Source organism: Leptodactylus fuscus, chromosome 4 (assembly GCF_031893055.1).
Source record: "Leptodactylus fuscus isolate aLepFus1 chromosome 4, aLepFus1.hap2, whole genome shotgun sequence".
Lineage (NCBI taxonomy): Eukaryota > Metazoa > Chordata > Amphibia > Anura > Leptodactylidae > Leptodactylus > Leptodactylus fuscus.
In genome coordinates, this window is record NC_134268.1 from 55,139,915 (window position 1) to 55,284,093 (window position 144,179).

General features: G+C 40.8%; 1 protein-coding gene across 1 annotated transcript; it reads left to right on the top strand.

Moving 5' to 3' along the window:
* The first annotated feature begins 37,644 nt into the window (after window positions 1-37,644).
* CA8 (carbonic anhydrase 8) lies at window positions 37,645-107,399 on the top strand. The gene is made up of 9 exons (XM_075270464.1): window positions 37,645-37,851; window positions 52,459-52,650; window positions 73,331-73,455; window positions 79,760-79,855; window positions 82,067-82,129; window positions 86,842-86,890; window positions 92,319-92,431; window positions 102,902-103,057; window positions 107,091-107,399. The coding sequence occupies exons 1-8, from the start codon at window positions 37,776-37,778 to the stop codon at window positions 103,034-103,036; spliced, it is 849 nt and encodes a 282-aa protein (XP_075126565.1). The 5' UTR covers window positions 37,645-37,775; the 3' UTR covers window positions 103,037-103,057; window positions 107,091-107,399.
* The last annotated feature ends 36,780 nt before the right edge of the window (window positions 107,400-144,179 follow it).

The following is a 144,179-nucleotide window of genomic DNA, read 5'->3' on the forward strand; positions in this document are numbered from 1 at the left end:
CGTAACCCCAATATATTCTTTGAATTCCCAGTCAGAATCTGGCACTATATGGCAGTAGCAAGAAATGAGGGTATTTGTATTCCCAATATACTCTTTGAATTCCCAGTCAGACAATGGCACTGTATACCAGTAGTAAAAATTGTGGGTGCACGTAACCCCAATATATTCTTTGAATTACCAGTCAGAAACTGGCACTATATGGCAGTAGCAAGAAATGAGGGTATTTATAACCCCAATATATTCTTTGAATTCCCAGTCAGACAATGGCACTGTATACCAGTAGTAAAAATTGTGGGTGCACGTAACCCCAATATATTCTTTGAATTACCAGTCAGAAACTGGCACTATATGGCAGTAGCAAGAAATGAGGGTATTTGTATTCCCAATATACTCTTTGAATTCCCAGTCAGACAATGGCACTGTATACCAGTAGTAAAAATTGTGGGTGCACGTAACCCCAATATATTCTTTGAATTACCAGTCAGAAACTGGCACTATATGGCAGTAGCAAGAAATGAGGGTATTTATAACCCCAATATATTCTTTGAATTCCCAGTCAGACAATGGCACTGTATACCAGTAGTAAAAATTGTGGGTGCACGTAACCCCAATATATTCTTTGAATTACCAGTCAGAAACTGGCACTATATGGCAGTAGCAAGAAATGAGGGTATTTGTATTCCCAATATACTCTTTGAATTCCCAGTCAGACAATGGCACTGTATACCAGTAGTAAAAATTGTGGGTGCACGTAACCCCAATATATTCTTTGAATTACCAGTCAGAAACTGGCACTATATGGCAGTAGCAAGAAATGAGGGTATTTATAACCCCAATATATTCTTTGAATTCCCAGTCAGACAATGGCACTGTATACCAGTAGTAAAAATTGTGGGTGCACTTAACCCCAATATATTCTTTGAATTACCAGTCAGAAACTGGCACTATATGGCAGTAGCAAGAAATGAGGGTATTTGTATTCCCAATATACTCTTTGAATTCCCAGTCAGACAATGGCACTGTATACCAGTAGTAAAAATTGTGGGTGCACGTAACCCCAATATATTCTTTGAATTACCAGTCAGAAACTGGCACTATATGGCAGTAGCAAGAAATGAGGGTATTTATAACCCCAATATATTCTTTGAATTCCCAGTCAGACAATGGCACTGTATACCAGTAGTAAAAATTGTGGGTGCACGTAACCCCAATATATTCTTTGAATTACCAGTCAGAAACTGGCACTATATGGCAGTAGCAAGAAATGAGGGTATTTGTATTCCCAATATACTCTTTGAATTCCCAGTCAGACAATGGCACTGTATACCAGTAGTAAAAATTGTGGGTGCACGTAACCCCAATATATTCTTTGAATTCCCAGTCAGAAACTGGCACTATATGGCAGTAGCAAGAAATGAGGGTATTTGTATTCCCAATATACTCTTTGAATTCCCAGTCAGACAATGGCACTGTATACCAGTAGTAAAAATTGTGGGTGCACGTAACCCCAATATATTCTTTGAATTACCAGTCAGAAACTGGCACTATATGGCAGTAGCAAGAAATGAGGGTATTTATAACCCCAATATATTCTTTGAATTCCCAGTCAGACAATGGCACTGTATACCAGCAGTAAAAATTGTGGGTGCACGTAACCCCAATATATTCTTTGAATTACCAGTCAGAAACTGGCACTATATGGCAGTAGCAAGAAATGAGGGTATTTGTATTCCCAATATACTCTTTGAATTCCCAGTCAGACAATGGCACTGTATACCAGTAGTAAAAATTGTGGGTGCACGTAACCCCAATATATTCTTTGAATTACCAGTCAGAAACTGGCACTATATGGCAGTAGCAAGAAATGAGGGTATTTATAACCCCAATATATTCTTTGAATTCCCAGTCAGACAATGGCACTGTATACCAGTAGTAAAAATTGTGGGTGCACGTAACCCCAATATATTCTTTGAATTCCCAGTCAGAAACTGGCACTATATGGCAGTAGCAAGAAATGAGGGTATTTGTATTCCCAATATACTCTTTGAATTCCCAGTCAAACAATGGCACTGTATACCAGTAGTAAAAATTGTGGGTGCACGTAACCCCAATATATTCTTTGAATTACCAGTCAGAAACTGGCACTATATGGCAGTAGCAAGAAATGAGGGTATTTATAACCCCAATATATTCTTTGAATTCCCAGTCAGACAATGGCACTGTATACCAGTAGTAAAAATTGTGGGTGCACGTAACCCCAATATATTCTTTGAATTCCCAGTCAGAAACTGGCACTATATGGCAGTAGCAAGAAATGAGGGTATTTGTTTTCCCAATATACTCTTTGAATTCCCAGTCAGACAATGGCACTGTATACCAGTAGTAAAAATTGTGGGTGCACGTAACCCCAATATAGTCTTTGAATTACCAGTCAGAAACTGGCACTATATGGCAGTAGCAAGAAATGAGGGTATTTATAACCCCAATATATTCTTTGAATTCCCAGTCAGACAATGGCACTGTATACCAGTAGTAAAAATTGTGGGTGCACGTAACCCCAATATATTCTTTGAATTCCCAGTCAGACACTGGCACTATATGGCAGTAGCAAGAAATGAGGGTATTTGTATTCCCAATATATTCTTTGAATTCCCAGTCAGACAATGGCACTGTATACCAGTAGTAAAAATTGTGGGTGCACGTAACCCCAATATATTCTTTGAATTACCAGTCAGACACTGGCACTATATGGCAGTAGCAAGAAATGAGGGTATTTGTATTCCCAATATATTCTTTGAATTCCCAGTCAGACAATGGCACTGTATACCAGTAGTAAAAATTGTGGGTGCACGTAACCCCAATATATTCTTTGAATTCCCAGTCAGACACTGGCACTATATGGCAGTAGCAAGAAATGAGGGTATTTGTATTCCCAATATATTCTTTGAATTCCCAGTCAGACAATGGCACTGTATACCAGTAGTAAAAATTGTGGGTGCACGTAACCCCAATATATTCTTTGAATTCCCAGTCAGACACTGGCACTATATGGCAGTAGCAAGAAATGAGGGTATTTGTATTCCCAATATATTCTTTGAATTCCCAGTCAGACAATGGCACTGTATACCAGTAGTAAAAATTGTGGGTGCACGTAACCCCAATATATTCTTTGAATTCCCAGTCAGACACTGGCACTATATGGCAGTAGCAAGAAATGAGGGTATTTGTATTCCCAATATATTCTTTGAATTCCCAGTCAGACAATGGCACTGTATACCAGTAGTAAAAATTGTGGGTGCACGTAACCCCAATATATTCTTTGAATTACCAGTCAGAAACTGGCACTATATGGCAGTAGCAAGAAATGAGGGTATTTGTATTCCCAATATATTCTTTGAATTCCCAGTCAGACAATGGCACTGTATACCAGTAGTAAAAATTGTGGGTGCACGTAACCCCAATATATTCTTTGAATTCCCAGTCAGACACTGGCACTATATGGCAGTAGCAAGAAATGAGGGTATTTGTATTCCCAATATATTCTTTGAATTCCCAGTCAGACAATGGCACTGTATACCAGTAGTAAAAATTGTGGGTGTATATAGCCCCAATTCTATTGCTAGGGGACTTGCAGGGTATTTCTGGGGTGAAGGTGGGGGGGCACACCGTTGGAACGGGTATCGGGGTATATATCGGGTATACGGGAATACACTGACAGTGTATTCCATTCAGGATCCTGGGAAAGCTGGGTTGCGGCGATTGAGCCCGTCAGTGCCACGTTACACTGACAAGCTTCTCCCTGGAATTTAGCTCTTACAAGAGCTGTTGGTTGTCTTCTCCTTCCTATCCTAGCCTGTCCCTGCCTACCCAGAATCTAAGCCCTAGCTAGCTGGACGGAAACCTCCGTCCTCGGTGAATTGCAAGCTCAGAATGACGCGAACCTGGGCGGCGCTGTTCTTTTAAATTAGAGGTCACATGTTTTCGGCAGCCAATGGGTTTTGCCTACTTTTTTCAACGTCACCGGTGTCGTAGTTCCTGTCCCACCTACCCTGCGCTGTTATTGGAGCAAAAAAGGCGCCAGGGAAGGTGGGAGGGGAATCGAGTAATGGCGCACTTTACCACGCGGTGTTCGATTCGATTCGAACATGCCGAACAGCCTAATATCCGATCGAACATGAGTTCGATAGAACACTGTTCGCTCATCTCTAATATATATATATCAATCGGGATCAAATGTGAGACTGGTGCAAAATTCAAATCTCTACTTTAGTCTTTGGGCACTGTGGAGACACAGAACAAGCAAACCCACCAACACTTCACGCTCATGGCCCAGACGACGATGTGCCAAGAGATATGTTCTCTCCTAGAGCACAAGCAACAGTGACTCGGCAAATGCTCTGTTGACGAATGGGGTTAGCAAGGCTGGCTGCCTTATACTGTTTCACATGTCATGTCCATCAAACAACCCTTAGGACGGACCACCCACCTCCACACAGATATGACCTCGACTGTCCGGGACTACTGTAAAACTCTCTATAACTTGCCCCATACCACTAATTGAGAAAGTGTTCCGCCACGTTCCCTTTCACAATACATCTCTGACACTGCCCTACCCTCACTCAAATGAACTCATACTCATAAATCCTGTTTCAGTGTTCTTGCCCCATATCAGTACAGACTAGAGCAGGGTTACATGATGGCTGGATAATATGTCTTCAGAGTAGATACTTTTCAGTTCAGAAGGGGGTACGTTGCCACACAGTACAGAAATTGCCAATGTTGCAGTAACAGGACTTTTTTTTAGCTAGCACTTCCCCTCTACAGACACAGCCAGCTTGTAATCCCATGTTTGGGTAAGATATTTTAAGTTATTTTAGCTTAATCTCCTTAAGAAGTAAGGAAGCAAAGAAAACTCTGCCGTCTATGGAAGCGAATGAAGCTAAATACAACATTCATGTAACAAATGGTTCATTGTTTTTGTAAATTTACACAGCGGATCATGTGCTAATATCAGTCAATTATACAGTATATACAGAACTACACATTTTGAAGAGGATTGGTCACCAGGTCTGAAAAGCCCAATGATATACAAGACTTCATCAACATTAGCAGAAATAAACACTTGAAATAGTTCTCTCTGTTTGTAATGTGTGTTTCACTTTTGCAATTGAATTACTAAAAAAAAAACAACTTTTTGATGATATTCTAATTTATTGAGATTCACTTGTACAAAGTCCTATAGGCGCTGTGATTTTGAGCATTTTGGTGTTTCATTTATCGAAATTCGTTCAGCCATTCTACTTCACTGTATGTTTAGATATAGATAAACAAAACATCAAAGTGCTGAGGGTGACAGCGCCGATCATATGATGTATGTCACTGGGCTTTGTAGTGTATGTGTATCTGGACCTTTTAATGTATTCTAAGATGGAACTAATATATTCCTCAAGGGCTGTACAGAAATTGCCATAACTCATATTACAGTTATCACAATTTAAATTTCCCTATCTTGGACACACTCAATAGGAACAATTTCATAGGAAGCCATTTGATCACCCTTATGATTTTATAGTATAGGAGGATTACTTGGAGGAAACTTAGGCAAACACAGGAAGAACATACAAACATGCACAACAATTTCCATCTGGAGTATTCATGGCATATTTTTACGGTCTGCTGGCTTACTTAAAAAAAAACTAAAGTAAACAAGAGCCTGCTGAGCCCAACTGGGCCCTGAACCGCAGAGCTACAGAGGTGTAAACAAGGCCCGACAGTTAACGTCTCTGCCAGGCTACACCACCAACTGGTTATTTCTCTGTTAGCTTCACAGAGAAAGATCTTGTAGTACAGAGCAGCTGCTAATGAATACTAAGTCTTGCAGTTACTCCACTGCAAGACAAACATAAACAAACTTAGACCGTGTGCTCCCAGTAACCTCCTGGGCGCACCCACTACAGACACCTGCTGTAGAAGCACTACAGGTAGCAAAGTAGCTAAGGTAGGAGTTCCCTGGGAAATGACTAAGGAAACAATTCTATCTAGGGAACAATTCTATCTGGGGAACAATTCTATCTAAAGACCTACCTAGCTAACGTAGATTACTGCCAAACTAATGTTTGCACCGCCGTGCACAAATCTGAGTTAAGGCTAAGGCAGCGGGCGAACAGATGTGCCTCCTTAAATAGAGGGAAGGCAAGCCCAGGTGCCCACACCAGGTGCTCATAGGTAAGCCCCACTGTCAGTCAGGAAACCGACCACACCTATCGGCTGCAAGGGGATTAACCCCAGCCATGCTGGACTGAGCAGCAACAGCGGAACAGGATGCGACCCTGATCCCTTGGCCGCACCTGCCGCACACTGCTAACACATATCCACAAGATATGGGACCCACATCTATTTCAGGAAGAGGGGTTCTTAATCCACATCAGATAGCTGCAGTGTCTGGAGAGTGTCAAGTGAATGGGTTTGAAAACTGACCGCCGGGTTTCCGTCTCCTATCCAGAAGACAGAGACCCGAAAGCGGAGACTGGACACAGGTGTGAACCCGCCCTAAGATTAATCAGTGACCTAAGTGTTCGCTGGAGAGAGACTGATGACATCACTCACATTCATCAGCAATTCCTTACTAGGCCACTTTATGCCACTTGTGATATCATGATTAGAGATGAGCGAGTACTGTTCGGATCAGCCGATCCGAACAGCACGCAAGCATTGAAATGAATGGACGTAGCCGGCACGCAGGGGGTTAAGCGGCCGGCGTCAAAGCGGAAGTACCAGTTGCTTCCATTCATTTCGGCTGATCCAAACAGTACTCGCTCATCTCTAATCATGATATCATGAGCTACAATTTCCATGAAATAGGATATAAGAAGATAAGAGATACAGATGATTTTTTTAGTTAGTATTTTTTCTCCTGCTCAGTTACAGAAGAGTAAAATACTGTAATACAGTCTTTACATTTCAAGCTAGCACTACAATTATGCCTGTCTTTCGTTACGCTTTTATAAGGCGCGATTGCTTTTATAAGACAATACCCCTTTCACGACTCATTAAAGCATTAACTCCAAGTGCTGAAATGCCAGCCATGAAAATAAAGGAGTAAACAGGAACGTTACATGTGGGAACATTATATATGGTGTTTCTTTACATTTCTGTTTTATGATTTCTGGTTTTGTTTGCATTTTTCCTTTTCCTGTTGGCACAGCTATGATTCGCTCTGGATAACAGCTCCTTTGGGAGATACAGACTCCGGGTTCTAATCGCCGTTTGCACGATAATGAGAAAACAAGAAAAAACAGATAAAAGGCATTTAAAAAGGTATACAGTATATTACAGTACTTATATCACTATAAACATAATAACGGCTGGTTTGTTATATAGGCAGGATCCGCACGGACATTACAACTATTACTTGATTTAGCATTTTTAATTATTCTTGCTTTTATATCTGTAGGGGGAGATGTAGAAAGGGAAAGTTTTTTTCCAGTTTGGGTTAATAAAGTGTAATCGGGGTATAAATAAAAAGTTCTCCAACTTTATAATATACTTTATTTTGTGTTTCTCTTCATTTTCAATGTATTTCTTTGTTTTGAAATAAAGTATATTGGAAAGTTGTAGGACTTTTTGTTTATATTGCCATTATGTTATATAAAACCGCAAAACCCTCTAATATAATTTGTTCATATTGGTTTCATTCTTTTCAGGGGCCTTATATTGTCGCTATTCTATTATATCAAAGAAACAGTTGCTGTATCTGTTAGTAGAACTTTACAAATGGGACCTGCCCTGCAAAATCTGCTGCAGAACTTTTACTGCTGTTGGCCAAAAAAATGTCGTCCTCCTCCTATTCACTTCAATGTAAGGTTCCAGCAGTATCTGCCTCAAGAGCAAGTAGGGCGCTTCATTTTTACCGATAGCTGAATTTTTCAGCTAGCCAGTGTTGTAACTAGGAATGGCGGGGCCTCGTTGCGAATTTTTGGCATGCCCCCCTTCCAGGCTGACGCCAAAGACCCCAACCAACCGACCGACATCCGCCCCCCACAATTATGCCCCATAGTGGCCCCTGCACACAGTATTATGCCCCATAATTACCCCTGCACACACAGTATTATCCCCAATAGTGGCCCCTGCACACATTATTATGTCCCATTGTGGACCCCATGAACAATTATTATTCTCTGTGGACCCCATAGTATAATCAGAGACCCAAGGGGAGGGGGGTTGGGGAACATAAAAAACACTATTACTTACCTATACCCAGCTCAGCTGCACTCCCCGCTGATGTCAGCCATTTTCAATGACGTACAGGACGTCACATGACCTGGGCCTGCGTCATGACGTATATGGACACAGGCCCAGTCATGTGACATCAGGGACACCATACTAGTAGGCCTGAAGCCTGTCCGTAGCCCAGAGAGGTAAATAAATGGGGCCCGTTACTGGCTGGAGTGACTCCAGCTGGTAACGGCCTATTTTTTTATTTTTATTTTTTTTTAAAACACAGCGGTAGTGGCCGTTGCTGGGCCGCTTAATGTTCCGGGCCCTGTGGTAGCCCCTACTGCTTCTAACCTGGAGTTACACCACTGCAGCGACCATAAAATGAAGGGTCTTCCTCCTACTGGAATGTATGGATGGCAAATATTTTGTGGTGAAATTCTGTTGTGTGAATTTACCTTAAGGAACCATAAAGCCATTTCTTTTGCCACTGTATCGTGCACTTTACTGCACAGAGTACAGGAAGAAATGTTTCTAGGGTAGAAAATGTAGAAGAAACGAAAAATAGTGCATTAAAAAATAACTTTTATTAGTAGATTTTAAAAGCTATGAACGACCAACACATAAAAACTGGTCAAGTTTTTAGGGCTAATCAACAGAGTGTGCATGGACTAATAACAAGATTTGCAATTAAGGCTTTTTTAGCCCTGTAGTATGAACCTGGTCCTATTAAATGTGAGCACCCTAGCCCAGCCTTGTCCCTAGGATACTCCCTAGTACATGTCAACAAGGGGGCTAAATAACTTGCAGGGGTGACTCTACAATAGTTGATGTTCACTCAGAGATACATATGTTAGAGCATATCCAACTGGAACAGCATTTGTCAGATCCAGTGCTATTGCAAACTCACAGGGCAATCCAATCAGTGGTACACCCCCCCACACACACTTCAACATCATTCAAATTCTGGCCTAAAGCTCTGGCTGACGCGTTTCACCAGGTCTTGCCGGTTCTTCAGAGGCTATACTATCTAAAGACCTAACCGGTGATACCCCACTAAGGGGTTAAACACCGTAGCGCAGGAACGCTCTTGATGCTGTGAGCGCCCGGCCGGCTGTGATGTGTAGCCGCGAAGCGCCGGCGCTCACTCCCTTGTGATATAGAGAGGAGTCCGCCCTTCAGCCGCGTCATCGGTAGGCGTGTCCCATCAACCCGGACACGCCCACCAGCATGACGCGCACCACCAGCTGCAGTCACCGAGCGGCAAGCCCCCAGGGGCTCCACCCCCTCAGCTCCACTCGCTGTCATGGCTCGTATGACAGGGGACTATGAAAGTGCCCTCCTAGTGCAGTAATAATGTATCTACTACACTTAAAGAAAATAGGGATTTCGATCGCGGATTCAAACCCTAATCTGGGGTAATATAACTCCTTAACACGGCACTGAGCGGCACAAATAGGAGCCCAATCAGAGAACACACCTAAACAGAAAGCACAGTGTAAATGCAATGCAAAACAAAAGACTAAACAGCATGGAACCAGGGAGGACCACAAGTCCCAGCAAGACACAGAAGAGAAGGCGAGGTCAGACGAGCAAGAGGTTGAGCCAGGAGATAATAATAAAGGTACCGAATCAAAAGACAAGGGATAGTCAAAAATACAAGCCGGGATACAAAACAAGGAACAGACCGAATACAAACAGACAGGGAATCAGACTGAGCAGAGGACCAGGAAACACAAAGTGAATGGCTGGCAAGGATCCATGCCTGGGTGGGGTTTAAATAGCAGCAGAGAACACACCTGATGGCTAACGGCATGGAGACTGAGAGCAAGGAAAAGATTAACCCTTAATGACCTAAGCACACCCAATAGAACTCCTAACACATCTCCCAGGGAGACGCCGCACAGCAAGGAGACCGCGGCGACTCCGTATCCTGACAAATGTTCTGTAAGAAAATTGCTAGTGGAGCAATTACCTATTAGCTGCAGGTGAACCCTGGGGTGAGGGGCACGACAAGACAGTGAGCCCTAAGCTGACCCCACCCCGTCTCTTCCTACTTACAAGCCCTTCCTAGATATATGTCATGACAGAGAACGCAGACAAGGCAAACAACAAAGTGAGGTCTGCTAGCTAAGGGGTACAGTACTAAATCGTAATCCAAGAGAATTGTCAAAGGTTATGCCAGAGGTCAGGAATAAGAATACAGGTAAGAAAACAACAAGAGTAAATACACAGCAAGCACAAGGCAATAGCAAGCACCAATGTGAGCCAACAATAAATATGAAGACCTGACCTGACAGGAAGATAGACTGTCATTTACACAGGTAAGGCTAACATAGATTGGCAGAGGGAAACCAAGGTGAAGGAGATGGGTGTGGTGGTAAATCAATTACCAAGGTGAGGGAATAGGATAGTGTTCAGACAATACAAGAAGAACCCTAACCAAGGAATCAAAACTGAACACACCTCCTGCGCCACAACGTGTGAGCAGATGGTGCAGAACTTCAAACAGATGTGGACGTAACAAGTACAATCAAATTTGCTTAGAAAAATTACAGACATATGTTCGGTCATTGTACTGTCGTAAAGGCCCATCTTATGTAACAATTGGTGTGTTGGGATCATTCATCGGTGGTTTTCACAATTGTCATGAACAGGAGACTGCACTATGTAACAATGACTTTTCCATCCTGTTCAGACCAACAATTCCTGAATTTCAATGTACTTAGGCTTTTGTAGATGAGCTTTACACAGGTTGTACACAGGATAAATCAACCATTTTTAGTGGTGAGGGAATAGGTGAGGTAGAATTTTGTTTTCCTTTTTTTGTAGTATTTTGAGCCCTTTGTCTGTATTCTATTGACAAAAGTATCCCTTTAAAAGAAATCTCCCCGAAACATATGAAACTGGTCACCATTGTGTTATAGAGCACAGTCTAGTGATAAACAACATGCCTTTGTTCTGTCACTTTTATAGATTTAGAGAAAGACAATGTTGAAGTTTTATCCAAATGAGATACTTGCACGAAGTTTCTTCCATGATCTCCTCTATGTTTATGTGTATGAAGTCAGCCACTATATGGATAACAATGGTATTGACTCATTGGGGCCAATTATAAGAATGGTCTTTTTTGCTGGCAGTCATTTTTACCATCCATAAATTTATAAAACTAGAACATGGTGTGAACTGTGTAAAAGATCATTTGCAGCCATTTGGTACAACCTTCTACACTATAGACCTGGTCTAACTAAATATAACAAAAAATTCTGTGTAAATGTGTGTTCCATGTTCTACTCCAGATCTGCTTATAAAACTACAACTATTTTATTAAATGTGTCCTATGATTATATGTCGTCAAAGCTCCTAATACAGAAGTTTTCCCCTTAGGACTCATTTACATGTCATTATTCAGTTTCTGAGGTTTTCTGCTCTTTACTATGATACTTCACAGAGATAAAGTCCAGCTGCATTCTCTCTTAGCAAGGTTCTTTGTTCCACTTGGTATTGCATCCATCCTGTTTTTCATGTAAAGCAGGGTGGAGTTCATCTTGTAAATGACCTTGTCTTAACCCTTAAAATATTGTACTACTAATTGTACAAAACATTTTGCTGAAGATTGGAAGTCCTACTTTATATAATTCTTAGGTTTTTACGAATAACAATGACCTGTTCTTACAATCGAGGACCATTTACGACCTATAAATAAAATGTATTGGAATGCTGCCCATGTATAAGATGCCATATCTATTCCAATTAGAATGCCAGATCATTCCGTTGTCATCTGACATTTGTCTAATTTGTATGGATACAGTAGTAAGGCTTTAATGCAAAGGCTTTACTACATTTTTTTTTTTTTTTATGTAGATTGTGAGCCCGACATAGAGCTCACAATGTACATTTTTCCCTATCAGTATGTCTTTTTTGGAATATGGGATGGAAATCCATGCAAGCACGGGGAGAACATACAAGCTCCTTGCAGATGGTTTTATGCCCTTGGTGGGATTTGAACACCAGGACTCCAGTGCTGCAGGGCTGCAGTGCTAACCACTGAGCCACCGCGTGGCCCCAGGCTTTACTACATTTATTGTACTGGAGTCTCCATGGTGTCTGCTCACTGGCATTAGGGAAGTCAGAAACATAATTCAAGTCTTTAGGCTAAGGCAACTTGGGTCGTCCCGTAGCAATAAAGTGCGGTGGGAAAAACTTTAAACAGAAAGTTCACTGAGTTTTCCTCTGCAGACTTTCTGTTGCAATTATACCTATGAGGAGACCGCCGGCGTTTCTGTAGGTATAATTGACATGCTGCGATTTCCAAAACCGCGCCAGGTTTGGAAATCATGGCGTGTCCACACGGCGGTTTTTACCACAAAGTGGGCATGGGATTCGCTGGAATCCCATCCACTTTGTACTGTAAAACATTGCGATTTTTCCCACGGCATTTCCGCTATGGAAAAATCGTGGCGTTTACAACCCGTGGGGACTCGGCCTAAAGTGGTATTCCCCTACAACAATGATATTTTATATAAAGGAGGAAATCTTAGGAAAGGCGAGGCAGAAGATTCTGCCAAGATCCATACTTGGGGACCTTGGTTTAGCCAGTCCACAGCTGAAATCTTCTTATACTTTCTATGACTTCTGTGTTATTAGATGGTATATCCTGCCATTCATACAGTGAGGCGCACAGTGTTAGAAAGCACAGAGAGCAGGATGCACCTGGAAAATGTAGGTTATCCTATAGAGAGACAGCCATGTGCTGTGATATCCCTGGTCATTGTAGGCTGATAATAAAATTGAGCTATTGGAGTCCAGATTTTCCAAGGGACATGTGAGAGGTGGTTTATGTCATAGTTACAGTAGAGGTATCTATCTGCATGCTGCTCAAGATTTACAAACAAGTTATTTATTATTATTATTTATTTATTTATATAGCACCATTAATTCCATGGTGCTTTACATTTGGGGGTTTACATCCAATACACAGAATATACAGGTAGATATAATACTAACAATGACCGACTGGCACAGTGGGGTAGAGGGCATTGCCCGTGAGGGCTTATAATCTATGGGGGAAGGGGGTAGAGACAGAAGGAGAGGGGGAGACGGTACAGATGGTGGTGCGGTGATAGTGTTATTGGAGGTTGTAGGCCTTCCTGAATAGGTGAGTCTTCAGGTCCTTCTAGAATTCTGTGATTGTGGGGATCAGTGTTATGTGTTTTGGTAAGGAGCTCCAGAGCATGGGGAATGCACAGGAGAAATCTTGGAGACGGTTGTGTGAGGAGCGGATGAGAACAGAGTAGGAAGTCATTGGAGGATCTGAGGTTACGTGTGGGCAGGTAGCGGGAGATTAGGTCAGAGATATATGGAGGGGACAGGTTGTGGATTGCTTTGAATGTTAACGTTAATAGCTTGAACTCAATTCGCTGGGCTATGGGTAGCCAGTGGAGGGACTGGCAGAGGGGAGCAGCCGATGAAGATCGGGGGGTGAGGTGAATTAAGCGGGCAGCGTAGTTTAAGGTGGACTGGAGGGGGGCGAGGGTGTCGGCTGGGAGTCCATGGAGAAGGGCGCTGCAGTAGTCCAAGCGGGAGACCATGAGGGCATGGACGAGCATCTTGGTAGTTTCATGGGTGAGGAAGGAGCGGATTCGATGGATGTTCTTGAGCTGGAGGTGGCAGGAAGTGTTGAGGGTTTGAACGTGCGACTTGTAAGTTGATAAATTTCCTCTAGGTCAAAGAAGCTTTGGAACCAATTGCTAAATTTCCACAGAGTTTTATTTGCCAGCAGAGGCATAGCTAAAGGCTCACGGACCAGGCTGCAAAATTTTAGCTTGGGCCCTCTGTGCGTCTGCTCCTCACACCTGCCAGCCATGGCCTTACTGTTTATTTTAGAAGTATTTTAGGGTCTATTAAGTGATCCAGTGGTGCAGCCAGGTTGGTTGCTATTGCAAGCTTAGGTCTATGTATGGTGGGTCAGCTCTATGTCTGCTATGTATGGTATTATACCTAGATAAAGGCAGACTTAAATAAGGTGCCTCCCCGTTAAGTATCATAGTATATCTAGGGGTGAACTTAGCTTTTATGCTGCCCGAGGCAAACTATAGAATGGTGTCCCCAATCCATCAGTTGGTCCCTACAGACCGCATGATCTTTCTGATTGTATTATGAGACGGATGAAGATGGAGTACATTATCTCAGCATCTGTCATCTTTGGCTGTTCTTTTTAGTCTGTTGCTCTTCTCCATCATAGGATCAGAACAACAGACTGAAAAGCTAAGAGAATGATTGATGGCTATGATGTCCCAGATCCCTTCTGCTGAGGTTAACGATTGACCTCAGCAGCCTCAGGAAAAGCCCACCGGGGAATCACAGGTCCTTCGCTGCAGCTGCAGAACTAAAATTTGTATGCATATAGCCTAAAGGTATGTTCACAAGGTAATAAATGGATTTCGCGTGTGAACATACCACGCAGATAGCCGCAACAGAATGCCGATGCAGTGCACCATTGTCTTCCAGTGTGGTCTTGTCTTGTAGCTCTGGTATTTTCTTTAGGCAGAAGTCTGTGTCGCATATGTGAAATCTCATCCACACACTGTGGAAAAATATGCCTTCCTCTGGATCATTGGGCTAGTAACTCTCATCTCAGGACAAGGATAACCACAGCGAGTTATATGTTCTCCGCCAGGCCAGACCTCTCAGTCATTGCGACCTTTTTTAATTTAAAGGACCAGCAATATTTCATTACAATGTTGCCCATTCAATAAAAAAATAAAAAAATAAAAATTTAAACTTATCTATATTGTGTCTGTGGTTTTTGTCTTATGTCTGAACTACTCCTTAGATAGTGAGCATGATGATAGTAATGGCTGTGGCTCAATATCCCAGTATATTCCAGTATCTGCATATACAGTAATAAAACGTATCTTCTTCTATATATTTGGCAGCAGCTACTGCAGGAGGCTTTAGGGGGCGCCATATACAGTGAGCAGATCACTGATAACTCTAGTCATTGTGATACCATAATGTCCTCTCCTGTCCCAGGTTACATTACATGTGTTATGGGGTTCAGTCTCCCTGATAGGGGCAATAACATTGTAAGTGTCCTCACATCTCTACACAACATCCGACCTGAAAAAAGGCTGAGAACAGGAGAGACTGGGGGTCTTGTATAACAATAGGAAATAGACTAAAGAGTTTTCCTATCCATAGGGCTCAATAACAAAACTTGGAAGGGATCACAGCCTCGTGTCGCCTCATAATAGGTGCGTCCATGAGTATACCCCTATAATAGCAGGTTTAGATGAGGTGGCTAAGCTCTATGTATGATAGTATCCCTTTATAATGACAGGTTTAGATAGGTTGGCTCAGCTCTATAATGCCAGGTTTAGATAGATCAGCTCGGCTTTATGTAGGGTAATATACCCCTATATTAGCAGACTTAGATAAGGTGGCTCAGCTATATGTATGGAAGTATACCTCTATAATGGAAGACAGATTAGGATGGCTAAGCTCTAAATATGGTAGTATACTTTTATAATGCAGTCAGCAAATTTTGTTTAGATAGCAGTTCCTTACAATGAGGCATGATTCCAGATCCATCCGGTGATATACTCTCTAATTGTAGTGGTGGGAAGGAAGTAAAATCTAGTAGCTCAGTAGTATCTTCTATGTTATGAAAAACTGTAACCCTTTCCTAGCCTTCTGTATTTTCTGTCACTTATTGGACCATATACTGTCTACTTAGCTGTTCGGTATTAAAAGCTTAATTCTTTTCTGACAGCTAGGAGGGCAAGATGGGCAGTCTATATGTCATAAAACTCAGTGCACAGGCAGTAGAGAGGTTTTTACAGAAATATAACAAATTGAGAGTCTTCAGTAGTTGATACCTTTTTTAATGGCTAACTAAAAATGATGACAGATTACAAACTTTCAAGGCTCTAGGCCTCTTCCTCAGGCATATTTTAAACACAATTTCTGATGGATGTATATTTATGCAAAAAGAGACACATAGGAAGGAATAGAATGTTTGGTGGGAGAGTAGATGGGAATCAGTTCATACAAGAAAACAAATCATCAGTTCACAAGGTCCTTATCAGTTCAATGAGTGGCCTTTTATGGCTGCTTTGATTAGTGATGTGAGGGCTTATTCCTGTAGAAGGACATAAACCCATGTGATAGATTCAAACCCCCCTGGAGTGTGTCAAACAAAGTCATCAGCTTATATTCAGCTTATATTCATACACTTTTCTGTCTTTTTTGGATTTGAAGTTTCCCCTTAAAACCAAAATTTTCATGTCATTGATGATATTATGATCTTGATTTCAAAAGTATTTTGGCATGGGGAGGTCCATCCTCTGCTCTGTAATCGTGTGGCGGTGTGAATTCATCCACATTCTAATTTTCTGACCATTTTCCCCTACATACAGGTCCCCAGTGCGACATTTGGTGCATAGTATTAAATATACCACATTAGGTGTGGTGCAGGTGAAGGTACCTGGGATCTTGTAGTCCTTGTTAGAGTTGGGGATCTTTATCTTGTCAGTGGTCAGTATGTGCGGGCATGTTTTACACCTTTTCTGTCTGCATGGAAACATTCCTGTTGTGGTAGGAGGTGACAGTGAGAGGGAGGTCTGGAAATATCGATTTTAGACAGTCATCTTTTTGCAGTAGTGGATGTAGTTTGCATGTGATTCCTCTCAGCATCTCCAGGTAGGGGTTGTATGTGAAGACCAGGGGCACCCAATTATTTTCCTGTTTGGTATTGTATTTTAATAAATCCAATCTTGGTATTCTGGTGGCCCTGGTAATTTGGTTTTCGACTGTTTTTGGAAGATAACCCTGCCTCAAGAATGTGTTTTTAAGGCCGCCAAGGTGTTTGTCCATATCTACAGGGTCTGAACATATGCAATGGTATCTGATAGCCTGGCTGTAGACAATGGAGTTCTTTATGTGTTTGGGATGAAAGCTATCCCATCTTAGGTAGGTTGGGCGTTCAATTGGCTTCCGATACAGTGATGTCTTAATTTGTTGCTCTGTATCTTGATTACTGTGTCCAGGAAGTTTATTTCGGTAAAGGAGTAATTGAGTGTCAGGTTGATGGTGGGATGGAACTGGTTGAAATGTTCATGGAAGGTTTTCAGCTGTTGTTCAGACCCAGTCCAAATGATTAGGATATCATCAATGAAGCGATAGTATTTCAGGCACTTCAAGCTGTTAATATTCTAATTTATATTTTCCTGAAAGCACACAAAATAGGGCAGAGAAACTAATACAGTCCAACTTTTAGATGATGATGTAAACTTAGACAGGACAGTCATAAATGCACCAGATTTTAATAAGTTTCTATCTAATTCTTCTAGTTCTGGTGTGCTTCTAGATTGTCTAACTTTACACCACTTATTAGTTGGCTTAGTTTCCACCAAAAAATACACTGAAAGTTTGGCGCGTTTCTTGGCAGTCAGTGATGTTTATTAAGCTCTGCACCCTTTCCGTAAGCCGTGTCCACCTACCAGACGAGGCACAGAAACTGTTAGAAAGTGCCAGGATGAGATGATTAAAATGAGATGCTATGATTTTACGCCAGTTTTATTACACAAATTATGGCAGAATTCTGGCGCATTTTTATTAGTTTCTCTGCCCAATGTGTTTTATAAATATACTCCTCAACAATTTACACTCAAACAATTCATATTTGCCACTATAAATCTGCCCAGCAACTTTACCCTACGTGGCTATTCATATGATTTGCAGTCAGGTCTAGCATTCAAGGCAGGTGCTGCCTGGCAATTCATTTGAGTTCACAGGCAGCTCATGTACTTACAAATGGTGAGATGCAGACGCAAAATATTTTGCCTGCTCATGCCACATGTTAAACGCCGTTTGTATATAGATTTAGGTATGAGAATGACTCTACCTCTGCAATGTATATTTATGTCATGCTGCACCAAAGGGATTAACAATCCTCCATTTTGTCCTTTGACTTTATCTATATGTTTTAACTTTAAATGGCGTTGAAAACCGAACGCTTGTTAAAATCCTGCTGTATGAGATTAATAGCTTTTTAATGTGTGTTAGCTCATTAGTATGGGAAGACTATTGGGAAAGACTAAAGAAGCTTCAGGCTTTTCTGTTTGGGGAATGTTGCTGGAGAACCACCAAACAAAGATGGGTGGGGGAATGTGGAAACCAGCCAAACAGCTAGTGAAGGTGGAAGCAAGGGACAAACGTTAAACTTTTTTTTTTTTGGTCATTAGGTCATTGCAAATGTTGAGGAATCACAGCCAGTTCTGAAGATTCCACAATTACTATAGGAGTCAAATAAGGACATGATGCCTAAATGCCACTTTTATTACAATCTGAGGCATGCTCCTACACTGTGGTAGATACAAAAAAGAAAATAAAAAAGGATTTAATGTAACTCAGTACAATTTCTTTTAAATACTAAAATAACGTAGTTTTGATTATAAAGACAAATGTCTAAATCCTGACATATTACAAGGTTAATAGTCGTTGGATGTCCTCATTGCTAAAGAATCTGCTGGTAAATCTATTGTGATCATGTAAGATGATGAAACCAATCTCTATGTTTTACCTTAAAGGAGATGTAGCCATAATGTTTTATTTATAACAGTCAGACTTTACTAATCTAATTTTACTTTCTGATTGTATTTTTTTATTCTATTTTCTCTAAAGGATGGTGTTGGCTGCCGTATTACTTTATCATTATTATAACTTATTTTTCGAGTACCATTATTTCCAAGGTGCTTTACGTTTCAAGAGGGTTTGCATACAAAACACAAAATTCACAAATACAAGTACAATAGATTAACTTAGTCACCAAATGGTACATTGGGATAGAGGACCCTGACGCAACAGCTTAGGTAGGGTTCACGCTATCGTTGATGTCTGCTCAGAAGGTGTCCATTTAAAAAAACAAAAAACAAAAACGGACACTTATCATAATGGACACGAACGGACAATAACAGAGTAGAGATAAGGACATATAATAAATGTCTACTCTGTTTACAGATTTCCTACTTTTAATCCCCTTATCTGTCCTCTAGGGGACAGACAGCATTTGCTAGCAGCATAAAAAGGTAAAAAAAATATGCAAATCTATTCTCCAGGATGTAATTAGGAGAACAGTGCACTTTGTATGCCGACCTCTAGAGGGCAGCCTCCTTAACATCATGCATGACTCAGTTAATAAGTCTACTATGTTTTATTAGGTTCCAATGACAGTAAAAACAAGGGCTACAGGTATTATTGGTTCCTACACTCTGACAGTTCAGAGGGGCCTGATGTCGAACCGGATCAGTGTCAAAACGCATAGCCCTTGATTTTACTGTCATTGGAACCTAATAAAACAGCTTATTATAAGCTCACCCTGTTATTTAATCATTTTTCAGTAGCGCTCTGTATTTTTCCCAGTTTTTTGTTTTTTATACATTGTGTTTTCCATCACCTAGCCAGGTTGGTGCCTGGGTAAGCACTGCAGCTGGTTACCTTTAGGTTCTTCCAAGGACCTTATTGCAGGCGCCAGGTATTCTTTTCCATATGGACACTCATATCCATACAAATGTTATCTGTTATGTTAAATGTTATACCAGATAAGCTGGACTAATAGGACGCATGATTCTTATAAAAGAACTTGATCTATTTGGCGTCACTTCAACCAGGCCTCACTCATATAATGTACTAGGTAGTACCCCCTAACTGCCAACTCCTATCCTGCCACCACCCACAACCCCCACAAGAAACAGAGAGGCTGGGAGAAGGAGTGGGGAGAGTTAAGTAACTGCACCTCCACTGCTTATGAAAAAAATCAGTGGCCGTCCAGTAGGGCCCCCTAAAGGCATGGGACCCCCACTTAATTAATTGGTACCCCGGTGGGCCAGTCTGACCCTGGGTATGTACAACCTTTGTCAAACTGTATTTACTTTTGTAGTTGTGCAGCAGTGGCATCTGATCTTGTAACATTTAGCATGTTAGGATGCTTCCTTGTTGTGACCTCAATAAATTTCTTGTCACCTCTAGCCACAGACCATTTTATATCCAGTGCATTCCAATAGTTGTGATATTTGTTCCACTTCTGTGTAATCTGAAAAGCTGATAACTGGTTTACTGCTTATCGCTGACAAAGCCATGATCAAGAGCTGTTGTTCATATGACTCAAAAATAATTCCTAGCTACCAGTCACCATGTCCATGTATGTCACCAACATTCATTGTGTTACCCTTTTATACCAACCACATAATGTGCCAAACCTCCCATTTATACCAGATGCTCATTGTTCTCTATTAATCTACAAATGACTGGTTGGACAAGGTACTAAGGGTTCTGCTGAAATCTTTTTGTTGAACTTTCTTGCTTCAATAAACAGTGCAGGCTTTACGGCTTTATATGTTATGCTCACATTTGTGTCTGAGACTTCGTCCAGGGCCTCCAGGACAGATTCTACCAAAATCTTGGCAAAAAAAGTGCATGAACAAGGAAAATGATAGACACCATAACATGAATCTAACTAAGATCACTGATGTATGTGTTACTCAAAGAAAATAAAAAATGAAAAAAATATTTTTAGTTAGTGAAATCCAGATAGTGAATATCTAACCTAACACCTGTCGGAGGAACAATTGCTAAAATTATTTCTCCCTTGACATATGTTTTTATTGGTTTCCATAGCAGAATCTGGCGCTGATCTTCAGGTTGATTCCACCCTGATTCTGCCTTCCAATGTGGGGCAAAGATTGGAGCAAGACACTGGAAAAATAATCGATCTTACTGCAATTCCATAGCTCATACGTCGTAGGTTCTGTGGCTGAACACAATCAGTTGATCAATGACTGAATGCCAAGAAGGATGCCAGTGGGTCGGATAATGAAGAAGAATCTGGGGCGTAAGTCTGCCTTAATTCTTCTTCATTTTCGAATGTGTGAACAGCCCCTTATTAGACAAGGTGATGTACTGCGGATGAACAATGATTTTTTTGTCCTGCTGAAATTAGCAGATTACCCGATGAACAAGCAAATACTCGGCTCTATTAGACAAACAATTGTACAAGCAATTTGTTCCCGACAATTACCTACTAAAATTGCCCTGTCTAATACAACTTAAAGTGGTTATTTAGTTTTAATATTGATAGTTATCAATATTAGGTTTACAAGTGTCCAACACCTGGGAATCCTGCGGATATGGTGCATCAGAACCGCATGGTTCCCAGTAATGCTCACTGGCCATATAAAGTGTAGTAGTAAGTTGTACTGCAGTGCTGACCCATATACTTAAGAATCTGTATTAGGCCCAATTCTTATTACCATATATACTCGAGTATAAACCGACCCGAATATAAGCCGAGACACCTAATTTTACCACAAAAAACTGGGAAAACTTATTGACTCGAGTATAAGTCGAGGGGGGGGGGGAATGCAGCAGCTACTGGAAAATTTTAAAAATTAAAATGGTCGGAGTTTTTGGGTGCAGTAGATGCTGGGAAAGGGGAAGGGAAGGGGGTGTTTTGGTTGTCCGTCTGCCCCTTCCCTGAGCTTGAAGACTGTTTTTTTTTCCCCCACTTGGAATTCAGCCTGGCTGAATATAGGGTATCTGCAGTGCTCCTATTAACCCCTTTCTGATGGAACAGGAGCACTGCAGATACCCTATATTCAGTGGTCACAGGGATACCTAATGTGTTTGTGTTTCACAGTCATTTTCTACTTTTATATATATTCTAGGGAAAGGAAGGATTTAGAACTTTTATTCATTTTATTATTATATTTTTTTAAAGCTTCTTTTTTTTCACTATTTTATGGTAGATTCTATACATTACTATTGCGGCTGGTCATAGACCACCCCCCTCCCAAAAAAAATAAATACTTTTTTTTTTTTTGCTTGACTCGAGTATAAGCCGTGGGGGGCTTTTCAGTACAACAACTGTGCTGAAAAACTCTGCTTATACTCGAGTATATAGTCGACCTTGTTTTTGGGATTCAAAGTAAATTGTAAGTATTTGATTATGTTGCAAAACTTTGAAAGATTCTTAAAACTATTACAGAAGGACCGTAATAAACTGACATTATGAGCAAGAACATGGAAGATACATTTTAATGATGATACATGTAAAGTAAGTCATCTGACCTCAGTAATCATAATAGATGTACTTACATTAAATAGGATAAACTAGAGATAGCAGAACAAGAGAGACTAAGATGTTGTTAGGATCGGGTCTCGCAGGTTTCCATCACGGCGCACAGCGCCACCTGCGGGCCAATCCGAACCTCGCCCTCGGCGTTGTACAGTGAGATGTCTGGAGTCTAAGTCCAGCTTTTGGCCCACTGAGCATGCTCAGACATTTTGGAGCCGCTCAGAGGCTAAGTGCCGTTCTCTCCCCACTGAGCATGCTCAGACATTTTGGAGCCGCTCAGAGGCTAAGTGCCGTTCTCTCCCCACTGAGCATGCTCAGACATTTTGGGTCCACTCTGAGGCTAAGTCCCAGTTTGGCCATACTGAGCATGATCGGTGACGTCATGCCACCGCCCCTGTTGGGCGGGGACTAGCCTTTAAATAGTGTGAGCCGACGCCAGCCCGGTGCTCACACTTTGCTTAAAATATGTTGAGACAGGAGGTTAGGGCCAGGTTCCAGACAAATCTAGGAGCTGAGTAGGGATCCAGCTCCTTGGCTCTGCCCTTTGGAACCTGTCAAACCCATTTCCAGTCCAACTGCCTTGTTTCTCCTTGCAGGATAGGAGTTTGTTGTTTGACTGACCTGGAGTGAAGTTAACCCCTGGCAGTCTTGTGTTTGCAGTGCAGTGAAGCACGTGCTAAGGTCTGGTTCTCCTGCTGTAAATAGCAGGGGCTTCTGACAACTTCATTTGCTCAACTGCTGTACATTGTCACGCTCTCCCAGTGACGTTTAACTGGAGAGAGTCTGTTGCCGCCTGTTCACATTTGTGTTGCACAACATCACTGCCAGTGCAGTTCAACTGGTGGTGCATAATTCAGACACACGGCTGCCCATCTGGGCTTGTGGACCTCGCCGCACTGCTCTGCGGCTTAGCGGTTCTGGTTGTGTTATTTGTTATTTTTACATATACACACAGAACCATAACATAAGTGTGAGCCAAGGTCTTGCCGAACATGTCTGAGCAGGTGCAGTTGCACCGCTATGTGCAACAGATGTAGGCTCGTCTGCAATCACTGGAGCAGCGACCGCCAGCTAATGGAGACGCAGAAGTGCTAGCCCAAGCCCTTGCTCAAATTCCATCAGCTGCTGGGGCAACCCTCCGCCTGGCCCTCCCCAATAAATTTTCAGGAGAACCTAAGGAATGTAGGGGGTTTATAAGCCAATGCACTATATATTTTGAGGTACAAGCGGCCACATTCCCCACGGAGAGAAGTAAGGTGGGGTTTATAATCTCTCTCCTAGCAGGTCGGGCACTAGAGTGGGCTACGCCATTGTGGGAGCGGGAGGATCCTGTCACCACTCTCGCCACAACCTTCCTGGCTTCCCCTGAAGCAAGTTTTTTTGGGTCTGTGGGTTACTTTTGACTCATCCCTGCACCTACTAGACCTAAGGCAGGGTTCGGGTACTGTCAGTGCTTATGCCGTGCAGTTTAAGACTCTGGCATCCGAAATTGATTGGCCGGATAAGGCTTTGGTGCCAGTGTTCTGGAGAGGCTTGGCTTCCCACGTCAAAGATGCATTGGTAACCCGGGAGGTCCCAAAAACTTTAAAGGCTCTAATCGCCTTGGCCACTCGTATTGATGTGCGACACGGCGCACGGGAACTGGAGATAGCGGCCAGCCGGTCCTGGGTCTGACTAGCTCCCGCATTCTCCCCTTCCAGTTCTCTTGCGCAGCCAGCAAATGATGCCCCTGAGCCCATGGACGTTTCTTGCACCGCAACCACCTCCCGGCACAGAGGCACAAGTATATATGTTTCTCATGCCAGTGGCCAGGGCATCTCTCCCCTCACTGCCCTGAAAAATTGGAAAAACCTCAACCGCTAGTATCCGTAGGTGGGGGATCACTAGCTATGCATACACCTCCCACCAAGCTGGTCTTCAATGTACACCTAGTGAGGGGTGCCCATGCAGTATTAGCTAAGGCATGCATAGACTCCGGGGCAGACGGGGTTTTCATGTCGTCCAAATTTGCACGCGAGAGGGGCATTCCCTTGGTGTCTCTGCCACAGACCATTAAGGTGCAGGTCATAAATGGCTCCACCCTGCCTGTGGAGATCACACAACAAACATTACCACTAAGTATGACATTCCCCTCCGGCCATAAGGAGACCACCTCTTTCCTGGTTTTACATGAGGGTACGGAAGAGCTCATCCTGGGCCTCCCGTGGCTTCGCCAACACTCTCCATGGATTAACTGGGGCAAGGGAGAAATATTATCCTGGAGTGAATAGTCACCACCATTGTTCGTTTCAATCGGAGGAGGTCGCCCCCCAATCCGTGACTCCTGATAAGACATGTCCACCAACTGACAGGACCTGTGTGCCCACCCATAGGCGTCAGGAGATGCTCGCTGGGCGCACATCTCACACACAGGGGAGCATCTGAGTGGCAGGGGAACACAGAAACTCCTGGGCAAGTCTTGTCTTTGGCCTGGAATGGCTCGTGATGCCAGGAGATTTGTGCGGGTGTGTGCAACCTGCGCCCGTAATAGGCCCGCGACCAAGGAAGGGGCCAAGGCTAACGTTCACTGCCGTCCTGATCCCTCTCTTCAGCCCATGGTTCGGTTTGGGGTGCGCAAAAAAAAAAAAACATTGACGCACCAGACGTTGTTGCGGCTTTTGAAGGGGGGGGGGGGGCGCTAGGAGGGGGGGGGGGTAATGTTAGGATCAGGTCTCGCAGGTTTCCATCACGGCGCACAGCGCCACCTGCGGGCCAATCCGAACCTCGCCCTCGGCATTGTGCAATGAGATGTCTAGAGTCTAAGTCCAGCTTTTGGCCCACTGAGCATGCTCAGACATTTTGGAGCCACTCAGAGGCTAAGTGCCGTTCTCTCCCCACTGAGCATGCTCAGAAATTTTGGGTCCGCTCTGAGGCTAAGTCCCAGTTTGGCCATACTGTGCATGATTAGTGACGTCATGCCACCGCCCCTGTTGGGCAGGGACTAGCCTTTAAATAGTGTGAGCCGACGCCTGCCCGGTGCTCACACTTTGCTTAAAATATGTTGAGACAGGAGGTTAGGGCCAGGTTCCAGACAAATCTAGGAGCTAAGTAGGGATCCAGCTCCTTGGCTCTGCCCTTTGGAACCCGTCAAACCCATTCCCAGTCCAACTGCCTTGTTTCTCCTTGCAGGATAGGAGTTTGTTGTTTGACTGACCTGGAGTGACGTTAACCCCTGGCAGTCTTGTGTTTGCAGTGCAGTGAAGCACGTGCTAAGGTCTGGTTCTCCTGCTGTAAATAGCAGGGGCTTCTGACAACTTCATTTGCTCAACTGCTGTACATTGTCACGCTCTCCCAGTGACGTTTAACTGGAGAGAGTCTGTTGCCGCCTGTTCACATTTGTGTTGCACAGCATCACTGCCAGTGCAGTTCAACTGGTGGTGCATAATTCAGACACACGGCTGCCCATCTGGGCCTGTGGACCTCGCCGCAGTGCTCTGCGGCTTAGCGATTCTGGTTGTTATTTCTTATATTTACATATACACACAGAACCATAACAGATGTTTATATTGGCGCTCTGCACATGCTGCATACTACCTTACCCATGAGACGTTGCCTCTTGGTTACCGTCGTGTACACTCCTGTTTCTTTATGGATAGGTAATCACTTGTGGGCATCTTTCTGTTTGTGTTCTGAGCAAAGTTCTAGTCTACTTTTTTCATTTTTCTGAATCATGACCTGCTGTTTGGCTGCATGCTGTCTATTTGTATGTCTGAAAAAAAGTTTCTGGTTATATTTTTTTTAAGCCATGACTTCATGTTAGAACTAATGTTCTTCTGTCTGTTTTTCTGGAAGTATGTTTTTCTAGTGTATGTATGTTTGAATTATGTTCTAGTTTCATCTAGTCATGTTTCGATGCATATGTCCTTCTATTATGATTGGCCTTTGGGCTTCTGCTATGAGTACATATTTGCCACTGTGTGTGCCGATATGTCCTTCTGCTATTAATAATCGGCCTTTGAGCTGCTTCTTGCTTTACATTATCTTTGCACTTCTGCCACATGTTAATTTTAGTCCCAGACTTGGACCTATATTTTATCTCTTACATCTGAGCTATGTATTTTGGTTAGAATCTGAGTCATGTATTCTGTCTTGAGGCCTATTCTTTGAATCAGGCATCCTATACCCTGGAGTAAGTGTCTATAGGCTTGAACTGAGCCAATGGGGATCAGGTGAATTGCTTGAGGGTCTTTGAGTCAGGGTGGGTCCCTGAGCCAGGGCGGGTACCAATGTACAGAACAGAAACAGACCAGGCGATAACTTCCGTCTCTAACCCTTTTCCTCTCAACCTCAGTGCAGGGGTCCGGATCACCAATAATATTACTGCAGAACACCAATAAGTCAGCATTTTGCTGCAGCCAGAGGCTTATTGCTGAGGGTGCATGTATCCTATGCTTACAAATCCAAAAGGGCCCTAGTTCAAGGCTCTACTGACAGGGCTTCACAGTGCAGAAACAAAGTAAGAACTAAGCAGTGAGCTACTACAGAAAACCATCTGTGTTTGTGCACGTTCAGTTATTTGTGAAAGTGATATGAGAATATTTGCATGTAGTTGTTTAGTGGACCCCCAGAATGTATTTTACTGGTGCCCCAATTCTGTCTATGTGCTCAGTTCCAATTTTACTGCTATAGTCTTGGCTTACTTGTTTCTGTTATACTTTTCTGTGTTTAGTTTATACCTCTGCTACCTGACCGGATGTCCTGCTACTGTTCTCGTCCTGTCCTCCAAATTTTGCTTGTACTGACCTGTTCCTTGTTCAGTATCTTTGTTACCATGCCTGCACATCTGTTGTGTTGTCTGCACTGTATTTTAGTATGTGTTCGCCTAGTCAGCTGTTGCCCATTTTGGAACTACTTCAATCTTGCTGACTCCACGTGGTGTAATTCAAATTCTCATATGGGGGTAAAACAGAACCTATATGAAGTCTCAGCACATATCTAAAAATAAATAGAATGGAGATGTATAAATAATGGAGTCTTAATTGTTGTCTAATTGATCTGAGAAAGGTTGATCTCGATAGACATGTACCTTCTATCAGCCTAAGTAATTATGTAACTATAGAAATTTGGAAATTACAAGTCACTGTTTTCCTTTCAGACAATAATTGGAGTCTCTTGGTGTCCGCTTTTATGTCCTCATGTAGCTCCAGCCCTATAGAGCAATGATCACTTCTCCGACCTGCAACAAATTTGATCACATATTTGAAGTCAGGTAATCTAAATGGTTAGAGAGAACGTCCTCTGTCATGCCATGAGGTAAACACATGGTGGCAATAGGATGCTATTGGAGCTGAGGGCCTAGCAATGGTCCTCATGTCTAGCATCTTAGTACACCTATTAGGTGCTGCCACAACGAGGGCCTGAAAGTATGACAGACATGATATACTGAAATACAGAAACAAGCATACAATATACAATTAAAATGGTTTCAATTAAGGTTTTAAAGTACCGTATTTTCTGGTGTATAAGACGACTTTTTAACCCCCAAAACTTTTCTGAAAAAGTCTTATACGCCGGGTATATGGTAGGGCAGGGGATGGAGGAGCGGGATTGCAACCTTCCTGCCGCCGCTGGCTTCCTGCAGTGGCAGGAGTGGAGTGATGCTGCAGCCCCAGCCTCCATGGCATCCGCCGGGTATGTAAAGCTAATGGAGACCGCTCTGCTGCAGAGCGGTCGCCATAGCAACCGGGTCTCCGCTATACATGGAGGCCTGATGCTAATGCCCGCAATCAGAATGCATTCTAATTGTCGGTATTAAAACTTAACACCCCCCAAAGTGCAAAAACACCCACGGGACCGGTCCTTATCGGCCCCATACCTTTAAAGTTGCAGGCCGGCTCCTGCGCGGCGAGGTCGCAGGAGCCGACCTGTTCCGGTGACAGCCGAGAGCCTACTGAAGGCTCCCAGGCCTGTCACCAATTTTACTATCGCAGCTAGTCTATGACCAGCCGCGATAGTAATGTACAGAATCTCCCATAGACGGCAATACACTGGTATTGCCGTCTATGGGTCTTGTAATCAAATGATTGCAGGTTCAAGTCCCCTAGGTGCGGGCTAATAAAAATAGTTAAAAAAAAAAAAAAAGTTTAAAAACTATATAAAAAGAATTAAAAAAAAGTTCTAAATCACCTCCTTTCCCTAGAATACATATAAAAGCAGAAAACTACTGTGATACACATTAGGTATCCCTGTGTCCGAAAATGCCAGTTCTACTTATAAAATATTTTTCCTGCACGATGAACATCAAAATCAAAAGTGCCAAACCCCCTTTTTATTTCACTGTTTTGCCCTGATTTAACCCCTTAACGACCGGCCCATAGGGAAACTACGTCGGCACTGACAGGTCCTTCCTGACTGCCCTATAGGAAAACTACGTCGGGCAGTCAGGGAAGGATTCCCTTTCAGTGCCGATGTAGTTGGAGCAAGTCTTAGCTGTATCTTACAGCTAAGACCTTGCTCCATAACCCCCCATCGGAGGGGGCTCCGATGGGGGGGGTTTTAACCCCTTCAGTTCCGTGATCAAACATGATCACGGAACTGAAGCGGTTCCGCTGTGTTGCCGGTCAGATCGGCACCCCCCGCGGCGAGATCGGAGGGTGCCGATATACAAAACATGCAGTCTGGGGTCTGGCCAGTGACCCCAGACTGCCTGAGCCTCCATTACCTGGTTGATCCTGCCCCCAGTACTCAGGAAGCCAAGCGATGCGACTACATCGCTTGGCTTCCTGATACAGACTAGAGACACATGCAGCCTGTGTCTCCTGTGTCTCCAGCCTGTAATACTGATTCAGCAATGAAATCATTGCTGAATCAAGTGTCCTAAAAGGGAAACATAAAAAAGTGAAATAAAAAGTGAAAAAAAGTGAAAAATAAATAAATAAAGCTTTTGAAAAAAATAAATAAAGTTATAAAGCCCCAAAAATCCCCTTTTTTCTATAGAAAATGAGTTATGTAAAAAAAAAACCCTAAAAATTAATAAAAACAATACATATTTGGTATCGCCGCGTCCGTAACAATCTGTACAATAAAACTGAATCAATATTTAATGTATACGGTAAACGTCGGGGGAAAAAAAACGGAAAAAACCCGCCGGAAGTAGTGATTTTTCGCCATCTCACCTTAGAAAATATGCTATAAAAAGTGATCAAAAAGTCATATGCACCCGACAACAGTACCAATAAAAAGCGCAGGTTGTCCCGCAAAAAATAAGCCCTCAACCAACACTGTCAACCAAAAAATAAAAATGTTACGCCTCTCAGAAGATGGCGATGCAAAAATCACTGATTTATGTCCCCAAATGTGTTTTTGTTCTGCAGAATTAGTATTGCATAAAAAAATACTATAAATGAGGTATCGCCGTAACCGTACCGACCCGCAGAATAAAGGTCACATGTTACTTATCCTGTACGCTGCATGGCGCAAAATTTAAAAGGTAGAATGCAATGCCAGAATTGATTTTATTTTTTTTAATCCAGCAAAAAAAGTTAATAAAATGTATTCAATAGAATATAGGCACCCAAAAATGGTGTCATTACAAAATACATCTCATCCCGCAAACAACAAGCCCTTATATGGCCGCATCACCAGAAAAATAAAGAAAATATAGCATCTAACAATGTGAAGACAAAAACCCGCAAAATCGCCAAATCATTAGAACACGACTGGCTGCATCAGGAAGGGAATATATAAGCGGTGCGAGCGAATATCAGGGGACACCCCAGATTTACAGCTTATGAGGGAACAGACACCAGAAATGACCCCCAAAGTGACCCCCAGAGTGACTCCCCCAATCATAGGAGCTACTGGGACATAGTAGGGAATTTGGTGTCTGCAATGTTCTCCGCACAGCTTATATACTCCCTCTTCACCATCCGCTGTGCAGTCACGTCCGGATACTAATACTCACTACACCCCCTGAGAAATTCTATGAGGGGTGCAGTTTTCAAAATGGGGTCACTCCTTTGGGGAATCCACTTTTCTGGTACCTTACAGGCTCTACAAACATGACATCGTGTCCAGATACCAAACATCCAAATCTGTGCTCCAAAAGCCACATCGCACTCCTTCCCTTCTGCGCCCTGCTGTGCGCCCAAACTGCAGTTTATGTCACATGTATGACACATGTATGACACTGGTGTACCCGGGATAATGTACGTAATGTCATATGTGGGTATAAACTGATATAGGGGCACAGCCGGACACAGAAGGGAAGAAGGGTTATTGGGTTTTTGGAGCACAGACGGTTTGGTTTTTGGATGCCATGACACTTTTGTAGAGCTGAAACGCCAGTAAAGTGGGATCCCCTGATATGTGACCTTATTTTGGAAATTACACCCCTGAAGGATTTCTCCAGAGATACAGAGAGCATTTTTAACCCCCAAGTGTTGCTATAACTTATTATCCATAAATGAATATGAAGCTGATTGTGAGAAGTGAAAATACCAATTTTTCCAGGAATACGTCATTTCAGTGCATAATATGTTGTGTCCGCCTTGTATCAGAGATGAACGCTCTGAAAGCTGTTGTGCCTGGGATACCCACTTACCAGTTTTTGGAGTGTGTACCTCTGCTGACATAAGTTGGGCACAACATATCGGGCACTAAAATGGCGAATCTCTGGAAAAATTTCATTTTTAACTTCTCATTTTCAGTTGCGATTTCATTTCTGGAAACTAAATAAATGCAACCCTCAAGGGTTAAAAACGCTCGCTACACCACTTGATATATCCCATCAGTGGGCTAGTGTCCAAAATAGGGTGACATGTCTGCAGATTCCACTTTATTGGCAATTCAGGGTCGCAAAAGTGGCATGACGTCCAAAAAACAAACTGCGCCAAAAACCAAAATAGCGCTCCTTCGATTCTGTGCCCGGCTGTACCAAACAGCCATTTCTACCCACATATGGCATTAAGTCCGTTATCTGGGGTACACCAGTGTCATACATGTCGGCATACACTGCCATTTGGGTACACAGCAGGGCGCAGATGTGAAGGACCGCTATGTGCATTTGGAGTGCAGATTTAGATTGTTGGTGTTTGGACACCATGTCACATTTACAGAGACCCTAAAATTGCCCCTACAAAATGGGGTCACTTATTGGGGAATTCCAGTTTACTGTCAACTCCAGGGATCTGCAAAAACATCATGGCGCCCAGAGGGTCCCTCTAAATCTGTACCCCAAAAGCTAAAAAGCGCAGGGCTCCTTCCCTTCTGAGCCCTGCTGTGTGCCCAAGCAGCAGTTTACACCCAGATATATAATTTTTTGCCCCTCGGGATGTCCCCTTAATAGTTTTAGGAGTGCAGGTCTCTGACAACACAAAGTGGGGGCAACGTATTGGGCACCGAAATGGCATATTCTTTAAAAATTTCAATTTTCATTTTGTACATTAATTTTTGGGAAGCATTTTTAGGCTCAAAATGATAATACCCCTTGATACATTCTTTGAAGGGTGTAGTTTTTAAAATGGGGTCACATTTGAGGGGTTTCCATTGTATTGATACTTTAGGGGCTCAGCAAATGCGACATGGCACCTGAAAACTATTCCAGCAACATCTGCCCTCCAAAAGCCAAATAGCGCTCTTCCCATTCTGAGCCCCACCATGTTCCCATACAGCAGATTATGATCACATATGGGGTATTGCCGTGTTCAGAAGAAATTGTGTAACAAACTGTGGGGGGGGCTTTTTCTCTTTTAACCCCTTGTGAAAATGAAAACTTTGGGGATAAAGGGACATTTTAGTAATTTTTAACCTACACATGCCAAGGTTAGTAAAATCTGTGAAACGGCTATAGGGTCAAAATACTCACTATACCCCTCAATGAATACCTTAAGGGGTCTAGTTTATCAAATGGGGTCATTTATGGGGGTTTTCAATTGTTTTGGTAACTCAAATCTTGTTTGAATGTGCAATGGGCCTGAAATATCTGCAAGCAAAATTTGTGTCTTGAAATCCAGTTGGTGCTCCCATCTTTTTGGGCACTACCATGCATCCGTACATAGGATTAAGGCCACAAAGTGTACATTTTTGAATACGGGAGAAATGGGGCCATCTATTTTGGGGTGTTTTTCTTTATTTTCATGGCATGTGTGCAAAAAAACTGCCTTTAAAATGACTCTTTTGTGTAAAAAATATGACAATTTTTTGTTTGACACAAATTCTTTTAAAACCTATGGGGTCAAAATACTCATTATACCCCTCAATGAATACCTCAAGGGGTCTAGTTTATAAAATGGTGTCATTTATTGGGGTTTTAAATTGTTTTGGTAACTCAAATCTTGTTTGAATGCATAATGGGCCTGAAACATTTGGAAGCAAAAATTGTGTCTTGAAATCCAGTTGGTGCTCCCTTCTTTTTGGGCCCTACCGTGCGTCCGTACATAGAATTAAGGCCACAAAGTGTACGTTTGTGAACACAGGAGACATGGAGTCATCTACTTTGGAGTGTTTTTCTTCATTTTCATGTGTTATGTGCAAAAAAACTGCCTATAAAATGACACTTTTGTGTAAAAAAATATGAAATTTTTTGTTTGACGCAAATTTTCTAAAAACTTATGGGGTCAAAGTACTCACTATACCCCTCAATGAATACCTTAAGGGGTCTAGTTTATAAAATGGGGTCATTTATGGGGGTTTTCAATTGTTTTGGTAACTGAAATCTTGTTCAAATGTGCAATGGGCCTAAAATATCTGAAAGCAAAATTTGTGTTTTGAAATAAATTTGGCACTCCCTACCTCTTGGGCCCTACTATATGTGCGTACATAGGACTAAGGCCACAAAGTGTACATTTTTTAACACGGGAGAAGTGGGGTGATATATTTTGGGGTGTGTTTCTTCTTTTTGATGTGTTGTGTGCAAAAAAACTGGCTTTAAAATGACACATATTTGAAGAAAATGAAAATGTAATTTTTTTCATCATTTGTAATAATTCTTGCAAAACAATATTTTTTTGATCAAAATGCTCACTAAACCCCTCAAAGAATACCTAAAGGGGTCTAGTTTTACAAATTGGGTCATTTAATGGGGGTTTCTGTCATTATGTCACCTATTCCTGTCTGCAAACATAGCTTGGTACAGGAAAAAATCACATACTCCAAATTTCCAAAATTTGCTTATAAACTTGATAAACTTGTAAATTGTCTAAATTACTCAAATATGCTAAAATTATTTCAAATATGCTTGAAACACAAAAGGAACATTTGGAAGTATATAACTACTAACTTTTTTGCCCTGTATTATTGTGCATATATTGAGAGATCGCAGATGAAAATGGAAAACATTGAAAAAATTTCAAAATTTTCAGCATTTGCGAGTTTTTTAATAAATTTACACAAGTTATATCAGTCTAATTGTACCTTCTCAGTAAAGTACAACATGTCACGAAAAAACAATATCAGAATCGCTTGGATGCGCTATACTGTTACAGAATTATTCACAAACAAAGTCACACAGGGAAAATTTCAAAAATTTGGCTTGGTCATTAAGGTCTAAAATAGGCTGGTCACTAAGGGGTTAAATAAAAGTTGATCTAAGCAATAGACATTCCCCAAAATGGTATATCTACGGTAAATCTGGCCTCGCCAGATTGTCCGTGCAAAAAAAACGGTTATCCAGATGGAGAGGCCGCATACGGACACCGGCGGTTTGCTTTACAACCCATTCAAATGAATGGGTTGTAAAGCAGACTGCCAGCAAGCCGTCACCTGTCCAGTTTCTCCAGGGTTTAGGACGGAAGTTCCAGGGCAGACAGCGGTGGTAGTGTGAACCCTCCTTTATATAAAAGATGGTTCAGGACTAGAGATGAGTGAATACTCCAGCAGGTAGCAGCCTATTATAAAACAACAAAAAAAAAGTTCTCATACTTACCGACATGAGCACTGCTCCTTCTACTGCCGCTGCATCCTCTTTTCCCGGCAGATGTCTGCGTATCAGCGTAGGCGGCATGATGACACCGCCTACGCTGATACGTAGATGTCTGAACCAGCGCAAGGAGAGCGGCAGCGGCAGCTCTCCTTGTGCGGCTTCAAAGAAAAAACTGTTAAAAAAAAAAAAAAATCGCCCAGTCCGCCGCCTGAGGTGGGTGCCTCACCTCACCTCAGAGGTGTGGTGCTGGAAGTTGTGAGCCATCAGTGGTAATGAGGCTGTGCAGTAATGTGCTAGAGTCTCAATATGGATGCTGTTAAAGATCAGCAGTTGTATCATGAAAGAGAGGACTGCACAGCCTTCAGCGGTGTTCTCAGAGGAGGTGAGTTAATATAACAAATCTTGTATTCAACTCTCCTGGGTATCTGACAATGCTCTGGTGTTCTTTGTAGGCCTCTTCCAGCTTCTTGTGATGTTATAAGTCCCAGGTATTACTGCTTAGGTTTGTGATTGGTCTTCAGGGGTGACATGGGGCGTGCTGAGGTCATAACATTGAGTCAGTGCCTCATCTATGACCCTTGGGGCACTTAATATCACAAAAGGCCTGAAGAGGATGCAGGCCAACTGCAGGACTTTGCAAGATGCAGACAGAATGCCCTGGAGAGGTGAGGCAAGGTGATCACAAGGTGTTTGTGATTTTTCCTCAACTCTTCTGGGCTTCTATTTATTATACTATGGGATCTGAGTAGACCCAAAACTACAATAATTCACCAAAATGAACTGTGGAGCAGTATTCTGTGTGGAGTCCTGTGGAACATACTATGTTGAGTTACTGTCGAGCATTATACTGTGTAAGGCCACTATGAAGCATTATTGTTAGGCAATTGCCAGTTAAGCAATTCCCCAGTTGATGCTGCTGAAACCTAGGAGGAAGACAGAGATATTGAGTCCTAATGCTCTACCCAGCCTCAGTCCCTAGGTACTTGCCTCAACTACCCTATGCAGTAGAGGACAACTGGGCGACAGTCCCTTCCTGTAATACTAGTGTATACATACAACACAGACAAGACGAACAAACAGACACAGGTAATCAAGAGAGCTAGGGGTCAGAACTAATCGGGAAGAGAAGTACAGAATCAGAACCAGAAGAATAGTCAAAAGGGAAAAAGCCAAGGTCAGAAATGTAAATAAACAGCAAACAATAGGTAGCTAGCACACTCATAGAAGCAATACCAAGCAAACAAGAGAGGGCTGTGAAACTATATAAAGGGTAACAAGAACTTACCCCAAGCTTGATTGGCAAGTGAGGATGATAATCAAAGAGCTACTAGCATTAACTAGTTAGTAACCAAAGGAACTCAAGCACTTTCTAGACTGACACATCACAATGAACACTCAGCAGAACTAAAACAACAGGAGCAGAAGATCTTAAATCGACACATCTCCTGCACCATAGCATGCGATCGGAGGATGGCACAGAGGCCTGAACAGGCCAAGATGTTGCAATTATACTGTAAGAAGCACTGGGGAGCATTATACTGTGTGGTTGCTTTGGAGTATGATACTGTGTGAGTTTTACTGTGGAGCATTATACTGTGAGAGGCTCTTGGGAGCATTATACTGTGTGGGGTCACTGTATAGTATTAAATTGTGCGGTCACACCATAGAGCATTAAATTGTGCGGAGGCACTGTGGAGCTTTTTATATTGTGTCAGCAAGAGTATGGAACATTAAACCGTGTGGCGGTATTATGGAGCATTTATATTGTGTTTGACCTTTGTTAAGCATTATACTGTGTGGGTTCACTGTGGACCATTACATTGTAAGAGACACTGGAAAATTATACTGTGTGGGGCCGCTGTGGAGCATTTTATATGGTGTGGGGAGCACTGGGGAACATTATATATACTGTATGGCGGCTGCAGGACAGGAAACTGTAGGATCCATCAGGGACCACAAATTTTGCCAGTATAGGGCGCCAAATTTTCTCATGGCAGAATAGATTATAGTGCTAAAAGCCAGAATAAAAGGAAGATTACAGCAGAAAAAAAGACAGAATACTGACAGGAACATTTCTTTTTCCAACTAAGTACGGTAGAGGGGGGTCCCCAGCAAATACCTCATCCAAAAGTGAGTCTCGCTTGCAAAAACTGGGAACCACTGATAATTTGGTATGTGTAAAATGATATTTCATACATTTTTACATACATGTATAGTCTAACATAGTTAAAGGGATTATGTCATGAAGATAGACATATCCATAGCATACAGGATAGAGCAGGGGTGCCCAATACGTCGATTGCGATCTACCGGTCGATCGCGAAGGACATATGGGTCGATCACGGGATGCAGCCAGGGATCCCCAGTGTCTGCTTGTTCACAGTGCAGGCTGAGAGTCGACTCTCAGCCTGCGCTGTGAACAAGCACTCCGGACACTTGCAGGCCGGGCAGCAGCAGCTCCGGGGGATGACGCGCTGCCCGCTCTTAGGGATGAAGGGGGCCGGGGTGCTGCTTCTTCACAGTGCAGACTGAGAGTCATCTCCGGACACTGGCAGGCGGGGCTGCCACATGCCCGGCCCCGCCCACAGGCCAGCCCTGGTCCCGCCCCTGCCCCACCCACAAAAAGTGGGTAGTAGATCTTTTGCCTTGCCAGTTTATAAAGTAGCTCACATGTTGAAGAAGTGTGAGCACCCCTGGTAAAGAGGATAAATTGCTGATCGGAGGGGGGGGTCTAACTGCAGAGATATGCCTATCCTGAGGACTGAGTTTGTACTTTGAGTATCTTCTGCATTCTCATTGAAATAACTGGGATTTCGGATGTGTCTTGTCCAGCAAGGGGCAAAGCTATAGCCTGGCTGGTCAGGCTTAATTCACAATGGGGTAAAATACCCCCGTATTTAGGATCGGTGGGGTTTCAGTGTTCATACCCCCACAGATCAGTAATGTATCTCACCAGGCAATCCACTCTTTATCTTTTATCCCTGCAATATTAATTCCCAGAAGCTCTGCAATAGTTACTAGTTTTGTATAAATTGCAGATGTTTTAGAGTACCAAAACGGCATCTTGTCAAACAAGAGAACAACAATGATATAAGCATGTGTCACTATAAGGTGTGATCCCGGTTCCTAGCAACTTCAGTGTACTAACTTCAATGTTCCAGCCTCTCTACACATCTCTTCCTACTATTGTAGCCGAAGTTCTAAATCTCCTGCTCCTCAGAGAATGACAGGTCTTGTGCAATTAAAGTGCCCCTCCTGCCTTCAGTTCTGCAGAATATTCAGGGCTGGAAGTGGCACCACCCACCTCTAAGACACCTCCAGGCAATTACCTAAAACTGCTTGGTAGAAGTCTCTGCCCTGAATGCATCTCATAATTGCAGTGATTGGAAAGTCGCCTCCTCCCCTCCTCTGCACAGGCAGAAGTGACAGTGCTCAGTGACTGCGAGAAGCCAAGACCTGAGTATGATCTGTTTATGTCCCACTCAACACTGAAGTCTTGTTCTGCTGGGGACACATTAGAGGACAGAGATGGCCGACAGAGACTACATAGGCAACTCTGAACTGCAAGGAGACAGGGATAAGCAGGAGTGGGGCTATGTGGAAGGTGAGTTCTCCCTTCATTTTCTTATGTATGAAATCCAAACTTTTCTGAGTAGAAGGGACTCTTCAGAACTTGAAGATTTCTCTCCAACCCAAAGTGTAATATTATACAGTATTTACTCAGAACAGGAACGCACAACTAATAATTCCCTACATACAAAAATGTCTCGCACGGTTACCATGATAGATGTTTCAGCTTTTAGATTAAAAAAAGATTTTTTTTTCTTACTTGTAATACTAATAAGAAATTCTTACTTGTGTTACACATTGCGCTGATACTAATAATGACTAGTAGTGAAAAATAATAATAATTAATATTGATCTATTTTTGGACTTAAGGTTCATATTTCTGCCTTTTTATGATATGTTCACACGTGGCAGATTTGTTGCAAAAATGACTGTAAATTCCATTCCACTCATCTGAATAGGGTTGCTATTACAGCATGTGTATAGAGTTCTGCAAACATCAGATGAAGATGAATCCATGTGTGTATTCTTAAGGTTATAGCTATACGGTGATATACGTTGCATCTTGTCTGCTACTTGCAGTCGAGTGATTGTTAAACTACATTTCCATAACCGCGAATAATGGTTGTGCGCCGTCACTAAGCACTAAGTGCAATGTCAGTGAATAAGGGCTATTCACATGACCACCTATTCTCACCGACCATCAAAATATAGGTCGTCATATTTTTGTCCGTTTTCCCAGATCCCTCCATACACTCAAATATATGGGTGATCCATAAAAACGCGCACCAATCCGGTGCAAGACGGTCATAAACTATAGACGTTTTTCATGGTTGTTTTGCACCACAGTCGTCTGAATGTAGCCTTAGAGAACTGTGATTTGGCTATAAAAAAGTAGTCAAATCGCAGACACACAAAACTTGCATTATGGTCTATGATGATAAAGTCGCATGTGTGGATTTCTTCCAAATGTTATGTCATTGTCATTCCATGTTGACAGTTATTAGATGCAGCCACAATGTGACACTGCAATCTTCACGTGGCACAAAATATGTTGCTGCGTAGCCCTAGCCTGAATCTAGCCATATAATATTAGTCTACTGCAGGCCATTTTGGTGATTTCAGTCAACGATCAGCAATGAAAATACAGTGAATGTCCATTTGTGATGATCACGTGCCAAAAAAGATTGGCCATGTTAGATATTTTCACCTGGCTATTAGCCGAAAATATCAGGTTTTGACCCGATCAGCCCAATGCAGCCGATTAAGTCAATCTGCCCAAGACGTACTGCTCTTTGTTCCTAAACACTAAAGTGCCCCAGACCAGACATTTTGTTGTTGGAATTGTTTGTCTGAACCATCTCATCCTCGATTGGTTGGCCATCATTGGATGAATTATTTTATGTTAATGGAAAAATTACTGTTACCTATGTATTTATAGTAATAAGTAGTTAATATTCAAATAAACTAATGCTGAATGGTCCAATTTACAACTACTGAACCTTCTATTTGTAAGAAATATCATTATCAAAACTGTACAAAGGGTTTCTTTCATCTGAAAAGAATCAATTTTCTGCACTGACCCTAGCTATAAATAGCCTTGCCAAGGTAGAGTGTCTTGATGGCACATCTCAGACATGCCCTGCCAGCCCTCACCTCTCACCCTTACCCCATTGTATCCACTTGGAGAAAGCCAGGGTCACATACTGACATTTGCGCTAGAGGTCATTTGTCTTCCAAGTTTTTTTCCCCCCAAACTCAGCCATAGTACAACGGGGAAGAGAAGGATAAAATAGCGCTGCTTGATCTGATGTTTTAAGGCACGAACATTGCAGAAATGCGGCTTTTTTGTTGCAGATTTTTCTGTGATTTTTGAACCAAAGCCAGGAGTGGATTAAACAGAAGAGAGAAGTGTAAGATTATCCTAGCAATTTCCTATTCTTCCTGTGGTTGTTGTTGACTATGGCTGAAAAAACACAATAAAATCCGCAACAAAGAAAGCTGCGTTTCTCTATCGTGGGGCCTTAGGCTAAGGCGTCATGAGACGATCTGCAGTGCTAAAACACTGAAGAAAAAACCGTGGCGGGAACTCTTTGCGGTTCTTCCTGCAGCACTTTGAACAGAAAGTTTTTCTGTAATGAATATTTGCCATACCTAGAGTTAAATGTATGTAAAAAAAACTTACCTTCTAACCCAACCCCTTTATCAGAAATTCAAGGGACATTGAAGCTAAAATTTGACACTGATGGTTGCAGTGGGTGACTATTATATATTCATTTGGTTTGACTTACTTCTATAGCACCAACATATTCCGCAGCTCTTTACAGATTGCCAATACTGTCCCATATAGGGCTCACAATCTAAATTTCACTTCACTGAGTTTTTTACAGATGGATTATTGAATTGGAATCTGCCTCAAAATCAGCCACAAAGAACACTTTCCAACTCTTCGGCTGGGTTAACTTTTTTTTTTTTTTTTGGGCTGGATGTTGACGCGGAATCCTCGTCAGAATCTGACTGAAAAAAACACCTCCCATTGAATTCAATGGGAGCCGTTCACTTTCTTTTTTCACGAATGGTTTCTTCCCGCTCATGGAAAAAATAAGCAACCTGCCCTTTCTTGTTGCGGATTCCACGGCAGAATCCTCCGCAGCGTCCACGGCTAGATACCTCCCTCCCGACTAGGCCCATTCATTTGTGCCTAATCAAGAGCGGAATGCCGCAACGGAATGCGGGTGCACTTGCGGCTAGCCATTTTTTTGACCAGATTCTGAGGCAGCCTCCACATGAAAATATGGTCCAAAAAACCCTGTGTGAACCCAGCCTTCCTTTCACTTCAATGGAAGTCAGGCAGATTTTTTCTTCTAGCTGATGGTCTTTTTGCCATCCATTGATTTCAATGGATTTTGCAAGGCAGAATCTACCTGAAGATAAATCATGATACTTCTATTTTCCTCTACAGAAAAATCCGCTTGAGGAAAAAAAATCTGTTGGCTCCTATTGAAATGCATGGAAGCAGTGGGAGTATTTTTTTTTTTTTTTTTTTAGGTGGATTCTGCCTAAAAATCTGCCTGCAAAAAAATTCTATGTGAACTTACCCTTAAGGTTTTTCATCTGCCACAATTGATATAGGATCCTACCGGAAAGAGATTTTACTGCTGGATCTGATCCATGTGCCAACAAAAAGACTTGTGAATGTCAGAAGCGCTGCACCGCAGCCAGCATGTGTGATTTCGGGAGCGCTTGATGACGTCTACTTGACTATTTAATGGATTGAAAATATTTACTTTACCTGGTTTGTTACCTTAGGGTAGAAGAAGGGGTTAAAAACCTGTTGCACCACTTTCACTTTTCATAACACTGTATTGTTAAGAAATAAAAACCGGTAAATCTTTCGGAAACAAAATCATGTGACATTAAAGCAAAGATTTATAATGGCTAATTACAGCAAAAAATAAATTATAGCAAAAGTTCACGACCCGTTGTCTCCTTCATCAGAGTAAAATATTACATGACTTCTTGAGCCAAAGCCAGAAGAAGATTTAAGAGAAATGTGAACAATAGAAGAACATCTTACATTTCTTCTCTCTGCTGTTTGAACTTCTGGCTTTGACTCCAAAAATTACATCAAAAACTGCGTTGCGAAATGCAACTATAAAATAAATGCAGCGGAAAACAATGCTTAGAATACGTGTTTTTTTCTGTAGCGATTTTAATGGTGTTTTAGTAAAGAGTTTGTGCTTCTTTTCCTCTCCTGTTAAATCTATAGACACATCACTCGTGATTCTGCAGCTAAAATTAGAAATTTTGAAAATGCAGCTTTTCCACAGCTTTTTTTCCTCGAACTATGTGGATGAGATGACATGAAATCTAATTCAAAAGTCATGAATGCTGTGTTTTTAGCCTTAGCTTTGAGTTGGTTTTCCGGGGCTTATTTTGATGCTCTGTCCTCAGTATAGGTCATGAATATCAGATTGGGATGAATTATAATAAGGGGAAAAATGGTGGTTGCCCATGGTACGCAGCTGCAAGGGGCCCCAATGCCAAAGAATTGCCCATTTATTCCCAATATAATCCAACCGTCTAATCTTTCTTCTCTAACGTGAGTGGAAGGGGGCGATTCTTTTGTCACTTTACACAATGAATGGAGAGGGGAGGGATTGATTCTCCTCACATCTGCTGAAACAGTTTTTTACTATTATGGAGTACTGGAGTCTACTCAAATATTTGTGAAGTTCACTCTATGGTTTTCCATAGACTAAATATGTCATGACGCTGTGTATCCCACGTGTCTGCTGAGTCACAATCACAGGCCTCAGCAGTCCTTGATTTCATTCAGGGGTCAGAAGAGCCCTAAAAGAGAATGACAGTGTAGTCATCACTAAGTATATGCTTTTGTGTAGGGGCACTCCAGAGCAGGGACCCCCCCTCACTACGACACACATGTATGTCTTAATAGAACACACGGACAGGTTTCTTTTAATAAGACAACCCCTAAAATAGTTACTAACTTTTCAGACAATGTTAATTTCATAGAGCATATGATTCCAAATCAAAAGGTAATGCGCATTAATAATTTCCTGCCACTAGCTAATTTGCAAAAGAAGTTAGTCCATATATATGGTGATTCCGTCTTCCTTATCTACTGTGAGCGGAAGGGGTGTTTTTTTTCTCTCTTTACACAATGAATGGAGAGGGGAGGGATTGATTCTCCTTACATTCTCTACAAACACATATATGTTCTTCGAAGCAAAGGACCAAAGGATTCAGCAATGTCTCTGCTTACAATAGAATGACTCTGCTTACAATAGAAAATAAGTCTTCTTTGTATTTGTATCTACTTCTGGCTGCTTGTGGTATTACGCTGCCGTACTCTGCAAGGCATTGGTATTCTGTTGCAGATTCTGCTGCTGATTAAGCACAGATGGACTGGCCTAATCAGCAGGAAATCTCGAGCCATAGAATCTTATGCTGAATCAGCCATGGAATCCGCGATATGATCAAGTAGGATGCAGATTTTTTTTCAGTGCCTTCTGCAGTCTCTTCCTTCCATTGAAAACAATGGGAGGCAGATTCAGAGTGGAATCTGCTGCAGATTCAGGGTGGAATATGCTCTCAAATCCGCGGCAAATTCCTATGTGTGACCATACCCTTACTCCATTTTGTCTGGACATTTTACCAGTCAAAATAGATCTGAATGCTGCACTATTTTAACTAGCATTTCTTACTCTGCAACTGAACGTCCACTGCAGATGTGAACACAGTCTAATATCAATACTTTTTTCTATCAGTTCTGCACAGATCTCATGTATATAGATTGAGGACAAGTGTCCTATAATTTAAAGTGATAATTTAATCTCTCCTATAATTTGTGCAATCAGAATTTAGCAAGAACTACATTAGGTAGCCAATGCTCTTACGGCTAAACAACAACAAAAAAAAAGTTTCTGTCCCTTGAAGGTTTATACGAGGTCTATACTTGAAGAATTTATAATTGCATCCAAATCTGTTATATACCTATTTTATACAGTTTAATAAACCTTTATATTGTTCACATGATTTCCTTTAAAGGGAGTCTCTCACCAGTGCACTGCATTTTTAGTTTTTTACTAACTAATGTAGCAAAAACCAACGCAAACATGGGGAGAACATACAAACGTCTTGACGATGTTGTCCTTGGCTGGATTCAAATCTAGGACTCTAGTCCAATCCCCCTGCTTTGGTCATAGGAGGCTCCATAATAAAAGTCCACGACTACTCCTCCTCGCTTGCCACTCCCCACCGAGGATATTGGGGAAGTAGTGGAGCAAGGAGTCATTACAGGGATCTGGTTACCTGGAGACTAGGCCTGAATGAGTTTCTACTGTCAGGATCCTCCATTGCTCCTCCTGGCACAGCTGGCAAATGTTTCCTCAGAAATGCACATAATTATTCCATCTCGAGGCTGTCTCTGGATGAGCCTGGGGCATTAAATATTCCTCCTAGAGGCTGTACTGGCGGCTGTTGAGATTCCTTCCTGGTCTTCCTCCTGCACAGCCCAGCATGAACTGTGCAAGGTAATTTCTAGCACTAGACTGACTTTCAACAGTCGCCAAGGAGACTATAGTCTTCCTACAGACCCCACCCAGCGGCCTGTGATTGGCCAGGGCTGAACCAAGTCATGAGTTTTGAACTGTGACGGGGGAAAAGTAACAGGGAAAAGCTGCAATGACACATAACACTGAAAATAGAAGATGGGACAAACCAACATAACCTGGAGGCACAACAGACAAACACAAAAAATAGCAGCGCTCCAGGATGCTGCACATTTCAGAAGCAGATTGTTTCTCTCTGGCTTCTCCTCTTCTTCAATAGAAAGAAACTTTTTCTTTGTGCGTATCCTCCTTCTCAGCTCTTTTGAGATTTGGTGAAATGGAATATAAGACATGAGAAAGAGCTGCTTTACAGTAGCTAAAACCCATCCTTATAGCAGTTCATCATTTTCCTACTTCTTGAAATATTCCTTAGTGACTGTACAAGTCTTCCTAGTAATACTAATAGTTTCCCTTTTCCGTTTTCAAATTTGATTTACTGGGGTGCTTAGACATATTTCCTATGGAGAAATTCAGCACATCCAAATCGAGCACATCTCCAAAATAGGATGGGAAAACAAACCCTCCGATTGTCACTACTTTAGTTACACTGGAAGGATAATAGAGTGGCTTTCATGGCTAGATTAATCGGATTATACAGAAAGGTCTTGAGCCAAGACATTTTAACAAGTGAATTGTAACCGTTCATCCTAGAAATATCAACAACTGATAGGAGCCTAAGGTAAAGGGAGTCTGTCAGATCCAAAATGCCTCCTGGGACAATGATGTGGCAGTACAGAGACAATAATTTTATATGGATATTCATATTAGCCTGCAAAGTGCACAAGGGTGGACCCAACTTGCCAGATTTGTCTCCAAACAGACGAAATTCCCTTGGCTTGTCTCTTAATTCGCAAATTCCTTTAGCTGTAAATGACATTTTCAGTTTTGCCTGCAATTCAGACCTGCCCTTGGTGCACTTGAAGGCTAACTTGGGTATCTGTAAAATAATTATTGTCTGCATTGCTTTATCAGGTTATGACTAGAAATGAGCGAACAGTGAAATATTCAATATTCATTTCGAGTAGCCCCTCAATATTTGACTACTCAAATCGAATATCGAATACCCCCTATGAGGGAAAAATGCTCGTTTCAGGGGTAGGCAACATTCGATCAAATTGAACTTACCAAGTCCACGAGTGAGGGTCAGGCTGGATTCTAAGAGAAGTCTTCTCCGTGCAGCGTCCCCGCGGCATCTTCCAGCTCTGAATTCACTCTGCCAGGCATCGGGCCAGGCAGAGCTGACTGCGCATGCCTGCATTACAAGAAAATGGCCGCTTACAGTCAAAGCGACCATTTTCTTGTAGCGCGGGCATGCGCAGTCGGCTCTGCCCGGGCCCAATGCCTGGCAGAGTGAATTCAGAGCCGGAAGACGCTGCGGGGACACTGAGCGGAGAAGACTTCTAAAGTTAGGAGAAGAGCCAGCGTTGATTGGCCGACTGTATAGCATTCGGCCAATCAACGCTGGTTCTGCATCAAATTTTTCCATTCGAATTGCAAGTGGTACTCGATCGAGTACGAGTATTTCGAGTACCGTAGTATTCGATCGAATACCTACTCGATTGAATACTACTCGCTCATCTATAGTTATGACCCTACTTCTATTATAGACTCCTTCACGGCACTATTATTGGTTTTGGAGGCATTTTGAACATGACAGACTCTTTATAAAGAGGACCTTTCACCATTTGTGGCTGATAGGGACATATGGATCCCTCCGTATGTTGTAGAGGTCCTAATTAGATAATTAATTAACAGGCCTAGATGGACTGCAGCCATCTTTCTTTTAGGCCTGGAGAACTGATTAAAGACACAAGATGGTAGTGTATCAAAAGAGTTCTGATTTTATTGTAAGAAAAAGGTAGTTTAAATACATTACAGACAAAGAGCTGGCTTGGCTATTCTAATCAATACAACCATGATTGGTTATAGAGATATAAGACAAGCCTGGCACATGGCTATTGGCTGAGGCTCATTATAATCTGCATCTCATTATAGCTTTCCACACTGGGATGGACTTTCCCATGAAACAAAGAAGGATTCAAAATACTTATGTGTGAGCTAACATCCCAGACTATGTCTATATGTATATATCATGGCAAAAGAGATAAGATGACACGTTCCATAGACCCTGTGTCTATACACACTCTAAGTGACCTTCATATACCATAAAATATGACAGAGTGCCCAGATACCATAAGATTAATACTTTTGTTGGTTATGTGTCCATACATCATGTAAAGGAGATAAGAGATATACAAAGTCAGCTGCATCTTCTCAAAATGAGGCCCTTGAGAGATAATGATTAGCAACCTATGCATTAACGTTCATTATCACATTCCTTAAAGTCTAACAAGGGGCCTCCTTGACTTAAGCAGAAAAATACATACTTATACAGTTTATATGTGAAAGAGTACAAGATGGCTGCCAAAATACAAAGATGGAGGACTTAACTCTAACAGTGGCACATGCGGTTTAATACACTGCTAGAAAGCCGACAGTGCGCTTTCTCATTCTATGTCCCCGGTGAAAAGCTATCAGTGCCGGTGCCGTAGCTCTTCACTGTCAGAAGGGCGTTTCTGACAGTCAGTCAGGAACGTCCTTCCTCACAGTAGAGCCTATTGCGCTGTACTGTGAGAGTGGTGAGGAATGCCTCCCTCTCCTCCTGATAGTACTCATCAATAGAACCAGGTGGTAACGGGTTCCCTCCAAGCTTCCTAGGATGATGCATTCTATTCCATCTACCTACTTCAATTGTGATGCTGCAGAAAGAAATTTCTTGCATATTTTGGGGGGCTGTCTTAGACTAGATCTGGAGGGAGGTCTCGAGGATAGTCTCATCGTTCATGGATTAATCACTCGCCTTTGGCTTTGCCCTGTTCCTACTTTTTCTGTGTGGCATTCCAATCAAGACCTATTGCTTTTGTCCACCATCTCACCAACATGGCAAGGGCATGTATCCAGGCATTGTAGAGGTGAGATTATGGGTTCATAAAGTTGAAGAAGTGTTATGGATGGTCTGAATGATCCGCTAAATAACGGTGATGTATGTCCTGGCATTACTAGCTTGTCTACCAGAACTTGAGTAAATATAAATCTATAACATCTTCATCCTAAATGGAGATCCTGGGAGTGAAGGTGGTTCCCTGATCCTCTGACCCCCCCCCCCTTTCCTATATTTATTCATTGATTTACTTCTTTTTTTTTTTTAAATGTATGTATTTCATAATTTTTTTCGTATAAGGAAAATGTTTGTTTTGTATCGTGTTAGCCAGTGGGTAGGAAATATAAAAAAAAAACTTGAGAGTCTTCAGTAGTTGATACCTTCTTTAATGGCTAACTAATAATGATGACAGATTACAACGTTTCGAAGCTCTGGGATTCTTCTTCAGGTATATCTAAAAACAATTTCTGAAGGCTGCATATTTATGTACAAAAGGACACTCAGGAATAGAATTACAGGAGGGAGGGTGGAAGAAGGTTATTGGTACATGCAAATAAACAATTCATCAGTTTGCAATGTACTTATCAGTTCAGAGAATGTCTTTTATGGCTGTCTCAGTTCAGTGATTTCTGTAGGATGCCATGAACCCATGTAACAGATTCATCCCTTCTTGCAATGTTTGAAGCAGGGTCATAAACTTGTACTCATAAATCCGTCTCTCTTTCCTTGATTTAAAATTTCTTCTTAAAACCAAAATTTTCATGTCATTGGTGATATTATGATCTTTGGTGCTGAAATGTTTTGACACGGGAAGGTTTTTTATATTTGTTTTTTTCATCATGCATCCCCTATTCCACCTCTTCTGTTCTGCATTTCCTGTTGCTGCTGGCGCTCTTACTATGCTGTTAATTTGACACCATTTCCTCATTTTGGGGGCTATGCATGCCTTTATTGGGATGTTCTAGTTTTATCTGCTGTGTGTGTGTGTGTGTGTGTGTGTGTGTATATATATATATATATATATATATATATTTTTTTTTTTAATTTTTTTTCAATTAAAAAAAAAAAAGAGTTAAAAAAATATCCCGTCCAGTGAATAAATGAAAGATGATTTTTTTTCCAGGATGCTGCTGCCTTCACTAGCTGTTATGTATATAACCCAAGGCTGCTTGTACTAAACTAGAAATGCTCATCTGACTAGAAGTGAGCAAATTTCTCAAAATTTGTATTGGGTCTAATTCAATTGAATCAACCATCAAGTATGATTTGGACCAAATAAATTTGATCCAAATTGAAAGTGCCCTGAATGCCTTAAAAAGTCATGTATGACAATATAAGGTCCTCTAGGACTATAGCCATCCCCTTTAAATTTAAAGGGAGTATGTCACTAGAAGAGTCCATATTGAACTGCAAGAAAAGTTAGATAACTGATGATAAGATGTTTGGTGTAATGAGGGCATCGATGTTGCTTTCATTGCACCAATTTTGAGAGATTCATCCAAAACAAAACTTTTGGCTTTACTAAAATCTGTAAATTTTGGAAAATTCTGAACAAATTTGATTAAATTGCTCATCCCAAATCAACCTATTCAGAAAGTTGTGTAATAATGGGGAGAATTCTGATGTAGAGGGATGATATTGGTGTGCATTTTTGATGCAAGACCCTTTCTTACGCCAAATTGCCACAAACCCGATCTGCACCTCAGCTGCAACATTATGGGTGGAAGGGGTGAGGATTGGGTTGGACAAAACGGGAACTTCTTCATAAATCTCCTTTTTCCTGCATCGGTTGGGGCCTAAATTGAGATTGGCATAATTTTTCCCATTGTGTTTAGAGACAAATAAACATTAAACCAATTTCAGTATAAAGGATTCCTTTGCCAAATACAATCTGACCACATATTTTGCTTTTAGCTTAGGCACTGTTCACATTTTGCTATTTAATTTTGTACATTGTAAACACCAGAAAAGCTCCTGCAGCATGTACTACATGTATCTATTGGGTCTCATCCACTCAGTATACACTGACTACAAATAAGTATTTGGACACCCATGCAAATGAAGATACTTGCGGTCGTGATGTACGCCATTTCTTCTGCTGTTAAATAGGAAACAGCATTGGCATTAGTTGCATGCGAGATGCCACGAGGTGTAGAGTTGTCCAATTTCGAGAAAGGGGTAATTGTGGGGTACCACAGAAATCATCGATCCTCAAGGGACATAGCAAGCAAACTGAATTACCCAAAATTGACAGTGGCCTATGTGGTTACGAAGTGGAAGGTGAGCGGTGATTGTCAGAATGTGCCCCAAGTCGGCAGACCTCCAAAACTGGGAGATAGAGACCAACAAGTGATGGCCAGAGAAACCGCACCCAACCGATGGCTCACATACACCAGGAGTTTCACCAGGCATCCAGGAGTATTGTGTGGATCAATACCTTCCATAAGGAAGCATCTGCTGGGTTCTACCAACTATTGGATATGAAGAAATGTTTTTCTATTCTACCAAAAGTGTCCAAATACTTATTGGTAGACAGTGTATTCTGAAGTAGAGCCCTATTTACATACGCCAGCATTCCTTTTATTTTTATATATTTTTTTTCTATATTAGAAAATATACTCTGGTGCTCTCAGAGGCAAATAGATAAAAACGAGATGTAAATAGAGTCCAAGCGCTCACAGAGCAGCGATTACTTACATGCAAGGCCAAGGCCAGCGAGTAACTACATGCAAGGCCATTAGCTAACTTTATCACAGAACTGTCAGTGCACAATGTAGATTATGTATACAAATGAGTGCTAATGAAAACAGTGATATTACCCACAATGCCACCTCACACATTTTCAATTGAAATCATCTGAATTTGAAAGTAAATATCACCAATTAGCTTAAATAGTTGTTAAATGTTGTAAAAAATAAAATGGAATAGTCTTAGTTTCCAGTAATTGTAGGACTACTCTAGGGTGTATGAGTATATACCGTGCTCTACATTTCTCAGGTGCTGTGCTGAATATAATTGTTCTTTATGGAATGATATCTTCACACTTGAATCCTGATTCTAGGGAGTGAAAATAAACAGAATATGCTGGCACACAGTGTAACACTTAACAGATAATACTATCACATGCATAAGCTGTGCCAGTGATTTATTTTCCCATGTCATTCTCCATGGTATCAAGGTCCCTGTTAATGATTTACTATCCCATGGACCTTGTGTTCACTGACAGCTTGGTAGCCGCTATCCCTGTATCTCCTTCTTTTAAGGAAATGTTGTAAAAAATTAACTGGTCATCGTAATCTGCACTAAGTGTCTTATGGAGGTTTGTTTAGAAGCAGCGTCTTATCTGTCATCTCACATGTCCTCGTATACTAGTCTTTATTCTGCTGGAGCTGAAGACATTATAGATGGACTAAAGTCCACATATTACTCTAAGCAGATGTTGAAGTGCGCCATACTGTAAATCATTAGATTTTACTAGATACATTAGATTGGCACCCGTATAATTTAATCTGGGTGCCCAAGGAAACACAACCATCTGGTGAGGGGTGGTCTCGAAAATAACAATGGTCACCTATTAAGCGTTTTATGTAACAATCCATTGGATGCACTAACTGATTTACTAAAATGTTGTGCTCTTGCAGCTCCAGGGACTACTAAATTCTGATTATACCATATTGTATGATTTAGGACACACCACACATGCCCCCGTTCCCTCTGATCAATTATACTTTATCCCCTTCCCCTTTGTTCTGTTCGGTTGGTTTGTGGTTCTTTCTATGTGGTTCCCAAATTGGAAATCCTTGTATAAAAAAACCAAAACCAGTTACATCTAAGGCTGGATTCACATCTATCCTTGTTGCACATTCGGGGATATTGTTCCCCGTTCCTCTTGAAAAATGCTAGCAGGACTTTTCTCTCTTCCTTTTTCATCCGGAACTCGGAAGACTCCATTATAGTCTATGGGGTCCGCAGGGTTAAACCGCTTTTTCAACAGAGTGGCTTTCTGTTTTTCATATCCAAAGAACAGAAACCCAAGCGCAGGTTTGAACCTAGCGTCACTCCACACTCTCTTATATAAATGAGACAGACATCATTTTACTCATTTTATTGTGTTCGTGTTATGCTCGATCATGTATTACGTAACTTGATGTTGCAATTGTCCCATGTTTCATGATGTATCATTATACAGATTTTGCTGCGTTTTTTTGACACAAAGCCAAGAATGGCTACAAAAGGAATGGGAAATATATTAGAAGTTGTTATATTTCTACCTTGTGCTCAATGTATTCTTGGCTTTGGCTAAAAAAACTGCAGCAAAAAATGATACGTTTCTCAAACGTGGGGCCTTAGCCTTTGGCTGAGGCTCCACGTTGCAGACAACTTTTTTTGTTGCAGATTTTGCTGTGTTTTTTTTCTTGACCCTGTACTAATAAACTCGATCTACTCATTGGTATGAATGAGTTTACTCCCTTGCGCTGAGTTTAGTAGTGTGATGTATTGAAGACTTGCCAAAACAGAAGTTAAATAGTCAAACATCGCAACTCAAACATTGTCTGCTATGAAATATGAAGCCTCACTACATGAAATATGTGTCAATTTAAGCTCATTATTATGGTTCCCGCTCTGTCTAGACTCTGTGATCTTATGATGACTTACTGTACTATCCATCCAGGACAGCCTGATAGTAAAAAGTATTGAGTTGTATATTTTCTTATTTTCCTTTTTGAACTGTCATTTATAGAAACTCTTTATGGAAAAAATGGATTCTTAGCTGTTATTATTTTCAGGTTTTCTGTATTTTAGACATTTTGGTGTATTGATAAAAAGGAATTTTTAGTGTGAACATTAATAATATGGTCAGCACATATGTCATATTTATAAAGCATTTTACTCATTTCTTTGTATGTTTTCCTCTCAGCCCTTGAGGCTATGGTGAACTTGTCACAAACATACATGTTTAATTATTATGGTAGTACATTCTTTATCTAACTCAGGGATAGATGACACGTTCTGTATATGTGACTAGCTGGTACCCGCCACTTCGTCTGCGGTGATTCTAGAAGTGTGTAAATACAGGCGCGGGTAAGCTTTTAGTAGTGTGTATAAGGTATGGGATATGAAATGTAACTTTGTATCTTGTTTTTGGTGTAATTCAGAGAATAGGTGAGACTTTTGTGTTGAAGTTAATTTTTATTTCAGCTGTTATACGGTGTTCTGAGAAACTGTACATAGTGTCTTTGGGACAGAGGTATTTCAAGTTAACCTCTTCCCGACATCCACCGTAATAGTACACAGAACCTGTGTGTGCACCATGTGCTGCGGGTGTCAGCCGTAATACACGGCTGACTATGCCCTGTGACACCCGCGGTCGGAACCAGGTCCGATCGCGGGTGTTAACCCCTGCGATGCTGGTGGTCAAACATGACCGCCGGCATCTCCAGGGATTGTAATGTAATGGTGCCAATTGGCACCCCCCGCGCCGGTTTCGGGGGGTGCCGGTGTTCCACAACTTCCTAACTATTACTAAACTATTTACTGACACGTTACTTACATGTATATCTTTTTGTAGGCGTGGAGTGGGGTTTGCTTTACCCAGATGCCAATGGACAATATCAGTCTCCAATCAACATAAATTCTAGGGAGGCCCTGTATGACCCTTCATTGCTAGAAGTTAAACTCTCTCCAAACTACGTTGTGTGTCGAGACTGTGAAGTTTTTAATGATGGTCATGTAATTCAGATCCTACTAAAGTCAAAATCAGGTAAGACTTAAAATATGTGCAATGGTGTATGTCTCTGTCTAAAGGAATGAAAAATTAAAAACATAGTTGTTTGTTTATAACAGTTTTTTTTTTGTTTTTTTTAAATTTGTTTTGATAATTTTTCTCCCTAATTTCCAATATATCACCATACTTTAAAATCCTGAAATTATACAGCTTTCATATTAAGTCTGGCGCCTCCGCTTTCTGTGGAAATCATTTTATCTGATTACTGAATTAAACACAAGGGGTAGATATCACCAGATCCACCACTGGTATTGGTTGATGGGAACAGCTCACCTTCTTCCCTGTGACTGCCCTCATGATCGTACAGAAAATAGAATAAAAAAATCCACAATCAGAAAATAAACACAGATGTAGTATTATGTATATTTGCTATGTATGTCTTTCTTTGTGTTTGCTAAATCGGTGTCAGGGTAGTTGTAAATGACCCTCCTGATGGGTTGGTGCTTGTCTATATTGCGCCAAATATTTGCACTTGAACGTTAGTAAATGTGTCTAATTGTTAGACTTTACAATCCATACACAGATTGAAAAGGAAGGACCTAAAGTGTCAAGAAAATGACAAAATGCAAACAGATAATAACTATAGTATGATGCATAGCGTCTGTACCATAAAAGCTAAAAAGTAATCAAAAACTGCATCACGGATAATAAATCTGCACTCATTATTATTCAGAATTTTGGTTTTAATTAGTAAAAATAAATCTAAGTAATACATTCCCTCTAATGGGTGTTATGTGTTTTTTTATTTTTATACCTACCTATTACTTGCTTACTCCTTCATGTGAGCATTGCCGCTTATTCGTGGCTGTGCTGCATATGGCAATGTAGATTTTACGGGGTGAAGACATCCTGCAAAGGGAATTATTATGAGGCACTGTTGTATTATGAAATTACATATGTATTATGTATTATAAGCAATACTTTGCTGTTACAATATCTTGGGAATTACAAATGGAGCCCAAATACAATGAAACCTCTTTGAAATGGCCAACAAAATTGCATTAAAAAGTGGTCTTGCAAGTAAATGGTTAATATGGACAACTGAAAATCTGATACAAAAACTGTGGTCTGGGTAAGGCGGAGGTCTTCTCAAAGAGGAGGTCTTTTGAAGAGGTTTCTCTGTATGTGCTCAAGAACAGTATCATGTTGCTTCTGAAATAACTAGAGCTGGAATGTTGATCAGCTGATATAGAACCCTGGCACGCTATGGCCAAAGAAGTAGAATGATCACGGTAACAGGGGGTACAACCAAGACCAAGCCTGCACGAATAAGAGGTTCACGGCCAGCTGGGGACGGCAGGGGCCCTACAGGATCATGATGGTGGTAAGGGAAAACCTAATTCCCCAACTGATATTTCCACTATACATCTCCAGCAGCAGAGATTGGCACTCATCTCACCTGTCTGTGGACAGCACCACTAATGGAATGGGGCTCAGCGTTATGGGATGTATATACATGCTGCCAGGTCCTTTTTCAATAGAAGGCTGCCCAAAGGAGATGAGTTTGTTAAAACACTCAACTCACCTCTCCTGGGCGAATGACAGTTCCCAGCCTCTTATTTGGGCTGCTTTCAGCTTGTGGCAGATGTCACATACCCTGCATCATTGCTGAGGCTGATATTTGGGCCTCAGTGGTGACATCAGATGCACCACATGACTTCAGTTGCAAGCCTTAAGAAACCTGAATAACACTTTGGAGACAGATAGATGTAGCAAAGATGCCCAGAAGGCTTGAGGCAAGATGAGTATAAATGATTTTTACTTACCCCCCCCCCCCCAGCCTCCACTAATTATACTTTAGGGTCTGAGGAGACCCTGGGGTACAGTAATAGTGCCAAAACAAACCAAAGGGCTGAAAATCACAAATTTTTGTTGAATGGAATTTTTTCTGGGGTTCACCTTAAGCTGCATGAGCTTCCAATGTGTCGGGCTACAGTGAGGAGTTTATTATACTGTGTGCGGCCACTGGGGAGAATTATACTGTGGGGGCTTTAGGGAGCATATTATACTGTGTGGGCTCTGGGGAACATATTATACTATGTGGTGCCACTGTGGAGCATTATATTGTAAAGGTGAGGGATCTGGGGAGCATATTATACTGTGTGGAGCCCCTTCACAATTCACATCACATGGCATCTGTTTTAAAGAGGACCTTAAATATCCTTGGACACATGCAGTATTATATCATATTCACAACAAAAAAAGCCTGCAGAAAAAAACTCGGCAGAAACACATCCTATTTTTTTTACACTGTTTTTCATTGCATTTTTTGCTTAGTTTTTCTCTGAGGATTTCTGGCAGCTTTTCTACTGCAGATATTTTTCTGCAATGTGTGGGATTAGCCAGAATGCCATTCACTTTGCAGGTCCTGTAAAAAGCAGCATTTTCGAGTCCCTTATAGCATATACAGTCCTATGAAAAAGTTTGGGCACCCCTATTAATCTTAATCATTTTTTGTTCTAAATATTTTGGTGTTTGCAACAGCCATTTCAGTTTGATATATCTAATAACTGATGGACACAGTAATATTTCAGGATTGAAATGAGGTTTATTGTACTAACAGAAAATGTGCAATATGCATTAAACCAAAATTTGACCGGTGCAAAAGTATGGGCACCCTTATCATTTTATTGATTTGAATTCCCCTAACTACTTTTTACTGACTTACTGAAGCACAAAATTGGTTTTGTAACCTCAGTGAGCTTTGAACTTCATAGCCAGATGTATCCAATCATAAGAAAAGGTATTTAAGGTGGCCAATTGCAAGTTGATCTCCTATTTGAATCTCCTCTGAAGAGTGGCATCATGGGCTACTCAAAACAACTCTCAAATGATCTGAAAACAAAGATTGTTCAACATAGTTGTTCAGGGGAAGGATACAAAAAGTTGTCTCAGAGATTTAACCTGTCAGTTTCCACTGTGAGGAACATAGTAAGGAAATGGAAGACCACAGGGACAGTTCTTGTTAAGCCCAGAAGTGGCAGGCCAAGAAAAATATCAGAAAGGCAGAGAAGAAGAATGGTGAGAACAGTCAAGGACAATCCACAGACCACCTCCAAAGAGCTGCAGCATCATCTTGCTGCAGATGGTGTCACTATGCATCGGTCAACTATACAGCGCACTTTGCACAAATAGAAGCTGTATGGGAGAGTGATGAGAAAGAAGCCGTTTCTGCACGTACGCCACAAATAGAGTTGCCTGAGGTATGAAAAAGCGCATTTGGACAAGGCAGCTTCATTTTGGAAACAAAAATTGAGTTGTTTGGTTATAAAAAAAGGCGTTATGCATGGCGTCCAAAAAGAAACAGCATTCCAAGAAAAACACATGCTACCCACTGTAAAATTTGGTGGAGGTTCCATCATGCTTTGGGGCTGTGTGGCCAATGCCGGCATCGGGAATCTTGTTAAAGTTGAGAGTTGCATGGATTCCACTCAGTATCAGCAGATTCTTGAGAATAATGTTCAAGAATCAGTGACGAAGTTGAAGTTACGCCGGGGATGGATATTTCAGCAAGACAATGATCCAAAACACCGCTCCAAATCCTCAGGCATTCATGCAGAGGAACAATTACAATGTTCTGGAATGGCCATCCCAGTCCCCAGACCTGAATATCATTGAACATCTGTGGGATGATTTGAAGCGGGCTGTCCATGCTCGGCGACCATCTAACTTAACTGAACTTGAATTGTTTGTCCAAAATACCTTTATCCAGGATCCAGGAACTGATTAAAAGCTACAGGAAGCGACTAGAGGCTGTTATCTTTGCAAAAGGAGGATCTACTAAATATTAATGTCACTTTTCTGTTGAGGTGCCCATACTTTTGCACCGGTCAAATTTTGGTTTAATGCATATTGCACATTTTCTGTTAGTACAATAAACCTCATTTCAATCCTGAAATATTACTGTGTCCATCAGTTATTAGATATATCAAACTGAAATGGCTGTTATAAACACCAAAATATTTAGAACTAAAAATGATTAAGATTAATAGGGGTGCCCAAACTTTTTCATAGGACTGTACATACCTTGGCCTCACTGGATTCAGCTGTTGTACATGGAGATGAGGTGCTGTCCTGGACCAATTTGGCATTCGTTACTAATTTACTATGCCTATTCTGCACTTTTCTGTAGGCTGATGATTACGTAAAACAATGTGCCTGTTATCATGGCTGTTTGGAGCTGGAACGTTTCTGGCTGATAAAATTTAGAAGCAATTACCAGTAGTAGTTTATAAATAGTACAAAATATGTCCAAAAATAGTTTCTTTCATGGTTACCCGAAGGCTAAGGTCACACCTTGCAGAAACAGTTTTTTTTGTTGCAGCTTTTGCTATGGTTTTTTTTTTTTTTTTTTTTTTTTTTTTATAGCTAAAACCCAAGAATGGCTACAAAAGGAATAGGAAATATATAGGAAGTTCTTATACTTCTACCTTTTTCTCAGTCCACTTGTGGCTTTGAGTAAAAAAAAAATGCAGCAAAATCTGCAAAAAAAACCCCCAAACCTGTGTCCGCAATGTGGGGTCTCAGCCCTGCCCCTCGTTCACATCAGTGTTTGGATTCTATCTGAGGGAGTCTGCATGAGGACCCCCCTGAATGTAATACCAAACGCAAGTGCAAGGTACAGTAAAAGCACTCGGACCCCATAGACTATAATTGGGTCTGTGTGCTTGCCACCAGATCTCCACAGGGATCTTGTAGACAGGAAAGTAGTTCCCTATCTACTTTCCTGTCTACATGATTTGTACGAGCACGGACCCCATTATAGTCTATGGGGTCCGTGTACTTTTACAGCACTTGCAATTGCATTTGTATCCCATTTGGGGGGATCCCCATACGGACTCCCCCAGACGGAATCCAAACGCTGATGTGAATGAGGCCTGAGGCTAAGGCCTCACGTAGTCAGCAACAACGAAAAAGCGCTGCAGGAAAAACCGCAGTGGCAACACATCACAGTTTTTCCTGTAGCACTTTTCACAGAAAGTCTGCAGAAGTCTCTTCTTTGGACTTTCCATTATAGCTATTGGGAATCTTGTTGCATTTCCGTAGGTATAAATTGACATGCTGCGATTTCCAAAACCACAACGGCTTGGAAATAACAACGTGTCCACTGTGTGTATTGTTTCGCAATGTGTGGATGGAATTCACATTTACACCACGTGTTGCCTTAGCCTTAAAGGGTTTTCTAGAACTAAAATATTGATGACCCATCCATAGAATCCAGTACCTGGGAGCCCACAGATGAGCTGAACTGGTGTCCCTGCTATGAGCCACCTTTTGCTTCATAGGCCATATGATGTTACAACCATCGGACACATGGCCTATTTGCTACTCGGACTCATTCAAGTTAATGTAGCTAAACTGCAATACCAAACACAAGTGCTATAAAATGTACATTACGATGGTTGGTAAGCAGTGAAGAGATTACAGGGCTTGCCCAAACACTTCAGACTATTCAAGCAATTGATCAGCAGGGGTGTCAGACCTCATTGGTCTTATACAGTGGGGCAAAAAAGTATTTAGTCAGTCACCAATAGTGCAAGTTCCACCACTTAAAAAGATGAGAGGCGTCTGTAATTTACATCATAGATAGACCTCAACTATGAGAGACAAAATGAGAAAACAAATCCAGAAAATTACATTGTCTGATTTTGTAAGAATGTATTTGCAAATTATGGTGGAAAATAAGTATTTGGTCAGTAACAAAATTTCATCTCAATACTTTGTTATATATCCTTTGCTGGCCATGACAGAGGTCAAACGTTTTCTGTAAGTCTTCACAAGGTTGGCACACACTGTTGTTGGTATGTTTGCCCATTCCTCCATGCAGATCTCCTCTAGAGCAGTGATGTTTTGGGGCTGTCGCTTGGCAACACGGACTTTCAACTCCCTCCAAAGGTTTTCTATAGGGTTGAGATATGGAGACTGGCTAGGCCACTCCAGGACCTTGAAATGCTTCTTACAAAGCTACTCCTTCGTTGCCCTGACGGTGTGCTTTGGATCATTGTCATGTTGAAAGACCCAGCCACGTTTCATCTTCAATGCCCTTGCTGATGGAAGGAGGTTTGCACTCAAAATCTCACGATACATGGCCCCATTCATTCTTTCATGTACCCGGATCAGTCGTCCTGGCCCCTTTGCAGAGAAACAGCCCCAAAGCATGATGTTTCCACCCCCATGCTTTACAGTAGGTATTACAGTAGTATTCTTTTTCCTCCAAACACGAAAAGTTGTGTTTCTACCAAACAGTTCCAGTTTGGTTTCATCAGACCATAGGACATTCTCCCAATACTCTTCTGGATCATCCAAATGCTCTCTAGCAAACTTCAGACGGGCCCGGACATGTACTGGCTTAAGCAGTGGGACACGTCTGGCACTGCAGGATCTGAGTCCCTGGCGGCGTAGTGTGTTACTGATGGTAGGCTTTGTTACATTGATCCCAGCTCTCTGCAGTTCATTCACTAGTTCCCCCCGCGTAGTTCTGGGATTTTTGCTCACCGTTCTTGTGATCATTTTGACCCCACGGGGTGAGATTTTGCGTTGAGCCCCAGATCGAGGGAGATTATTAGTGGTCTTGTATGTCTTCCATTTTCTAATTATTGCTCCCACAGTTGATTTCTTCAATCCAAGCTGGTTGCCTATTGCAGATTCAGTCTTCCCAGCCTGGTGCAGGGCTACAATTTTGTTTCTGGTGTCCTTTGACAGCTCTTTGGTCTTCACCATAGTGGAGTTTGGAGTCTGACTGTTTGAGGGTGTGCACAGGTGTCTTTTTATACTGATAACAAGTTTAAACAGGTGCCATTACTACAGGTAATGAGTGGAGGAAAGAGGAGACTCTTAAAGAAGAAGTTACAGGTCTGTGAGAGCCAGAAATCTTGATTGTTTGTAGGTGACCAAATACTTATTTTCCAGCATAATTTGCAAATAAATTCTTACAAAATCAGACTGTGATTTTCTGGATTAGTTTTCTCATTTTGTCTCTCATAGTTGAGGTCTACCTATGATGTAAATTACAGACGCCTCTCATCTTTTTAAGTGGTGGAACTTGCACTATTGGTGACTGACTAAATACTTTTTTGCCCCACTGTATTTGTGACCTTTCATAAGAGTAATTCATCAATATTGTAGTCTAAGAATATCATTTACAGACAATATGTCAGGCGTTAGTGCAGTCACTGTTGTTACATCTTATGATTATTTAAGGATTTCAGAATTCTCATCTTGGGTAGTTATTGCATATACACACCCTTGGAATCTGCCCTCCCAAACTCGTATCTTGTGATCACTGTGGAGTGACTAGAGAGGTGGCCATTACAGATGGGTGATCCTCTCAGGATTCACTTTGGTATGAACCATACCTTATAACGGCTTAAAACAGTATGGAACACTCTTTTAGGAACCTATCAATCCCATTTGTAGCTCTCTAAGGCAAACACAGCCAATATTATGTCAAGGTGAAGGTGACCTTATTATACTGTAGGGTCTCTTCAGACCCCGGAGTATAATAAATAGGTGGAGGCCCAGAGGAGGTGAAAAACATAGAAAAACATTCATAATCACCTTAAGTTACCTCTTTTGGGCCTCCTTGCATCATCCAGCGTTCTGTCTCCATCTCCTCAGAGACATCAAGAAATACCAGATTAAAATGATTGTAATTATATTTTACTAAGAGAGCCTTCACACGGAGTTTACGCTTGCTCAGTCTGAACGTAAAACTCGTTCAGAGTGAGTGGCGTAAAAAACAGATCCTATTGTCTTGAATGGGTGCCGACATACGCGCGCTCCCCATTGAAAACAATGGGAGGATTTTTTACCTATCGCTTTTAATGTGATACGCGCTTATCACATTGAAAGCAATAGTTAAAAAAGCCTCCCATTGATTTAAATGGGGAGCACGCATATGCCGGCACCTTTTCAAGTCAATGGAATCTTTTTTTTTTTATGCCGCTCACTGTGAACGAGTTTTACGTTCAGAATGATTGAGTGTAAACTCTGTGTGAAGGCTCTCTAACACTTGGAGGGGTTATCCAGCGATTTGATATTGATGACCTGTCCTTAGGACCAACATCAATATTAGGTTGGTAAAGAGTTTGTAGTGCTTGGGAGAACTTCACTTCTCCTCCGGTCAGTGACATCATGTCCATTGCTCCCATGGCCTTGCTGGACTCCCTTCAATCATCCTAATGGGGCTCCTTTATCAGACTCCCACAATCTGATATTGATGACCTTTCCTAAGGACAAGTAAGTAATATCACAGAGCTGGAACACCCATTTAATTAGTGTTAATTTGTTTAGCACACCAGTAAATCCTGGCACTGTATATGGCAATCTCCAGTGTCCCTGCTTATATGTATAGAGGATGATGCGGGCCCCCATTCTCCTTAGCACTGGGGTCCCAGAATATAAATCAGATTCCTATATCTGGTGGATAGGGGATAAGTGTACACAATTGAAAAAAATCCCTTTAAATTCTCTTAAGAAGTAAAAGTGGTAAAATAATATCAGAGGCTGTTGCATAGTCTCACCTTATCAGCGGGATGAATAGAATGCTTAGTATTCATAGCAACAGCCGGTCACCACTAAACACTCCTTTGTTGTGATCCTGAGAAGAACGTTGTATGCCAGCTGACATTCACAAATGTTCTTTCTCTGGTTTAAGTCTTTAGAAATCAGATTTAAAAAAAAGTAGATTCCAAGCACTGTTTTGGCTAGACAGGGACGTCAAGTGAACCCCAACAAACTATGCATGGGTTTCTCTAGGGAATACAAGTAATATTCCAAAAAGACAGTCCTACTCCAAGGTATTGCATGTAGTAATAAAAACACATATACAATAGTAGAGTAACACTATACAATATCAGACATGTGCTGTATGATGGTTATGATACCTCCAGACATGGCTGACTAAGAAGCATCACATTGCCATGACTGCAACATATGCGCCAAGCGAGTCCTCCACATGGGATTTCTATGTATTATCTACTGTAGAACATAAGGTATCTCTTGCTCTGGAGTCGGTGCAGTCATGGATTACGTGATCGCCACTGCACAGAGAATATTGTCAGCCTGATTCTTCCTAAAGAAATATCTAGTGAATATTACAGCAGCCGGATCCGTGCTGATCAGCTGGGGTGGCTGCATTTCAGAAGGAAGTTGTCCAATTGAAAAGTGTCCTTTGAATTGGGATAGGGCATTGATATCCAGTGAACTGAATCACATGTCAATAATGGAGAAGTAATGCATCTGCCCACCATACTGCCTATACAGATGATGATCCAAGGATCTGTAGAATTGCTTATGTACATTACTCATAGAGTGAGGTGCCAAGTCTGTGCCGAGAAAAGTGTGTCCATATGGCACTTTATTAGATATCACCATTTTCGGTGATATGCAGATGAGATCTTTCAAACAATAAGGAAGTTGCTTTTACTCCAAAGTGATGTGCGGCAATGCCCTCATAGCTTCAAAGAGCGCATATTGACAAAAATAGCAATATCTCCGCAATGGAGGCAACGATTTACAAGTAGAAAACTGTTTGATACAGGTTACCTATCTATCTGCAGGGCTGGGTTCTGATGACAGACTCCTGTGAGGCTAAGGCCCCTTGTAGCAAAGCATAGCAGAAAAAAACTCTGCAGAAACTAATTGCAACATCATAATGAAAAACATGATGGAAAAAAAAGCAGAGTTTTCCTCTGCAGACTTTCTACCCCTATTATACCTATATGGAAAACGCCAGCGTTTTTGCAGGTATAATTGACGTGCCGATTTTCTAAAACTTTGGTATTGTAGATCTCTGTGTTGTCACAACATGGGGCTTCAGTCTTAGGATAAGGCCCCACGGGATGACCTGCAGCCAAAAAGTGCTGTGGGAAAAATCACAGCGGCAGCGCATCGCGATTCTTCCCACAGCTCTTTAGACAGAAAGTTTGCAGAGTTTTCTTCCGCGAACTTTCTGTTACAATTATACCTATGGAGTTTCACTCCCGCCCCCCCCCTCCTTTCTACTAATCCCATTAACTTTTTTTCTTTTTTCTCCCTCTCCTTCCCCCCACTTCCTTTGTTCCCTTCCTTTTTCGTTCCTCCACCTCTTACACCCTTCCATTCTTTCTCCTATACTCTACTACACTTTTCTTCGACTCCTCTTTTTTTTTTTCTTTCACTCTCCTCCGTTCTATTACATTTTCTCTCACTCTCCCTTCTTCTTCCTCCCCAGCTATCATGCTGCCAAGACATTGTAAGAGCCTCACAACCTGCATCACCTTGTTTTTTGATACATAGCATTAATTAGTTTTCAATTCCTCAAATCTCACTATCTACATTATCTATTATTAGTATTTATTACCTATTTTCTACAAAATGAATTACTCTATTGTTGGATCTTACATTCCACTACCATGTAATACACAATTTGTTACTACTTGTTTTGTATGTTTTATACCTTTGTTCCTATTCTGTAACAATTTTGTTCAACCTGATAAAAACCAATAAAACTTGTTTTTTTAAAAAAATTATACCTATGGGGAAACTGCCAGCATTTCCATAGATATAATTGACATGCTGCGATTTCCAAAACCGCACCGCAGTTTTTACTGCAAAGCGGGCATGGGATTTTCTAGAATCCCATCCACTTTGCCCTTACTGTAAAAAGCTGTGATTTTTCCTGTGGCATATCCACCACCTGTGGCAAATTGTGGCGTTTCTGTCCCGTGGGGCCTGGTGTTAAGGAGGTTTTCTGCCCTAGAAGGAATGCTTAGTGTAACATGGCATCTGGTGGAGCATGTGTTTATTGCCAGACTCGCACAGAATTATATCATGGGGTTTTTTGCCTTCCCCTGGATCAACACTGTAGGGATTGTAGGGTTATAGGTTGGACTTGATGGACTCATGTCTTTATCCAACCTCATCAACTATGTAACTATGTAACTATATTGCATACATCGGAGTAGTAGAGCACTATATACGGTTCTGGAAGGTATGATGCCATAATATGATCGAGTGCTTGCGTCCTTATTTATTCTATCATTTTTGTCAATAGTAACACGTTATAAGAGTAAAGATTGAACAATGTCTTCTCCAGTCATTTTACTTTAATCCCATAGTGTGGTTACATAATCCTATATATTCTACAGTTCATAAATGTTTCTATTCAAAGGTCAGAAGTTATCTGAACAGATTCTTCAAGAATCCTAATGTATTGTTTATGTTGAAAGGCTGGATTAAAATAGGACTAGGAAGCCACTCTAGTTATCTGGGATTGGTCATTTGTTCTTCTTTTGTTTCATCTCACAGCTGCACAATGTAAGACCGTGCCCCTGAAGTTCTGTCCTGAGGTTGGCACAATACTAAAACTGAATTCCCTCTTGGCAGAACTTCAAAGTCAAACATGTTAGTGAGGTTTAGAGGAAATCTAAACCTAAACTAAGATTGGGCTCCCAGAAATAACTACTAATAACATTCACAGATATTTATAATGAAAAGTATCAGGAATATACTGATATATATATATATATATATATATATATATATATATATATATATATATATATATATATATATATATATATATATAACTATGGACAGAATTATATATATCACTATGTGGAGAATACTGCATGCACAGCACTCAGGGTCACCACTTTCAGACTGGGAACCTTGTACTATACCTATAGAATAGTCAAATTATAAAGCCATATTTCAACTGTTAACTTTTATCTCTGTACAGGATAGGTGATACATGTCTGACTGCTGGGAATCCATCATTTGCTAGAATAGAGTTGCTTAGACTTCCTTTCTCTCCTGACCTTAGTGACTAAGCCTGCACTCTTCTGCTCCCTAACACTCTATGTGTAACATAGGAACAGTATGCTCACTGCTTTGTTCTCCCAATCCTTTTAGTTCTTCGTACTGTACGCTTTTATGATATAATTCAAAGTGTGAAATGGTTAGGATTTTTATTAACATACTGTAGGACTTCGCCTGATCTTCATTCTGTACCTCCCAATGTTTTTAATTGGACATGGCGGGGAACATTTTTTTCAGTGCACTGAAAAAAGAAGCGTCATATCCAACTGTACATCGGTTTCTGCAGGAGAGTCATCGCTAAGGCTGCAACGCTTATCTTTCTGCTTATTGACCCCATTTTCAGAGGTTAATCAGTGTTTCTAAGGAAAATAACTTCTAAAAATCTGGTTTAAAATCCTCCATGTAAACATAAATACTAGAGATGAGCGAACAGTAAAATGTTCGATATTCGATATTCGTTTCGAGTAGCCTCTCGATATTCGACTACTCAAATCGAATATCGAACCCTATTATAGTCTATGGGGGGAAAATGCTCGTTTCAGGGGTAGGCAACATTCGATCAAATTATACTTACCAAGTCCACGAGTGAGGGTTGGGCTGGATCCTCCGAGAAGTCTTCTCCGTGCAGCGTCCCCGCGGCATCTTCCGGCTCTGAATTCACTCTGCCAAGCATCGGGCCTGGGCAGAGCCGACTGCGCTTGTCCGCACTACAAGCAGACATGCGCAGTCGGCTCTGCCCAGGCGCGATGCCTGGCAGAGTGAATTCAGAGCCAGAAGACGCCGCGGGGAAGCTGCACGGAGAAGACTTCTAAAGGTAGGAGAAGAACCAGTGTTGATTGGCCGACTGTATAGCATTCGGCCAATCAATGCTGGTTTTGCATCAAACTTTTCCATTCAAATAGCGAGTGGTACTCGATCGAGTACGAGTATTTCAAATACCGTAGTATTCGATCGAATACTACTCGCTCATCTCTAATAAATACCCAACGTAATACCCTGAGATAAGTTGGTTAATCTTCACTACTTGCAATAATTGGTTAGACTGTATGCAGGGTTGTCAAACTTATTTTTCCTGGATAACTTATGCAAAAATCAAGGAATGCAAAAACTTTGTATGGACAAATTGTAAAACTATAAGGAATCAAGAAGCAATTTATACCTATAAGTGACATCTGCAAGCTTTTCCATCCTAAAAAAAAAGGTAAAAAAAATTTAAATTTTTTTGGACACTGGAAAAAAGGTCTCCAATTTATATGGACTGTCCAAGTATTATGGACTGTGTCCACACCCATTATCCTAACAAACTCCTCAGCTTTTAAAGGTGGTCATACACTTTAGGTTAAGTGTGTAATGGGAAAAAGGGGAAAGGAAATACTCAGGCTCTTGCAGTTGATCACTTCATGGGTCTCTCCACATTATGGTTTTCCAAGGCTCTGCACGGGTATATAACTCCCTCGGCTCGGAGCGCATAGATCCATTCGACAATAAAAGAATATCCAGCACGGCCGTTGATGAAAAATAAAACTCCTTCTTTATTGGAAAATCAGTAGCATAAAATTATTTTCACACGCATCTTTTCAAAAAAGTATCTCAGCGTCAGACTGACGCGTTTCGAAATGTTTCCTTCTTCAAAGTCTGATCCACATATAAATACCCCTTTAAGGTTGGCTGAATCTGCCAATTTGAGTTAGAATAGACGACCATCTAATGTCTTTGGAGGCCTTACACTGATGACTATTGTTAGAAGAAAGAAGGGTCAGGCATGTTGGTTTGTAACGTAACTGCAGCACGATGACTCAGTAGTTTGCACTGTTGCCTGGGAGCCTGGGTTTGGGGCCACATCTGTATGGAGTTTGTATGTCCTCTCTGTGTTTGTGTTGATTTTCTCCCACATGCTAAAAATGTCCTGATATAACATCTCTGTGCCACCCTCCGCTTCCACTTCCGCGTGCAGGAGGTGTGCTCAGTTATGATTTCTTGCTTTTGGTTCTTGTTGCTCTGTCTAAACACTGCCCTATTCCCTCATCTCTAAATTGATTTTCCACTACACCCATCTCTTACACCTTGTTTCCCTGTGATCCTCTAATAGTTATTCTTGGCCTTACCTATGAGATTGAAAGACTATCTCCCTATCAATCCTGGGGCGGGTTCTGGACTTCCTATAAACAGGTCATCTGCCCACACATGCTTGCTGGCTATTGTGACCCTGTCCTCAGTAGCTGATCTCTTCGCTATTGTATTGTATTTACTGTCTTCTGACCTTTGGCTTTTTGTGTTACTACTGTTTTGGATTATGATTTGGTACTGCTTTGTCTATCTGGCTTTTACCCTTGGCTTGCTGACTCCTCTTCTGTGTTTTGTTGTCTTGTTCATGTTCTGTTATTACTATATTATTATTAATATGTTATAACACTTGTTTAGAGAAGGGACCGTCGCCCAGTTCTCCCTGTCATTAGGACAGTTGAGGCAAGTAGGCAGGGACAGGGGCTGAATCAAGTTTAGGACTCACTGTCTCTATCCCTTCCTTCGAGGTTTCAACAGCAGCCACTGGGGATTGCTCAACTGGCAGTTCCCTTACAACTGGTATATAAATTGACTTCCTGTGCAAACAGCTGACCTTTGTGGGTGTGGAGATGCGCATCTATATATAAGACACTTCATGGGGAAGTAGCTTATTCCCTCTCTCTATTGAGCATACATGCGTGCGTGAAATGTGTTTAAAATTTGTGTGTTTATTTTTATGTACTTTTATTTGTCCTTATAGTCTTTTTATAATAAAGCTCTGTGTTTCTTAAATTCTACTGATCCTGATTTTTGTATTTTTATGCTTTTAAACCAGTTTTTGGTTTTAGTTCCCTATTAGTATTGTATTCAAATACACTTCTATTTTATGTAGCATCCGAGACATCTATTAAAATAAAATTCTTAATATATTCTGCTTGCCTTTCATAAAATCTAATTTACCCTAAGATTACATTCTTGTTTTTAGTGTTAACCTTGCACAGAAGACTTGAGGAATTATATGACTGAGACTGCAATCTTGACACTTCAGCTCTGTGAGAAAATCAAATGCATCAGATACATTTCCCAAAGCTGCTCTATGTGCTCAGAAATAATAAGATTCTATGACACACAAACCTTTGTTATACAGTGGTATGAAAGTAAAGGTTTATTATCGTGGCTTGCTGTGTCCTTGTCTTCACCTTACTTTAGAGGCCTAAACTACCATTTTAGTACTGTGTGTTTTACAATTATCCTATATTTTGTATTGTACTCTCTATTTTTTAATAGTTGAATAACTCAAATGAACCAGAATAAAATCTAACAGACTCTTAGGTGTTTGTTGACCTTCATCTGATCTGTTATTCACTTTTCTTCTAGTATTGAGGTTAGAATTGCTGCCTTATAACCGCAGGGTCAAGGGCTTCGGGCGTAGATCTCATTGAGTTGTTTAAATCTCATAAAGGCTACAGCCCCACGTAGTGTCTTGCAGCAAAAAAAGCGCAATGCATAGTATTTTTTTCACAGAAAGTCAGCAGAATTTTCCTCTGAGTACTTTCTGCATCCGTTATACCTATGGGGAAAATGCGCTTCCATAGGTATAATTGACATGTTGCAATATCTAAAACCGTAATAGTGTTTTCCCACGCTATCAGGATGGGATTCGCTAGAATACAGTGGCTATAAAATGCCATGGTTAAGGCCGGCTAAGGCACCATGTAGCAAGCCCATTCCAAAAAGTGTTGCGGGAAAACTGCGACAGAAATGCATCACTTTTTTTTCCTGCAGCACATTTTACAGAAAGTCCAGAGTTTTTTTCGTTTTTTTGCCCTAGTGTTCCTGCCATGGCGAAATCGTGACTTTATGTTATATGGGGCTAAGGCTCACCTTTGTGGAAAAGCATTTTTAGCATTTTTTTAAAAAAAACAAAAACAAAGGCGATCCTATACATCTGGATTCTCAGAATGGGGGTTTGGCTGATATCAAAATTATGTTCCAAAGTGTGATGTTATCCAGGAGTTGTCCGGGGATTGTTAATTTACTTACCTGTCCCGGGTTATTGCAGCCATTGGATCTGTGAGATCAGTGGAGGAGGATGTGGAAAGGCCAAGGAGGCAGAGTGACCCCATAGTCATGTGATCCCCACTTTGGATCACATGACTTAACAGTCCTCAGACAATCCCTTTAACTTTTTTTTTTTTTTTAAGAAAAGGAACAGAAATTGTAATTCATAGTGCAAATGTGAAACCAACCTCTGACAGGCACTCAATACAAAATCCAATGTACTGTAGTAAACTGATTCCAGCATTCTGAAGTTTGCAGATTACTTCCGGCTATATTGGAAAAAGGAAGCCTGTCCACAACAATACTATTACAGCTGCATACCACTTTAAATGAATGTTTCCTGAATCCTGATCGTATCCCCAAATACTGAATTTTTAGTAATTTACACTCTAATCTATTTCCTTCTCTTCTGTGTTGGAAACTTCCCTTCCCTATTAGTCATATTGTATGTAAATGAGACAGAATTGCTTTGGCAAGAGTTTACATGTTCTAAAATGCCCCGATAAAACTTTACAATGGCAAATGAATTCAAAGGCATTTTGCATTGTTGTCGATGGAGTTTAAAATGCTAAGATGTGAGAGGGATTATTTTCACTTTGAGTCATATCATCATGTACTTACGTATAATTTGTACTCAAATAAAAAAAAAAATAAAATTGTACCAAAAAACTGCAGCATAAAGTATGTATGTATACAGTCTAAGGCCACAGCTGCAGTCATTCGGCAATGCAAGAGGTGGGCAAATTTTCACAGATACTCCTAATTTTGGCACAAAGCCAACCTGAAAGTGAATATTTTTAATAAAAAAAAATATATATTATCCAGTTCATAATCAAATTTAAGACATGCAAAGTGTCTAAGGCTAAGGCCCCATGTTACGGAAATGCAGGAAAAACTTTTTAAAAAACAAAACATGTTAATTTTAGCTGCAGACTCATGAGAGTTTTCCCTGTAAATTTAATTGATGAAGAAAAAATACCAAATGCTTTTTAGCTGCCTCGCTACATAAGAGATAAAATAATAATAATAATCCTTTATAGTAATCCCACCATGGGGAAATTCAGTGTGTATAATGGATAATACAGTAATATATTACAAGAAAGAACGCATACAAGCTCAGAGTAGCAGATAGAAATATACTAGGAGTCATAGCAACTAAGAAGAAAAAAAGGACTCCGGATCATTTAGTTCTCTGTGCGGAGTTATCGTCACTTAGCCTGATGTAGATTATATAGCCTGACCACAGATAGGAGGAAAGACTTCCCATAGCACTCCTTCTCACTCTTGGGGTGAAGCAGTCGGTCACTGACAGTCCTGCCCAGTGCTGCCATGGTCTCATACATGGGATAGGAGTTATTCTCCTGCATGGAGCTCACCACGGACAGTATCCTTCTGCCCCCCACCACCTATACTGGGTCCAGGGGGCTCCCCAGGACAGAGCTGACCCCTCAAACCAGCCTGTAAGATCTATTTGTATCCCTGGCTGGTATGCTACTTCCCCAGCAGGCCACTCCGAAGAAAATGGCTGATGCCACAACAGAGTTGAAAAAGGCCCTAAGAAGTGGCCCCTGAACTCCACAGGCCTCAGCCTTCTGAGCAGGTAGAGCCTGCTGTGACCCTTTCTGTGCCGCGCCTCCAGGTGATCAGCCTGGGTCTTTAGCCTAAACAGTTTAATAAATGTGGACTGATGTGGTTTTGCTGTGGATATTTTTTCATTGAGTTTTTGCTGCTTTTTTCTCCACGTTTCCATTATTTAATCTACAGAAAAAATGTTTTTTTTTTGTTTTTTTTTTTTTTGGGGGGGGGGGGGGGAAACTACCGCTACAGTTAGTAAATGTGGGGTAAATCATGTGTGCAATTTTTCTGAAACAATTATCCCCATTATTGCAGAGTCCTTACTTTTATCACTTTCTTCATGCTTTGTACAATTCTATATTCATTTTCTGCTTACATATTGGAAAGAAAGCATGAGAGTTCATTTGATCTGGGCGCAGGCAATACTTCATCTCTGAACATCCCAATTAAAGTTGATCCCAATAAAAAACAACTTGCAGCAACGCAAACCTTTTACATAATGTATAATGTATACGATTCTATTCACTTTTCCTACTTTTGAAATGACATCAAAGACTACACTTTATACTTCATTTCAACTTTTATGTGTATACTACAATACCTAAAGGAACAGAAAGATATTAAAATGTTTGAAAATAATAACTTCAAATAAAACTATCTGGTTAGATATTGATGTCGAGGTATCTACCATGCATATGCTTTCTCCCCTCGTTTTTTTTACATGACAGTACCTGTGATTTTATTTGTAGCAGGCAGATGTATGATAAATACTATGATGAAAGACTGGCAGATGGCTGGGAAACTTTTAAGCAAATTTGATAGACAATTAATTGCATAAAAAAGGGAAAAAAAACTATGTAAATATCTAGCTAAACACTGCCATATGTTAATATACACATTGTCTACTGTTTAACATGGATTTATGAGTTTTGTCTTAATTTCTTATTTACTTTCCCTGTAAATTGAATATTGTTATCACCAAAGCTTGTAATCCATTATGATTTGGAATATTTAACTATTACTGCACATCACTGTTCTATAGTCATGGTGCAAATGCAGGCAGTTTAAAGAGTAACTCAACTTTCGGATGACTTTTGAATAATTTTTGTAATATATAGGGTTGAGCCGATCCTGATTTTTCAGGATCGATTTTAAAATCCGATTTCCAATCATTTTTCATTCGAACCCGATCTCGATCCCAATTCCGATCCCAATGCAAGTCAATGGGATTTTTTTATTAATCGGAGATTGGATTTTAAAAGCAATCCTATTCACTATACAGCATGGAATCTAACAATTGTTAGAATCCACGCTGTGTAGTGAATCACTAAAGTAGCCAGAGGATTTTTTTTTAATCCTCTGGCTATTTATTCCCCCCTGGTGTCCACTTACCTCTAGAGATGGCTGCTCCTCCTTCTTCTTGTCCTCGCTGACGGTCCAGCTGCAGTCTTCTTCACCTCGCGGCCCCCTCCCTGCCAGGTTAGGAGAGTGTGGGCGGGTACTGGGAGGGGAGACGTAAATATCCCAATCCTGACTGCGTTCTCAACCAGAGATATCTTTGTCAATAAAAAAGGTAGAGCTTCCCAATTAGAAGCAGGGCTGGTTCACATCTGCGCCCGAACACCGTTATGCAGGTTTCCGTTTCCTGCCCGAGAATCTGGGCAGGAGACAGAAACTGGCAGGCACGTTTCAAACCCATTCATTTGAATGGGTTTGAAAAGTGTCCGGCCATGAGCGTTTTGTGCTCTCCATGTACATGCAGGACTTTGTGTCCAATTTAAAAAAAAAAAACAGTGTCGCTGTGGAGAGCACAAAACGCTCACAGGCGCTCACCGGCGGGCAGTAAATGCAGGTTTCCGTCTTCTTCCAGCAGAAAACGGAAACCTGCATAACGGAGTTCTGGCGCAGGTGTGAGCCTGCCCACAGAGACAGCCCTCAATAGAGAAACAAAGGAAAGAATAAAGAAATCCAGGATTTCACACAAAGGAGCCAAAATATGTTAATAAAGTATATTACAAAATGTATTAATGACACAAATGCTGCCAGAAAATCAAAAGTTGTTTGAAAGTTTAATTATCCTTTAGGTCAGGGGTCAGCAACCTTCAGCACTCCAGCTGTTGTTAAACTACAACTCTCATCATACTCTATTCACTTCCATGGGAGATCCAAGAACAGCAGAGCAAGTATGCATGCTGGGAGTTGTAGTTTTACAATAGCTGGAGAGCTGAAGGTTGCCAACTCCTGCTGTAGGTTTTGGGACACAGTGGTGACACAATAAAACCTACAGTATGTATGGCTTAACCCAGATAGTTTTATGAACAGGTCAATATTTAAGAATATTTATTTAATTATTGTCTGTCTTTCTTCTGGTAATTCTTTGGTTTTGTTACATCATTTACAGGATTGTTTGCATCTTTTCTGATACACTTGACAAAAAACATTAATGGCAATGTTACAAAACAGATGCATTAACATTAAGGACAAGGGTGGATCTATTGTCTACTTTTTTCACCCGGTAAGGGCTCAATTAGACGGACATGTTTGTATCAAAAAATATGATCCATGCGACGTTCGTATGCCCACACCATTATGGTGATTTATTTATTTATTTATTTATTTTTTATGTAGATTGTGAGACTCACATAGAGCTCACAATGTACATTTTTCCCTATCAGTATGTCTTTTTTGGAATATGGGATGGAAATCCATGCAAACACGGGGAGAACATACAAACTCCTTGCAGATGGTTTTATGCCCTTGGCGGGATTTGAACACCAGGACTCCAGGGCTGCAGGGCTGCAGTGCTAACCACTGAGCTACCGTGTGGCCCCCATTATGGTGATTTATGATGTCGTACGTTCCTAAACTACTGTGGCTCTACTATCACATAATGAATGCCTCATTTGAGTTGGATAGTTGGACTTCTGAATGGACCCTAGGCCAGTGACAAAGCATTTGGAAATGGATATAAAAACAATAATCATAAGAGTAAAGTGATAGATCCCATTGTTTTTGCAGGATTCAGCAGTATGGTATGGAATATTTGTGTGCTCGGAATAAACTAATAATAATTTTGTGACCTGATTCATTCACCATACAAATCCATGAACCATCATGTTTAATTATTAAAGTTACAAAAAATTCTAGAACATTCTACCTTCAATTTTTATTCCTTACTACTATTTTGAATGCTAAATGATCATTTCTATTTTAGTTTTAACAGGAGGACCCCTGCCTCGTAGTCATGAATATGAGTTACATGAAGTAAAATTTCATTGGGGCAGAGAAAACCAGCGAGGGTCAGAGCACACAGTCAACTTTAAAGCTTTCCCAATGGAGGTAAGATTGAATACAACAAAACTGAGTTTCTCTAATTATAATGTAACTATAATTATGTATAAATATATGTTCACTATGCCAAGTAATCTAACATACAGTAATAACCTGCAACAACATATTATTATGAAGTGTTGATCAACGACCGATTTCTAGTAATCTAGCGCTTATAATCTACAATATTCATTCAAGAAAGTCATCCAGACTTTTTGTAACCGAACCTTCTCTTGTCTATGTGCAATGGATGGACTCTTCTCACGTTTACCAACCTAGGAACAGTATATAGTTATAGTTAGTATGGTTGAATTAAGATACATGGACTTTAAGTTTAACCAAGACAGATCTCTTTACAGCCCATTGAGGAACAATGTTGCACTCCTCTGCACCTGATCCTGTTCATCTCTGTACTTTTAATATACAGTATAGGTGCCCAAAACAGTACACAATATTCCATTTGCGGACACTGATAACCAAGGGTCCCTGTGCAGCTGAATGGGTTGCATAAGTAATATGTCCAGAGGCCTTTTTGATTCATTCCATGACTTTATTTGCCTTGGAGCAGCCACCTGGGTCTGGTTGCTAAAATTACATTTCTCCAAGCACGTTACCTATAAATAGCCTACAGTTTTATGCAGTCTTTTACTATTGAACATATAATTGATAGGTTTCTGTGTTTTCTGCAGCATTTCAGTGAAAGCACACATAGACTTCCAAATGTGTGTAAGATTGAAGGACTTTGTAATAGGAGAATACATGGAGGTCCTACACTATATATGGGATCTTAGCAGGGGAAGATTACACTCTTTCAGTGTTCTGAATTTCATTCTTTCGATACGTTCGTGCAGCTCTAGAAAGATGTTGGCCATACTGCCTATCATTGAGTACAGTGAAGAAAGTAAAAGTGAACATCAAGCAACTTAGAACTTTTTAGTCCTCAGTATACACATAAAACTGCCATAGGCTGCTCTAATTAATGGTGGCCAACAACTTCTATGGTAGAGTTTACTAGGTAGGCTTTGTGACCTATGTAGTAGTCATTGTGCCGGGATGGAGAAGACTTGAGCTGGGTCTAGTGTTACTGCTGAATCCTGAGATATCTATAGATAGGTGACCCTGTCATTGTAAACCTGCCTGTAATGATAATGAGACGTTACTGAACATTCTGACTATGAGACTTAGTGGCAAGAGTGAAACTGCTTTCAGGATGTTTATGGAAAAGTCTGGCTTCTATAAGGCTTATTGGTCAGAGTAGAACTTGGTTTGGGATGTCTGGCATTGGATAAAAGATATTTACCAAAAAATTAATACTTTTTATGGTATGTTTACATGGAGCATTTGGAGCTGATTTTGGGGTGGTCTTCCAAGGCTGAGCCTCAGGTTTGGATATGGCTATGCACATGGATTAACCTTATATTTTTGGTCTAATCAACATGAGCACTCCCCACAGAGAACTAAATGATCCTAAAGTTTTTCTTTTTTTTAAAAGTTTTTGCATACTATACAGTGCACAGAGCCAGAAGCAGATATATATGTGCCTTGTAAAGGGGCAGATGTTAGATATACTGCTGTGCTCCCATTGAAGTCAATAGGAATTGTGCTGCAGTAATGGTGCCCACTATACAGGGCATGGAGCTATCTGATTCTAGCACTGTGTATTTTATAGTACATGGACTGTGCACACCCCTGAACAACTGATCATTGTGGGGGGGGGGGGCAGCTCTTGGCCCCCCACTGATCAGATATTTATGCCCTATCTTAATTATAGACCATAGAAACCTATAGGCTGGACAGTCCTTTTAACTTTTTATTCCCTACAAATTTAGACATGGTTATGCTTGTGATAAAACGTTGTTAACCCCTGAAGGACACAGGATACTTTGTATGTTAATGCTCAGTGACTTTTTTCATATTTTTACTCCCCATCTTCCAAAATTTATGATTTTTTTAATTTTATTTTTCTGTCGACATAGCTATGTGAGGGCTTATTCTTTGTGTGCCTGGCTGCCATGTCAACCCCTTCGAACCTGCAATCTTATCGCAGTGGGTCTGAGGATAACTGGGAGATGGGTTCCCTGGATGCCGTGATTGCTATTGATCATGGCATCCAGAAGGTTAATCCAATGGAGTTGGAGTATCTTCTTACTGTGGTGGCTAGACCCCAATGAGCAGGATCTAAGGCCACAGGTACTATATGCTCAGCGTGATGTAATAGTATGGAACAGAGCAGGAAGGGGTTAAAGAACTGCTAATATAATGAAAATGTAATCCCCTCTTCTCATGTCGGATATGTAATATACCATATAATATTATGTTACAGTATTTAGCAAAGCAATCTTTGTGATAGGCATAACATTTATACACAATGGCTGCAAAACAAATACTGGAAGGAAAATCTTGGCGTAGGTGAGAATATTTGTGTTTTAACTGGCAAAAGATAAATCAAGAAGTCAATGTAGATAAAGAGTTTGGTGTCATGTGCCAGGATGCAATACTAATTTCACAGTGTGTAGGATGCATTAAAAATCCTGAATACGTAACTCAATGATTGTTTGTTTTTATGATTCATGTAATGTGATGTCTTCCTGTCTATGAAAGACATTACTGAGAAAATAGAAAAAATTGGCTGTTGGAAAACAAATATACTCATTGCTGGTTTGGTATTTCTGTTCCAAGGGATTTTTTTAACTGTAAATTTGTGATATTTTAAAATCAAAGACTATCAGTCGATCTAGTCATAGAAACGTGTCTTTTTCAAGAAAACAATCCTCTACGTTAAGGGAGCCTTCACACAAAGTAAACACTCTGCTTATTCTGAATGTAAACGCGTTAAAACAGATCCCATTGATTTCTATGGATGCCGGCATAAGCGCGTAGCACATTGAAAGCAATAGGTAAAAAAGGTAAAAAATTGATTTCAATGGGGAGCGCGTGTATGCCGGCACCCATAGAAATCAATGGGATCTGTTTTAACGCCGCTCACTCTGAACGAGTTTATGTTCAGAATGAGCGGAGCGTTTACTCCGTGTGAAGGCTCCCTAAGATTATATTTGCTTGTGTTACGAGTAGAGATGAGCGAGTACTGTTCGGATCAGCTGATCCGAACAGCACGCACCATAGAAATGAATGGATGCACCTGGTACTTCCGCTTTGACGTAGCTGGCCACTTAACCCCCCGCGTGCCAGCTACGTCCATTCATTTCTATGCGAGCGTGCTGTTCGGATCGGCTGATCCGAACAGTACTCGCTCATCTCTAGTTACGAGCTAATACTCTTTTGTCATCAAGTATTTCAGGCAACAACAGTTTCCTTTAACAAAAAACAGTTCACACATGTAGTTTATGAGCCAAACATGGATGTATATGCTTTTTGACCCACCTCTGGATTTAGCTCAAAAATTCCTTCAATAGTGAATTGAAAATAGTCTGCGTGATTAGGCCCTATTCACATCTGCATTCGGGTTTCCGTTCAGGAAGTCCGCTTGGGCACCCCTGAAAGGGAAACCTATATGCATAAAAAAGCGATTAACTAAGGCAACCCACAGACCCTATAGACTATAATGTGGTCCGCGTGGTTTCTGCTCGGTTTCCCTCGAAACATGCGGAGAGAATAATGCTGCTTACAGGACTTTTCTCTGTGCATGTTTCATGCAGAAACAAAGCAGAAACCATACGAACCCCATTATAGTCTATAAGGTCTGTGGGTTTTCTTAGGTAATCGCTTTTTTATGCATATAGGTTTCCATTCAGGGGGTCCCCTAGTTGGACTCCCCAAATAGAAACCCGAATGCAGATTTGAATAGGGCCTTAGAGTCAAAGTATTTCTAAATGTTAACATCTGGTCTCCCACTGACCACAAGAATAGGGAAGCAAGCTGCAGTCAAGTCTGTGTGCTCCACTCCATTAATATCATTATCATTGCACAGGAGAGTAGAGTACTTTGTTATGTCTAAGCTTTCTATTGAATTGCATGGAGCATCATTGCACAAGCTGAGTGGAATTCCAGCAGTCACTGAAGATAGGGGTATAAAATTTGCGTAACAGCCCCTTTAAGTGAAAGCACCCCACTGTTCAGTAACTCAGCACCATACATTATTAAAGCTGTAAAATTTTGTAACCAATAATATAACAGGAGGTTACAAAAATAGACATGATCAAGTCAAACTTTTTTCTTACCTAAAGTAGATGTTTGACCTAGAGGAAGATAAAACAAGTCCCTTGGTCAACTTTGCCTCAGAGCAGAAGGTCTACATGATAAATTTTGACCCACTCAATGCTAATTCTATAACCCTTAAAGCCATTTACCCATGGATAAACATCTAACCTTTTTGGCTGTTGCCAATGTCCAGTTTCTGCTACCTCTTGGAATGAGCATTTCATAGCCTGACTACTGTAGCTGTAACTGATATTGATGCTACTTAGCCTCTTATAACCTTGCTCTGTATAAAATCCCTGGAATAAATTGATAAATGACCGTCTAGTTCTTTCTTTGAGCCACTTATATATTGCTAAATGGAATAAGATCACAAGCCATGTGGCTAAATAAAAACATGTTTCCCAGCCACTCATTTTAAGAGAGATCTCCCATTGCTGGATTCAAGAGAGGCAAACTTTTAGGGTAAAGTGAAAACCATTTCAGGTGACTACCTCTTGAAGCTCATCAAGAAAATGCCAAGAGTGTGCAAAGCAGGAATCAAAGCAAAAGGTGGCTACTTTGAAGAACCAAGAATATAAGACATATTTTCAGTTGCTTCACACTTTTTGTTAAGTATATAATTCCACATGTGTTAATTCATAGTTTTGATGCCTTCAGTGTGAATCTACAATTTTCATAGTCATGAAAATACAGAAAACTCTTTGAATGAGAAGGTGTGTCCAAACTTTTTGTCTGTACTGTATATATATATATATATAGTACTAGCAGTACCCGCGACTTCGTCCGCGGAACCCTGACCCCCTGCGCGACCCACCTGTAGCGCCGCGCAGGCTTCTTCCTTTACCTTGTGTCCACAGCGGCTCCCTTTTCCTCATCTCCCCCTTGGCGCCAACCAACCCCCTTTTTTCCTACCCACTCCCTCATGTGCTTGCTTCTTTCTCCTACCCCATGCCCCTTTTTCCCCCTATCCCTGTGTCCCCTCTGAGAGCCGCCATGTTCTTGTGGACGCCGGCCGGCCGATAGCTCCGCCCACATAGAGAAGCAGCACCCATCCAGGTGAGCTGCTCATAGGGCTGGGATGACGTCATCCCAGGTCCTACAGTGTCCCAGGTCCTGCAGCAAATTTAAAATTGAAAAGCACCGGTCATGGGAGTGAATTGCGGTGGTGTACGGGAATTCCATGTAGCCTATCGTTCAATCCGGGACCCAAGGTATGTATGTGCGCAATTTCAGCCAAATCCATTCGCCCGTCTAGGTGTCATTGCGTCCCCTTTCCAACCCTCCCCCCCCCCGACCCCTTTGCACCCACCCCCGCAGCCTCGGCCTCCTCCCCTGCCTGGGGTTAGGAGCTAGGCCTGAGAGGGCAATAGGGAGTTTGTGGCTTGCTATGCTAAAAAGTGTGTGGGATTGCAGAGCTGGTGGTATGAATTGTGGTTTTGTGGGAGTCCTGGCCAAAACGTATGTCTGCGATTGTGACGAAAAGTAGCCTATCATTCAATCCTGCCTAGGAACTATGTTTGTTGAAAATTTGAGCCAAATCGGTTGACCGGTTTTTGCGTGATTGAGGAACAAACATCCAAACATCTAAACATCCAAACACACATACTAAGTGCAATTTCATAACATTTAACTAGGTTGTCTTGAATGGAGATGAAGTGCAATATCAAACACAGCTGATGGACTATAGTGATGCTGTCTTTAAAGGGAGTCACCAGAATCCAGTATACCAACCCTGCCCTGCAGATAGATGGGTTAGGGTCACCTTAATTAAATGTTGTTTCCCTCATTGCCCTGTTTTTGTCAATATGCGAATGAGCTCTTTGGGGCAATGCGGATTTTGTCACTATATTCTTTGGAGCAATGACATTGTTGCACCAAAGAGCTTATTTATATATCGACAAAAACAGAAATATCTCAGCAACTGAGGCACAAGAGGAAAACCCTGTTTGATTAAGGTGACCCTAACCTATCTATTTTGGGGCTGGGTTAATATGTTAAGTTCAATGAAAGACTCCATTTAAGTATTTACAAACCAAATTTACCTTCTGTTTACACCTTTACCCCGCACCAAGGCATCTTTGCTTTGTAAAAAAGAATTGTTTCAATTTTATCACATCTATTATGAAATGTGATTATTTTTTCTGTTTATCCTCAGCTCCACCTTATCCACTGGAATTCTACTTTATACAGGAATATAGAGGACGCCTTAGGGAAAGTACACGGGATTGCTATAATTTCCTTATTTGTACAGGTAATTGTATTTTCTTTCCTTTTAGCTATTTAAATTGAATTAACATGAACTTTTTGTCCGCTTCATGCTTCTGCCTTCACTACTGATTCCTTCTTTCTTGATATGATCATAGACTGCTACTGAGGTCTAGGCCAAGTCATTTGGAACATTTCTAAAATTTATGCAAGTCAATTAAAGTTCCATTACTTGAATCTACTTTGTAGAACATAGCAGAGATAACAATTAGCATTATAAATAATATATGTATCGAAATTGCTGTATTTAGCATCTGGTCAGTATATAACTTGCAATATTTATGCTGATGGGTATGCAGGTTAACCAGAGAAATTTTATATAGAAATTTCACTCTTCTTTTCTTTCTTTTTTTTTTTTTTTTTTTTTTTTTTTTTAATGTAGATTGTGAGCCCCACATAGAGCTCACAATGTACATTTTTTCCTCCTATCACTATGTCTTTTTTGGAATATGGGATGGAAATCCATGCAAACAGGGGCATAACATACAAACTCCTTGCAGATGGTTTTTTGTCCTTGGCGGGATTTGAACACCAGGACACCAGCGGTGCAAGACTGCAGTGCTAACCACTGAGCCACCGTGTAGCCCCCTGAAATTTCACTCTTCTTAAAGGGAGTCTGTCATGAAAATGAAGCATATTAAATTAGCTATATAGATAGGCCAGGCTCAACTGAATATAACACTTCTTTCCCAATGAAAATTTGTGCTTCTGTTGCCGAATTATTATTTTATTTCACAATATACCGAGGGCAGCCGCACTCCTCCAAACTCCTCACCCCACACCGCTCCAATATGTCCTCCTTCCGCCCTCCCTTTTCTGAGTGACAGGTCCAGGAGAGATTTTAGCATAGCTCTCTAGCCTTGTCACTCAAGGAAAGGAGAAGGGAAGGAGGGCGTTCCTGGGCTATGTGGGGCATTGAAGTTTGGAGCAATGGATCTGCCCTCTGTGCACCAGGCTGCTCACTTACATATTAGGAAATAATTTAATATCTTTGCAATGAGGAACAAATTGTCATAGGGGAAAAAGTGTTACAATCATGTGAGCCTTATCTATCTAACTATGCTGCTATGTTACACTGTCTACCAATAAGTATTTGGACACCCATACAAATGAATATATCTGCGGTTGTGATGTACATCACGCCTTCTGCCATTAAATAGGAAACAGCATTGGCATTAGTTGCGTGTAAGATGCTACGAAGAGCAGAGTTGTCCGATTTTGAGAAAGGGGTAATTGTGGGGTACCACAGAAATGGTCGATCCTTAAGGGACATAGCAAGCGAACTGAATTACCCCAAATCAACAGTGGTCTATGTGGTTACGAAGTGGAAGGTGAATGGTGATTGTCGGAATGTGCCCCGAGTCCGCAGACCCCCGAAACTGGGAGATACTAGAGACCGACGAGTGCTGGTCAGAGAAACCGCACCCAACCGATGGCTCACATACACCAGGAGTTTCACCAGGCATCCGGGAGTATTGTGTCCATCAATACCATCTGTAAGGAAGCATCTACTGGGTTCTACCAATTATTGAATATGAAGAAATGTTGTTTTTCTATTCTACCACAGGTGTCCCAATACTTATTGGTAGACAGTGTACAATGTTTGAGCCAGGTGACCCTAACATATCAGTCTGTGGGCTGGGTTGATAGGCTGGGTTCTGGTGACAGACTATATCTAACTGCAGTACAGATTAAGGCTGATGCCCCACATTGCGGAAACTCAGCTTTTTATATTGAAGATTTTGATGCTGTTTTTTGAGCCAAAGCCAAGAGTGGATTGAGCAGAAGGGAGAAGTATAAGAGTTTCCTATATGTTCCCCATTCTTTTTGTAGCCATTCTTGGTTTTGGCTCAGAAAAATGCAGCAAAATCTGCAACAAAAAAAGCTGCTTTTCCGCAACTTGGGTCTCAGCCTAAAGGTGAATGGAGGGAGATGCAGCTGCAGCTTTCCTTTCAGTGCTTCATGGAAACAGATGAGGGGGAAGGGGTAGGAGGGCAAATTAGGAAGACATAATTGCTATACTATAGTCTAGAAAAACTGTGAAAAAGTGATACCATTATGTGACTTTCCCATGTTTGGCATTCTAAACAAAAGCATGACAAGGAGGCCATATAGCTACTCTTCTGCTAGTTGTGACACCTATATGTTATATAACATCTGTTATCATCATTGTTTTTTTTTGTCTCCTTCTGTTTAGATAGGAAAAGAACACATAGGTCTCAACACCATAACAGACATTCTTGAGGATATCCAGTATAGAGTAAGTCTTTGTTTGACAAACTCGGCATATGTCCCATACAGAAAATACATAAAAGTTACTGTTTAACTTATATTCCTCATGTGTGCTAAAATCGCACTATTGTTTGCTTTGACAACATAGCTGACCTTGTCTTGAAACCATTTACTTAAATAAAGTTTCCGGCAGGGAGAGGACATATCTCCTGCAGCAAAAAAAAAAATAAAAAATGCTTATTTTAGTATTCCAGTTTTGCAACATTAAAGGGCAGTATTACTTATTGTGCATATAAGGATAAAGAACCGTCTTTTCTATAATAATACTTATAGGTCCTTACAGGACTCCAGAGACTGAACTGTGCAGCTTGCTGGGTCTGAATAGTTCTCTAGTAACCCATTACAATGGAAAACTTAATTGACTTCTCAAATAAGCGTGCATGCCTCCCCTGTCTGCCCTGCCTGGAGGATCACAGTTTTTACAGTGACACACTCTTGGTCTGGTCTCTTTTGAACTAGTATGAAGCCAAACTGGTTTCTATAAATGCAATGCACCCTGAAGGTGATGGGTTTGTTGGGTAAAACTGAATAGTACACACCTTCATGTTTTAATATATTTTTAGTAAAACATCAATGCTGTACAGTGCTCAGTATCTAGTAACTCACCATAACTAACCCAGCTAAACATAATTAACAGCTAATCAATTATCAAGTTGATCAAATTAAGATACACTGACTAATGACTGGTTCACATCTGCATTCGGGCCATTCCGTTCGTCTATCCAAATGAAATATCGGAGAGAAAAGTCCTGCAAGCAGCGCTTTTCTCTCCGCATTTTTTTCTTCAGAAACCACATGGCCCCCATTATAGTCTATGGGGTCCGCAGGTTTCCTTAGGGCTCGTTCACATGTGAGCAAAGGGGAGGTTTTTGACAGCGGATCTTGCACCAAAAACCTCCCCTTTACAATGGTGGTCTATGCAGACCGCCAGGCTTCTTTTCTCCGCTAGCGGCGGGCTGCTCCTAGCGGAGAAAAGAAGCGACATGTCCTTTCTTCAGGCGGAAGCCGCGCGGCTTCCGTCCCCGGCAGCACCCTCCTATGTCGGCTCATTCATTTGAGCCGACAGCGAAGGGGAAAGCCGCGACCACGATGGACGCAGCAGGCGGGTTTTGACCAGAGAGAGACGCGGTTCGCCATGTCTCTCTTGGTGTCAAAACCCGCACGGGCAGTTCACGTGTGAACTAGACCTTAGGTAACCGCTTTTTTATATGGATAGGTTTCCATTCGGGGGATCCCCAAGCGGACTCTGCAAACAGAAACCCATGCGCAGATGTGAACTAGGCCTAAGCGTGAAATTCTCCAAAAGATCATTTTTTCCAGGTGCTCCCCAAGGTTCGGCTGCCCACTTGATATATTGTATGAGTCAACCTTTTCTTCAGCACCTTAAGGGCACGGAATAGTTTGAAACTTGAAGACACCAACCTGTTTTTGCTTTTTTTCATTGTCTCATCTTAAGGCTGAGGCCCCACTTTGCGGAAACACAGCTTTTTTTGTTGAAGATTTTGCTGCAAGTTTTTGAGCCAAAGCCAAGAAAGGCTACAAAAGGAATGGAAAATATAAGGGAAGTTCTTATACTTCTCCCTTCTGCTCAATCCACTCCTGGATTTGGCTAAAAAAAAAAACGCAACGAAATTTGCAACAAAAAAATCTGTGTTTCCACAATGTGCATCCTTAACCTAAAAGCTTTTTCATTATCTTTTGTTAGTGTAGCCATGTGCATATGAGTTTCCGTTCTTCGGGTCTGCTTACGGGACCCAAAAATCAGAAACCCAATCCGATTTACGCTAAGGCTGCACTGCGGTTCTTTCTGCAGCGCTTTCAACAGAAAGTTTGCTGAGTTTTCCTCTGCGGACATTCTGGTACAATTATATCTATGGGAAAGCCGCTGGCGTTTCCGTAGATATAATTGACATGCTACGATCTGCAAAGTGGGCATGGGATTCGCGTGAATCCCATCCACTTTGCTTGCACTGTAAAACGCTGCGATTTTTCCCGCAGCGTCTCCGCTGCGGGCAAATCGCGGCGTTTACGTGGGGGCCCGGGCTTAAAAGCGGTTATCCGTGGAAACCTTTGGAACCCATAGACTATGATGGGGTCCGCCAAGTGTCCGAAAAAAAATAATTGCAGAGAGAAAAGTTTTTCTTGCAGGACTTTTCTCTCTGCAATTTTTAAGCAGAATGGGGAACGAAATCCCCAACAGAAGCTGGGCATGGGTGGGAACCTAGCTTTATTTAATAATTTTTATTTTTTATTGCTTTCGTGGTAGTCCCCGCAAACGGACTACCGAATGTATTTAAAAGCGGTGTGCAGTGAAAGCACACAGACCCCATAGACTATAATGGGGTCTGTGTGCTTGTCGTAAGGTTTCTGCATGAAATATGTGGACAGGAAAGTAGACTGTGAAGTACTTTCCTGTCTGCATGTTCCCTCCGGAGATCTCGTGGCAAGCACGCAGATCCCATTATAGTCTATGGGGATCCGTGTGCTTTCACTGCACACCGCTTGCAAATTTGTTCGGTAGTCTTTTTGGGGGGTCCTTATGCAGACTCCCCACCAAACGCATTACCGACACAGATGTGAACGAGGCCTTAAGACCTGACACTCATTGCCAAAGGTTTCATCAATTTTATCATGGTGTACCATTATGGTGCTTGTGCTCCTTGCCCCTGATGTAATAGTACATTATAAGGCAGGAAGGATGGGAGGATTTCACTTTATTTCAGAGTAAAAGTGGTAGAATACATCTAATCACTCAACATAAGCTTCCAAACATGGAAGAAGGTTAGATTTTGCCTTTTGAAGAGTTCACATATCTTCTGCCCTAGGTCATTTTCAATGTGTTCCTTATACTTTTATAGTTACAGTACAACTGGCTTTCTTCAGCGTTACTTTGTAAATGCTGCAGATGAGAAATTCCTTGTGTTTCCAGCTTAAATACTGAGCTACTTGAGCACAGATTTCAGGATGGATTACAAAGGAAATCCTGTTTAAGACTCCTAAAATCCAAGGGTCACGTAATAATGGAGGGCAAAACTATAATAATTACAGCCTTTGTGTCATGGTTGGATCATAGAACTGAACTTATTCTTTATCAGCCATTGCTGGGGAGAACCATAGAGAAACAAAGTATACTCACTTCTTTCTCATGGAACAGGAATATGAAAATAATAGTATGGTTGTAATTGTTAGGGTTTATATTTCACTCTCCATCTGGAAAATAATGTAGAGACCATAAATAAGTAAACCTTAGGTGACAATCTGTAGTTGAAGAACCTTGCTGATTTAGAGTGGTATCAATAAGAATCCCAGAACTCCTACTGATGGTGGAGTGATTTCTGGATTTCTCTGGGAGCGCCTAGCATCTTTTGCATTTGTTTACTTGGTGTAGCTTCCTGCTGCAATGAATTCACTCCTACCCCCTCCCTGTCTCATTAGCTATTCTTCCCACTGCTATCCCTTCCCAACTCACTCAGCCCCCCCACCCTATTATACTTTACCTATCTTCTTGCTGTCTTCCTTCTGCAGGGATGCAGCACTGTACCATAGCCTTCAATACATCTCTAATGCACAGGCTCCCAGGTTGCACAATAGAGATGTACTGTCAGCTTCAGCGCTAAGCCAGGACTCTGGCTCTGTTGCACATGTGCGTGTTGTTCACACCTGCACCCAGTCTCCACTTTGCAGGTTTCCGTCTTCTGCCCGAGAAACTGGACAGGAGACAGAAACTGGCAGTCAGTTTTCAAACCCATTCACTTGAATGGGTTTGCAAAGTGACCGCCCGTGAGCGTCTTCTGCCTCTCCACAGTGAAACCGTTTTTTTTTTAACAGGACACAAAGTCAGACATGCAGGACTTTGTGCCTGGTTAAAAAAACGGTTTCGCCACGGAGAGGCAGAAGATGCTCACGGGCGGACACTGACTGACGGGTTTCCATCTCCTGTCCAGTTTCTCGGACAGAAAATGGAAATCCACAAAGCGGAGAACGGGTGCAGGTGCGAACTTGCCCTTACTATGTAATGACTAACTCCTCCACGTTATACTAAGCCACAGCAGAACAAACTCTCATTGACACAGAAGCATAAGAATGGCTCATTAATTCTTCAGAAACCAGCATAGATCTGGAAAAGTGCAAAGCCGTTGGAAAACCATATAAAACATTTCAGATATCAATAGAACAATGAAATACAACACTTTAATACAAGCAGTGTTCTTGGGGGACACTACATTATACCGTGAGCATAGTATAATGCTATGTATACAGTATATACATTATCATTGACTGATGTTATTGACTGTTATAAATGAAATCTATTAATTTTACAAGAAAAAGTATACTTTACGTACTCCCATCTATTTCAAGAACAGAGGAAATCTACCATTTTATTTCATGTTTTGTTACGTTAAATCGTACTTGTAAGAATGTTTTACTTGCCACAAATGTACAAGAATTTTGACACAAACCTAAAATGACAGATGTTTTCATCTTGTATCCTTGTAATAAAACAGATGAATAATTTGTCCTTGTTATCTTACAAGCTGAATAGATAAAGAAGACTACAACGGTATAATTACTAGATTATGACGAACGTCCTTCAGTTCAAGGACTACGAAAATAAATGGCGATTGCTGAACATCCAGAATTTTTTTTTCTATTCTAAACTTTGTTTCATTTCTTCTACAGGGAAAGTCTAAAACAATACCATGCTTTAATCCCAACACATTGTTACCAGGTAGGCCGTCATTCTTAACTTTGATAATATTTTAAAAGCTTTTGGCCGAAAAATACGTGAATGTTTTGAATATTTTCTCGCCGTCTTCAACTCATACACTTTGTCCTCACTACCAAATGCAGATAATATTTCTTTGTACAATTCTACAATTTGTTACGGCAATAAAAGGCTCCGGTGTTACTGTATGTGTCAACTACACTTGTTAAAGTGAAACTCTAGGCAAATTTTCAAAATAATGAAATTTAGGTTTTATGGCTAGTGGATAAACATTGTCGTTACGATTCTGAAGAGTAGATTTACTAATCCTGTCTAGTATTTAAACAGTGTAAACTTAGGCTAGACAGTCTAAAAATGTGCTGGATTTATCACAGCGACTGGATTCTAAATCTGGAGCATCTTTATCCTATCTAGCCTAAATTTATACTATGTATTAGTTGGCTTACTTAGTGTCAGAATTTTGCAGCAAAAGTTTGGCTCACAATATTGCTTCTTAAAGGGAAGCTGTAACATGATTTTTCTATCCCATCTTGTGTGGCATCAAGCTATGACCTCTCCTATGGTGCCCGTTGCTAAGCCAAGTTATATGTTTCTATACATTTCTATCTTAGACCAACATTTTCAAATTTACCTTAACTAGTCACGGGGGTGGGGAAGAATCATACAATGCAGCCACTGTACTAAATTACATCCTGTACGGTATGACTGACATGTCCCTGCCAGGCATCAGCCTGATACCTAACTGCCATAGTGGGATTCAGCACAATGACTGCGTGACTAGATGAAGCTGCTCACTTGACTTTGGAGCTACGGAAAGCTTAGTGATGGACACCATTGGAAAGGACTACTTGATGCTACAAAAGCTTGGACCAGTTTATGGTAGAAAAACCATCTAACATTCCCTTTTTTCATACAAACCACATTAAGGCTAAGGCCTCGCAGAGTGAGCTGCAGTAAAGAAATGCTGCAGAAAATACTGTGGCCTAAATTCATTGTGTTTTTTTTCTGCAGCGTTTTTCACAGAAAGTCCACAGAGTTTTCCTCTGTGGACTTTCTGCCTGTATCGTACCTATGCAGAAAATGTCAGCATTTCTGTAAATGTAATTGACATGCTGCAAATGCAAGGGTTTTTGAAATCAGAGCATTTCCACTGCAGATATTTTTCTTAAAGGGATTCTATCCTTAGAATACCCTTTTTAAACTAAATACATGTAGGAATATCCTTAAAGGGATTCTACCATTAAATTTTTTTTTTGTCATTGTCACATTGAAAATGGCCGCTTACTTACTATGCAAGCGGCCATTTTTCTTGTGGCCGTGTGCATGCGCAGTCGGCTTTGCCCAAGGCCTACAGGTATCACCGCCTGCGCCGGAAGAAGATGCATGAAGAGGATGTTCCAGAAGAAGATGAAGGTGGCACTGGAAAGTTCTCTTGCAGCATTGGGGACACCCCCCAGTGCTGTTTGAGGGCTGGGGCCCGCCCCCAGTGCGGCGAGAGAACTCATTTGCATAACGACGGAAAATGGAATTTTAACCAAACGGTGGAGTGAAGAAGACATCTAAAGGTAGGAGAATAGCCTTTCTTAAGGCTATTACGACGTGTCAAGGAGAAAAAAAAAGTTTTCAACGGTAGAATCCCTTTAACAAAGGCTTTCCATTATTATTCTGATCTGTGCCATTGTTCTTTCTCTTTCTTCCATATCTAAATGAGTTTGTCTTGCAACACTCTCCCGCGACAGCCTCTGTCTTCTTCTCCGCCTCTCCTCTCATGCTCCTCTTCTTCATCTAAAAGCACTGATTGCGCATGTCCGTCAGCATTTTCCTGTGCCCGAATGGGAGAGGCTGGAAGAAAATGGCTGACGGACATGCGCAATCGGCGCTTATAGACGAAGAGAAGAGAAGTGCGAGAGAAGAGGCGAAGGTGGAGAGGAAGACAGAGGCCGTCGCTGGAGAGTTTTCAAACAACACTGGGGTCGTCCCCAGTGTTGCGAGAATACTCATTTAAATAAGGAAGAAAGAAGATATTTCTAAGGAACGGCAGCGCGGATCAGAATAATAAAGGTAAGAGAAGAATAGACTTTCTTAAGGCTATTCCTACGTGTACTTAGTTTAAAAAGTTTCTAATGATAGAATCCTTTAATTTGTGGATGGGATTAGCCAAAATCCCATCCGCTTTGCAGGTAATGTAAAACACTGTGGGTTTTACCATGGCATTTCCACCACAGCTATAATGCTGCATTTTCACAATGTGAGGCCCCACCTAAATCATGTCCTCTTGTTTGAGGCAAAATTGTGGAAAACGCAGTGTAAACATTTCAGTTATTATAAAATATCTTATTAGCTGTTGTTCCATGAATCTCCAGTATATATTCACGCAATATAATATTTTCTGATCAATAAATGTTCATGAAGTCCTGCGTTCTTTCAGGTTTATGCCATCATTTTGGTTTGTACGGTAGATATAAATAAGATTTCTCTCAAATGTGCATTAAATCACAGCCCAAACAGGCAACAAGCTCCAGGAAATGGTGAAAAAACAAATATGTATCTTAGCTTTACCTGCAAACAAGAACATTAGAGAGGGGAAGTAGGAAATTGGCAGTGGCACAGTCACATTGGTTATATAATGAGAAACAGCATGTTCTAAAATGCACATTTACAAGGTACAGTCCATTATCTGTATTATCTACATGTCTATTTCCAATGTAAGCAACAAGAAAAAATTCCTTTTTCGAAAATGAAACATATTTACATGTAGGTAATGCATTTGGTTGGTGTAGTCCAGTTAATTCTTTTTAGAGTAGCATATATATATACACCTCATAAAAAATTTTGTGTTTGATCGATTCAGCCCAAAGATTTTTTTTGCCCAGACTTGTGAATTTTTTTCTATTCTGGGGTCTCTTCACAGTATAGTTACATACATAGTAGATAAGGTTGGATAAAGACATTAATCCATCAAGTCCAACTTATAACCCTATAATCCCCTACAGTGTTGATCCAGGGGAAGGCAAAAAACCCCATGAGGCTCATGCCAATTGCACCAGTTCAGGGGAAAAAAATTCCTTCCCAACTCCAAATCTGGCAATCAGTATAAAAACCCTGGATCAACGTGTCCTTCCTTAAAATCTAGAGTCCATAACCTGTTATAATAGGGGGAGGCTCAAGTGAGGTGTAAAAAAGATAAATGTTTACCTTCCTCACCTATCCTGTTTATCCCTGTTCCTTTTGTGTGCTCTTCAGGCCTCCTGGGTGGCATCATGACCCCAAGGTCACTGTTGAGTCCTGTGATTGGGCCTCAGCAGTCACAAGTCATTTGTTAAACCTTCCCTGGGTCTCCACTTATTATAATCTGGGGTCTGAAGAGGTCCCAAAGTATAATAATTTCACTTCCAGTTCAGGAGTGAATAAGCACCAGTTTACTCATCTCTACTTCTAGACATTAGTCACAAATTCAGTATAATAGGATGATGATTGTGTTTACAAACTGAAAAAATAAATACTAATTGAAATACTATAAATTAGGCATTTCTATCATGTCGAAACTAAAGATGGGCAACCCCAAAAGATTTGGTTGGTTCTGTGTTTGAACTAAGGAAACCTCTGGTTCTGTTCAGTTTGAACTTGTTTGGACAGAAATGAAAGGTAAAGGGAAGGTGACAAAAAAAAAATTATGCTTACCTTCCTTTACCTCTTCTGGGCCTCTGTTTTCCTCCTTGCAGTGTCTGGCGCTTTTCCGTGACATCATCTGCCCAGAAAAGGAAGACACAGCCTCCCCTGGGCCTGAACAGACCCCAGAATAAAATTACTGGTGGTAGTCATTTCAGTTTGTCCAAGATGAATTCCAAATTGTTCAGTTTTGTTAAAAAAAATTATCAACTTGGAATATTCGGGTTGATCACGGCTTGGTACAAGTCGGCTTGCCCACCTCTAGTAAAAAAAAACAACTTGTCACTATTTAGTTTGGCTAACTTTGACCTAAGGCTTTGGAAGTTTTTGCAGTTTCTACAGTATTGTAAGGTCTAATTTAGACTTGCATATATTGGTCCATATTTTGTATACAGGTTTTATTTACAAATACTCAAGCAAAATACTGAGTAGCTGAGATACAGAGGATTTTTTTTCCAGCTACCTGGTACTTTATACAGAATGCTAAATGATAACACTATGAAGTACAACTTGACCCACAAAAACTAAGCCCTTATACAGCTCTGTGAACGGAGAAAAAAAAATATATAAGTCTTTTGGAAAGGAGGGAGTCAAACAGAAAAATTGAAAAATGCCTTTGGCAGGATGGGGTTAAAGTAGAAGCACTTGGGACCATTGAGCTCAGTTATAATAAATACTTTAAACAGAACCCAATATAACAATCGTAGCTGAATATATCCATGGACATATAGGATCTGTATTTTAAATTTTAAGGATCAATAATTCAATATTTTCTGCAACCACGGACTTTAGAAAACTTTCCAGTAGCGCAGATTGTGTTAAAGTGAAAACCTTTGGCCACAGTCACCTCAATGAATTATTAAAGGGATGGTTGGAATGTTTCTGTAATTGCCTGAGCGAGAAATAGCTGGTGGGTTCTTGTTCCCTAATACAAAATGACAGATAGGTTTGTGACTTTGTGTACTCGCTGCTGTTAATATTTCATAGTGGCAGAGTAATACATAAAGGCTATGATCAGTTCTTTTTATTTTTTAAATTGAAACAATACTTTTTAGATATGTTACTAGTTACCTCAAGTTAAAACGTTTGAGTTAACTTCAGCTTGATATCTTCATTCTTCGATTCATCTTTAGACCCAGTGAAATAAAGTATGCGCCCTGTTCTTTGTTTAAACCTTTTCTTATGATGGCATATCCCTCCCAGTAATACAGTACAGCTGAATATGAGATCTGCGTGTTCACAAGGCTGCTTTCTTTACTAGATATCATATAAAAGCACAGCTTAATCCGTACTGGTTTCTTCTTATACCACCCATGTTTTATATCTTCTCCCTTCTGTTGACAGACACTGATCCTAAGGACTGTGTGATCTGCACTCTGGTTCATTACAGCTTGTGTGATCTGCTCTCCCTGAAGACTTGGGTGCTGTCCTCCTACTCCACACTCTAGCTTACCTTTTAACAACTCCTCTACCTTTTTGATGCTATTTCTAAGACATAGAGTAGGGGAAAAAAGCAGGGAAAGCTGGGAGCTGTGTGCTGTTTGATCTATGTTAAAATCAGCAGCTCAGCAGGCTATATCAATGAGTTACACAGGCTCTACAGTCAAAAATTTTAATGAGCAGCCTTTTTCAATTTGCATTTAGGAAGCAAATAGACAACAATAAATGTCAATGTCCTTATAATTTGTCCCTTACATTATATTGTACTTTAAGTATTCAGTAGTATTTATTAGTTAATGTGTTGCATTTTATATTAAACCAGATCCCCTACTCCGTGATTACTGGGTATACGAAGGATCTCTCACAATGCCACCATGTAGTGAAGGTGTTACATGGATATTATTTCGATATCCTTTGACAGTCTCCCAATCGCAAGTAAGTACTTTTAATTTTTACATTGTTAAATATGGCCTCAGAAGTTACTAAGAGTAGGTTTACACTATCATTGTTAATGTCCGTTGCTGTGATCCGTCATAGGGTGACAATAATGGACATTAAATGTTGCAGAGAACGGACACAAACTGAGTTTGTGTCCATTCCCATTGACAATAATGTAAACAATATGATGGATGCTATCTTCCCAGCATTCACAACTTTTTCTTCCATCTTAAAAGTGAACAAAGATGATGGCAGTCAGAATCCATCATGTTGTTTACATTAGTGCCAGTGCGATCGGACACAGAATCAGTCTGTGTCCCATCTCTGCAACAGTTAATGTCCGTTGCTGTCATCCTATGATAGAAGACAACAATGAGCATTAACAACGATAGTGTGAACCCAGTCTAACATAAAAGTTGCATGTTTAAATGGATTTGAAAAAAAATTTGCATTCATGTAGACGTCCCTTTTTGTTGCATACTTAATACATTTCACAACTTCTAATGTTTGATCCTTATAAGCCATAGCAATTTTCAATTTTTCTGTTTTCATTTCTATCTTACCTCTTTCCAAAAGCTATAACTTTTTAATTTGTCGTGTTTATTTTTTGCTGGACAACTTGTACAATATATGTCTTGTGCAGTGTACTGGAATTGCAAAAATAAAATAAAATAAATAATAATAATCAAATTAGAGCATGCTTCCAATTATAAAGCAACTTTCCATGAATTAACATTACAGGTGAGTATAAGAAACGTTGTAATATATGTTAAGAAATATATTTTCTTCCACATTTATAATCTTGAGTTACTCTTTACATTTTAGTCTACCGTGTTTCCCCGAGAATAAGACAGTGTCTTATATTAAATTCTGGTCCTAAATATATAACCTGTCTTATTTTCGGGGGATGTCTTATGGAGTGGTTGGAGCGAGGGACAACCGGCAGTCATGCCAGCGCTTCCTTAATGGAGCGCCAGCATGACTGCCGATTGTAGACAGTGCAGGAGGTTGGGGGGTGGGAAGGTATGCTATTTACCTACCCCCATCTTCGTAGCAGCGCTGGTGCTGCTGTTGGTCACGGCAGTGAAAGTGGTGAGTAGTGCTTAGCGAGGCCTCCGGCGGTTGCGCCATAGAGCCTCACTTTGTGGGCATTGCAGCCGTCTGAACGCTGTGCACTGTGCTCCGTGTGCACAGGAAAGCTGGCTGCTGCCTCTGCTGTGATACCACTGCAGTTGTATCCACTCTTCCGGCTGCTGTGGGATGAGCTGGGAGAGTGGACTCCCTGAAGCATACGATGCTTACCGCAGTGTACGCACAGCGGGCATCTCCCAGCTCATCCTACAGCAGTGGATACAACACACGGTATCACAGCAGAGGCTGCAGCCGGCATACCTGTGCACATGGAACATCGCACACAGTGTTCAGCCGGCTGCAATGTTATTTGTGGGATGTCTTATTTTCGGTGGTGCCTTATATTAGGAAATTCAACAAAACCTCCCCCATGCCTTACTTTCAAGGGATGAGTTATTTTCTGGGAAACACGGTAGGAAAAGGGATGGGAGATTGATGAAAAAGGTTTCTACACTCTGACATTACTATATCCTACTATAAGGGAGCCTTCACACAGAGTTTACGCTCGCTCATTCTGAACGTAAAAATTGTTCAGAGTGAGCAGTGTAAAAAACAGATCCCATTGACTTGAATGGGTGCCGGCATATGCGCGCTACCCATTGAAATCAATGGGAGGCTTTTTTACCTATTGCTTTCAATGAGATATGCATGTATCACATTGAAAGCAATAAGTAAAAAAGCCTCCCATTGATTTCAAATGGGAGCGTCCATATGCCGGCACCCATTCAAGTCAATGGGATCTGTTTTTACGCCGCTCACTCTGAACAATTTTTACGTTCAGAATGAGCGGAGCATATACTCCATGTGAAGGCTCCCTTAGTCTCCACCACAGCACAGAATGAGGCAATAAATCAGTTAACTGTCTCTTCCCCTCTCCATAGACTTCTGTGTGCAAGCTGGATACAGACTCTATGTGAAAAACAGATTGAATGAAGATATAAAGCTGTTGAGCACTTTAATAAGTAAAGAAAGAAACAGATTTTCTTTATAAGCTGTATTGACTTCTCTTCACTTTCTTCAGAAGCATACTTACAGTGTGTGACATAGGAAATTAGAATGTGAGTTAAAGATGACAATATAGCGCCCGATACGAATACTATCCCGCCAGGAACAACATCTGCAAGGAGTTTGCATGTTCTCCCTGTGTTTGCGTGGATTTCCTCCCATTCTACAAAGACATACTGATAGGGGAAAAAAATGTACATTGTGATCCCCATATGGGGCTCACATTCTGCATAATATATATATATATATATATATATATATATATATATATATATATATATATATATATATAACTGTATGATGTTGCAATTGAAAATAATTTTAGAATTTTTTGCACCACATATTCACTTAATGTTTCAACTCCTGTGAATACATTGATGAAATTCTGTGCATAGAAGTCTATGTGTGGTTGATTTCTAATACCTGTACATTATGTGATGCACGTACAAGCCAAATCCTCTAGAGCCAGGACCTCCATCTATTAAAGTACAATTCCATAACAGGATATTTGAAAATAGGTTTTCTAAACTAGACAATGCTTTTAACATTTTGTAGGCAAAATACAAGATTTTATCACTGCATTTATTTAAGGAGCAAACATCCATCTCTTGTATCACAAACAGTTGCATCTTCCTAGATATTGTAACTTTTAATTAATTACATATATATATATATATATATATATATATATATATATTATATTTAATATTATTAATACTATATATAGATTTCTTATTAATGATAAGACTAATACTTATTATTATTATTATTATTATTATACAGTTGAATGCAGTTATAAAATAAATAGCAGTGAATTGTATAAGTAATCACTTTTATTTTGAAGTCTCTTTCCTTTGTTCCTTTTTTCATCTAAACCTCACAATATATATTGAACCTTGCCTGCAGTAGTCTCAAGGACACGTGAATAATACGCCACATATACTGTAGAGTTCAGGAACGAGTAAACAGCATCGAAAAAGGGTTGTGAAGCCATTAAACCACAAGGAAAACCAAATAAAGAGTAGGAATGTGGTGAAACTTCCTGAGAATAGCTGGCCTGCTAAAAATATTCCAAGGACACAGCGGTATATTATCCAGCAGGTTACAACTCCTTCTGAAAACTTCTGATAAAAGGGGTTCATGCAAGGAAGGAGTCAGTGCAATCCAAGCCTAATGCTTATTTTACATTGGCAGAAAGCACCTGGATGAGCCTCAAGATCTTTTAGCTAATGCTCTTTTGGCTCTTTTATTACAGCTACCGTATTACAACAAAGATCCCATTATTTCTGGCTCAAAGGTCTTTTAGACATTTACTTTGCTTTGACAAATCTTAAATAAAAATGAATCAATACTGCAAATAGTATTACTGAAATTTATAATACCATGTTAGGATATACAGCTCCTAGGCATATCTACGTGCACCAGGTTGATGCAGTTTGTTTTAACAATTACATACAACTAACAAATCCTATGATATACATGTACAATTGTATTACTCTACAGTACACTGGTCTTGGATATCCAGTTCCATTAAACTGAGGATTACATAAACTCTGATCTCAGGAGTAACAGAGCAACTTACTCCTTACTTACAGAGTCAATTACTTTTAGATATCGTATATATATCTGTGATATCCATCTGGTTATAGTGCACAAGATATGGAATATAGTCATTGAGACCTAAGGATGGATGGAATATGAAATAATAGATTGTTACAAAAAGAATGTGGATAGTATTATAAGGTTAAATAGCAGCAGTATATTACATAGCTATTAAAAACAATGACTTCATTGATTCCCTTACTGGACCAAGTTCAGAGACAATAAATCTAAAATGCTAAATAGTAGAAGGTTGTAATGCAATTCCTGATTAGCAAGTCTTATAGACAAAGTGGGCCATTGAGGCCATCACATAGGAGGGAGCATAAGGAGTACATACTTGGAGTCTTTGTGCTTTAATAGCTTATATTATGGCTTATAATGTTTCTTAAAGGGATTCTACCATTAAAACCCTTTTTTCTGTGGCTAACACGTCGGAATAGCCTTTAGAAAGGCTATTCATCTCCTACCTTTAGATGAGATCTCCGCCACGCCGTTCCTTAGTAATACCGGTTTTTACCGGTATGTAAATTAGTTCTCTGGCAGCGATGGGGGCGGGCCCCAGCGCTGAAAATGCAATGAGGGCGTCCCCACCACTTGCTGAGAACAGGATCCTGCGCTGAATCTATCTTCTGCTGGATCCTCCCCTTCTTTCTTCGGCTTTCTTCGGCGGCTTCACCTCTGTTGGCTCTGACACTAGTAGAGCCGGCTCTACTAGTGTCTCAGTGGCAGAGCCAACTGTGCAGGCGTCAGAAGAAAGTTGAAGAAAGAAGGGGAGGATCCAGCAGAAGATAGAGGCGGCGCAGGATCCTGTTCTCGGGCAGCGGTGGGGACGCCCTCATCGCATTTTCAGCGCTGGGGCCCACCCCCATCGCTGCCAGGGAACTAATTTACATACCGGTAAAAACCGGTATTACTAAGGAACGGCGCGGCGGAGATCCCATCTAAAGGTAAGAGACTAATAGCCTTTCTAAAGGCTATTCCGATGTGTTATCCACAAAAAAAAAGATTTTTAATGGTAGAATCCCTTTAAAACTACTAAATAGAAGCCCACATGACGCCCCTTTTGTTCCTCTAGTTGTACCAAATGTTTTTATGAGCTGAATTCGGCTTTCAAGTTCTATTCCCCCCGGTGTAGAGATATTGGTGCTGGTACCGTAGCTCATCACTATCTGAAGGTTGTTTTCGACAGTCATTCAGGAACGCCCTTCCTCACAGCAGTGTCTAAAACACTGTACTGGGTGTTGCTTACGGCCCAGCGATGACACTGAGCGGTGAGGAACGACCCCCAGTACAGGGCTATGGACGAGTACTATCAGGAGGGGAGGGGGCGTTCCTCACCGCTCTCACAGTACAGCGCAATAGCCACTACTGTGAGGAAGGGTGTTCCTGACTGACTGTCAGAAATGCCCTTCTGACAGTAAGGAGCTACGTTACTGGCACTGATAGCTCTTCACTGGGGGCACAGAACAGTAAAGTCGATATTGCGCTGAATTCAGTGCAATGTTGGCTTTCTAGCAGTGTATTAAACCACACGCCCCAGGAGGTGAAAGGGCCTCTTTAAATAAAGGCAAAGCAGGGATAGGCCTTAGTTACCATTTGTAACCCCTTTTATACTCTAATAATTCAGCATTTTTTTCAATTGCCATAGCTTTATCAACATAGCAGCATAAAAGCTTTCTTTTTGCAGGAGAAGTTGTGTTTTTATGGTGCTTACTGTTCAGTAAAACATGTTATTTTTATGTTATATTATGTGTCAGTACAATTATAGCAATACCAAATGTACTATATGTAGGTTTTACTCTATTTAAAAAATGTAATTTACATTACTACATGAAAAAATTCTAATTCTTTCAGCAAATACTGTATTTTGTTCTTGTTTTTTGCAAGATGAGCTACAATTTCTATTGCTACCATTTCAGATACATGTTTTTGGTTTTTTTGATAATTTCTTATACTATTGGCAACGCAACCAATATTGATGGCACTGTTAAACTTGTCTTTGTGCCATTCATTATGTGGAAAATGATATTTTAATAGTTCAGAGTTTTTGTGATATAGCTATACTTCTGATGAAGGTGGCAGGCAATGTCAGTGTCATGTATAAAGTCACTGGCCTCTTAAGTACATGCCATTATAAAGCCACCGCTTTTCTATAGACATTGCCTGGCTGTGTACAAGGTCATGCACCTGTTTGCATTGGTTAGGGGCAGAGACACCTGAACTCAGATAGGAGAGGTGTTCACATACTTTAGGTCAAATAATGTACATAAATTGAGAAAGTCTGTTTTAAGTGTTATGCATATCAATAACTAATGATCTTTATTTGACCCATTAAGTGGCATCATCCAGTCCAGTATACATGCACAGCAGATATGCACTGGGCAATATGTGAGTTTGCCAATTGTGTTATATAATAGCCATCCGCCATTACCACATTAAAGTCACAGCATCTGAGTCAATGGATAAGGGTGTCATAAAGGTAGGGCATTGATCTGATATCATGATAAACAGGAACCTGTTCAAGGCTGTAAGGCTTGTCTTCATAGAACTTCTACAGAAGCACAGTATTGCACTATATTGTCTATCGAATGAAGTATTGCAATATATTTTCAAAACAAAGAACTAAAAGTAAAAAAAAAAGGAAAAATATAGAAAGTTCAAAACTTTAATGTTTTACATAGAAATTAAATACAGATGTGTGTGTGTATATATATATATATATATATATATATATATATATATATATATGTGTGTGTGTGTGTGTGTGAAACATAAACGGTATTGCATGAAATTTGAAAGTTTGCGTGTTTGATGCATATTTGCTCCCTCTAGTGGTCTGGATGGGCTATCTGAACTATTTCAACATGGATTATTCAGGTAGAGCCTCTACAATCTGTGGGGTTGAATGACGGGAATGATTGTTCTTCTTTCTTTAAGTATGCCTATCAATATGGATAGGATGCTGTAATTAATGTATATATACTACGATATATATATATATATATATATATATATATATATATGAAAACTGTCTTAGGGGCCGTTCACACGGAGTAACGCATTCAGGCGCGTATACACGTGTCAGAGTGCGGCGCTTCAAAACATTTCCCATTCATTTCAATGTGTACCTGCATTGGCGCGATACATATTGAAATCAATGGGAGGCTACAGCTACAGGTAACAGAAATAGCTGATCACAAGACTATAACCAGCAAAGTATTGTACCAAGCCCCCAGCTTAAATAGCAAACCAGATGGTGGGGCAGAACCTCAGGGAAAAACCCCTCCCAAACCACATAGATACAAAGGTTAACCCTTGCCAGCCTGGACCAGCCCCCTAACAGCCAGTACCCTAGTCTGTACTGATGATATGTAAAAAGCTTAAAACAGCTGTCTGTGGATGGGAACTTCTTCCTTCTGCAAGAGTTATACTGGCTATTATTCTAAGATTATGCCCATAGCTTTCGTATTAATCTATAGGGAGTTACCTTCTAATAGGTGGTGCTAGAAGCAAATTCCTGTTTTTCACCAATGAGGTACCCAGAATTCTTAGAAGGGCACCCATGGCTTAATAAGTCCCTGCACCAGTCTCTCCTGAATGAGAGATATTACCCCTTCTGTTCCAGGTATCAAACCCTAGATATCTAAATCAATGCATGTGGTAGAACTACAGTGCATACTTTTTGCCTTGTATGCCAGTATAACCAGCTCCCACAGTCACAATTATTAAAAGAATATCATGTTTGTAAGGAATGACAGCTGAGATTTCTATAATGAAGAAATAAATACTTCCATTGCAGTTATCGGGATGTATGACACTTGTAGAGTGGCCCAAAGCTACAGAAGATGCTGCATTTGTATGTGATGTGATAAATGGCGGCTGCATACTGTAATTGGTAAAGTTGTTTTTCCATTATAAATTGGACCTGGAGCAAACTGTCTGTAGACATTATTTATTCCCTTAGATCACAGGGAAATGCTACCATGTTTGATGCTAAAATGTCAAACCTGACAAAGCTACAGAGATAACACGTTACTGAAATCTTCAAAGGAGTTATCTAAAAATGTAGAGGAAAACAACCTATAGTGAGAGAATTGTATCTATATAAGTCCGAATAATAGTGAGCTATCATTATAGCAACTTAGATGGGCCAGAATGACATCTGTCACTTAGAAATATCATAAGACACTGTATTGTATGGTCTTAATTGTGTCCTCGATCACGAGACATAAATATTATACTTTTATATAGTCATTTCCAGCAAGTCTGGTTAAGAAAACCTACTATTAACCCTTTAAGATGCAGGGTCATGCAGGAGATAAGGCGGTGACTATATTAAGACATAGCCATACCAGAGCTTATTCTTTGCAAGACAAGTTGTACTTTTAGTTGGCACTATTACTTAGGTTTTAGTAATGTTTTTGTGGCGTCATCATTAGAGATGAGCAAGTAGTTAAATACTCAATATTCGATATTCGTTCCGAGTAGCCCCTCAATCTTCGACTACTCGAATCGAATATCGAATCCTATTATACTCTATGGGGATAAAATGCTCGTTTGAGGGGTAGGCAACATTCGATCAAATTATACTTACCAAGTCCACGAGTGAGGGTTGGGCTGGATTCTCCCAGAAGTCTTCTCTGTGCAGCTTCCCCGCGGCGTCTTCCGGCTCTGAATTCACTCTGCCAGGCATCGGGCCTGGGCAGAGCCGACTGCGCATGCCCGCACTACAAGAAAATGGCCACTTACAGTCAAAGTGGCCATTTTCTTGTAGCGTGGACAGTCTGCTCTGCCCAGGCCCGATGCCTGGCAGAGTGAATTCAGAGCCAGAAGACGCCGCGGGGAAGCTGCACGGAGAAGACTTCTAAAGGTAGGAGAAGAACCAGCGTTGATTGGCCGACTGTATAGCATTCGGCCAATCAATGCTGGTTCTGCATCAAATTTTTCCATTCAAATAGCGAGTGGTACTCGATTGTGTACGAGTATTTCGAAAACCGTAGTATTCGATTGAATACCTACTCGATCGAATACTACTTGCTCATCTCTAGTCATCATTAAAATGTGTGCGATTTCGTCATTACTTTTGTGTTTTGTGATCTTCTTTCTGTATTAATGTTCCGCGTTTTCTGATGTGTCATTACGATTACAGTGATAGAATATCTATATTAATGTTATTACTTTTTACCGATTTTACTAAATAAAACATGATTTTACAATGATAACTGATTTACCTGAAGGCACTGTATTATGATGTCCAGAACTTTTTTACGTTTTTTTTTTTTTTTTTGACAAAGCTTTTTGCGGGCTCTATTTTTTAAGTTGTCATTTTTATTAGCGCCATTTTCTGGTATGTGCAACATTTTGATCACATCACATATTGTTTTTTTTTTGGTGGAAGACAAAAGGATTAAGACACATTCATTTGCACATTCCATTTTTTACAGGGCTACCATATGGATAAGTAACATTTTGTTTTGATAGCTTGATCTTATATGCACTTATATACCTAATATGTTTATGTTTTTGTTTACATTGTTTTAGACATTTTCACAAACTTTTCACTTTTTTTTTTGCTGTTCAAAAGGGGAATGGAACCTGGGATCATGTCATCCCCTGTGTAATATACTACAAAACGTCTGCATTGCAGTATATTGCACATTATTGACTATTAGGTCTTGGTTCTACCAATGCTTATTACACATCTGTACATGGCAGCTAGTAGGCTTGGAATGTGTAGTACGCAGTCCAACAAAAATATTTTTTACATCACTACATCCCTCACCGTATTGTCTTTTGCACTTTGCACTTTTTTGTATATTGCACTCCTATCGCTGTACTTTGCCTTCCTGTCTGCTTGTGATCAGATCTTGAAGCAGATAAGAATCCAGCTTTTGGATTTGAACATATTTGATCCTTCTGTTCTCACATGAGACAAGCTGCTGCTAGAGGTGTCTGGTATTGGCTTTCTCCCTTTTTCACATATGGACCTTCAGTGATCCAGGAGTGCATATGTATGGAAAGAGAATTGGGAGGAATAGACGTCAGCTGACCAACAGTTCAGGTCACAGTTATCTAATTGTATGTTCAGCCTTAGCACGTAGTCACTTGAACGTGGTTGAAAATGGCCATGGAAAACATCCGCTTTACACCCAAGTGGCAGCCATTTTCATAAAATCGTCTTACATTGCAGTATATGTAGGAATCCATGAAAATTGGTCAAAATAGAGCATGACCTATATTGTTGCCATGGACCATCACATGGTCATGTGAATGTTGACCGTGTGATGGCCGTTAAAAAAATGGTAGGCACACTGCCGATCCCGATGGTTTTTTTTGATTTGTTTGTTTTTTTTAAAATGTAGATTGTGAGCCCCATATAGGGATCACAATGTACTTTTTTTTTTCTTATCAGTATGTCTTTGTGGAATGGGAGGAAATCCATGCAAACATGGGAAGAACATAAAAACTCCTTGCAGATGTTGTTCCTGGCAAGATTCAAACCCAGGACTCCAGCGCTGTAAGGCTGCAGTGCTAACCACTGAGCCACCGTGTTGCCCCTGATTCCAATGTTTTTGTGAATACCATGTTACTTCTAGTTTTCACAACATATTACTACTGGTTGATGGTGGTTTCAGCATCTGGATGATTTCTTCTGGTGGCTTATTGGGAAACTATTAAACTGTAAGTGATTCTTTCTAAAGTTAAAGTTCTGATGTATTTCCCTTGCAGATTGAAGAATTCAGGCGACTGAGGGTACATGTCAAAGGAGCAGATCTTGAGGAAGACAGTGATGGAATAATGGCTGATAACTTTAGACCAACCCAACCTCTTAGTGACAGGATTATACGAGCAGCTTTTCAGTAACCAGCATTGAAACCTTTATTTGTAAGTGGAATTATCAATATTGGTGTCTAGTTAAAAATCTACCAAGACCTGTGATCTCCAACGCGTGGCTTCATGGCTGTTACCATACTATAGATGTCCACTAGAGATAAGCGAACGGCGTTCTATCGAATTGATATTCGATCGAATATCAGGCCGTTCGAGGTGTTCGATTCCAATCAAACACCAGGTGGCAAACTCACTAAAAATTTGATTTCCCTCCCACCTTCCTCGGTGCGTTTTTTGCACCAATAACAGCGCAGGGGAGGTGGGACAGGAAATATGACAATGTAGGCAGTGAAAAAAAAATCGCCCCTCTCCCGACTAGTAGTATAGAGAAGGCGGAGCTTAGGAGAGTGTGGGCGGGGAGTCTCCCCGCTCAGTACCCGCCCACACTCTCCTAAGCCCCGCCTTCTCTATAATACTAGTTGGGAAGAGGGTGGGTCAGGGCGCTCTGAAACCCGGACCATGGACCAAAGTGGACCAAGAACAGGGAGCTGCAGTTAAGCGGACACTGGGGGGGGAGGGGAGGGGTTGGGGGGTTGGGATAGGGTTCGGGGATTGTACTACTAACACGGTCAGCTGGGCTATTACACTAAGGAATAGCCAAGCTGAGTGTTAGTAATACTAAGGAATAGCAAGCTGAGTGTGTAGGAGATGTAGGAGAGCTGGCAGATATGCAGCAGACTAACACGCTCAGCTTGCCTATTCCTTAGTACTACTAACATGCTCAGATCAGCTATTACACTAAGGAATAGCCGAGCTGAGCATGTTAGTAGTACTAAGGAATAGCCAAGCTGAGCTAGTCGTGTTAGTACAGGAGGAGTAGTTGGAGGGATGGTTGGGTGTAGTGCAGAGCTCTTTCATCTGTCCAGAGTAGCCGGGCTAACCGCACGGCCAGCTCTGCTATATCTCGCTATAGAAATGCATTGACCAGTGTTGATTGTCCAGTCTACGGGATTTGGCCAATCAACGCTGGTTCTGCCTGAGGAGGCGGAGTCTAAAATCGGACCAGAATGGAAACTGCTGTGGACCGATTTTAGACTCCGCCTCCTCAGGCAGAACCAGTGTTGATTAGCCGAATCCCGTAGACTGGCCAATCAACGCTGGTCAATGCATTCCTATGCGAAAAAGTCAGCTCCGGCATATCACAAGCTGACAGGGGATCCCGACATAATAAAGGTACTTGATGCCCCCAGACATGCTTCCCCTGCTGTCCCAGTTGCTTCCAGGGTGTTGGCATCATTTCCTGGGGTGTCTTAGTGGACTTGGTGACCCTCCTGAGTCGAATGGTAGGATCCCCTGTAGCGAAGCATTTTCTCCCATAGACTATAATGGGGTTCGATATTCGATCAAATAGTTGAATATTGAGCGGCTATTCGAAACGAATTGAATTGAATCTCGAACATTTTACTGTTCGCTCATTTCTAATGTCCACCTTTTCCTTTGCTTGAATTCTCTAATTTCTCACAACATTCTAGCAAACTCTTGACAAGACGCAATTCAAAATACAACCACTGGGTGGCCTCACATAGACACATATAGGATGAAAACCAGAAAATTGGCAGCACTCCAATATCAAAAATCAAAAAGACTTAGCATTAGTTCGATAAAACGATTTTTCAACACCATTAAGGACGAAAACATTGCATTGGGCTAATAAGAAGTCATTTTGTTGTTTGATATTGGAGCACAGTGCATGAGTATTGCAAAATCATGTTTTTTAAGAAAATGTTGGTCATCTTGCACCACACATCTTGGAATATATTGAGCTAAGACATACACGTGTGCACTGTAGTTTCCCAACAGCAGGATTACCACATGCTGGCGAACATTGAACCAGGAAACCATCTGGTTCTTATGATTTCGTATTCAGTAATAAGTAATTCTAAGAAGTCCTGAGTAACATTTATATATTCAGGCAAATATACAACTGGATATGGTTTGGAAACACAAGTGGAGGAAGAGAGAGGTTGTAGTGGAATCAAATATAAAATGCTAAGATGCTTTATTTTTACTGACCCATATTCTGTTTTATATCTTTTTAAAATGTAGAAATTATTTGTTAAAAGTCACCAAGAAAAGATTGTACAAGACAGTTATGGATATGATGACATTAGTATAAATGCTATACATAGAATCGAGGAAGCCCAAAGAGTGATCTTTCCCATGACCCTTGAGACAATACTCCATCCCCTTCCCTGCTAACAATACAAGACCCATAGTCTACCTGTATGGTATACATGATAATAGAATTTCACCCAAATTTTAATCTTATGTCAGTTTGCAGAACCTTGAAAAGACATATCATATACAATGCTTTTGGAAAGTCTTCAGACCCTTTCACCTTTTCCACATTTTGTTCAGAGCCGGCCTTGTACTAAGATAAAAACAAATTGAAGTTTTCGCCCATTCTTCACTCAATACACCTTATACTGACAAAGTAAGAACAGAATGTTAGAAATCTTTTACTTAATAAGTACTGCATTGACATACTGTTAGTATTCAGACCTTTTACACTGTACTTAGTTGAGACACATTTAACAGGAATTACAGCCTCCAGTCTTCTTGGAGATGATGTCACAGGGTTTTCATACCTGGATTTGGAGATTTTCTGCCATAGTTTTTTTGGCAGAACCTTTCAAGCTTTGTCAGGTTGGATGGGGACCATTGGTGGACAGCCATTAAAGGTTGACTTTCTAGAAGTTTTTTCCATCTGCACCCAGGATCTTTGGAGCACAGTCATTGTGACTAGAGATGAGCGAACAGTAAAATGTTCGATATTCGATATTCGTTTTGAGTAGCCCCGCAATATTCGACTACTCGAATTGAGTATCGAAACCTATTATACTCTATGGGGGAAAAATGCTCGTTTCAGGGGTAGGCAACATTCAATCAAATAGAACTTACCAAGTCCACGAGTGAGGGTCGGGCTGGATTCTCCAAGAAGTCTTCTCCGTGCAGCGTCCCCGCGGCATCTTCCGGCTCTGAATTCACTCTGCCAGGCATTGGGCCTGGGCAGAGCCGACTGCGCATGTCCGCACTACAAGAAAATGGCCGCTTACAGTCAAAGCGGCCATTTTCTTATAGCGCGGGCATGCGCAGTCGGCTCTGCCCAGGCCCGATGCCTGGCAGAGTGAATTCAGAGCTGGAAGACGCCGCGGGGACGCTGCACGGAGAAGACTTCTAAAGGTAGGAGAAGAACTAGCGTTGATTGGCCGACTGTATAGCATTCGGCCAATCAACAATGATTCTGCATCAATTTTTTCCATTCGAATAGCGAGTAGTATTCGATCGAGTACGAGTATTTCGAATACCGTAGTATTCAATCGAATACCTACTCGATCAAATACTACTCGCTCATCTCTAATTGTGATCTTTTGGTTCTTGGTCACTTCCCTTACCAAAGCCCATTTTCCCTGAATAGTCAAGGTTATTTAAGAATGATGGAGGCTACTGTGCTCTGGGGAACATTCAGTGCAACAGAAACTTTTTTGCAGCCTTCACTTAATCTGTTCCTCCCCACAATCCTGTCTCTGAGCAGTACAGGCAGTACCTTGGTTTTTGCTCTGATATGCATGCTGCGATACCTTACATAGACAGGGGTATGCTTTTCCAAATTATGTCAAATCCACTAAATTTACCCTGATTGGACTCAAGGTATAGAAACATCTCAAAAATTATCAAGAGAAATGGGAAGTCCTCAGAGCTAAATCTCAAGTGTCATAGCAAAGGGTCTGAATATTTATGCAAAATTAAAATTTTTCACCTTTTAATAAATTAGCAAACTGGTTTAAAATTCTGTTTTCACATTTTCACTGTGGACTATTGAGTGCAAATTGATGGTTTGAAAACGTGAAATGGTGTAAAGACTTTCTGAATGCCTCATACCTAGCGGAACCATTACTAGGTCAGGAATTGTTTATATCTGTAAGGTTTTGACCATAGCATATACCATAACATATACATAAACCATAACATTTTTTGGAATTGCCTATATTATGCACTAATTCTCCATTGTCTATATCACTTATAGGAACTGAACTTGAAACATCATTTGCTGGACCTTTACAAAGTATCTGAAGTTTGTCATGGATCTATAGTCGAGTCCATTTCAGCCATGTATGGAAGTGACTGCTGCAATCCCTGCCAGACTAGTGAAGTTTCTGAAATCTTTGTTCATTGCAAAAGACTCTTGTTGTTGATAACTATCCAAGTAACCTCACATTTCAGGTACCCTGCTGCTGCTGGGGCTGTTTCAGTGAAGGCTACAGCAGAGGAATTGGGTTGAGCACCAGATTTCTGAAAGGAATATTACTCCCTTTGTTGCTTGTATAATAATGACTCACCCCCATTGATCATTGCTTTCCAGTTCTTTTGCAGTTCTTCTACTGTGACAATGTAATTAATATTTTCTCTTTAATATTCTTCTTAATAATATATAAGACTGTGTGTAAGTATAAAGTCAGGGAGGCTGCACTGTCATCTCCTTCATTATGACTGGGTGACAGGAACCTGTCTAATCATCAGCAGTGAGTGACAGGGAATGACAGTGACTCCAATACTGACTGCACTATATATCTATAAGGGGAATAGGTACATAGTGAAACAAGAGAGGTGGTCCAACTCCTTTCTATTGATGATCTATTGACAGGTTAGGTCCACAATAAGAGATCAATTGGTGGCCAACACCAAGGACCCCCATTGATCAGCTATTTGAAGGGGACTTGGCCCTCATACGTCGTCCTCACTATCTATTTCATAGCAGTAGTACAATGTAATTACAGCCTCACCCCATTCACTTCAGTGGGGATAGATTGTATTGTAATTACATTGCATAGATGCTATGAAACAGTGTGGAGTAACGCGCCGCTCATTTAGACACATATACACGTGTCAGTGCGCGGTGCTTCAAAACAGATCCCATTGATTTCAATGGGTGCCGACTTACGCACTCTACACATTGAAATCAATGGGAGGCTTTGTAACCCATTGAAATCAATGTGCTACGCATGTAAGCCGGCACCCATTGAAATGAATGGGATCTGTTTTGATGATATGTGTCTAAATGAGCGGCGCCTTACTCCGTGAGAACGGAGCCTTAGGGTGTGTTCACACTAGTGTCAGCTGTATGCTCAGGGGTTTCCTTCCTAATCACCATAGAAACTAGATAGAGGACGGCTTTCCAGCAGTCAATTTTAAAACCCATTCAATTGAATGGGTTTTTAAAGCAACCCATTGGTGTCCGTATGCGGCATCTCTGCCTGGAAACTTTTTTTTTTTTTTTTTGCATGGACACAAAGTCGGACATGCAGAACTTTGTCTCCGTCCAAAAAAATGGTTTCCAGATGGAGAGTCTGCATACGGACATTGGTGGTTTACTTGAAAACCTATTCAAATAAATGGGTTTTAAAACTCACCACCGGCAAGCCGTCCCCTGTCCAGTTTCTCTGGGGATTAAGACTGAACCCCCTGGGCAGACAGCAGACACTAGTGTGAACACACCCTAAGCAGTAACTATGCCACAGTGCTTATATGGGTTCCGTGACCCCTACAAACAGCTAAGTGTAGGTCATCAATAAAAATGTGATGAAAATCTGCTTTAGTCTTTTTAGACTCTCTTGTACAAGGAATTTGCTTTATGGCAATGCTATTACATATTCCTAATGTCCCTTACATCCTACCAGCAGCACAGTATTGGGGGATTTATACCCCTGTGTGCTGGTAGGACAGGAGGAATTTTTAATTATCATAATTATTTGCAGGACAACACCCCTATAAGAGGATTAATGTTACCTTCCCCCTTGTGTTTTTTTCTGTCCTGTGTGGTGGGACAGCTCTTTTGTCCTCCCATTTTTTCCTAAAAGGATTTTGAGGGTTAGCTACTTACTTTTTAGTAGCTTTCTCCTCTCTAGCCGTTCACTTCTTTTCTTCAAGAGCTTTTTACTTACCAGGCCTCCTTGTTACTCAAAAATAGGCAAAAATTTGTTAGCTCAGCTATAAATATGTTAATGTCAGTTTTTCTCTTCAGGGTGCACGGTACACTCTGGACTTCTTGAGTGTCAAGAACAATCAGGTTCCTCCTTGTTACTTCCTACTGCGCTCTGTGTCATTGGTCATTCTAGGACTCTGTTGGCCTCCTGGGCTGAGAGTTAGTCGTTGCCTTTTGAGCAGCTGCTTCTTGGTCATCCCAACTAACCTTTGTTAAACACTATTGGTTAGCTGTATGTAGTTCAGAGGCTACTGCCTTTGGACATTCAGTCTTAAGCAATGTAGTGCGAGAGAATCCTCCCTAAGGGGTCTGCTTGCTACAGCCATGTATTGTGTTGCTGGTAGGACATAAGGGAATCATTGATTATGTTGTTAATCTGTTTCCCTTAGTCCTAACTGCAGCACAAGCTTCCCTTCCCACCTCAGGTAATACTGTTCTTTCTTTATGATTGACACAAGGCGAGAGGTCTCTATTGCCTCTTATAGGGGAGGTTGTCCTGCAACTAATTTTGCCAATTAAAACAGCCGCCTGTCCTACCAGCGCACAGTGGCAGAAATACTTTGCATTGTGCTGCTGTTAGGACTAAGGGAAACAGATTAACATTATAATTAATGAGTAACTTGCTCTTTCCTGTTGGCCATACACAATGCACTATTTGCAACATCTGATATGAATTCGCAAACAGGAAGTAATGAAGACATACCTATGATTTATGATATTTGATATATTATGATTCATGGACAGCATTCAACCATACAGTATTTAGGCAAAAATCTGCAGACTAGTTATGAGCACAAATAAAGTTTCAGCTGTACAGATGTAGCAAATTTTATATTGACATTTAACAAGTTGCATGCCATGATGTAGCAGTCATTGACATTTAATTGTCAATTTAAAGTTAATACATCATGGCGTATAACGTGTTATATGTCACGTTAAAGATGTAAGTGATTATTTCTTTTGTATCTTGGACGAGTTTGTAATATTAATATTAGACAATATATTTAAATGTTTTTACATACACTATCTGCGTTTTTTTTTTGTCTTAGACTAATGTATAATTTAGTGTCTAGTTACTAATGGCAGTGAGCTAGAATTCTGGTGTAAATGTAGCACAATTATTAGTGCGTATCAAATGTATACCACAAATTGTACAAATTTTTTATTTTTTCCACTGTTCACTTTGGTAAAGAGCAGGGTGGAATTTGGGTGAATGGGGGCTGGCTTCCATGGCCCAACTAATTTATAATAATTTATGCCAGAAAACTAGTTTTAATCATAGCTGAAGCCTAAACCAGACCATAGATGGCTCAGATTTTAGTTTGGGCACACAATACAGGCCCAAGATGAGACTTAGGACTCTTAGGCCCTGTTCCCACGTAATTACGCGCCACTCACTTAGACACGTATACACGTGTTAGAGCAAGGCGCATCAAAACAGATCCCATTGACTTCAATGGGTGCCGGCTTATGCGCGCTACACATTGAAACCAATGGGTTATAAAGCCTCCCATTGATTTCAATGTGTAGCGTGCGTAAGCTGGCACCCATTGAAGTCAATGGGATCTGTTTTGAAGCGCCTTGCTCTGACATGTGTATACGTGTCTAAATGAGCGGTGCATTACTCCGTGGGAACGGGGCCTTAATATTTGTATATTTGTAGCACATCTGATGCCAGCACGCCAGATTATCCAGACTAGTGTTCTACTAGTCCCAGTGTGGCTTTTTGTTAATGTGACTTTTAATATTTTCCCAAACTACTATACAGAATGTTTATATGATGTATCTTACAATAAGAATTGATGTCTTTGCTTAGGTGTTTCTCACAAATAAATGCTATTTATATGGTTTGCAAGTGGGATATTTCTTCGACTTTTATATTGGATGCCTATATTGTGTGAGAATGGATGATATAAATGAGTCCGAAATATTTTTTTTTTTTTTGTAGGGGTTAATTTCCAACAACACTAGAACACAAACAGCTGGATAAAGTGTAGGATTTTCTTTCAACTACAACTTCCAGCCATTTTGGCTGATTCTGTGACTACTATTTTTAGAAATCCCAATGGTTTTTATGATTTTATACAATAAAATGCTTGAAGGGGTTGTCCCATCAGGACTTCTCCTTCTACGAACAATCACCCCTCTGGTGATCAGCTGATCGCTGCTGGTCAGCTGCCTTTATCATGTACTACTGCCAGCGAAGTAGCGGCTACTGCAGGAGAAAAGGGATGTTGCTGTCATGAGTTTTAATATTTAGTTCATATCTAAGAACTTACTGTACAAATATTTGTAAATCGTCCTTTCTTTTTTTTTTTTTCTAGACAGTGTAGAGAAAATCTATTACATGCGGAACAATCAAGCTGTCTTGGATCTAGAAACTGAGAACAGAAATTAAAAAAGTTTCAGGGATTTTAGTAATAAAAAATAATAGTATAAAAAAATTCCATATTCTTTTTGCCTCTTTTCCTTAAAGGTTGATGATTTTCTCGACTTAGCTATTCTGGATAAATAATAGTATTTTAAAGTTAAACAACCTTGCAAATATTATTCTGATGTATTTTGATATGATTTTTTGATTTTTGATATGATTTTATTTTCTATGAAAATGCTAAATAGTTACAAACTACAAACCCTAAGTAGTCAAACACTTCCTGAATCCTGACCCATTTTTTACTAGTTGTAGGTTAGAATGAGGCAATAAAAACTACTGAAAGTATACGAAAATATTAGAAGTTTTTATATTTACAAAATCCAATTAAAGGGTTTTCTTTGGAAAATTCACAACCCAGGGGTATCTGGAGGGAGTGTATAAAACGAAAAAGGTTTTTTGCTGGATAACTTATATTGAAAAGGTCAACCATACACTGTCTGCCAATAAGTATTTGGACACCCATGCAAATGAAGATATCTGCGTCATGCCTTCTGCCATTAAATAGGAAACAGCTTTGGCATCAGTGCATTGGCATTAGTCACATGCAAGATGCCACAAAGTGCAGAGTTGTCCGATTTTGAGAAAGGGGTAATTGTGGGGTACCACAGAAATGGTCGATCCTTGGGACATAGAAAGCGAACTGAATTACCCAAAATTGACAATGGTCTATGTGATTACGAAGTGGAAGGTGAACGGTGATTGTCGGAATGTGCCCTGAGTTGGCAGACCCCTGAAACTGGGAGATAGAGACCGACGAGTGCTGGCCAGAGAAACTGCACCCAACCAATGGCTCACATACACCAGGAGTTTCACCAGGTATCCGAGAGTATTGTGTGGATCAATACCTTCCATAAGGAAGCATCTCCTGGGTTCTACCAACTATTGAATATGAAGAAATGTTGTTTTTCTATTCTACCACAGGTGTCTAAATACTTATTGGAGTCCAGTATATTTTCTAATACAGTTGAGACAAAGATATACTAACACATACTGAGCAAACATATACCAAATGGACCCTCCATAGGGAGTGCTCCTAATGAAGGAGTCCTAAAGGTACCCATATGCCTTCAACAACTAGCCAAAAATCTGCTCTTCCTGTTTCCCGCGTGCACATGCACACTCGGTCTAATGTTTTTAATAGAGACAGAGATATCTCTGGCAATGGGTTAAATTCTAGGTGAACCAGATTGGGAAAATCCCATAAATATAAGAGAGTCAGTAAATCCCACCAAAATCATGCAGGTTTTACCAGCCTTTATCTTATGTGTATTTGTATTAACTTTATACATTTATTTAGTACATGATTTTTATATTATTCCCAAAGGCGTTTTCCAGTTCCATGCTTTAGAGGTGTACCACAAAAAAAAAAAAAAAAAAAAAAAAAAATCTCAAAATGACCTTAAAGTGTTATTTTAATCTAAGTCCTAATGGGTCCAATAATCTTTTGGATCCCCTATCTTTGTTGACCTTCAAAACAATACACAGAGTATAATAAGACGTTATATCTTTAGTGTATAATAAAACATTATTTCTTTAAACATTTAGGTTTCTGCAGAAATAATTACTTTAATTCTTAAGAGGAAATTCCCGCAGTGTAGCAGTTTATCTTTTCCTGTTTTATTGAACCCTTGTACAGACAGAACCCATTCATCTGTTAACATTCTTATTATAATGGTCATAGTAACAAAGATATCAGTGTTTACGTAGAGGAAAAGTGTCATTAGGTTTATATTTTGTTTTCTTAACAATAAATGGTAATGTAGTTTGTTTTTTAATATGAATTAATTTAATTACAAGTTTCATACAATATATTGCAAATCCTTATGTCAGTTTCTAAATAATATTATTATACAGTGTACAAATACCACAAATTGACACGGGATACCCAAATAACAACTCCACACAGTGCTTACATTATAGAATTATATAGTACCAAGCAATATTGTTACAAAGTGACTAAATAGAAATCCTTCCTAAACCACAATGTCACTAACAATTTCATAGGATAAGTAATCATTATCATGTCAGTAGGGGTCCAACGCCCAGGACAACCACCCAATAGCTAATATCAGGGGCAATAGCCACCAGAACTAGCATATTGGATGCAGATAAGGCAGACAGCTCTGGGAGTTGTATAGTGGCCTTTTCTAGTTATAACAGCTGGGAGTGGAGATGATGTAACCCAACTCAACTTCTACAAAGTGTATGGAGCAGTCTGCTTTAGTTCAGTAGTACTTATGTTTGGTACAGTATTTTAAGAAAGCCTTGATAAATGGGTGAAGAACAAAATGTATATATATATATCCTACTCTAGAGACAACACTTCTACAGGAGAATGGAGTCATATGGAGTATGCTATGATTGTTTGGAATCCACGAGCAAAATCGTCTGCATGCCTATGTATGAAAGCAAAGACATACAAAGGTACTGTACAGGAATGCATTCACCTTCACAGCAGCGCTCTATATTATATTGTACAGATGTATAATACATATACTTTTCTTATTCATCTACTTGGCTGGACATGTCCAGATTACCATTATGATTTTGTGACAAATTAACACAAATGGATATTTTAACTGCCTTAACTTAACTGAAGCCCTAATAAGTCAATATTCATGAGCGACTATCGGTATACATAAGTGCCCATCTCTATTTTAAATTGAATTTGGTCTGCAATTTCTAATGAAATTAATTCAATATAATATCATGACATGGTAGCAGAACCCTTGAAAGGCTGCAATTCACAACACAACCACTTGGGAAGGGGAAGTGCTCAAAGATACATATATATATATATATATATATATATATATATATATATATATATATACAGATAGTCCTCGGGTTACGACATTTCGTGGTTACAACTAGAGATGAGAGCTCCCTTGTAACAGAAAACTGCCAGCACTCTCGAGTAGCAAGGACTAGCCTGCGGCAAATCAATGCTGGTTCTACAGCAGGCTCGTCCTTGCTCATCGGAAGAGAGCTGGCAGCTTTCTGTTACGAGCCGCTGCACACTAAATCACTGTGATCCGTTCCTATGCGGCGTCGGTATGGTAGGTTTCCGACTTACGTCGAAATTCGGTTTACGACGCCACGCAAGAACGGATCAACGTCGTAAGTCGAGGACTACCTATATATATATATATATATATATATATATATATATATATATATATATATGTTATGTAGGTTGTGAGCTCTATGTACATTTTTCCCTATTAGTATGTCTTTGGAATATGGGATGGAAATCCATGCAAACATGGGGAGAACATACAAACTCCTTGCAGATGGTTTTTCGCCCTTGGCAGGATTTGAACACCAGGATCCAGCGCTGCAAGGCTGCAGTGCTAACCACTGAACCACTGTGTGGCTCCCTCATAGACACATATATGACAGACATTTCTTTTTAAAAACTGGTCATCGGAAGCCACACATCTTGAGATACGCTTAGCCAAGAGTAAAGATAAGGAAAGACACATCTGCATATAATGTTCTTTCTATATGTCTGAAGGGATAATCAAGATTCTTCCAAGATGTCTCTAAAAATATTCTAAGCACTTTCACACTGCAGCTGATTTCAGGTCTTTAATAAATATATTCAGCTGCAGCTGCTCCTAATCCCAACAGGTGATATTCTTTGGAAATAATTACAGGTAGCGCAAGATCTTGGTGTCATATGAAAGATAAGAATGGTTTTAAGCTTTATAATGCCTAATATTTAACTGTATTATATGAGACCCTTTAACTCCCTACTCCATTGAGAAGCAGTGAGAAAAACAAGGGAAAAAATTCAGAAGGGATAGAAAGTGGATTTTGGTATATGACAATAAAAGGCTGCAAGAATATCAAAAGTTGTTTGAAAGTTTAGGTACTCTATCTATCTATCTATCTATCTATCTATCTATCTATCTATCTATCTCCTATCTATCTATGTATCTATCTATCTATCTATCTACTTATCTATCTACAGTCTTTACTCTTTAATTATAATTGCAATTATTTATTGTTACAATAATAATAATAATAGTATTTATATAACACCATGTTCCACAGCATTTTACAAATCGGAAGGTACATGAACAATACTAGTCATTACAATGCAGATAAAAAAATAACGTAACAAACAACAGGAATGAAATTCCTGCCTGAAAGGGTTTACAATCTATGAGGAACTAGGGCGGAACAAGAAGGAAGAGGACTTATTGGGTGCAGTGGTCCAGACATCTTTTAGCTGTATAAGCCCATCGCCAGCCAATATCTATGATTCCCTGTCATCCTGCAGCAGCACAAGGCCTGTATTGTGCTGCTGTTAGGACTAAGGGAAAACAGATTATCTACATAATCAAAAAATATACAGATTAGGCCAGGTTCACATCTACGTTCAGTGTTCCGTTCGAGGAGTCCACATGGGTGACCCCTTGAACGAAATACCAAATGCATTAAAAAGTTGTGAGTAATGAAAGCATACAGACCCCATAGACTATAATGGGGTCCATGTGTCTGAGTGTATAGAGTGCAGGGTAACTTCAGGTCCTGAGGAATAGAGAAGTCTGCTTCTTAAGCACACATTCTTCCCACCCTCCTGAATATCAAGAACTACATCTTCAGAGGCACTACTGCAGGGAACAGATTTTAGGAAATGTACTTGAAGTGTCTTGAAGTCAGTGACCCTCAGATATGGAGAAACATTTTGTCAGCATGAGTAAGTCAGTTTTTTTTTAATTGCTAAGAACCAAGTCATCTGTGAAATACTCAAATAAATATGTTCTTTTCTATCAAATGGAAGTTGCACAAGCCAATATTCCTCCTGCCCAGAGGTTACGCTTACATTACGACCACTAGTAAATTCGCTCTTTCAGAGAAAGAAATGGCCACAACCAAATCATTAGCGCAAAAAAATAGTAATGTGAATGCCAGAATCTTGAGTCATGTATAAAAACAATTGATACTGCCCAGATAAACAATGGTTACAGACGCTGGGTGTAGGTTTGCTTTGACAAAGCAGTTTTATTTTGTTTTAAACAATGAACTGTTAATTTTTAGGTCTTAGATAAAGGATATACTAAGCTAATACTGCTCTTTGTGTCTCAGCTAAATACATAACACATTAATATTGGATCACTATACACAATGTACTATAAATAATCCGATCTGATACACAAAAAAATTCTGGAATAAGAAGACCAAAAATATGTGCCTATGTGAATGCTGCAATAGGTATTTGACCTCAATACAAATGTCCAATTCACTTAACCAGGTAACCTATTCTTGACATTCACCATAATAGTATGGTAGATGTCAGGACTTAGAAAAGAGATGTCCAGGATAACTGGAAATCCCTACAATAATCTAAGCACTCTCTCCCTTTCTACTTTCTAAATAACATAATTGTATATAAATGTATATTTACCCATATCCCTGGGGTGCTCATGTGAAACGGATGATCACTACTACTCCCCTCCCCATCCACCCCATTATACTTACCCTCCATGCTTCTTCTGGCTGTTAGGATTGGGTCCCGCAGGGTTCTCTCTCAGCGCACAGTGCCACCTGCGGGTCAATCTAGCTCTTGCCCTCGGCCTCGGGTAGTGAGGTGTCTGGAGTGTAAGTCCAGCTTTCGGCCTACTGAGCATGCTCAGACATTTGGAGCCGCTCAGAGGCTAAGTCCCGTTTTGCCCATGCTGAGCATGATTGATGACATCATGGCCACTGCCCTGTTGGGCGGGGACTAGCCTTTATATGGTGTGAGCCGATGCCTGCCCGGTGCTCACACTTTGACTAAGTACTTTGAGACAGGAGGTTAGGGTCAGGTTCCAGTTAATGGTAGGAGCAGTCTCTAGGGATCTAGGTAGGATTCCTTGGCCCTGCCAGTGGGAATCAGAAGCCATTTAACTGTCTCCTCACTTTGTAGCTCTTAGGAGCATGTTTTGTTGCTGACCTGGGGTGAAGGTTAACCCTTGGTAGTCTTGCTGTTACAGCTGTACTGTGCACCTATCCAGTGAGGTTAACTGGCAGGGTGTTGATGCAGCTTGATTCATTGTGTACTGCGTCACATGACTGCCAGTGCAGTTTAACTGGTAGCACTCTGTTCAGACCTTACAGCCGCCCATCTGGGCCTGTGGACCTCGCTGCAGTGCCTTGCAGACTAGTGGGTCTGTCGTTTAAAAATATTATTTTTAAATATATACACAGAACCGTAACACTGGCAAGACTGCTCCTCCTGTACTGATTCTCTAGATTGCGCTGTTCTCCCAGCACTGTGCACACTGCTGTCGATAATTTACCTCTACTGTGCTTCCACGCATGCATCTTGCACATCCACTGGTAGAGAAAAGCACGTACAGACAGAACCAGTACAGGAGGAGGAGGGGCCATTTCACAGGAAGAAGCATGGAGGGGAAGTATATAATATGAGTCAGAGGTTGGGCTGAGTAGGTAGGGTATATCTAGAGAGACAGGGAGGGGGTGTATGGGAGGGAAGGACAGAGAAAAGAGGAGAGGAGTAAGGTGAGAGGGGTTAGTGTGGAAGTTACATAGCAGGATGCAAAAGCAAATTAACAAATGCAGGAGATACCAGGAACTCTCAGAGACACCCAAAAATCACTCAAGCTTTTAGCACTAACCGACATTCTTTTCTGAAAGAAAAAACTTTTTTGCTTGGAGAACCCCTTTAAACATGGCACCAGTTCAAGAGATTTGCTGGTTTCATAGCCACCGGTTCTCCATTTAACTCTTTAGATACCTCAGTCAGTTGGGATCAAGGAATATAAAGAGTCTCACACACCACCTCCTCACCACGCCCTCTCTCCGTAGGTGTCCCCCAAGGCTCCGTCCTAGAACCCCTCCTGTTCTCCATCTACACCCTTGGCCTGGGCTAACTCATAAAATCTCATGGTTTTCAATACCATTGCTATGCCGATGACACATAAATATACATCTCTGGACCAGATATTACCTCCCTGCTGGCCAGAGTTCCAGATTGTTTGGCGGCCGTAGCCTCCTTCCTCTCCTCCCACTTTCTCAAACTGAATATGGAGAAAACAGAGTTCATCATTTTCACACCACCCTGTATGGCCCCTCCACCTGACCCATCTATTAAAGTTAACGGAACCCCACTTACCCCTGTCCCACAGGCCTGATGCCTTGGGGTAATCCTGGACTCCGACCTATCCTTCAAGTCACACGTTCAAACCGTCAACATCTCCTGCTGCCTCCAGCTCAAGAACATCCATCAAATCCGCTCCTTCCTCACCCCTGAAACTACTAAGATGCTTGTCCAGGCCCTCATAATCTCCCGCTTAGACTACTGCAACACCCTTCTCCATGGACTCCCAACAAATACCCTCGCCCCCCTCCAGTCCACCTTAAACATCGCTGCTTGTTTAATTCACCTCTCCCTCCAATCTTCATCGGCTGCTCCTCTCTGCCAGTCCCTCCACTGGCTACCTATATCCCAGTGAATTGAGTTCAAGCTACTAACATTAACATTCAACCTGTCCCCTCCATATATCTCTGAACTAATCTCCCACTACCTGCCCACACGTAACCTCAGATCCTCCAATGGCCTTCTACAACACTCTGCTCTCATCCGGTCCTCACACAACCGTCTCCAAGATTTCTCCCGTGCATTCTCCATACTCTGAAACTCCTTACCAAGACACATAAGACTGACCCCCACAATCACAGGCTTCAAGAAGGCCCTGAAGACTCACCTATTCAGGAAGGCCTACAACCTCCAATAACACTATCACCACACCCCCATCTGTACAGTCTCCCCCTCTCCTTCTGTCTCTACCCCCTTCCCTCATAGATTGTAAGCCCTCGCGGGCAGGGCCCTCTACCCCCCCTGTGCAAGTTGGTCATTGTTAGTATTATATCTACCTGTATATTTTGTGTGTTGTATGTAACCCCCAAATGTAAAGCACCATGGAATTAATGATGCTATATAAATAAACAATAATAATAAAAGTGTCGGCACATGGGCACTGCAATATTAACTAGAATCCCCCCTCCCCCAATGTGTGATCCTGGGACAGCAATCTTAATATGATAGTCAGAAGCTTATTGAAGGCTCCCAGACCTATCATTAGTACTGTTCTATCACATGTTGTCAGAAGTCAAAGAATTTTACAATATACTGAAATCAATTAATAACCTTATCCCTGAATATACTGTATATAATATAGATGCAATTTAGTATTATGCATGATAATACAGTCACACCAGAGAACTGAACTCAGAACTTTTTTAGCGAAGACCAAAGTTACAGCCATAATGACTTTGTCTCTTAAGTACTTTAGCCCTATGCTAAATGCCTAGAGGAGAGACATAAGAATACTGTAGTTCGTGAAAATTACTTACTTATATTGAAATGAATATACTCGTACTCTTCTACTTCCCCCTCCGCTCACTGTTAATTTGGAGCTTGCCTCAGTCACTGTACTCCTGTATCTGTCAAGGTATGACGCCCAGTTCACATCTGTCTTCAGTATTTGGGGAGTCTGCTTGGGGACCGCCCAAATGGAAACCTGTACGCATTAAAAAGGGGTTAGCTAAGAAACCCCATGGACCCCATAGTGCAAGCAGAACTTTTCTCTTCACATGTTTTGTGCAGAAACAAAGCGTAAACGACAAGGACCCGATTATAGTCTATAGGGTTCGTGTGGGTTCTTAGCTAATCGCTTATTAATGTGTATAGCTTTCTGTTCGGGGGTCCCCAAACAGACTTCCCGAGTGGAATACTGAATGCAGATGTGAACTGGGCGTAAGCCTTCCCCCTCCACTGAGATGCTCTAGCATGGGTTACTGTTTACTGCATTGTCTGGCTTTTTCAAGGGCTTAACTTGAGGGGGTGAAAAGGGTTCAGTCGCACTGGGGCCCAGTAGCCTTAGGGGGCCCATTAGCACTGGCATCAGTATTGAGATTGTATCTTCCATCTGGCCCATAAACCAAGGAAATTGTTAGGATTGTGCAGAGACTGCGGCCATGATATGGGCGTCGCTGTCTGTTCCTCTGCACAATCCAGGGTTGCAAGGGTTAACCTGCCTTGCAACAGCCGGGCGTGGTCGACTGGTTGATCGACATGTGTGTCGACCAATGAATGCTCAGATTGGGCAGCTGGGCTATTTGCTGGTGACCGCCCCTTGCCTATATAAGGGGGCTGGTCTGGACGCCCGGCGCTCTATGATCTCATTCTGAAACCTGAAATGATGTGTGTGTGTATGTATGGGTTCCAGCCTGTAAACAAGAATTGCCCTAGCTAGTAAATTTCACCTGAGGTAGCATTGCCACTGTTAGTCAGGCAGCATGCTGCCTTGTATGTGTGTGGTGTAACTCAGTAGGGTCAGCTATCAGTACTTCTCAGACAGGGTGACTGGGAGTGGGCTTGGCAGTAGTTGCCTGGGTGGTTGGGTGGAACAACTGCACACAGGGTTTACTTGGTCTCTGGCCAGTCCTGGAGTTCAGGCTAGCCAGTTTGTTTATTTGTGCGGCTGCTCTGACTGCACAGGGCTCTGTGATTGTTAACAGAGTAAACCTGGTCCTTTACTTTAGCTGCAGTGACAGGAACTGTTAGACTGTGTTCACACCAGGTTGGTTAGCAGTCAGTGGCCCAGAGGGCTCCGTAGGGTTTAGTTTGTTTTATTTTTTTAATAAACCCTGCTGACCATAACCGAGACCCACAGATTACCCTAACCATACTAAGGTGGATTAAACTCCTTAGCACCCGTAACCATCACTATCAAGAATTCGACGTAGGGATGAGGTAAGGGGCCCCAGACAAAAGATTGCATCGGGCCCACAAGACTTTAATTACTCCACTGGGTCATTGTATTTGTGTTCTGGTCGCTGCAGCTCTGCGGTCTTCTTCTCCAAGAGAATGGAGTAGAGGACATAGTGGCTGTAGGTGACATACTCAAGTCTGGTAGTTTGAGCCTGAACTGGGTAGGTCCTACATACCTTCTATCTTCTCAAGAGGTGATTTGCTGATTCTTTTTTTTTTTTTTTTTTTTTTTTTTTTTAATGTAGATTGTGAGCCCCACATAGAGCAGCTCACAATGTACATTTTTTCCTATCAGTATGTCTTTTTGGAATATGGGATGGAAATCCATGCAAACACGGGGAGAACATACAAACTTCTTGCAGATGGTTTTATGCCCTTGGCGGGATTTGAATACCAGGACTCCAGCGCTGCAAGGCTGCAGTGCTAACCACTGAGCCACCGTGTGGCCCTGGTTTGCTGATTCTAACATGAAAATAATAATAGGGTATTAACCATATACCATATATTGTGATAGACCTCTTGTGATAGCAGAACCTATAGAGTTCTTTATCTATCTATCTATATCTATCTATCTATCTATCTATCTATCTATCTATCTATCTATCTATCTATCTATCTTCTATTTATTTAACAATCTATCTCTCTGTCTATCAACATTTTTGCTTGCTTCTTTTATGATTTTTCTTATTTTAGTCTCACAGATTAAAACGCGTATTTTATTCTACTGACAATTGCAAAATTACAAAGTAAACATCAATAAGAAAATTGTTCATCATCCAAATGAGCCATTTGTGGTTGCATTCTGCAGCAACTTTGCACATTTTCATAATAAACAAGACTGTGTCCAAATACTTACATTTGCGTATAATTATACTCTTAATGCAAAGCTTCCTCATTATGAAGGTTGGCAAAATCCCAATTCAACTTAATTTCTTTGACTTTAATTTCTGGACCAAAAGCATTAGCTTGAACATGTGAAAAATGTATAATGTGCTCATTCAATTAGGAAGTAATTAGATATTGAATCAACCATATATCACACTTGGGATTAGAGAAGGAGGTGGAAGATTTGCCTCATTCTTTAGCTTAAAACAATTTTGTTAATTAGTTATTGCTAATTGAGATTGAGAAAGCATCATTACGCCACCATACAGGTTTGTTTTAGCTGTGTTATGTTCTAAGTGCGACTTAGGAAAAAAACTGCAACATAAGAAAGTACATGAGTAGTGTTTAAGTCCCAGCATGTTCACTTAAATAGAATCTGATTGCAAATTGTGTTTACCTATAAAATATACACTGAAAGTGGAAGTCCATTGATGATATGGCCATAATATACAGTATAAATGCCATATATATATGTCATTTTTGTGTAGGCAAAAAAGGAAATTTGTGAAATTGTGAAATTTTTGAATGTGAAATTTATAAATGTTCTTAGTAAAAAAAAGAAGCTTTTGAGCACTACCAGATGGCTATTGGGATTGTTTAATAATGAGGGCTATTGAGGACCATGAGGACCTGTGAGTGGTTTTGTGTTCCATAGGTCTGTAACAGTTTCCTAAAATTTACACATTTTACACAAATAAAACTATGAAATTGCAAGCTAATAAAATTGCATTATAGTCCCCTAAAACCATAGAGTTATTAAGTAATGACATGATAAAATGCAGAGATGAGCTGGTTATACGTTGCCTGCATAATACACAACCTAGTAGCCAAAGGTTAGCACCATATAGTGCTTAAACAATAAACTATACAGTTTCTGAATGACACCATAATAAAGTATCCAAATGATACAGTATATTACAGAATATGCTAGTTTTTGCCCAAAAGATATTGAATTAAATGGTATATTGTATAATTTCCAAATAATGTACACATGTAAATCTCTCTTTATATTGCTAAAACTTGCCCAAATTATCCTACTAATATTATAAATGTGAAAGTTTGTATGTTTGTATGTTTGTTACTAAAACATGCAAAAACGGCTGAATGGATTTGTATGAAATTTGGCACATAGATAGTTTGTAACCTCGATTAAAACATAGGCTACTTTTTATCCTGATAAATGACATGGCTTCACGACTGTTATGAATTTATTTTCATATACTACATTAAACTGCTTTTGGCAGCCGCACTATCTCAGCTAATTAGAGTTTGCTGATAAAGCCTGGTCTGTTACCTCTCTATGTAAACACACAGATAACACTGAGTCCATTCTGCTAATGCATCTGCATATTATCTGTTCTGCTCCAGGCTGCGTGTTGAAACACTGAGATCATAAAACCCCTTTAATCCAAGTTGGCAATTTGCCAATTTTAAACATGCCAGGAAAAAGAAAATCTAATTTGTCACTAAATTCTAAAAAAAAAACAAGTGCTATGAAGGTAGCCAGAAGTCAACATACTTCTTCTCAAGTGGAGCTCAGGGGGATTGTGCAAGCTAGACGTCAAGCGGCTTTTAGAGCAGCCGAAACGCCGGAGAAGGCAGATCATCGATGCCTACAAAACTCTTATTAAATAGTGTCCCAGCAAGATGCTGTGATGCTGAAACAATCACAGGCATGGTGAGAGGAACAAGTTCAGCGGCAGGCAAGTTTGATAGCTTCCGAAACGCTGGAGCAGGTGGATCATCGACACCAACAACACGCTCATTATATGGTGTCCCAGCCAGCTGTTGAGATGCCGGAACAATCACAGGCACGGCGTGAGGAACAAGTTCAATAGCAGGACAGCTTGAGAGCAGCTGAAATGCCGGAGCAGGCGAACTATCGACGGCAACAATTTTCTAAATATAGGCGGATCATTGACACCAACAACACGCAGACGAAGTCGTTTTCATTTTTCATAAATCATTAGTGCAGCTAAAGGGAACAAACTTTGTAATACTTCACTAAAGAAAAATGCCTTTTTATTAACTTGTTTTATTAAAATGTGAGTTAAACAGCAAAATGACAAAATAAAAAACATCTAGGCCTAGGTTCACATCTGTGCATGGATCTTCAGGACTCCATACAGGTCTTTTCTTTTCCCTGATTTTCAACTGCTTCTGCGGTGGAGTCTCTAATAGAGATATAAACCTAACCTAACAAGTAGTACACATCAGAGCATTTCAGGTAATTAGAAACTTCGTACAACTTTCAATGTGGCAACTCCATTATTCTTCCAGTAAAGAGACTCTGAATGACTAGCAGTGAGCCAAGGACCAAGGTACTTGAGATGTCTAGCCAGATTGTAGATATAGAGGTGTGGGCATACCATAGCTGCCAAATCTTTAGGAAGTTGAAGCTTAGCTGTTTAACTTTGACCTTGAATTTGCCCAGATAAAAGATATAATTAAGTTAAAAGTGAGGAAAAAAATGCCTTAGACACTGGGACTTAAACATGTCCACTTCTTCACCAAGTTGATTTGTCCCGCTGTGGACAGTGGGAAAGTTCCCAAAGTCTAAATTTCTCTCGGGAAAGGGATATCAAAGGATGGATCTTCATAGGTAATATGGACTCCCAGAGACTTCAATCCACTTTTAGACCATGAGTAGTTGCATCTGCATTGTCCCTCATTGATGGATTTATGTAGTTGATACTGGACTGTCCAATTAATGCATAAACTCTCCAAAAAGTCAATAAGCTGCATGGCTCAGGGTAGAGAGTCTTGAGGGTGTGACAAAAAGAGTAATAAGCTGTTGGCAAATAGTGAGACTCAATCTTCACTGGTGTTGTTCGATATGCCAGATATTTCCTCATCTTATATCAACTCAAAGGCAAGAGACTCTATTGCTCGGAGCCCCTCTAAAAAAAGACAAGAAGGGGATTTTATTTTTATTTATTTATTTTTATTTATTTTATGGTAGAGTTGGAAGGGACCTCAAGGGCCATCGGGTCCAACCCCTGCGAGTGCAGCTTTTCCTAAATCATCCCAGCTATATGTTTATCCAGATTCCGCTTGAAGATTTCCATTGATGGAGCGCCCACCACCTCCCGTGGCAGCCTATTCCACTTTCTCACTACCCTCACTGTCAGAAAGTTTTTCCTAATGTCTAATCTGTATCTCTTTCCCCTTTAGTTTCATCCCATTGCTTCTTGTACTTCCTTGTGCTAATGAGAATAGGGTAGATCCCTCTGCACTGTGACTACCTTTCAGATATTTGTAGACTGCTATTAAATCTCCCCTCAGCCTTCTCTTCTGCAAACTAAACAATCCCAGTTCTTTTAGCCGCTCCTCATAGGACATGGTTTGCAGACCTTCCACCATTTTGGTTGCTCTTCTCTGGACTTGCTCCAATATTTCGATGTCTTTCTTGAATTGAGGCGCCCAGAACTGTACACAGTATTCCAGGTGTGGTCTGACCAGGGAAGAGTACAGCGGAATAATGACCTCTCTTGATCTAGATTCAATGCTTGTCTTAATACATCCCAGAATTTTATTAGCCTTTTTTGCAGCAGCACCGCACTGTTGGCTCATGTTGAATTTGTGATCTACTATTATGCCCAAGTCCTTTTCCCCTATGCTATCACTTAGTTCTATTCCTCCCATACTATATATGTTTTTTACATTTCTGTTACCCAGATGTAGAACTTTGCATTTGTCCCTGTTAAATACCATTTTGTTCGCCTCAGCCCATTGTTCCAGTGTGTCTAAGTCCTTTTGAATACACTCTCTCTCCTCTCTAGTGTTAGCTATTCCTCCTATCTTCGTATCATCTGCAAATTTTATGAGTTCCCCAATAATTCCATCGTCCAGATCATTTATAAAGATATTAAAAAGTACTGGGCCCAGAACAGAGCCCTGCGGCACCCCGCTTTTGACTTTCTTCCAGTTCGATGTGTAGCCATTTAGTATTACTCGTTGTGCCCGATCATTAAGCCAGTTGTGAATCCACCTAACTGATTTTTTGTCAAAGCCATACTTAATCATTTTTTCAATAAGAAGGTTATGTGATACTTTATCAAATGCCTTACTGAAGTCAAGATATACTATGTCCCCGGCATTCCCTTGGTCCAACCATTCAGTGATTTTGTTGTAGAAGGAAAGTTCGGGATGTTAGACCACTGATGGAGACACAGACTGTTGGACTTCTATACAGGGTCCGGATCCAGGAAAGCAAGTATGGGCCAAAAACAAATTTGGTAAGGACTTAAAGAAGCAAACAAGTTATGGAATTGAAAGCCTTGGCAGTATCTAAGGAGGCCAAGGCCTAGGTTTCACCAGCTGCGACAACCAGTTGTACCAGTATTTGGGCTCCCAATAACCACAACCTAGGATAAATCCCTCTTAACCAGGGAGAGTTAACAGTGATATGATTTTATTTAGCCCGTTTTGGTCAATAAGAGTCAATTATAGTCTATATTTAAAAGGGATAAGTTACGATATGAACAGCAGTCTGGCTTGAGAATTATGACTATAGTTACTTCTTTAATTCATATCTGATGTATTCTGTCCATTCTCATACAGAAAGCAGATCAGTTTACAATAGGATCTATGGAGAGGGAAGTGAAGAGAGATATATAAAGCCTTCTACAACATTGAGTCATCTTTGCCAGGAGAAGATTGGATGATAATTGCTGATAACCCCATTATATTGTTAAAAAGAACTGCCTCTCTATAATCCAAGTGTCTCTCTGTTTAAGGAGCTCTTGTCCTCATCCCCCCTCCCCTCTCCATATAGTTCTATTGTACAGATTTGATCAGTGACAGAAAGAGGTAAATAAGTTAAGAAACGGGCAATTTTCTTATGTAAAGTATATTACCAAGTTCGTTAACGTCTCCTTAACTATGGCTTTATGAAAACAATAAGTAAAAGTTTAGTTACGCTTTAAACTATTCTCCAATATATCATTTCACCAATTATTATTTTGCTGTCTGTATTTTCTTTGTGCTCGGATTGTATACTTTGTTTCTTACAAATTTACAAGAGTATCTGTTCTTTTCTATGTTGACAAAACTCAATAAAAGGACATGTTAAAATAAGGAAAACTTTTTATTAGTGAAGTCAGAACCTTAGGATGTTCCATTTATTCATATTTGTGCATTTTCTATCATTTCTATATTCATGAAGGTTCCTTAATGAGACGCATCAATGGTTTTATTAAAACTAAAAATAGGATTGTTCCCAACTAACATAAACCATAACACATTATGAATAACATTATATAACAAATGATCAGGTAAAATATACACTAGATTCTATGTAAATTTATCTAAAGGATTTTAAGAAACTAATTTCATGAAACTGAATTTTACAGCTGACCTTTATAAACCATGCAAAATACACGTTGCTGGAAACGCAGAAAGAAAAGATAATGTTCAGTCACAAAGTGATCATGAAAGGTGACACCTACCCCTCCCCCGTCTTTTAACTTTTGCCTTGGGTTATACACTGCCTTTCTGCTTGGACATAACTGGCTTCAGAAGTTACTGCTGAAGAATTTCAGTAATATAATTGCTGCATTCTCTTTTCAGACAGGAGAAGACAATGGCCCTACAGTGCACTCCGATGAGAAATGGAAACTTTTGGGCTCCCTGCTTTAGTTAAAGCACAAAGCCTGGATTGTATTCTTTATATGATTTGCCCTTGACTGACAGCTAAAGCAGTTGTCCTGTACATCCAGTGAAGCCTGAATTCACCTAGTAACCTGAACGAGAACAGGAGGAAACAAAATGTAAAATTCTCAACATTCATAATATATAGAATAGTTTTTACATTTTTGCAGTGCACAGGTAAAGCAATGAACTTTGTCATGTACTGTTAATAAAGCAAGAGTATGTAGAACATTAATATCCATCCATGAAATATTCACATTTACAGTAATTGTATATTCTGCTGTGCTACTTCTGTATATTCTATAAGTTACTACAGAAATTTTTTTAAAATCATAATACGATAGATACAATGTTTGGGTTCCAAACCTTATTTTTAGGCTTGGTCTGTATCCTGCCCAATATAAAGCACCAATTGCCATTATTATTAGAAATGAGTGAACAGTGTTCGATCGAGTACGTTCAATCGGATATCAGGCTGTTCGAGACGTTCGATTCCAGTCGAACACCAGGTGGCAAACTCACTAAAAATTTGATTCCCCTCTCACCTTCCCTGGTGCTTTTTTTGCACCAATAACTGTGCAGGAGAGGTGGGACAGGAACTCCGACAACGGAGGCATAAAAAAAAAAAAAAAATTGGAAAAAGTAATTGGCTGGCTAATGCAGGTGACCTCCAATTTATACGAACAGTAGATTTAATATCTGGTTCATATGAGACTGTGAACTATGTTATTGTGAGACAGGGATAGATGCATTGGCAGGGTTAGCTAGGGATTACCTTTATTTGGGTGGGAATGTCACTCACCCAGCTCTTTGGGGATCTATCTGGTCAGGATCCCTGTCAGCTTGCGATATGCGCGAGCTGACTTTTTCCCATAGGAATGCATTGACCAGCGTTGATTGGCCGAATGCCATAGAGAGTACAGCATTCGGCCAATCAACGCTGGTTCTGCCGGAGGAGGCGGAGTCTAAGATCGTTCCACAGCAGTCTCCATTCTGGTCCGATCTTAGACTCCGCCTCCTCACAGAGGAGCCTCCCACAGAACCAGCGTTGATTGGCCGAATGCTGTACTCTGTATGGCATTCGGCCAATCAACGCTGGTCAATGCATTCCTATGGGAAAAAGTCAGCTCGCGCATATCGCAAGCTGACAGGGATCCCGATGTAATACAGTGACTTGGGCATGTTAGATGCCCCCAGACATGCTTCCCCTGCTGTCCCAGTTACATTCCAGGGTGTTGGCATCATTTCCTGCGTTGTCATAGTGGACTTGGTGACCCTCCTGAGTTGAATAGTGGTTTCCCCCTAAATGAGTATTTATTCACCATAGTCTATAATGGGGTTCGATGTTCGATCGAACAGCTGAGTATTGAGCGGCTACTCGAATCGAACTTCGAACATTTCACTGTTCGCTCATGTCTAATTATTATTTCTCAGAGAAGTTAGATAGTAAATCTATGCAATGGAAAAATATTCTAGTGAACGGCTTCCTATACCAAAGACATGGTGCTATTCATTTACCTCTGACGTATATTTTTGTACATAGATATCGAAGCATATTTAAATATATACAGCACATACTAGTATCGTTATTTTGTAGGGGACAAATTGTATTTGTAGCATAGGTTTACATGCAATATATCAAGAATATTATACTATTTATCAGCATAGGCAGTAGTGTAAAGGTGAGGCCCCACGTTGCAGAAACACACAGCTTTTTTTCTCTTCTTCATTTCTCCTTTCACATGGCGCAGCGAGGGATACCTGCAACACCACAATGGTGTATTTCCGGTCACATGTTCATTAATAAAAAATGCTTTATATACCATCTAAAGTCCACCCTTTCATTTTGTGTATTTACTTTCCGGACACCCTGTATAGAGCAATGTATATGTTCTGGAAAGCAAATCTTAGATCTGTGTATTGTCTATGCATCATAATATGTACTACTCATATCTAATAACCACAAACAAATACACTGTTATATGGAATGTTAGCAGGATCTGTAATACATGTTTGACTGGAGAAAATTGTAGAATGGGACCGTATCAATACTGACAATAAAGACTTTGCAGTCACACGAGGCATGCATGGTCACCTTTTATTACTGCTCTAAGGGATTACATGAATATATTTAATTGGCTTTAGTGGAGAGTGACGGCATATTCTGTAAACTGAGGAAACAGGATAATGAAAGGTCTATAAATTAAAGGGGTTATCCAACTTCTAAAAATGGATGCTCTATCCTTAAGATAGTCTATTTTAGATTGGTGTTGTTGTTCTCTAGGCAAAATGTAAAATATAGAGATGAGCGAACACTAAAATGTTCGAGGTTCGAAATTCGATTCGAACAGCCGCTCACTGTTCGAGTGTTCGAATGGGTTTCGAACCCCATTATAGTCTATGGGGAACATAAACTCGTTAAGGGGGAAACCCAAATTCGTGTCTGGAGGGTCACCAAGTCCACTATGACACCCCAGGAAATGATACCAACACCCTGGAATGACACTGGGACAGCAGCGGAAGCATGTCTGGGGGCATAAAAGTCACTTTATTTCATGGAAATCCCTGTCAGTTTGCGATTTTCGCAAGCTAACTTTTCCCCATAGAAATGCATTGGCCAGTGCTGATTGGCCAGAGTACGGAATTCGGCCAATCAGCGCTGGCTCTGCTGGAGGAGGCGGAGTCTAAGATCGCTCCACACCAGTCTCCATTCAGGTCCGACCTTAGACTCCGCCTCCTCCGGCAGAGCCAGCGCTGATTGGCCGAAGGCTGGCCAATGCATTCCTATGCGAATGCAGACTTAGCAGTGCTGAGTCAGTTTTGCTCAACTACACATCTGATGCACACTCGGCACTGCTACATCAGATGTAGCAATCTGATGTAGCAGAGCCGAGGGTGCACTAGAACCCCTGTGCAAACTCAGTTCACGCTAATAGAATGCATTGGCCAGCGCTGATTGGCCAATGCATTCTATTAGCCCGATGAAGTAGAGCTGAATGTGTGTGCTAAGCACACACATTCAGCACTGCTTCATCAAGCCAATACAATGCATTAGCCAGTGCTGATTGGCCAGAGTACGGAATTCGGCCAATCAGCGCTGGCTCTGCTGGAGGAGGCGGAGTCTAAGATCGCTCCACACCAGTCTCCATTCAGGTCCGACCTTAGACTCCGCCTCCTCCGGCAGAGCCAGCGCTGATTGGCCGAAGGCTGGCCAATGCATTCCTATGCGAATGCAGACTTAGCAGTGCTGAGTCAGTTTTGCTCAACTACACATCTGATGCACACTCGGCACTGCTACATCAGATGTAGCAATCTGATGTAGCAGAGCCGAGGGTGCACTAGAACCCCTGTGCAAACTCAGTTCACGCTAATAGAATGCATTGGCCAGCGCTGATTGGCCAATGCATTCTATTAGCCCGATGAAGTAGAGCTGAATGTGTGTGCTAAGCACACACATTCAGCACTGCTTCATCAAGCCAATACAATGCATTAGCCAGTGCTGATTGGCCAGAGTACGGAATTCGGCCAATCAGCGCTGGCCAATGCATTCTATTAGCCCGATGAAGTAGAGCTGAATGTGTGTGCTAAGCACACACATTCAGCACTGCTTCATCAAGCCAATACAATGCATTAGCCAGTGCTGATTGGCCAGAGTACGGAATTCGGCCAATCAGCGCTGGCTCTGCCGGAGGAGGCGGAGTCTAAGGTCGGACCTGAATGGAGACTGGTGTGGAGCGATCTTAGACTCCGCCTCCTCCAGCAGAGCCAGCGCTGATTGGTCGAGTTCCGTACTCTGGCCAATCAGCGCTGGCCAATGCATTCTATTAGCCCGATGAAGTAGAGCTGAATGTGTGTGCTTAGCACACACATTCAGCTCTACTTCATCAGGCTAATAGAATACATTGGCCAATCAGCGCTGGCCAATGCATTCTATTAGCTTGATGAAGCAGAGTGTGCACAAGGGTTCAAGCGCACCCTCGGCTCTGATGTAGCAGAGCTGAGGGTGCACAAGGGTTCAAGTGCACCCTCGGCTCTCCTACATCAGAGCCGAGGGTGCGCTTGAACCCTTGTGCAGCCTCGGCTCTGCTACATCAGAGCCGAGGGTGCGCTTGAACCCTTGTGCACACTCTGCTTCATCAAGCTAATAGAATGCATTGGCCAGCACTGATTGGCCAGAGTACGGAATTCGGCCAATCAGCGCTGGCCAATGCATCCCTATGGGAAAAAGTTTATCTCACAAAAATCACAATTACACACCCGATAGAGCCCCAAAAAGTTATTTTTAATAACATTCCCCCCTAAATAAAGGTTATCCCTAGCTATCCCTGCCTGTACAGCTATCCCTGTCTCATAGTCACAAAGTTCACATTCTCATATGACCCGGATTTGAAATCCACTATTCGTCTAAAATGGAGGTCACCTGATTTCGGCAGCCAATGACTTTTTCCAATTTTTTTCAATGCCCCCAGTGTCGTAGTTCCTGTCCCACCTCCCCTGCGCTGTTATTGGTGCAAAAAAGGCGCCAGGGAAGGTGGGAGGGGAATCGAATTTTGGCGCACTTTACCACGTGGTGTTCGATTCGATTCGAACATGGCGAACACCCTGATATCCGATCGAACATGTGTTCGATAGAACACTGTTCGCTCATCTCTAGTAAAATAGATAAATAAATAAATACAACCAAAAACAAAAGAGTCTTTTTTGGGGGTGGGGGAGGGGGAGGAAATTGCCACTTTGACAATTCCACCTTTTGTAACTTGTGGCTTTCATTGTGATCTAATAAACAAGGTCTTAATAAACTCCCCCCCCCTCGGGGTGTTTGTAATATTTTGCCTTTTTCAAAAGACTCTTCTTAGTTTTTTGCCCAAGCTCTGAATGTAAATATCCTGGCCAAGATAGATAGAGTGGCTTGCTGATATGTCTTCTGATATCCAACACCTGGGACATATGCCCAGTCCAGCTATACCCCTGTTTACTTACTGCCTAAGATTGGGACTCCACATGACATCAACACCACAGTTAGCCCATGGTAGAAAAGCCACTGAAAAAAACCACAAAATTTTACAGTCACTGCATAGTGGATGGGATTCTAAGCAAATCTCATCCCCATAGTGAGGCAAAATACATGCTATGCTATGCTGCGACTTCCATTACCATCCCAGCATGTCAATTATACCTATGGAAACACCAGTGGTTCCCCTATACGTATAATTATAGCAGAAATTCCACAGAGGTTTCCTTTCCTTTTTTCTGTGATAAGTGCTGCAGGAAAATCCACAATGCGTTTCTGCTGCGGGTTTTCCCATAGCGCTTTCTTGCTGTGGCCAGCTACATGGGGCCTTTGCTTCAGGTAGGAAAGGGAAGAATCTTTTGGCTGACAACAATGCTTTTGAGCTTCCATTGTTCAACACCTTTTTAGTATAACATTAAGACAGAGGTCAGTTATCCGATTTCCTCCCACACTCCAAACACATACTGATTGGGAAATTAGATTTGTCAATGTCTGTAAAGCGCTGTGGAATATGATGGCGCTATACATGTAAGTATAATAAATAATACATTTATTTCTGGCTGTAAAATGCCTGTAAAGTGAGTTTTCCATAAAAAAAAATATTATGACAGGCAGATGTATTCAATTCATTTAACTTAACATACGTTGTTCAACATAAGAGGTACAGTAATGGCCAGATAAACATCATCCTTATGTAAAGTAACTCATCTTCAATTAACCTGATCATCAATTTTTCAGTTTAAGTAATATATACAGTATATATCTGTAAATATGTTAGTAAATGTACATGAAGGACATGTTATAATATGGTTACTTACACATGAAATGAAGTGTGCACCTGAGGAGAACAACTGGAGAATGGAATTGACATACTGGTTATTAGCACTTAGGCATAAACCTCTAATGATAAGCAGCAGCTGCAAAGCTACATTATAGGATGCATAATATAAGGGATGAAGACTTGGAATTCTATCATAATACGAATCCTATATAAATAAAAACAAATAAAATAAAATAATAATTTTGAAACAGGTGGTAGAGGTTCAGGGGGAGGAGGTGGATGTGGTGATATAAGTGGAAGAGGCGGAGGAGGAGGTAGCCAACACTTTAACCACTCACTCAGACGCTGGCACAACCAAGTCCTATGGGATCCATGCCTAGTTCATCCTTAAAGGGGCTCAATCAGCAAAATTATGCTGTATGAGCCCCACATATGCGTGAATAGCCTTTAAAAAGGCTATTCAGGCACCGCTAATGTTATTTGAAACCCCCCTCCCATTTTAAAATAAAACTATAAAAACATATATGTAAATCATACCTTAGCATGCACACTGGGCGGTCGTGCACAATCCGACGTCATCTTCTGGCACGTCTTCCTCTTCATTCTTCTTCTTTCAGCGACGCCCTCCGGTCCTGGCTCTGATTTGAACGAATCGGATTTGAACAGCCGGAAGAAGACGATGATGAAGCTGGGGAAGAGCCAGGACCAGAGGGCATCGCCGAAAGAAAGAAAGAGAAATTTAATGCATCAACCTTCTCTTTTACCTGCAGTGCTGTAAAATAGGCCACTCTCTGTAAATGTAAAGCTAGGTTCATGGAGGACTTTTCTCTCCACTTTTCAGTAGAAAAAAGGTGGACTTTATAGTCTATGGCAGTGATGGCAAACCTTTTAGAGACCGAGTGCCCAAACTGCAACCCAAAACTCACTAAATTATTACAAAGTGCAAACACATCATTTCAAGCTTAATACTGTGTGTATCCACAAGTGCAGACAATTATGGACATGCAAAATACAGTCATGTGAATGGGGCTTTACAGAGCTTTCAATTATAGAAACAATTTTGTACCATATTTGATATAATTTTGAACAATTAATGTTCAGTATTTACATTGCACAGATCTGTTTTATAGTGACCATGCAATGTTATTATGACCTATAATAATATCACATGTCTGCTATATAACTGATACTGTGTGATATAAATAGTAAACGGCCCCCACTCAGTACAATCTATGCCACAATGGCCCCCACACAGTCCAATCTGCTTCACAGTGAACCATACACAGTACAATCTGCTCCACAGTGGCCCCCACAGTACAATCTGCTTCACAGTGAACCACACACAGTACAATCTGCTCCACAGTGGCCCCCACACAGTACATTTTTCTCCACAGTGGCCTCCACACAGTATGATCTGTGCCACAGATGGGTGACCACAGATAGGGCTCTGAGTGCCACCTCTGGCACCCGTGCCATAGGTTTGCCATCACTGGTCTATGGGGTTGGTGGGTGTCTGTGGGTAACTGCTCTTTTGGTGGTCTTGCTCAGGTCTGCTGAGCACAGATGTGACCCTAGCCTAAGTCATTGTGCATATGCCATATTGGATTGATGCTCCACACATATATTTATCCATTTCCCTCAACCTCACTGAAATGGCTGTTACACAAACTTCCAGATGAAAGAGCTTGAATCATCCTTCTTTATTTAACGTGAAATTGATCTATTAGTTTCAAAGTATTCAGCTTTACAACAAAATTTTGTGTTTGGCCACGAAACATCTGCCGTTTGTCATTACTGCAACATTTCTGCCAGGACACTGATATTTTAATAGTTATAGTATGTGCAGCGCATAGTCCCATGTACTATTAATGATGTAATGTTTTGTTTTTATAATTTCCCTTTCCTTTCCTCCCTTCCTGTATTTCCATTGCTTCCTCTGTTGCTATGTTCATAAGACAACCAAAAGTAATCTTGGTAATTTCATAAGCAGCTCACACAAGTTGATAAATCATACTTTTCATATAATGTACAATATATTTTAAATATTATAATTTAATCATTTGCAAGTAAATTTAAGATCATTTTGTGATACTAAATGGCAAATGTAGAAATTTATGTTTGTATTCTATAGTGGTGTTGCAGACTATATCCACATGCCCGTAGGTAAGCAGAATTTGAGTTAGGAGCTTATCTACTATTTTTTAGAAATTGCTAGTCCTCAGTCATTGCCTCACCTTCAGTGTATAAAACTGGTATATCCTATTTTCAAAGAAGCGGGTATTGCTAAAAATGAATTTCTATAAAAATTTAAAGCTAAAAGTTAAAGTTCTTTTCCTCATATTTTATCTCATATTTCACAAGGTCCACTTGAGATATAAGAATCCTAAGTAGGGGCCCACTACTGTGTTGTCCAAAAAATCTCGGTATGGGCTTTCTTCATGGGCAGGGGTCAACCTATTCTCTCTGCTGCTGGAGGCAACCTATAGAACAGCACCAACCCCCCTCCAAAACAAATAACCATCCCAGTATAACACCCCTTTATTGTCCCTCACAGTGTATTATCCCCTATTATCCCCGTTATTGGCCTCTACACAGTATAATACCCCTTTGCTGTTACTGGTACTTACACAGCATGTTGCCCCAGATACTGGTCCCCACACAGTATATTGCCCCCTCTTCTGGTCTCCACACAGTATATTGGCCCTCATGCAGAATAGTACCCTCTTCTTTTTGTCTGCATAGATAATATTGTCCTCTTCTGTTTGGCCCCCCACGCAATATATTGTCCCTTTTTAGAACAACACAATATATTGTCCTCTTCTTTTTGGTCTTCACACTGTATACTGTCCCCTTTCTGGCTATCATAGAGCCTTAAATTTGACCCAAATTTTCTAATGTTTAATAAGGGGAAGCCCTGAGGAGGCGAGAAAAAATAGAAAACACTGATACTCACCTTGCCTCTCCTCTCCTGGGCATTTTAGAGTTGTCTGGTGGTATCCAAAGCCCTCTTCAGGCCTCTGTCTGTTGTCTGATCTAGGTACCCCACATGACCACTGAGACCCAACAGTTCTCAGTAAGGCCCAGCAGGTCTATGTGTGGTAACCCCCAGGCATATGACATCAGGCAAAGGCTGGAGAAGGCTAAAAAGGATGTTGAGGGATCGCTGGATGCTCAGAAGAGGTGAGTATAACTGTTTTTTATTTTTTCTCACCTCTCTTGGTGCCACACACACAGTTTGGTCACTATCTATTTGATTATTCCAAAATGTAGCGGCTAATGTTTTATTCACCAATCCTATTGTTGAAAGGAGGAACTATATTGGCTCTGAATGTGAGTGGGCAGGTGTACTGTGGGTCTATATAATGTGCATCTGGCGTGAGCACATTGCCGCTGACAATTTGGTGGACCTGCTAGCGGTCAGACCACACCACCGTGTTATCTTAGCAGTTGTTACTGCTACAATTACTTTGCTATTTAGCCCCTGATGAGTCCATGAAGGACGAAACGTGTAGGGACTCTAGTTTGGAGACGCAGCCTGACTCTCATAGCCACTAATCTATCTCCATAGGGCGGTTTCACACTTGTCTTTCCTGTGTTGGCGTGGCGTTAGGCCAGTAACTTCACAGGACGGCTTGTGTGCGGCTGCCCAGCCACATTATTTGGAGATGTTTGCTATATATTTATCTGGCATGAGATTCAGAGTTTGCTATCTCATTGTTTGACATCTAGGGAGGTAGGATCAGTGTTCATACATTTGTACTTCCTGGCTTCCTTCCCCCTGGGATTTAGTGTGGGGGTTTTGGCCTTACTTCACAGTGGGTCTTATGTACATTTTTTAAGATAGCCTACTATGGCATTTTTTATCTATTGTGAAGTGGAGAGGGGTATAGTGTGGGAGAACCGCTATTTTTCCCCAAGACTGTTGCAGTATGCACAGGCGTTTAGCTTGTAGGTCCCGGACTGGAGTAACGTTCGGGCCAGTCCTGCAGGGCAATCCATTTCAGTCTTGGGAACTAACCAGCAGAGCTCTGTAAGTAGCACAGGTGTGCTGGTTAGAGAGAGAGGAGAGAGACTGAAAGACTGACACAGTCAACCAGCCTGAGAAAGCTCTGCCAAAGAGGACGCTGTTAAAGTGCCGGGTATGTGCACCCCTTGTTTACTTGTAAACCCTGTTTTGTTAGGAGGTCAGCAGTAGGCTGACCCCCTGGTTAGTGAGGGAAGAAATTGTTTAGTAAGCCACTGGACAAGCGTAGGTCTTTATTTTCATTTGTTTGTTTTGACATGCTGAGCTGCTGAGCAGCACTACCTGTACCTTTAAGCTTGTCTGCTGCAATAAAGACTGCTTTTGGGAAAGAAACCAGAGCTTCTGAATCCCCCGTACATCACACTATATAGTTAAATAAAAGTGAAGTTTTATTTCTTAATTCCTGGTGAGATACCCCTTACAGTGAATATATATTCCTGTGGTGACTGGCTTCTGCTTCCAATGCATGGTGCAGCACTGTGAAGAACACAACACAACCTGTTGGAATAAATCAATAGGTAGGACCCAATAGAAAAAAAAAAATCCACAAATATGTGTAAAATTCGAGCATATAGTTTCTGCTTACATGTTTCTTGGCATGCTGCCTTTTATTCATAGCATTGTATGATATGAGTATGGGGCAGCATACTCTGAAATGTGTAAGCAGAAGCTATATGTGGACCTAGTGATTTATTGTGATCTTTTAATATGTGAATTAAAAGTTGATTTTGACGCAAAAATATTTTTATTGTATGCCGGACCCTGTGATCTACAGCCCAAGCAAAGTTATTATAGAAGGTCCTTGGACACTGGACTCTAAATACAGGATATGATACAGCTAAAAAGATACCTAACATAGACAAAGAATGATCTGAGCACAATAGCAGTAGTATGTATTCATATGCAGTGACTTCTGAGAGGAGCCAGCATCTGAAGAGGGACCTGAAAAGTCACTTGTCACCATGCTGAATGTAGTCCTTAGGAATTAGGATTATTATTATCATTGTTCATTGACCCTGTAAATAGTATTACACAGTTCAGTCACATTAATGTGACCACCTGTCAAAATCCAGAATAACCACCTTTCACGGAGCGGACCACTGCGAGACGTGCAGGAAGAGAGGGGATGTTGTGATGATGTTCACTGGGATGTTGAGCCATGCCAATTCTAGTGCCGTGGCCAGCTGCGTTAGGTTACACGGTTGAGTATCCATAGCGCGAGCAACCCGATTGAGGTGGTCCCACAGATTCTCGATTGAGTTGAAGTCCAGGAAATTTGCTGGCCAGGGAGTACAGTAAACATCCTGGTGCTCCTCGAACCACGCACGTACACTGCGAGCTTTATGACACATCGTATTGTCCTGCTGGTAGATGCCATCATCCTGAGGAAAAACAATTCGCATGTAGGGGTGAACATGGTTCACAAGGATAGATGCATACTTGTGTTGATCCATTGTGCCTTCCACAATGATGAGTGCACCCAGATGGATGATGACACGTGCCTTATGCAATTGGTTATTTAACGTTGACGTCAAAAGTAGGCAGTGGTCACATTAATATGACTGGAATGTGTATTAACAAGAAATGAGATTGGAGTCTGGAAGGAATTTTTGCCCCTGTTGTGGGGCACCTGGCATAAGCTTGATGGGTTTTTTGCCTTCCTCTGGATCAACACTGTAGGGTTATAGGTTGGACTTGATGAACCGGTGTCTTCATCCAACTTAATCTACTATGTAACTACATATTCTAGCAACCTAGCTGTTCTCTGGTGACTGTCCTTAAAATTGTTTTCTATTAAAGTAGTATACTTTTTAATATACTTCTATTACACTGGACAACATATTTTTACAAAAGTTTTGTTTCCTTGAAAATTTAAGGTGATTATGATAAACTCATTAAAGCTAAACAGAAATATACTCACCACAAATGTAACAGAAAGTACTGAGACTGTTCTGACACTGACAAGATATTTTAGCTGTACCAGATTGTACTGGAGTAGTTTATAGCTGCTTATATTTGAAATAACTTGCAGATTCTTTGCAAGCAGATATTACAGCCTCTGCAGGCAGCAAACAGCCATGTGTAAATGAGTTTTGTCGCAGCACTGGGGGCGTCCCCAGTGCTGCTTGAAAACTTTCCAGCAAAAAATGGCCACAGGAAAATAGCCGACGGACATGTGGAGTCGGTGCTTTTAGATCCAGAGAAGAGGAGCTGCGCAAGAAAAAGAGGCAGTGAAGATACAGAGGCTGTCACTGGAGAGTTTTCAAGTAGTACTGGGAATCTTCCACTAAGGCTCTTTATAAAGTCTTCAATGAAGCCTAGAAAAATAAGACCTTTATACCATTTCTGTGACACAGTATATGGATCTACTGATTTTCTTTCGTTAGTTGTTAGCTTCATTAGTCGTAAATCTCTTTAGCTGTTAGTATAAGCGAAAATGTTTAGTACATAAGTCTCTATTCACCTGCCTAGGGAACTAATAAAGATCTTATACTTCATTGCATGATAGAATGTGGCAATTTCCCGCACATTTCTACAACTATCAACTATCATGCTAACCCCTACTTGGGAGTGATATAACAACATTGTATCCTATATGTGATTCATTAATCCAATTTATAAATTAGAAATGAATGTAGAAAATACATTGTGTACTTGTGAAAAAACATAAATACTCCCTTTACACAGGGTGTTGAATTCTTCAAGGTCCCACGTTGTGAAAATGCAGCATGTTACAGTATCTGCAAATTGGAGAAGATTCTGACCAAACCCATCCACACATTGTAGAAAACTCTGCGTACTTTCTGTGAAAGAAGGTTGCAAAAAAATCTTGTTTTTGCCACAGACTTTTCTGCAGCATATTTTGGATGCAACTCTACACAGGGCCTTAGGCTGGGTTTACATCAGAGTAGGCGCTTTGTTCGGGGATTCCGTTTTCCTCTACACTTGAAAAATGTGGATTAGGTTTCCGTTCAGGGGTTCCCCAAGTGGACCTCCCAAATGGAAACCTGAACGCAGGTGTGAACCTAGCTTTAGCCTTAATGTGGTGCATGCAGTCCTACCGAATAACCTGATGACTCTTTGCGTCTTTTACCCATCTCCTTTAACTATCTCTATTGCTTTTCAATAACTATATACAAAATTTTTTCCTAATCATAATTGCCATTCCTTTCTACTAATCCCAGATGATCTGATAAGGGTAGACCTACACGGCGACTTTGACTGCAATTCCTGACATGTGACAAAAGATTACTTTGTCACCTTGCAACTCTTTCACTCATTTTGACTCACTGTGACTCTGATGGAGCCACCACTACTACTTCTTGTTGCAAAAGGTCTCAGTTTACTAGTCCGCTTACCAACATGAGTGAAAGAGTTGTAAGGCGACGGAGTCACAGTCAAAATTGCCATGTAGCCTAGCCTGTCTAAATCCAGTTTCTTTTAAGTTTTACCAGTTCCCTATTGAGACTCCTACAGAAGGAGCTATATCAACTTTCAGTTTATTTGAATATCTTATTATTTTATCTCTTTCACTAGTATTGAATATCCTTTTCACATTCTATGATCCATGATCTCATTGCCCTAACAAGCAAATAAAAAAGTCCCCATTCCCTTCCTCCCCCAATTCATTGCATTCTGAAGAGCTGACTCAACCCTTATCAACCCTAACATCAAATTACTTTTTTTCTGTCTCTGCCTGGAAGGTTCACTCCCTCTCATTTCACAGAATTTGTGATAAGAAAAAAAAAGAAGGTGAAGGAGGTGCAAACAAAAAAAAAAGGCAAATAAGAAAAGAAAATAACACAAACAAACCTAATTAATATAATCTAAAACTGAACCAAGTCCTTGTGAACAGAATTGTACTCTGTTGTGTTAAGGTTATTTCTTGAATCCATATTTTTATTCAAGACATTTTATAGATTCTGCTGGATCCTCATATTTGTTCACAAATCTATACTAATGATAGATTCTTAAGGTTGCTGGTTATAGCAAGCTGAATCTGATTTTATTATGAATTAATTTTGAACAACAATTTGAAAAACTTCTAATTTCTACTTAAAGTCATTAAAAATAATTATTATTGTCCAGCTTTAGATCAGTCTGCTTTTTTTATATTCTAGTTTTTGGACCAAAAATGCCCATGGAGGTTTATGGGTCAGCAGGGTCCCCAAAAAGGACCACTGATAAGGACTTTAATCATGTCCTGTATGCATATTGTATTTTAAACTGTTTTATACTGTTTTGATACTGTTTGCACTGTGTATGACTGGCTATTACTGCAGCCCAGATGGAGGGAGATGAAGGATGGGAGTAGTAGTGGCTGCAGCTGTGCCACCGGATAGGCTGAGTGACCTCAACCAATCTCCCCAGTTCAGCTCCTAGGCTGGACACTGACAAGGGGGGCCTGCTGTGTTACCAGATGGTAGTGGTAGTAGTTTCCCTGGAACTCTTCCAGTTGGAGAGGGGTCCTCTTTTTCCCTGAGCTTGTATGATGGTGCTATATACATAAATAATAATAATAATAATAATAATAATAATGGTGCTATGAAGGGCCCTGATTGTAATGCAGTAATGGCTGAGGAGGCAGCAGTGCAGGTGAAACAGGTTAAAATTTACTCAACAACTGCAAACTGTAAACGGTGCAGCTTCCAAATAAGGGTAACAGTCTGTATAGTTCTCCCGGCCTTGGTCTTGAGGGGATGTCCAGTTATGATAAGGTTCTAGTGCTGAACTCTACTCCAGCAACTCTATCTCCACAACTCAGCTACCTCCAGTACAGGATACTGGGGGGCTGTACTCCATTACAGTGTTTCCAGGGGTCTTGTTACCTTTAGATAGCAGATTATCAAAAATACCTCATGGCAGAGGATTTTTTTCTACTTCTGGCTCAGAGTCATAGCAACAGACAGCAGAATTTTCTGTCTCAGGTCTGTCCCCATTTGAACCTTGGGCACCTAATATTGAGAGCACTACGAAACACTATCACAGCGGAAACGATTAATGGGGAGTGCCCCAAGAAATCAACACTATCACTTTAGTGCAACCACTCATCACTGTGCCAGCCCAGGGCCTGTAAAGGGATTTAGCGCCAAAGCCACCTGACCAGCAAGGTCACCATATTCAGCCTATCCCTTCACTCCTACTCAGTCCACTTTACCTTGGTGTGAAAAACAGATTAACACTATGTACAAGGCTTGGGTCCAGATGTGTTACAGTCATGAGTACTTATAGAACTTAGTCCTGTCATTACTGTATGTCTATTCTCAATTTTTAGGGTTTCTCTAGTGACTGATACAGTAACAAGAGAATGGCGCAAGGTAAATCTGGTGCCTATTTTCCACAGATAACTACAGACTGGTGAGTTTAACATTCATTATGGAGAAACTGATTGAGGGACTCTTACGGGATTATATACAGGAGTATGTGACAGTACGTAATATTACAAATGATAGACAACATGATTTTAATAAAGGTAGAATTAGCCAAACAGACTTGTTTTTTTTTTATGAAGAGGTTATTAGAAGTCTCAAAGTAGATAAAAATAGTAAAGTTCAGTTCACCTCTATATAGCTTGTTTGTAAGTCTTTTTCTTTGGGGTGCACAGCATACACTTGACTCCTTAAGTGTAATCCATATTCACAAATATAGAAAAAAGTTTTCCGGCCACTCCCCAAATACATATGTAAAATATAACTTTTAATTTAACATTATAAAATGACAAAAATGATTAATAAACTGTGAAAAAAGAAAAAGAATGAAACAAAGAGCCCCCTAAAAAACACTAACGCGTTTCATTTTTTTCTTTTTTCACTGTTTATTAATAATTTTTGTCATTTTATAATATTAAATTATAAGTTATTTTTTACATATATATTCGGAGTGTCCGGAAAACTTTTTTCTATATTTGTAAGTAGAAGTCTGTACAGCGGGGAGGCTGTGTATATAGTGTTCATATAGACTTTGCAAGGGAATTTGACACTGTCCCTCTTAGACGTTTACTGGGTAAAATAGGATCCATTGGCTTGGAAAATATGGCTTGTAATTGGTTTAAAAACTGGCTAAAGAAACAAATCCACAGAGTTGTGGTTAATGACTGCAGCTGAGACTGGTCCTCTGTTATAAATGGTGTACCCCAGGGTAGAGGGCTGGGTCCTCTGTTATAAGTGGTGTACTCCCAGGTAGAGGGCTGGGTCCTCTGTTATAAGTGGTGTACCACAGGGTTTGGTGCTAGGTCCTCTGTTATAAGTGGTTACCCCAGGGATCATTCCTAGTACCGCTGTTATTTAACTTATTTGTGAAAGATGTAGAAGATGGCGTTAATAAGACTGTCTCTATTTTTACAGATGACACCAAGTTATGCAGTACAGTACTGTCTATGGGCGATATGTAGGTTACAAGCAGACTAGGAGAGACTGAGTTTGTGGGCATCCACATGAAAAAATGAGGTTCAATATGGATAAATGTAAAGTTTTGCATCTGGGTAAAAATAATCTTCATGTAACATATGTAACGTTGGGAGAGTCACTGGTGGAGAAGGACCAGGGTAGATTAAATTATA

What these genes read in the sequence shown, in the direction of transcription:
- CA8 (XM_075270464.1), top strand. Translation starts at nt 37,776, where the DNA reads ATGGCCGACAGAGACTACATAGGCAACTCTGAACTGCAAGGAGACAGG. An exon ending in TCCCAACACATTGTTACCAG is followed by an intron (nt 86,891 to 92,318) that starts GTAGGCCGTCAT and finishes ATATTAAACCAG; the next exon opens with ATCCCCTACTCCGTGATTAC. An exon ending in TGACAGTCTCCCAATCGCAA is followed by an intron (nt 92,432 to 102,901) that starts GTAAGTACTTTT and finishes TTTCCCTTGCAG; the next exon opens with ATTGAAGAATTCAGGCGACT.